Consider the following 143,107-nt stretch of genomic DNA (forward strand, 5'->3'; position numbering starts at 1 on the left):
AAAGCTGGTTTCGCACAGCGGTAATACGGTTGTATTTTCGGGTCCATTTTGCAGCTTTACTGATCAATGTAAAACCTTATCTAAGTTCTGTTCAGTAGAGCTGAGGGGTGGACAGAATACAGGTGCTAAAATATGGACATATTACAGCTACGTGACACTGGCATAAGTACAGTGTGCCAATTTAAAAAATTGTTGCAAACGCCAAAAACGATTTTTTTTTACATGAGGCATTGTATTATATCTGTAATGGAAAATGTTGCAGGACAGTCCCACTATTAAAATCAACGAATTACCCTTTTAGACTAGGGCTTACCTGCGAATTTGGTCGTGCAACATCAACTGCGATTTGTCTGCAACTTGCTGTGGCATGACTATTTTAGGGTGCAAACTGATCGCGAGTCACATGCGACTTAGGCTAGGGCTACGGCACAGGTCGCGCTGCCAAAGATCGCTGTGTGCTCATAGATTATGATCGTGAATGTGGCCGCATTGCGACCCGCTGGTTGCTGCGACCACAGGTTTCGATTTCTTGCAACTGTCAGGTGGCAGTCATGGCAGCCTGGGGGTTGCACGTGACTCCATTCACTTTAATAATCACTTTAATAGGCACACAGCGATCTTTGGCCGGTCGACGAGTGTCGCAGTGTAGCCCTAGCCTTAGGTTTTGTGACAACCAAAAGATACCAAATCAAAAATGTCTGACATGTCGCAAATGAGTCAAAGCGGCATATGCAACTTTTATTGCAGTCTATGCTGGAAAAGTTGCGTGCGATCAGTAATCAAAAAATCCAGATGCGGTTTTTTTGCGACAGCCGTCTCGCAATTGTAGTACCGCATTCACCACTACAAGTCATCTCGTACACATTATTAGAAGCTTTTGAATGACGGCTCCTTGTCACGTGACCCATGATCAGTGTCTGGCGCTTTTACGCCGTTCTATACCCAGGCAGAGACTCTATGGTTCTATAACTCCTCCCAGTGACGTCACGGCAGCGTCGGTTACAGCCGTTAGGATTTGAACGGTTTGGGCGGGAGCGGAAGGAGCATCTCCTGTGCCGGGGAGACAGGGACACGGGGTAGAGACAGATACGGGGAACGTGTGACTTAGGAGACCGGATCCGGGAGAGGTAATGAGCCGAGCTTGTAGCGTGTGTCTACTGAACGCTTCTCTTGGTAGAAAGTAAAATTTCTCGTTACATGTTCCTGTCAGTCGCCATGTAAAACACTATAGCCCGGCCCGCTGGATCATGTAACTCGCTCGGGCCCTCTCATAATGTACATTGCGGGGATTGCGTTTGTGGTAGAACCGTAAAGTCTCCGTTTTGTGCATGAAGTCGATGGTGGCTGTGGAGAGACGGAGTACATCTCTGTGTGTGTATATATATATATATATATATATGTGTGTGTGTGTGTGTGTGTATATATATATATGTGTGTGTGTGTAGCCAATGCCCCTTCACCTCACCTGCCCGTGTCCAGACTGGGAACAAAGGCGACAGAATGATCTGTCCAGTGGAGCAGGTTTCCATTCTTCACAATGATGATCATGACTTATCGAATTAGAATGAAGTCTATGGTGGCGTCTGTTCAGTCCCTTGTCTGGTAAAGACAGATGTGGTCGTGTACTGACTGCTACTTGTCGTCCCATGTTTTCTGTCAACTGAGAGCCAGTCTACCCTTATTGACGTGTGGATTTATATATATATATATATATATATATATTTGCAGTTTTATATACTCTTTACTCAGTAGTTACCTTTTGCCTCTTGTTTTGCGCCACATGTAAACACGAGATCCATTCACAGTCCAAGGAAAGAGGCAACACTCAGTAGAAGAATTCAAAACCTGTATCCACCCAATGTACGAGCAACGTTTCACCTTCCCGGAGAAGTCATTATCAGGATATAGTGAAGCGTTGCTTGTACGTTGGGTGAATACGTGTTTTGAATTCTTCTACTGATTGGAGTGCTGCATTTTTCCTTGGGCTGTGAGTTGATGGAGTTTTGGTGTATACTCGCCTGAGGCTCGCACCTGCTGGTTTTGGACTTCATTACAATGCGGCTCCTATGTTCTGTTTGGATGTTGGAGATCCACATATTCAGCTATTTTTAACTCCTTAAAATCCTAATGTACAACACCATCTGGGTTTAGATATCTGCCTGTAGATGGCAATGAAAGAAAAATAAAATAGTGGGTGACTATTATTGACAGCAGAAGGTGACAGTACTGTTTACAGTAGATTGCTACTGCCGTCCTATTAGCGGAGGCCCTTTAAATGGCTGGGCATAAATCGGAACATGGTTTTTTTTTTAGGCCTCATGCACGCGACCGTAGCCATGTTCACGGCGGTGATTTTCGGGTCGGCCAGCAGCAGTGTCGCTTGCAAATAGCGGGCCGCGGCCATTATTTTATGAGCCTGGACCACAGAACACGGCCGTAATAAGGTTTGCCCGTTCTTTCTACGGTCCGGAAACCACGGTCGTGTGCATGGCCCCATAGGAATGAATGGGCACGCAATTCTGCTGTGGATTTTTGGGGGAGTTGCGGCCGCAAAACCATGTTCATGTGCATGGGGCCTAATTGTCATCCGTGTCTCATCTGCAAAATATGAATTATATAAGAGTGCAAAAAAATTCCTATAGTCGCTCAGCAACATTTCTGCAAATCCAAAATATTACGGATGTCACACGGAGAGGTTTCCACGGGCCTATTGACTTCTATTGGCAAGTACGTAGGAAATTTGCAGACTGTAATAAGACATGTCCTGAGTTTCTGCAGCTCATATCTGCCGTCCTGGAAGGAACCGTGAAAGCCACGGTCGTGTGCATGGTGCCATAGCAATGAATGGGTCCGCAATTCACCTGCAGCGTTGTGGGTGAGTTCCGGACGCAAAAACACGTTCGGGTGCATGAGGCCTGGTGCCAACATTGTGTTTAACTGCTGTTTTGTCCCGTCTGTCCCCGCCCCCCCTTTAGCTTATGAAGCGGTATTAATACCATGCTGCTAATTATGTTCAGACGTCAGTGTGCTGTAAGTTCTGCCTTCAAGTTCAGACAAAGGTGGGTAATAGGTTTCTGCCCTCTATCCAATAATGCAAAGTATTTTGTCTTTTTTTAAGTCTGTTACATTTTAAGGGCATGTTCACATGGAGTTTTTTGCAGGCAGAAAATTCTGCCTGGAAACATCCGCTCCAGTTTTTTTAAGTGGTTTTGCACCAGTAATTTTTTTTGCTGCGATTTTTGACACTTTTTTTTTTTTTTTTTTTTTTTTTTGGCTTAAAGAGGCTCTGTCACCAGATTTTGCAGCCCCTATCTGTTATTGCAGCAGATCGGCGCTGCAATGTAGATTACAGTAACGTTTTTATTTTTAAAAAACGAGCATTTTTGGCCAAGTTATGACCATTTTCGTATTTATGTAAATGAGGCTTGCAAAAGTACAACTGGGGGTGTTGAAAAGTAAAAGTACAACTGGGCGTGTATTATGTGCGTACATCGGGGCGTGTTTACTACTATTACTAGCTGGGCGTTGTGTATAGAAGTGTCATCCACTTCTCTTCACAACGCCCAGCTTCTGGCAGTGCAGCACTGTGACGTCACTCACAGGTCCTGCATCGTGTCGGCACCAGAGGCTACACTTGATTCTGCAGCAGCATCAGCATTTGCAGGTAAGTAGCTACATCGACTTACCTGCAAACGCCGATGCTGCTGCAGAATCATCTGTAGCCTCTGGTGCCGACACGATGCAGGACCTGTGAGTGACGTCACAGTGCTGCACTGCCAGAAGCTGGGCGTTGTGAAGAGAAGTGGATGACACTTCTATACACAACGCCCAGCTAGTAAAAGTAGTAAACACGCCCCGATGTACGCACATAATACACGCCCAGTTGTACTTTTACTTTTCAACACGCCCAGTTGTACTTTTGCAAGCCTCATTTACATAAATACGAAAATGGTCATAACTTGGCCAAAAATGCTCGTTTTTTAAAAATAAAAACGTTACTGTAATCTACATTGCAGCGCCGATCTGCTGCAATAGCAGATAGGGGTTGCAAAATCTGGTGACAGAGCCTCTTTAAGCTATCTCCAACAGAAAGGAGTGATTGGTTTTTGCCGAATAATCGTGACAAAAAACGCGTTTGTTTCCGTCTCCCATTGATTTCATTGGGGTTTTTGAGGCGGAAAACGGCTCAGTATAGGGCGTCTCCTTTTTACGCCTCCCATTGAAATCAATGGGAGGCATTTTCGGCAGTTTTTTGGCGCGGTTTCCGCGTCAAAAAAAGTGTACAAAAACTCCATGTGAACTGGCCCTAATGCAGTTCTATATAATACATACAGTGCCTTGTTGCCTGTGTCAGAGGTGTATGGATCCGTAATGGGCCCATACTACAATACGGGGCTGATTCAACCATGTGCGTGAGGCCTAAGCTTTTATTACTACTTTGTACAGGTGCCACCATGACTAATCCGGAGAGCCTGTCGCAGCTTCTGCAGGTCTGTACCCGCAAGATAGAAGATTTTGTTAGTCACCTAGATGGCAAGCACATGGTCTGGCTCCTGGAAATAGAAGAGGCAGCCAGAAAGATGTTCAGCAGGTGGGTATAGTTTCTTGTGATCTCAGGTAACTCAAAATTAGTTTGAGAACCTGTGTTAAAGCAATTAGGAGTGCCTGTACAACTAGTGTACCACATATGTTTTTTGTTTTTTTTTACTTGGAACTGACACCTTTTTGTATTCAGTTTTTGGCTGCGCAGTATTTACAGGTAATTTATTTAAAACCTGCCATCTGTAAATTAGGGATGCACGATGCGTGGAAACTTTGATACTGTGCATCCCCAAACGGCTCGATACCGTTGTTTCAGGTATTTCGATACTAAGCTGTGCAGCCGCACAGCTCAGTATAGTAATACATGAATGTATGAGAGCGGGGCTGCGGCTAGGTAATACAGCCATTGCCCTGCTCCGGAGTCCTGACCAGTGCGCACCGTCAGGATGATGCCATGCGGCCTGCGCTGCACTAATGAGCGGCAGCGGCACTGAAGACAGAGAAGATGGCCTGAGCCGCTGCTCAGTAGTGCACTGCTGGCCGCATCACCTCATGCTGACGGCGCGCGCACTTAATCTCTGGAGCGGGGCAATGGCTGTATTACACAGCTGCAGTCCCGCTCTATAACGGCGGAGATCAGAGAAACGTCTCAACTCCGCCGTTATTCCACTGAATGCTGCGATCAAAGCTGACTGCAGCATTCAAGAGGAAGTGAGAAGGGGGGATGCCCCTTGGATCGCATCACAGGAATCCCTATGACTCGATTGAGGGACATACCATATATGGGCAGACAGCCCAGGGTCCATTGAAGGACCCCAGGGCTGTCTTACCATATTTCCTGTTGTTGAGGCATACTTGGGTATGTCCTAACAACTGCCTGTGTACTATCCGTACACAGGCTAATGTACTGGCATATAGATATATGCCAGTACATTCAAGTTTTAAAAAAAAAAAAAAAAGTAAAAACAAAGTAATATTAAACTAAATAAAACACACATACACCTTTTTTTACAATAAACATTAAAATAAGTCTCAATACATAAAATATACACATTCTGTATTGGCACGACCGTAATAACCTGCACAACAATTTATGATGTGTGAGCTGTAAAAAAATAAAATAAAAACAGCTTTCTTTTGCTTATTAATGTGAGGCACGAGATGTGTTGTAATTTAACCTCCATGTGCCTCACATTAATAGCAATTAACCCCATCATGTACCTTACACATTAACCCATTAGGACTGGGAAACATGATGGGGTTATCGAAATTGCAATACTACACAAAGTATCGGTATCGAAGTCCAAATTCTGGTATCGTGACAGCCCTACTGTAAATACAGTGCATGCAAAAAACATAATGCACACTAAATCTACATTCAAATTTTGAGCGTGTGGCACTCTGCTGCTAGGCGTACGGGCACCCTAAATAACAGGCTTCCGTTACATGCTTTCTGGCTGACACAGGGATTTACCTCACACTGCACCAATTATTTTACGAATACCGTGTAGATAAGCAGATTCTAAACGGTATAATTATAAAGTTTGCTTAAACAGAAGTAAAAACCTCCTCTAGAGGTAGAAAAGAGCATTTGCTTGGGGGCAACTAAGCTGGTGGTTGGTATAAAAGTGTAAAATTGTATGCATGTGATAAACATGCTCTACATATTTTGATATGTATCCTCCCCTTGCTGGAACTGAAAATGGGGAAACCAGTGTAACAGTGTTGGATATTTTCTAAATTCATGTTTTTTCTGCCATCAGTGACTTCACTGCTGAGCCAGAGCTAATGCCAAAGACGCCATCTCAGAAAAGACGTAGAAAGAAGAGAATATCAATTGTGCCGGATGAAAATCGAGATCTCAGTGGGCGCAGGTAAATGGAGTGTCCGCTACTAAGGGAGGAATTCATCAAGCAATTTGCCGTTTAAAAGTTGCACCTTTTGGGGCGCACCATATGTGCAAGTTAGCAACTTTTTTTGCCAGTTTTCAAGAGCCGAGGGAAGCTGGCAGGGTTAACTGAAAGGCTTATTACTAGACCAGAAAATGGCACAAGTTTTTGCTTAAATATACGCTTGCTCATAGCAATTGTAGATTTCATTTTCTGTCTTTAGGGCCCGTCCAAGATGCGTCAAATTTATTACAAAGGTGTGCATCTTAATAAATTTTGCTAATTTCATTTAAAGAGAACCTTTCACGTGTCCATACATGTGCAGCATGTAATAGTCAGGGCTTCACAAACACTCACCTGAAATTTTTTTTCCTATCTTCCTCCGTTATTTACATATTGGGGATGTTATATTTGGCGCCCGATATGTAAATAAGACCCTGAACTGTCAATGGGGCATTTCTATCGAACTAAATGACATGAGGGCGTGATCTCTTAACTCTGTCCAATCAGCTACGAGCAGTATCAGGGTGACTTGCGCTTTGTTCCCTCCCGTGAGAACACACACAGACTGGGGGTTCTGCAGAGAGCAATCTCTGTGTTCTCATGTGAGGGATCGTGGCGCAAGCCGCCCTGACACTGTTCGTAGCTGATTGGACAGTGTCAGAGTGAAGAGATCACGCCTCCTTGCCATTTAGTTAGAAACCCCTTATTGACAGTTATGGGGCTTATTTACATATTGGGCGCCAAATATGACGGCACCGATATGTAAACAACGGAGGAAAATGGGAATAAAATTTCAAGTGAGTCTGTTTGAAGCCCTGCCTATTACATGCTGCACATGTTTGGGCAGGTGAAAGGTTCTCTTTAAGACTGGTGTATGTAACGACCGTCTTAATAAATCTCCCTCAAAGTTTTGGGACTGTATTTCTCAATGAGAAATTCTTGAGATTGCCATCCAAATATACATTGACAAATGTTTTTTTTTTTTTTAATAAGATAAGTGCTCTTCTTAAAGAAGCCGGTCAGCATGCTTAACCCCTTCCCGCACCTTGGCGTTAATGCACGTCCAGGTGAGCAGTAACTTCGTCCACCTGGGCTTGCAGCTACGTCCAAGCTTTCACAGTTAACCGCCGCACGGCGCTACACCGCAGCGGTGGTTAACTCTGCAGGTTGTCCTCATAGGCTTCCTGTCAGAGTGACTGTCACGTCACAATGACAGTTAGAATTCATTACACTACTTGGGTAGTATAATGTATTCCAGCAGCGATCAGAGCTGCAAGTCTAAGGCCTCATACACACAACCATAGCATGTGCACGGCCGTGATTTCCGGGTCGGCCGGCCACGGAGTGAAAACCACGGTCGTGTGCATCGCCCCATAGGAATGAATAAGGCTGCAATTCTTTACAACCAGTCCTGCAAAAAACAAGCCCCATCACAGCTGTTTTTGACTGGAAAAAAAAAAAAAAGTTATGCATCTCAGAATATGGCGACACAGAAAACAAATTATTTTATAAATAAGTGGTTTTATTGCGCAAATGCGGCAAAATATAAAACAAACTATATACGTATTGGCATAATCGTACCGACCCAGGGTGAACACCATAAAAAAAACATTGTCAGAATTTATGGTTTTTGGTCACCTTGCTTGCCAGTAAATGGAATAAAAAGTGATCAAAAAAATTGCATGTACCCCAAAATGCTACCCATGAAAACTACAAATTGTCCAGCAACAAATAAGCCCTCACACCGCTCTATTGACAGAAAAATGAACGTTATGGCTCTTGGAAAGCGGGGAGAGAAAAAACAAAAAATGGATCAGTACGAAAAGGGTTAATTACTTTCTAATGGAAAAAACATTTGTGACCACAAGTGGGGTGTTGCTGTACTTGGGAGAAATTGCTTTACAAATGTTGGGCGGCTTTTTCCTCGTTTATCTTTTGTGAAATTGAAAAAATTCAACATTTTTTAGTGGAAGTAATGTTGATATTCATTTTCACGGCCGAATTCTAATCTGCAAAAGACCTGTGGGGTGTAAATGCTAACTATACCCCTAGATAGATTCCTTAGGTTGTGTAGTTTCCCAAATGAGGTCACTTTTGGGGCTTTTCCACTGTTTTGGTCCCTCAGGGGTTTTGCAAATTCGACAAGACACCCGTAAACCATTTCAGCTAAATTTGAGCTCCAAAAGCCAAATAGTGCTCCTTCCCTACTAAGCCCCACTGTGGGTCCAAACAGCCGTTTATTACCACATATGGCGTATTTACGTGATCGGGAGAAATTGTTTTTCAAATGTTGGGGTGCTTTTTCTCTTTTTATTCCTTGTAAAAAATTAATGTCTAAATTTTTTCAGTAAAAAGTAGATTTTTTACCTTTTACAGACTAATTCCAATACACTGTGGGGTCAAAATGCTAATTCCTTGAGGGGTGTAGTTTCCAAAATGGGGTCACTTTTGGGGGGTTTCCACTGTTTTGATCCCTCCAGTGCATTGCAGACATGGCACTGAAAACGATTCCAGCAAAATCAGAAATCCAAATGGTGCTCCTTCTATTCTGAGCCCTGCTGTGGGTCCAAACAGCAGTTTATTACCACATATGGGGTATTGCTATAATCGGATGAAATTGCTTTACATATGTTGGGGTGTTTTTTTTTTTTTGTTTTTTTTTTGTTTTTTTTTCCTGCAATCAATAAAGCTTGTAAAAATCAATTTCTACGTCTTTCAGAAAAAAGTAATTTAATCTTCACATACTAATTAAAATACATTTTGCAAAAAAAACTGGGTTCAAAATGCTATTTAAATTCCTTGAGGTGGTTTAGTTTCCAAAATGGGGGTCTTTACTGTTTTGATACGACAAGACCTCTTCAAACCTGACATGGTGCCCAAAATAAATTCTAAAAAAAAGGCACCAAAATCCTCTAAGGGCCCCTTTACTTCTGAGGCCGGTGTTTCAGTCCATTAGCACACTAGGGTCACATGTGGGATATTTCTAAACTGCAAAATCTGGGCAATAAACATTGAGTTGTTTCTCAGGTAAAACCTTCTGTGGCACAGGAAAAAAATTATTACAAGTGAATTTTGGCAAAACATTTTTTGTAAATTTCACCTAGACTTTGCTTTAATTCCTGTGAAACGCCTAAAGGGTTAAAACACTTTCTGAATGCTGTTTTGAATACTTTGAGGGGTGCCGTTTTCAAAATGGTGGAATTTCTAATATATAAGGCTTTCAAAGCCAATTCAGACCTGAACTGGTCCCTGAAAATATAAGCCTTTTGAAATTTTCTTGAAAATATGAGAAATTCCTGCTAAAGTTCTAAGCCTTGTAACGTCCTAGAAAAATAAAATGTTCAAAAAGCGATGCAAACATAACGTAGACATATGGGGGATGTAAACTAGTAACTATTGTGTGTGGTATTACGATCTGTTTTACAAGCAGCATTTTTGTAAATGTATCTAATTTTTGCAAATTTTCTCTAAATCTTGGTGTTTTTTTTACATATATTGAATTTATCAACCAAATTTTTTCTCTAACAAAGTACAATACGTCACGAGAAAACAATCTCAATCCCTTGGATAGGTAAAAGCATTCCGGAGTTATTACCACATAAAGTGAAAAAAAAAACCGCGATTCCTCCATAGTTTGTTGCGCGCCGTTTTTACGGAATTCACTGGGCAATTAAAACAACATGTTAACTTTATTCTATCGGTCAATACAATTACGGTGATACCAAATATATATAGATTATTTTTTATATATATTTTTACTACTTTTGCAAGTAAAAACCTAATGTGTAAAATTTTATTTTGTCGCCAAATTCCGAGAGCCATAACTTCTTTTTTTTTTTTTTTTTTTTTTTTCGCCGATAAGTGGTATGAGGGCTTATTTTTTGCGGGATAAGCTGTAGTTTTTAATACCATTTTGATGTACATGCGACGTTCTGATCATTTATTTCATTTTTTGTAGGAGAGGAGGTGACAAATATAGAGATTCTAGCGGTTCACAATTTGTTTTTTTCTTACGGCCTTCACTGGGCGGGTTAAATAACGATATATTGTAATAGTTCAGACTTTTACGGACGTGGCAATATCAATTATGTTTTTATTTATTTTACTTTGCTCTAGGGGTGAAAAGAGGCTTTGTTTTGAACTCTTAATTTATTTATTTTTCTTTTACATAAAAAAAACTGACTCCATTTTTTACTTTTTTTTTTTTTTTTTTAGTTCCCATAGATCGCTTGCAAAATATACTGCAATACTAATACGTTGCAGTACATCGTGACTCTCACAGGCTTCTATTAAAGAGGCTCTGTCACCAGATTTTGCAACCCCTATCTCCTATTGCAGCAGATAGGCGCTGCAATGTAGATTACAGTAACGTGTTTTTTATTTTTAAAAAACGAGCATTTTTGGCCAAGTTATGACCATTTTTGTATTTATGCAAATGAGGCTTGCAATAGTCCAAGTGGGCGTGTATTATGTGCGTACATCGGGGCGTTTTTACTAGCTGGGCGTTCTGACGAGAAGTATCATCCACTTCTCTTCACAACGCCCAGCTTCTGGCAGTGCAGACACAGCGTGTTCTCGAGAGATCACGCTGTGACGTCACTCACTTCCTGCCCCAGGTCCTGCATCGTGTCGGCAACAGAGGCTACAGTTGATTCTGCATCAGCGTTTGCAGGTAAGTAGCTACATCGACTTACCTGCAAACGCCGATGCTGCTGCAGAATCAACTGTAGCCTCTGGTGCCGATGTGTCCTCGCTCGTCCGACACGATGCAGGACCTGGGGCAGGAAGTGAGTGACGTCACAGCGTGATCTCTCGAACACGCTGTGTCTGCACTGCCAGAAGCTGGGCGTTGTGAAGAGAAGTGGATGATACTTCTCATCAGAACGCCCAGATAGTAAAAGAAGTAAAAACGCCCCGATGTACGCACATAATACACGCCCACTTGTACTTTTACTTTAAACACGCCCAATTGGACTTTTGCAAGCCTCATTTGCATAAATACAAAAATGGTCATAACTTGGCCAAAAATGCTCGTTTTTTTTAAGAATAAAAACGTTCCTGTAATCTACATTGCAGCGCCGATCTGCTGCAATAGCAGATAGGGGTTGCAAAATCTGGTGACAGAGCCTCTTTAAGCCCTTCCGGAGGCAGTGCTTAATAGGAGCACAAGGCAAACATAGCAACCATAACCCCTCCCCCCCCCCCCCCCTGCATTGCGGGTTGCCCGATGAGCTGTTAGAGGGGGTCGCCCCCCTCTTTCTAACGATTCAAATGCTGCGGTCTGTATTGACCGCAGCATTTAACGAGTTAAACGAGCAGGATCGAGCGCGGTGCCACTAGTTATTCTGAAGTGTCTGCTGTAACATACAGCCGATACCGGCATCGTATGGAGTGAATTCACTCCGTGAGCCCGTTCCATAACCCCCCCCCCACACTCTCTGCTTTGGCGTATGGATAAGTCAAATGTCGGGAGGGGGTTAAACTTAGAAAGCTTAAATCTAGACCAGGCAGGTAGATGTGCCAAATTTATCAGTGGTCTCTGCGGTATGATAAATTTGGCACATCTTGCTAGACATGTTAGACAATATTTCTCTTCGTTAGGTCCCATGCACATGGCCGTATTTTTCATCTGTATTTAAACTCCATTTCTATTGGCTACGGTCATCTTTCTGTACCTTTATGGATGGGTGTCCGTGCCATAGAAATTTTAAACATGTGGTGTTTTGTTTGTTTTTTGTGTGGACGCTTCCGTAACTATGGAAGCATTGCTTTTGGATGCCAGGGGATTACCCTATATTCCTTTTTTTTTTTCTTTTTTGTGGATCCGTAAATACAGATGCACTACGGACAGTATTTACAGATGGATGAAAAATATGGTCTTATGCATGGGGCCTTAGTTTACTCACTTTAGGCCAACATTCTGGCACGTTTCACGCCACACCACCTTTTCTAAACACTGAGCAAAACTGGTTAGTTAAGTGCAAAAAGTGTCTAAACATGTAATAAATCCGGCACTAGGCATGTAAGTTTATTTGTTTTTTAAACGACTTGTCGCCTTTACCTTAGTAAATCTTCCCCAATGTATCTGCAGGACATCCAAGAGGCGAAGCAGTGTCAGCTGGAGCACATCGGTACGCAGGTTGTCTACTCGACATATGATAAAACCACTTGATGCATCAATTCAGGAAGAGACCGAGCAGCAACCTAAGAGAGTGACCCGAGCCAAGGCACAAGCCATCATAATGTGTATGCCTGCCACGGAAAAACCACTAGAAGAACTTTCATCAAATATATCTAATGACCGTCTTGTGCAGGTGAAGATCAGTGCAGAGGAACGTCTTAGTGCAGAGGTGCAGCTCTCGGAGTTGTTGAACACAGACCTTGTTGGAAAAAATGCTGCCTTAGAAACTGTTGTCCCAACTTCCACTGCACCACCTATTCCACTTGCCCCCCCAGCAGTCACTGCTGATGAGTCATCCGCTCCGGTCACCCCTGAGAAAAACGGCCGAACTGCAGCTAAATTAAAGATTGCAGACTGTTCCACACCTAAAATGCAAGCAGCTGTTGAGTCAATAGATCTAACACTTGAAACGCCTCAGCCTGTTGCCCAAGTAGGCAAGGACCTGGCACTGGAGCTGTCAAACTACAGTGTGACACCCACTGGGCCAAAATCTGACCGCCGGTCTGTCCGTCGCAGTATAACTGGGCGGAAATCTACCAGCTGTCAAGCTTCCCTCGCTAACCAGTACTCTCTTGCTAGCAAGCGTGAAAATATGACTAAAGAAGCTGTGCGCAAATCCATCCGCCGCTCGGTTTCACGGAAGAAAGCTTCAGATATGTCATCATCTTCAAGCTTCAAGAGCTGTAAGTGCCCCTTACTCTGACGCTGCATTTTCAGTATATTACTACTCAGGTTTATCACATAGTAAATATTGTTTTCCTTCCAGACCAGAGCTCTTTTGAAGAATTCGCTATCAGGTAGGAACTTCTCCCTTGTATTGTTAAATATGTTTCATATTCTAGAAAGTATCAGTTGTCTGGTGGGGAGGCAACCTATACTGCATTGTAGTCCCACGCTTGTATCAAGTAGTGACTGTAAAGGGGTTTTAGGAGCTCAGCAGTCCTTGTTTGTTCCTCGTAACACTGCATCAGCTTTGCAATATATTGTACTTCTAAACTCTGTCCCCAAGCTGTGATCTCCGCAGTATGTGCTGTATGGTTGTATATTTTTACATACCTTTTCCCATAAGCGGCAAACCAAAGTACGTGGCTTGTCCATAGTTAATGTATGCAGCTCTAACTTTCTAGAATCATTTGAGTGTGCATGTGTAAAACAGTGTTAGCCCAAATTTCTGGGAACAAATTAGTAAATTAAATTTATTGAAAGTTACTTTGCAGTAAGCATTGACTGAAGAAAGCCAAATGCTGCATGCGTTTAACCCCTCAGGACACTAAACATGACTGCAGGAGAGGTGGTACCGTCACCTTGTTGACCTAGAACTGTAAATTTCGTGCCTACAGTATATTTGTATGCAAGAATATTGAGTAAGGCCTCAACCACACCTCCATCACTGTTTTCAGGGCCGTTTTTCGCGGATCCGTGTCTCCGTGATTGGAAGTGTGCTTCCCATGTGTACTCTTCCGTGTTTCCGAGCGGAAACTGAAACCCGTTCACACTATGTACACGATATTGTGAGTGCCGCACATGCTATTCCCTGTCCAGCGGTACTCACTGTCCAGGGTGCTGAAAGAGTTACTGCCGATCAGTGCAGCCCCTTAACTCTTTCAGCACCCTGGACAGAGACTACCGCTGGACAGGGAATACCTTGTGCGGCGCTCACAATATAGATTAATGGTTCATTTAAAAAAAAAACCCTGCAACAAAAAAAGTTACTACTTACCCAGAACTCCCTGCTTCTTCCACAAGTCTGGCCTTCTGAGATGACGTTTCAGACCATGTGACCGCTGCAGCGGTCACATGGACTGCCGCGTCATCCACGGAGGTCGGACTGGATGTTGGTCACCAAGACAACGGCCGGGGTATGTATGAACCTATTTTTCTTAATATCGCTGCGGTCCAGCACTGATCAGCAGCCTCTTCTCTCGATCAGTGCTGACAGAGAAGGGGCTGCCAATTAGTGCAGTATGTATACCTCTGCCCACCCGGCCTTTGCTAGGCAACGGCTCAGTCACACGAACGGCACACGAATGCGTTCCGTGTGCCTTCAGTTTTTTTTAAGGCCCCATTGACTTGCAACAGGACTGTCAAAAAAACTGAAGTGTGCATGGCCCCATTGGAATGAATGGGCAGGGTGCTAGCCGTCTGAAAAACGGCTAGCACCCTGAAGAAAGACTGAAGTGGGCATGAAGCCTAAATGTTAGTAAAGTCTTAAACTCTATACAAAGCTAAAATCAATCATATTTATCCGAACAATTTCCATACGTGTTTCGTATGACATGGTAATGGAAAAATGCACTTTATAAATGTTGCAGTTGACCTTCAAGGCTATATACGCCTTTTTGAAATATTTTTTTATCTATAAAATTGTGCGTTGATGAAACTTGCTAAATACATTTTATTAAACGGTTTACTTTTTGAGGTATTGCTGCTTTGTATTCTGCCTACAGAGCAGCTGTATCATTTGCAAAGACCTGAATCTGTCAGGTCCGTGGGACTGACGGGTTTAGTGAAAGCAGGTCCTGCGTGTCTGACATGCTGGATTCACCTGTAATCTGTCACATCTAAGTTATGAATTTCGATGTGATCGATAGCAGCTCGATCCTGCATGTCAGACACGCAGGACCTGCTGACACTGAACCAATAAAAATAGAAAATTCCAAAGTGTACATAGAACTTTAAATTTAGCAGTGTTTACAAAATATTTTAATTTTTATCCTTTTTAACACTCAATGTTTTCTTTTACAGGCCAGAAACTGCTGAAACTGAGGAGGTAAGGAAGAACCAATTTATGTGCAGCATCTAATCCGAAAATGTGAAATGCAAGTGCAGAGGTGAACTGACTTGCATAGTGCTGTGTAGGACAGTTTGAGTTATCATAAAGCATGTTACATTAAAACATTTTACCTATGTGTGTAAATGGTAAACCTGCAAGTACAGTGACTTTTCTTATATGCTCATCCTGAGTTACAGCTAATGGTGCATAGCCTCCTGTGTTCTCATGAGTGCAGTACCCTGAGCTCCCGCTAATTACATTTTACATATTATTGCTGCAAACTATTAGGGCAGGAGAGTTTTGTGCTGTTGATCTGATTAGTTGAGAATATTGTCTAGACTGGATAAAATTGTATCAATCTCTGAGCTGTAAGCTGAACCTGAAAAATACAGACCTAATACTAAGTGCAAAAAGGTTCACACTCACGAACAGCAAACTACTTGATATTGGTGAGACACTATGTATATCAGAATATTGCTTACCTTATTTTTTATTTTTTTTTATTGCATAAAAATCCCTTTTAGTATTTGTAAATTTCTCTTTGCCTTTTAAAAGCGTTATCCGGAGAGACCAAACTGATGGCCAAGATCTGATTTGTTGTGGGTTAGTCTCTCAGCTAATCCGCTATTTTGAAGGGGCTGCACTGCTCTCCCTTCCTTTCGCTGCTCCATACTGTCAAAAGCTGACACGCTTGTAGTGGCGATCACGGTGCAGCAGCGGGAGCACGAGCAATGCGACCTCTTTGTACAGCTGGTTGGAGGGCTTATCCTGAGGATAGGCCATCAATTTTATCCCTCCTGATAACCCCTTTTTAACAAATGTAATATTGTTGCATGTTTGCCACTTCTCCAGGATCCTGAAAACCTTAGACGTTCTCTACGAGTACGGGCTTTTAACAAGATCACCATTTGCAACTTGCCCGACTCTGATCCTCAACGGATGGTGACTAGACAGTCATTGACCAGGAATACTGGTTAGCTTCAATTTTATTATATAGCTTTAAATGTTTGTTTCATCGGTACACTTTAATGACAAGAGATGAGCGAATCTTTTCTACGCAAATCTAATTTGATCAAAATCTTTCGGATACGGCAAAATCCCAGACTTTTGGTGTTCACAGCACACGAATCGTAGCAAAATGGCAGCCAATCATGAATGGTATAGGTAAATGGCATTACTAATGCTGGCTTGGCGTTAGAGCTTTAAAGGGGTTGGATACAGCCCTAGAAGACCTCGTCAGACATGAGTTTTCAGGGCAATCCGGACAACGGTGCAATTTTTTGGATTGAAACTGATCCGAAAAGAACTACGGGAAGTTCGCTCATCTCTATTGAAAACTAATAAGTTTAAGGTTTCTCGTTACTAACGTTGGGGGGACACGTCACCTTATGTCTGGGCTCTTGCCAATAAGAGGCTGACACTAAGTAGGAAAGCCATACCCTTCCTACAGACACTGGCATAAAGGCTATGTAAACCTTTGAAAAGTTGTGTTCTTTTGCTTTTAACCTGTTAGTGACCGCCAATATGCCTTTTCACGGCAGCCTCTAATGGGCTTTATTCTGATGCATACGCTTTTTCACAGCGCTGCATCAGAATAAATAAACAGAGCAGGGAGCCGTTAAATCCCTGCTCGAACGGGTGAGATCGATACCTGTATCGATCTCACCCGTTTAACCCCTCAGATGCGGCGCTCAATAGCGAGCGCCGCATCCGAGTTGTTTTGGAGAGAGGGAGGGAGCTCCCTCTTTCTCCCACCGACACCCGGCGATAAGATCGCTGAGTGTCTGTCTCCGATAGCAGCCGGGGGCCTAATAAAGGCCCCCAGGTCTGCCCAAATGCCTGCTAGACCATGCCAAAGGCATAGCCTAGCAGATGCCTGTCCGTTTTTAAACGGAGGGGCAGTAATACACTGCAATACAGAAGTATTGCAGTGTATTATTAAAGTGATCGGAGGATCGCATATTAAAGTCCCCTAGTGGGACTAAACTGTAATAAAGTTAATAAAAAAAATAAATAAAATGAAACACACTTTTTCCCCTTACAAAATGCTTTATTAAAAAAATAAAGCTACACATTTGGTATCGCCGCGTCCGTAACGACCCCCAACTATTACATTATTTAACCTGCACGGTGAACGCCGTAAAAAAAAAAAAAAACAATGGAAAAATTGCTGTTTTCTGTCAATCCTGCTTTAAAAAAAAATGTGATAAAAAGTGATCATAAAGTCTCATCCATTCCAAAATGGTACCAATAAAAACTACAAGTTGTACTGCAAAAAAAAAACCCTCATACAACTGTATCAGCGGAAAAATAAGTTATGGCTCTTAAAATATGGAGACACAAACAGTTTTGAAGAAAGTGTTTTTACTGTGTAAAAGTAGCAAAACATAAAATCTATATGAATTTGGTATCATTGCAATAGTAACAACCCGCTGAATAAAGTTAGTTGTGCTATTTATACCACACGGCAGACACCGTAGATTTAGGACGCAAAAACAGGGGTGAAATGTCTGTTTTTCTTTTTTTCTATTCCCCCCCCAAAAAAAAGTTATCATTTATTGATTAACTTGTAGGTACACCAAAATGGTGCTATTTAAAAAAAAAAAATACAACTTGTCCTTCAAAAAACAAGACCTTATACAGCCATATCGACGCAAAAATAAAGTTATAGCTCTTGGAATGCGACGTTGGAAAAACTTAAGAAATAGCTTGGTCAATAAGGTTTAAAATAGGCTGGTCATTAAAGGGTTAATAAATAGGTCGATCTGTGTGTTTTGGTGCAACTTTATAAATAGTTTTTGTCCAAAAAAATTACTTTTTGAACTACAGCTACTTTGTATTCTGTTTGCAGAGTAGCTGTAGCGTTCGCTAAATTCTGTTCCCATCGGGTCTGCGGGACTTGACTGGTTCTGTGAAAGCGGGTCCTGCGTGTCTGACACGCACGATCCACCTGTAATCTATCACGTCTGTTATGAACTTAGATGTTATGGATAACCGGTAGATCCATGCAGTGCCCGCTTTCACTGAACCAGTCAGTCGCATGGACCTGATGGGAACAGGATTAAGCGACCGATACAGCTGCTCTACTTTTAGAAACCTCTGCTCTGTATTCTCTATATAAACAGTTTTAATTATTTATAAAGTTGCACCAATTACACTGACCTTTTTTATAATAAACAAAAAAAAAATGCTTTTCAAAGGTTTACATAGCCTTTAACCCCTTAATGACCAGCATATTTTAAACCTTAATGACCAAGCCATTTTTTACGTTTTTCCATCGTCGCATTCCAAGAGCTATAACCTTTTTATTTTTGCGTTGACATAGCTGTATAAGGTCTTGTTTTTTTGCGGGACAAGTTGTACTTTTCTATAGCACCATTTTGGGGGACATATTATTTATTGATTTTACTTTTATTTGGGGGGAAATAGAAAAAAACCTGAAATTTTGCCACTCTTTTTCGCGTCTTAAATCAACGGCGTTTACCGTGTGATATAAATAACACAATAACTTTATTCAGCGGGTTGTTACGATTGCAACGATACCAAATTTGTATAGTTTTTGTATGTTTTACTATTTTTACACAGTAAACGCTTTTTTTTCAAAATTATTTGTTTTTGTCTCCATATTTGAAGAACCATAACGTTTTTATTTTTTCGCCGATGCGGTCGTATGAGGGCATTTTTTTTTGCGGGAAGGCTTGTAGTTTTTATTGGTACCATTTTGGAGTAGATGCGACTTTTTGATCACTTTTTATCAAATTTTTTTTAAGTCAGGATTCACAGAAAACAGCAATTTTTCCATAGTTTTTTATTAAATTTTTTTTACGGCGTTCACCGTGTGGGTTAAATAATGTAATAGCTGTATAGTCGGGGTCGTTACGGACGTGGCGATACCAAATATGTGTAACTTTTTTACTTTGTTTTGTTTTTTTAATAGTAAAGCATTTTGTGAGGGGAAAAGCTGGGCTTTTCATTTTTTTTTCACTTTTTTTAAATTAACTTTATTAAACTTTTTTTTTCACTTTTTGACTAGTCCCACTAGGACTATAATATGCAATTCTGCGATCGCATTTATAATACACTGCAATACTTTTGTATTGCAGTGTATTACTTCCTGTCCGTTTAACACGGACAGGCATCTGCTAGGTCATGCCTGCGGCATGATCTAGCAGGCATTCGCTCCAGGCAGACCTGGGGGCCTTTATTAGGCCCCCGACTGCCATTGGAGACACAGACACTCGGCGATCGTATCGCCGGGTGTCGGTGGGGGAGAGAGGGAGCTCCCTCCCTCGCTCCAAAACCACTCAGATGCAGTGCACGCTATTGCGCACCGCATCTGAAGGGTTAAACGGGTGAGATCGATACTTATATCGATCTCACCCGGCAGAGCAGGGACGCCCCCAATCCTCAGCTATCTCTGGCAGCTGAGAGCAGGGAGATTTGACGCTCCCTGCTCTGTTTACTTTATCCTGATGCAGTGCCATAAAAAGGCATATGCATCAGAATAAAGCCCGTTAGTGGCCGCCGTTAAAAGGCGTATTGGCGGTCACTAACGGGTTAATCCGTTTTAGCCTAGTGATTTATAGGAGGCAGCCAATGTCTTGATACTCAGGTCTATTTTTCTCCTTAGCTTACATGTGGCTTGTCAGACTGGGCTGCCAGCCTAGTTAACACCATGCTGGTGCCAGGAGACCAGGCAGTTCTCCATACTCTGCTTCCCTCCATGCTGGTCGCCAAACCTATTTTTGCCATTTTTAGGTGGGGTGCCACTATACCTGCTATATCTGAAAGGTTACTGAAGAGGTGACCCTGTGTACACCTGAAGATTTTGGATGGGGAGTGTGAAGAATTTCCCTCACAGGCCCCCCCCCCCCCTTTCCATGCGTACATTTGAACTTGAGCCACTTTTCCAAGCAATGCCTCAGGCCGTGCCTCTTGAGTTTAGTCCCTGGCTTTTCAGCGGCCTAGGCGGCATCTTCCACTGCCTCATGCCCTCCCTGTCCTCTGGCTGTCTAGGAGGGTTTGTTAGGGGGCCGCTCCCTGTGGCATTGAAGGACTGCTTTAAAGCGTGGGTTTCCAGGGTTGTCTTGTTTTCCTGCGATGCGTTTTGTTTCACCTTGGGACACCTGCTCATTCTTTCCTTTTAACATGTCTTCATCTAGGGAGGACTTCAGGCAGCCAGCCCAAGCAAGCTTGTTTGTGTACTATGCTTGTGATGACTAAGAAGAATTTCACGTGTGGTCAGCCTGACCCCCTTTTTGTCCAGGACCTGCAATCCACAACCTCCTAGGTTGCTACCCCTCTCCCCCACAGGATGTTGCACACCCTTAGGGTATGTGCACACGATAACGTGAATTACGTCTGAAATTACGGAGCTGTTTTCAGAAGACAACGGCTCCTGCATTTCAGACGTAATTGCATGTGCAGGCGTTTTGCAAGGCATCAATTACGGGCGTAATTTGGAGCTGTTCTTCGTTGGAATCAATGAAAAAACTGCTCCAGTTACGTCCCAAGAAGTGTCCTGCACTTCTTTGACGAGGCTGTTATTTTACGCGTCGACTTTTGACAGCGACCCGTAAAATTACAGGTCGTCGGCACAGTACGTCGGCAAACCTGTTAAAATGAATGGGCAGATGTTTTCAGACGTATTTTGAGGCGTAAAACGCCTCCATTACGCCTGAAAATAGGTTGTGTGAACCCAGCATAACTGTGCAAGATCTTTTTACCAGGCCCTGGCAGACATTTACAGACTCACCCACACAATGTTTGAGTCTTTGTAGCGCTTGCTGTTCCAAATAGCATCCCAGATTAATGCCTCTCCCCTAGATACCACACTCTGCTTCCCGTGGTAGGTCACAAAAGATTCTGGAGTCCAAGGTAAATGTAACGCTCCTCATGTTCTTGGTTAGCACCAGTACAGGAGAGGCTGCTTCCCAATAGGACTAGTGTTTGTGGGTTGTGGTTTTTTTTTTTTGGGTTCCCCCCTCTATAGAGCATCATCAGAACAGGATGCAAAGTTGACAGCTGCCATACGGGCATTGATACGTGCTGTCAGGAGTACCTTACATGTTAAGGATAACTCCACCACCCCTCTCAGGGAGAAGCGCCACTACATTGTCAACAGCGCCACAGGCTGTTTCCCAAAATATAGTAATTTTGTAAAGCTCCTATCTAAGGAATGGGAAGACGCTGACTGGAAATGGCCAATCGCCTAACTGATGAATACGGTTTCCTGGAGGTTTTGGTGTCGCCTATCCCAAGGTCAGATGCAGCATCACTTAGTGATTCTCTCGACAAAATAGGACTCCGAGGCATGTCAGTCTATGTGGCAGCAGGTTTTGGCTAGTTCAGAATGGGCAAAACCACTTCACTTCAGTATCTTGGAAGGAGTACCGCAGGAGGATCTAGCTTGTCAGGTTAACAACGGCTTCCAAATTTTTATTTGATGCCTGTTCTGCTCCTACAGCATTGGCTAATTCAATTATTCAAAGTCTTGGGCTGCAAAACCTGTTTCCAAAAAAGCCATAGTTGTTCTGCCTTTTGTTGGGGGGCAGAATTTGGGGGGAGGGCATCTGGATTAAATCTCGGAAGCTTCTAGGGGTAAGTTTCCCTCTGCCTCAGAACCGTCCTCTTGTCTGCAGCTGTCTCTCCAATCTCAGATTTTCGTAATCTCCTAACTTTTATTTCCTCCACGAGGCCAGGCAGGAGATCTAGCTGCACCATAGACTCCAGACACCCATTGTTCAAGCCTTGGCAACAGGGTGCTAGGTCCCAAAAGCCCTCTTCAGCCTGAAGGTGTCCCCACTCGAGTCTGTTGTTGGAGTGGGAGGACGACTCTTCCTTTCGGGAGATATGCTCATATGGATGACATCTAGCTTCAGGATGTGTTGACGGGGTACAAAATCAAATTCTAGACCACTCCGTTTTTTTTTTCTTTTCTGTCAACTCTACCTCGGATTATACTTCTGTTTTTTTCCAGGCTGTTCTTGCACTTCTTTTCCAGGAAGTGATCGTTCCAGTTCCTCATCTGCAATGGCTTCAAGGATTGTACTCTGATCTCTTCATAGTCTCCAAAAATAACGGATCAGTCAGACCCATCCTGGATCTAAAGAAACTGGACTTTCTTTGTGTTTGGAGGTGTCACATGGAATTCCTGCGGTCAATGGCTGTATAGTTAGAACAAGGAGAAATCCTTTACTTCAGCAAAGCTTGTGATACCTACGTTCATATTCCTATCGCAATGGCCAACCAGTATTTCCTCTGTTTCACTGTCGGGTTTTCAGCATATCCAGTTCGTTGCCCTCCCCTTTTGTCTTGGCAACTCACCCTGTACGCGTTGAAGAGATTCTAGTGGATTATCAATACAGAGAAGTTCTCCTTCGTTCTAGCTCCGTGCATGTCATTCCTGTGAATGATTTTTCAACACGAATGCCTCATGCACATGACCGTAGTCATGTGCACGCCTGTGATTTTCGGGTTGGCCGGCAGCGGATTGTCAGCCGCAAGCCGCCCGCATATCGTGGGCGGACATTATTTTCAATGAGCCCGTACTGCAGAACACGGCCGTAATAAGACATGTCCGTTCTTTCTGCCGTGCAGGCTCCCGGGCCATGCACAGGCCGTAAAAACTACGGTCGTGTGCATGGCCCCATAGGAATGAATGGGGCCGCAATTCTCCCGTGGATTTTTGGGGGAATTGCGGCCGCAAAAGCACGTTGGTGTGCATGGGGCCTAAAACAGCCAAGAACCATGTCCCTATGGACAAGGTCAAGGCCATCTTCATCCGAAACACTCCCTCTTCCATCCGATTCAGTATGCGGGTGCTGGGCAGGATGGTATCAACCTTTTGAGGCACAATTCCACACTAGACCTCTCCAGAGGGCGGTTCTCATAAGCTGGTATAAGTCTTAAGGCACACTGGATAGGCTGATTCTCCTACCATCTTGGTTTTTGACAGATACCGGACTTGGAACCCGCACATTTAAGTGACCAATTTTGGTTAGTAGAGACAACAACCTTTTGGAATTTGCGTTATTTTTCTGGCCCTCTCCCATTAGACTCTTTCTCCAGGGTTGCCTGATCAGAGTCCAAACCGACAACTCCACGGCGGTCGCCTATTTGAACCATCAAGGTGGCATCAGGAGCCAGGTGGCACTGTGGGAGTCCTCTCTTTCCTGCACTGGGCAGAAACCCACGTGGCAGCTCTGCCCACTTAAAGGGATTGGACAATTGGTCCGCAGACTGTCAAAGGCTGTATCTGGGGGGGGGGGGGGTTATGCTCTCTATACCTGGCAATCTCCCTTCAGATCTGGCAGAATTGGGGCACTTTAGACGTGGATCTCCGTGTGTTGTCTAAACTAAAAGGTACAAGCATACGTGGCCGGGTGTGGGATCCCGAGGCCATGGCAGTCGACTACCTGGTCGCACCTTGTAAAGGATTTTCTTCTGTTTCTTTTCCCTTCTCTCCCGCTACTACCTGAAGTCCTCAAGAAGTTAAGTGTAGGGCGTTCCCACGATCCTGGTTGTGAGACTGACCTCGCAAGCTCTGGTAAGCCTGCTTGGTCAACCTCTTTTGGAACCAGTAATCCAAACCAAGTTAAAGGCCTGGAATCCTCAATCTGCCAAGTTGTACCCCTGTATGAGGAAGGACTATTTCCACTAGTGTGAACAGTATCCATCCCATGGTATGTTCTACACCTAGGACCCTTTGGGACTGCTTTAGGATGTTCCATGGTGCGTGTTCCCATAACAAAAAAATGTTTCATTTTTGTACTCTCTGTAAAACTCCTTTTTCTCTGATTTTAATTTGTGGACACGGGTATTGCCCTCTGGTTTTCTAGGCCTGGGACCTTTTTAGTGTTCTGTTTTTTTTGTTTATTGTCTTCTACTGCTTCTGTACAAACTAAGACAGTGTCTTGGAAATGGCCTGTACCCACAGTGCTGTGCCCCCCAGTGACTTACACACAAGGGGTTATACAGGGAGTACAAAATCCAATTTTGCTTACGGTTGGTCGTTTACTTATTCTACTTAAAATATATGTAAATTATTATATTTTATAATACAACTTTTATTCAATCCATATTTTCCAGCATGCAACATGTGTTGTAGTGCTCGTGCCTAGCTCGGCATTGTAGCTCTTTCCACAGGGATGGGTTTCTCTGAATAATGTAGGTATAGCAAGTGCTCAGCAAGGCTGCAGTCCGTGTTGTGTGAAGCTCAAATTTTTCATAAGACTTTAGCCACTTAAGGGCTCATGCACACCACAGTGGTGTGCATGGCCCATGCTTTGCTGCTTGCACGGCAGCGAAGTGTCATCTGTGGACCGCTCCCTAAAAACACGGGCCGTGAACATAGCCGTGTACTTTCGTTTCAACGAGCCTGGACCCCGAAATGCGTCCGTAATAAGAAGTGTCCTATCTTTCTGCAGTCCAGGCTCCCGGGCAATGCATTGACAGTGGAAACCACGGTTGTTTGCATTGGCCAATGGAAATGAATGAGACCACAGTTCACCCCCAGATTTGCGGGTGAATTATGGCCACAAAAAACACGTTTGTACATGGGCCCTAAGTGGGGATTGCCAGCGATTTGCTTTTGGTTTCCCAAATGATTCTAGTCAAATGATCCTATTAATGGTCTTTGGAAGTCATTATCCCAGAGGAATTAAATACCTTGTTATCCTAACCCTGAATAAAAACTTTCTTTCTGGTGTTTGCAGAAACTGGTCCTGACGTGGATGATCAAACTTTAAGGTAAATATGCCTATGGTATTATGGTTGTACGAGGCAAAACCTTCCAATGTATACTCTGCGTAAATTGACCTGTTTGACTGTCGGTATTTGTAACTTTAATGTGTTGTCTGATGTCTGAGTTGGATAGCCTTTCTCTGAACCTCCCTCTGATTCACTAAGGGTGGTTGCTGCAGGGGAAAATGAGTGGCTGGCCGCCACTACCCACGGCAATATTGGCCGATTTGAGATTAGGGCCCGATCATATTTGCATTTACCATTTGTCTAAGTTCTGTAACACCCAGAGTTCCCACAGTTAGGTTTCATACTGTAGAATGGCATGGGTTCAGTGTTATATGCACCCTAACGTGTGGCAGTCTAAAATTGGCATAAGACTGTAGTCTCAATTCACGTGAAAGCTTCCACTATAGGGGTGACACAAATAAAGAATGATCGTTTGGACACGCAGGGTCTCATTTGCTTTCTCTGTCTACACTTGGCGATTTGTAAGCTTGGGGCGCCCTTTTTCAAAGTAAGCCTGGACTACGGTATAGATTAGTGATTTGAAGACCCATTCTGGGAAACTTATGCCTGGACCCCCTACTCGTTTCCACTGGCTTTCAGCCCTGCCTGCTCCGCTGCTAGTGTTTTGAAATCTGTTCCTTTTATTTGGCGGATGCAGGGATTTGTGTCCAGACACTCCACTCACTATTGTAATATAGATTGATTGGACTGTAACATATAAGATTTACTACAGCCGACCTTAGTGCCCCTTGAGTAGGCATGAAAGCCGGTAATGCCGTGGGAGGAAAGAAGACTTTTTGCTTAAAATATGCCTTTCAAGAACTGGTATTTTGTGAGTTCACTATTGGATTCTTGTGTAGGTTTGCAGGCTGGCAAAAATCTGCGTCATTTTACTGTACATAGATTAAGGGTATCTCTTGTTGCAGGAGGAAAAGTTATAAACGTGCTGTGGATGAGCTGTCTGATGATGACCAATCCAATGATGAGCATGTGCACTCCCCTCCCAGGAAGAAGACGCCGTCTCCCCCATGTCCTCCCAGCAAAGTATTTTACAATAGATTAATAGTTGTAATGCTATAATGCAGACGACGTGGGTATATCAATCTCTCATTTTCTAGGTTGTAAGGCCTCCTCCCCATATGAGGTCTTTCCTACATACAGTACAGAAAAATCAACTGCTAATGATGACTCCAGGATCTATTGGGAAAAGTCTCATTGCAAAATCCTTTATAAAGCGCAACACCCCCCTGAAAGACCCGAAGGTATGTGGAACTTTAACATTAGGCTGAAGAAAAATTGACTTGCTCATGTTACATACAAGTTTATTTCAAGCAAATGATCTGTACTTGTTGCAAGGACGTCTATGTATGGCACTAGTATAATGCCGAAGTGCAGACCGGTTTTGTCTCCTCGGGTACCTTAGACTGTTGGGGATCACTGTTGAAATGTCACTTTCATTCAGTGGGGACTGAGTGCAGTCAGTACTATATTTAAAGAAAGGAGTAACATTGTGACAAAAATCAAACATTTTGTAAGCCCTGCAACATATTCTTTAAGGCAAACCTCAAATGCATGAGTTCAACTTCTCTGCAATCCATGATCTTTAAAGCTTACCTAGATTTTAGGTGACACTTCACAAGCTATGGTCTGTGTACATGGGGAATAACACCATTTCTGTACAAGAAAAAAGTGTAGAAAAAAATCCTCCAGCTCACCTTGTCACAAGTAAGTCAGCACACGGATCCCCGTGTCGGCACACGTCAGAAATACTTCAAAAGCAGGGGGGGGTTGGATCCAGCGCTGCAGGTACGATGTCTGTTAAAACGGGAATCTGTTCCCAAGTTTTATTTTGGCTTGATTAAAATCGTAGCAAGTGAGCTACGTATAGTGGTTGAAGTGACAAGTGGGTATTGTCCAAATCCAGAGGGAAAAAGAAGTATAGGCGGTAGCCTACGCGTTTCTGACCTTCTCCAGGTCCTTAGTCATGGCTTATGGTGATTTCTGTACATTATGACTTGTTTATGGCTCCCTCCCCCCCCCCCCCCCCACACACACACACACTGCAGGCTCTGTCCCTAATTCTCAGTTGTCTCTGATCTAGTGGGTAAATCTTAGCTGCTATCTTGTCTTCTATACACTGCACACACAGGTGGAGAATTCTCTATCACATATACTGTATTAAGAAGCTGTAGCAGCATGGAGGACATTATGTAGTGGTAATAAACGGTGTAGCTGAGCATCAGCACTGGGGTGAGAAAACGCTTACCAGGAAGCTCGAGCATGTCTGTATGTGCCTATGTCTCTTTGCTCCAGCCCCCAACTTCATATACTTTGCTCTTTATTTTTCATGGGAAGCATCTGTCTTGTTGTCCCCCCCACGTTTCCCGCAGTCCACCTTCTCTGCTCTAACTAGGGACAGTTTTGTTTTTTGTTTTTTTGTTTTTTTTTCTTTTCCGCTTGCTGTCAAGAATAGATTACAGCTAAATTTTTAAGTCCATTACATAGTTGATGTATATTAGATTATCATAAGTTGCTTAAGTGGATACTTACTTTTCAAAGGGCTTGTCTCATGAAGACATCACCTTCCCAATAGGTCGCAGCCATGGCGATCAGCTTCGTCTGGTTTCTCTCAACCCTGGTGATCATCTGATCTCTGAGGGAAGCCACAGCCAGTTTAGCATTATAAGACTTTTGTGTTCTTATGCAACGCCCGCGGGTTTTTTTTTTTAAATATACATTTGTCGTGATCTAGCAACTTACTATGTGTTTTTTTTTTTTCCTCCTTGTGCTGTTTCCAGGCAGATGTAAGTATTTACCAGCTTTTAAAGGTGTCACTGGTGGCTTAAAGAGGCTCTGTCACCAGATTATAAGTGCCCTATCTCCTACATAATGTGATCGGCGCTGTAATGTAGATAAGTGTGTTTTTTATTTTGAGCAAGTTATGCACAATTTTAGATTTATGCTAATTTGTTTCTTAATAGTCAACTAAGCGTGTTTTTACTTTTTTTTTTTTTCTTATACCAACTGGGCGTTGTAAAGAGAAGTGTATGACGCTGACCAATTGGTGTCATACACTTCTCTCCATTCATTTTTAGCAGTAAACGCAACACAGCGTGATCTCGCGAGATCACGCTGTGCAGTCACTCCCACATTAACTTGACCGAAGTGTCTTGAGAGTGAATAGACATTGCCCTCCAACAGGACGCGATGTCTATTCACACTTCCGCACAGTGTGATCTCGCAAGATCACGCTGTGCAAGCCCCCAAGAAACTTTGCCTCCAGCCAGGACGATGTCTACTCACACTCCCGACACTTCGGTAATGTCTATTCACTCTCAAGGCACTTCAGCATGATCTCGCGCACATTAACTTTACTGAGTTGCGAGTACAGATAAAAATGAATGGAGAGAAGTGTATGACACTGGTCAGCGTCATACACTTCTCTTTACAACGCCCAGTTGGTAAAGTAAAAACATGCCCAGTTGTCAAACTAATTAGCATAAATCTAAAATCGTGCATAACTTTCTCAAAACTGATTGTTTTTCCAAATAAAAACCACTGTTGGCAATCGAAGCAAAAATTGGTGTGTAGAAAAGGCGGATCCAGCACTCTAATATTAAAAGTTCCAATTTTATTTAAAGAAACTGTCACCAGATTTTGCAACCCCTATCTGCTATTGCAGCAGATCGGCGCTGCAATGTAGATTACAGTAACGTTTTTATTTTTTAAAAACGAGCATTTTTGGCCAAGTTATGACCATTTTTTTATTTATGCAAATGAGGCTTGCAAAAGTCCAAGTGGGCGTGTTTACAGTAAAAGTCCAAGTGGGCGTGTATTATGTGCGTACATCGGGGCGTTTTTACTACTTTTACTAGCTGGGCGTTCTGACGAGAAGTATCATCCACTTCTCTTCAGAACGCCCAGCTTCTGGCAGTGCAGACACACAGCGTGTTCTCGAGAGATCACGCTGTGTCGTCATTCACTTCCTGCCCCAGGTCCTGCATCGTGTCGGACGAGCGAGGACACATCGACACCAGAGGCTACAGATGATTCTGCAGCAGCATCGGCGTTTGCAGGTAAGTCGATGTAGCTACTTACCTGCAAACGCTGATGCTGCTGCAGAATCAACTGTAGTCTATGGTGCCGATGTGGCCGACACGATGCAGGACCTGGGGCAGGAAGTGAGTGACGTCACAGCGTGATCTCTCGAGAACACGCTGTGTCTGCACTGCCAGAAGCTGGGCGTTGTGAAGAGGAGTGGATGATACTTCTCGTCAGAACGCCCAGCTAGTAAAAGTAGTAAAAACGCCCCGATGTACGCACATAATACACGCCCAGTTGGACTTTTACTTAAAACACGCCCACTTGGACTTTTGCAAGCCTCATTTGCATAAATACAAAAATGGTCATAACTTGGCCAAAAATGCTCGTTTTTAAAAAATAAAAACGTTACTGTAATCTACATTGCAGCGCCGATCTGCTGCAATAGCAGATAGGGGCTGCAAAATCTGGTGACAGAGCCTCTTTAAAGGGAACCTGTCACCAGCATTTCACCTATTGAACTTTACTTCTCCCTCACTGGCCGCTGCTATAAAAAGTTAATTGCCGTTATCCCCGCTCCTAAACTCCTCTTCCGACTGTAAATATCGGTCTGCAAACGTTTTGCGCCTTTTATCGTAATTATGCGGTGTCCCTTTGTGTGCACACACCAAAAGAGGACATCAATGCACAAGCGCAGGATTTTTTGTGCTGGGGGAAGTTGAGGAGCTGTCAATCAAAAGTAAGGAGGCGAAGTAAACTTGGAAAGACTTGAGGAATGAAGATTTGACTCTTTGATGCTCATTAGCATATGATGTGGGAACACTAAAAAGCTAAATACTAAAGCTACAGAGCCGACTAAGAAGACAATTATAGGTTATATAGAAATGATTTTTCACCCACTACCACCAGGTATAGTCGGTTTAATAGGTGAAATGCTGGTGACAGGTTCCCTTTAAGTCATGTTAAAAAAACAAGGATAAAATAAAAATCGCGGGACCACGCTTACGTGTTTCAGACCGCTAAGGTCCTTAATCATGGCTGTGATTAACGACCTTAGCGGTCTGAAGCGCGTAAGCGTGGTCCCGGGATTTTTGTTTTATCCTTGTTTTTTTAACATGACTTAAATAAAATTGGAAATTTTAATATTAGAGTGCTGGATCCGCCTTTTCTACACACCAATTTTTGCTTCAATTGCCTGCAGTCGACACAGGATTAGTCTAGGAGCATCTACAAGCACCTGCAGCGTTTGGATCAATTACACATCCTTCTGCATCAGTCAAGTATTATGAAAAACGCATTGGAAAATGCAACCGTAGCATGGTGGTTATGAGGTGAGCGAAACTTTTAGTCTAATTTTTTTTTCAAAAAACACTGTTCCCTACATTACAGCGCCCATCATATGTAGGAGATAGTACACTTATAATGTGGTGACGGAGCCTCTTTAAGGTAAGTTTTTTTGTTTTAGGGTGAAGGAGGTGCAGGTCACTCACGTCTTGGTGTAGGTGTTCTGGTTTTACTCTGAGGAGAGCTTGTATGTATGATAGATATAATTATTAATATCCCATTGCAAATTCACAGGAGAAGGAGCGCCAACGCCAGGAAGCTCTCCGCAAGAAGGAAGAGGCTGAACTTCAGCGCAAACAGAAGATAGAAGAGGGAAAGAAACGAAAACAGGAGGAACTCAAATTGTGAGTAACTCTCTGTCAGCCATCTAAAGCATATGGCTACCTTTAAACGCTTGTTCGACCAACTACTATCCCATCTGACTATCCCCTACATATGGACTGCGGCCGAGCATGCATGTGATGTCAATGGAGCGAGGGGATTAAGCCATTGCAAGACCTATCTCTAGAAGCATCTTATCTCCAGCATGAACAAAATACTAGGCATGTTGAAATCCATCATGCCCAATCCTTCTTTCCCCCAACATATGCTGTCGTGAGAAGTGTTGGGATCATTAGAAGACACAGCTCTTATGCTACATTCACAGGAACGTAGCCCACCTCGGTGGTGAAACTGCTGTTTTCCACGTCTTAGGTGGACTCATGCGGGACGCGTTGTCACGGATCCCCCACAGACTACATACAGTCTATGGAGTGATGTGTGACACGCAGTAAAATAGAACATGTCCTTTTTTTTCAACAGACCGTTCCTGCTCTGTTGAAACAACGGTCGCGTAAACGGCCCCATCTAAATACACGGGTCAGTGTGACGGCCGTCACACGGACAAGATTAAATTGCGTGTTTGAGCCCTTATACACATAGTGTAACTCTATCAATCCCAGCACCTGTCAATCACATGACCAGGACAGACATTTATCTAATGGAAGTAAACCATGCCTACTGACTAACCTCAAGCAGAACTCTTAATAGTAAGGCATTAATACAGAAAATATATTAATTTGCTGCAAACTGACTGCTTTTTAAAGGCTTCGTTTTTTTTCTTTTTTATATATATATAATATAGGAGGAGAGAGGAGCGTCTGCGTAAGGTGCTGCAGGCTCGTGAGCGAGTGGAGCAGTTAGAGGAAGAGAAAAAGAAGAAAATGGAGCAGAAAATTGCACAAATAGATGAGAAGAGTGAAAAGGTAAATGCTTATAAAATTTGGACTTCTATTGGACAACTCTTTAAAGGAACAGTGTCACCCCAAATTTTTTTTTAATATGTTAAAGATGTTAGTGCTTTATTAAAAACGTTTGGATTAATTTGTTACTTTTTTTATTTTTACACTTTTCCTTCCCTATGGGGGCTGCCATTTTTTTTTCCCATTTCTGTATGTGTCGATTTACGACACATACAGACATGGAATACGGCAGCCACAGTCCCATAGGGACTGCGAACGGGGCCCGTTCCATCCACTTTCGTGTACGCCGCTGTGTGGGAACGGCGCATGCGCCGCTCCCACACAGTTCAATTTGAAATACGCGCCGTCCGGCGCCATTTTCCTGTGGACCGGAAGTCGCGGCCGGACAGTAAGATTACTACTTCCGGTCGCGGCTTCCGGACTTGTGCACATGGAGCAGCGGCAGCAGACGGAGCGGATGGACCGGTGGGAGCGGCGGCGACTGGAGCAGGTAAGTTATTTCTATGTATGTTCGTGTTTGTGTGTGTTTACTACTGTATGTAAACCTTCTACACTGTGTGTTAGCTCAAAAAATGGCGACATACAGTGTAGGAGGTTAGACCGTTCAAACCCCTCGTTTCTCCCGGCACTAGCCAGGATAAAGGAGGGGGGGATTCTGAGAGCTCACTAGAGCGAGGGATTTTTACCCAATTTTGCAGCATAAAGCAATGTGGTTGCTTTACCACATGCAATGCTGCAATTTTGGGAATGGCTCCATCTAGTGACCAGTGCTGGGAAATATAATAAATTGAATCCAATTTATAATATTTCCTGACTCGTGAAAAAAAAATAAAATTAGAACAATGTTTAATCACCTACACACTAAATGTTTCATTAAAAAAAAAAAAAACTGTTTTGCTGGCAACACATTCCCTTTAAAAGTCAACGTGCAAATGTTTCCAGAGTGTGACAAATGTTATAGTGGGGACAGTTGATTATTGAATAATTGAACACTACAATCATCCTCTCCCCACTCTTAAATAGCTGCCTCTAGAGAACTATTCAACTGTGCAAATATAGAAGAGTTCAGAACCACCAAAAATCTTACTGTATTCATCCTTTATGCAATTTCACATATTGGCCCAGGATGTACAGGCCTTGTTTCTTGCTTCATCCCATTTTTGACATGGTGCACTAGCCCTGTTTGTAAAGTCTTTCTGTAGGTAAGAGTAAACTGTATGAGTCCGACGCTATATTTCAGTACCTTACCTTGTTCTACCTTATAGGTGAAAGAGGACCGCATGGCGGAGGAGAAGGCCAAAAAGAAAATAACTGCTAAAAAACAAGAGGAGGTAGAGAGCAGGCGGCGACAGGATGAGGACGTTCGGAAACTAAAAGCTAAACAGCAGGTGTGTTCATGATTGTAGAAAGCACAAACTACTTGAAAGAAACTGTCTTCTTTTTTTCTTTGTTTAGAATAGCCGCTATTGATCTGTATTTTACTTGTACTCTAGGATGAAGAGGAGCGTAGTAGACACCAGGAACTACTCCAGAAAAAGCGGGAAGAGGAGGAACTGGAAAGGCAAAGAAAGCTTGCCGAAGCCAAAAAATTGGCTGATATGCGCCAGGCAGAACTGGAACGTGAAAAACAACTAGCAGCTGAAAAGGAACAGGAGCGTCTCAGAGCTGAAAAGTGAGTGGCAATTCTGTACAAGATTTGATAGTTCACACAGTGTTTCCTTAATAACCTAGCCCTTGTCATTTCCACAGGGAAAGGGAGCATTTGGAAAGAGAGCGAGCACTTCAGTTGCAGAGAGCGCTAGAGCGAGCAGCACAAGAGAAGGAGCAACAGCGCAGAGAGGCAGAAGAATGCAAGAGAAAGGTAGGCATAGCACTTAGACAGCCTATACCGTTCTTTGTTCACCTGTTTTGTCTCACAATCTAAAGTAATTATCCTACTAGGAGCAGAAAGAGATGTTGGAACAAGAACTTCAAGAAAGATTACATAAAGAATTGGAGTCCAAGAAACTTAAAGAACTGGAAGCACGGAGACTACGTGAAGAGCAGGAGAAAATTGCAAAGGAAAAGCTGGCAGCTGTTGGTGCCCCAGGGCTGAATGTAACTGTGGATATACAGGTATGGGAGGATAGAGTGCAGCAATTAAGTCATTTGGACACTGATTTATAACCGAGCTGTATTGATGCTTAATGCAAAACATCTGCAATATTATGAGGCAATATTATATGGAAAACAATGAGCAACGTCTGTATGAGCAGGCAGCGGCTTGCGATCAGGACCAAAAATTATTATTGCATTGTGAATAATATTGGTGGTTCATAAATTAATATTGCTACAGCAAAATATAGATCTGTTCTGATAGCATATATGTTCCTGCTTAAAACCGATTTCTATCATCGCAGAATTCCCCAGCCTGTCAATCTTATGAGATGACTCCAAAGGGCTACAAACCTTCAGCTGTCAAAATCAATGCAGATGACTATGGCATGGACTTGAATAGTGATGATTCCACAGATGATGAAAGCAAACCTCGCAAGCCTATTCCAGCATGGGCATCTGGTGAGTGTCTGGTTACAGTTGTGTTTTTTTAATGTGTTCGTTATACCTATTAAATGTTTGGTTTTTTTTTTTCCTTTCCACAGGAACACAGCTAGGCCAAGCAATGTGTCAGCAGTACTACCATCCCATAGATGTGGACACGTTCTATGGCCCCATTGACAGCCCGAAATTAGAAGACTTGTTTTATAAGAGCAAACCACGATATTACAAGCGCACTAGTTCTGCCGTCTGGCACTCTCCTCCGCTAAACAGCAACAGGCAGCATCTTGCTGTGGGCTATGGTCTGAAGAAATACTGAGCTAGGCAATTTCTGGCCCACACCACAAGCTGCTGCACGCTGCTCTTCAGCTTGTCCGTCAATTTTATGTTTTTTTATATATATTTTGTGTTGTCAACAGGCTATCTTATATATGTGTATGGTAGGGACGTCTCCTTTTTTTAAAAATAAAGATTCTTTAAGGATTCGTAGTATCCCTGCAATTAAGGAATGGTAGATTGATCTTTTATCTTAATATAGGGCTAATATACAGATTGCTAATGTATGGCAGCCCTACTGTTGTATTGAGGAAAATGACTTCTATGCAGATCCATAAGAGTGCATTATGTTGAACTCTTGTACATATTACCTTGTATTTGGTGCTGACCACATGTGGCTCTGACACTATTATACATTTCAAACATGCCGTTTTCACGGCTTAAATTACCTTTTGGGTTAGTGGTTAAGTTTTAAGACATTTGTGTTGCTTTTATATAAATAAATTTATAAAGGTCAATCTGTATATAAAAATTGGCTGTAAGATGTTTTACTTTTACAATAGGTGTGTGCGACCTTATTTTGGTCGGCTACATTATCAGGATGTACTCAGAAGGATACGCAAGTACGTTTATTCATTACACACTTAGCTTATTTAAATGAACTTTATTTATATTAAACTTTACAACTTTTGAAGGGGTTGCCTGGCCCAGATCACTGGGTGTTGCGCTGCTGGAGTCCTTAGCAGGCAGCTATGATCTGGAATGGGGAATTAGGCAGCAAGTGTTTAATTCATCTACTGTACAGCTTTGCAAACAATGGTGTGGTTTTGCTGCACTTGGATACTGCAGCAAAAAAGGACTTATATCCCAACATACCCTATGGCATATCCTATGGGTAAGCCGTACATATGTTGTGAATACAAGAGTGATGTTTGTGGAAGAAGTTACGGATAAAAAAAAAACATGGCCCTCCATGGGGCTGCGCTGCTAAAAGATGTCATTCCAAAATTCGACGACTGTTGAAATAAAACATACGTTTTACTGATTTAAATAAAATTAATTTTGTTTAAACATTTCCTGACTATTGGAACTACATCATTAGCGGCGTGGCCCCGTGCAAGTCCATGGTCTTCATCCGTAATGTTGTCATTCTGTATCTTTTACTTAACATTTTATTTGGGTTTATTTACAAATGTATCTAGATATTGCTCTTGTATACTTGTTCGGGTGCTCGCTGCATTTTTGGATTTCCCCCTTAGAATGTCCACCTAATGTGTGCAGTGCTGGTAGGGAGCTGATTCTTAATGGGTGTCCTGCACAGTGGCAAAAAACGATGGTACAAGAGGATCTGTGTGATGGGCCTGGGTAAGTATGACCACCCACTCCGACAAATGAAACGGATGTTCTGAGGGTGAACAAAAGAGCAGTAAGGGGGTGCCATAAGGGCATGTTCAGGCTAAAAAAAATTAGAGGTGGATTTCAAGAGAACTGCCTCTGGATCCCAGTGTTTATGGAGCTGATTTTTGCGAGCGGTTTTGGGGCTTTTTCTAAGGGCTTGTCCAAACTGCGTATTTTCAATCTGGGTTTGCCGACAGAAAATATGCAGCAGGATACAGTAGCGGTAAAGTGGGTAAACACTGCGTAAATTTTCTGACCAGAAATTAACCTACGGTGCATATTTTTCGTTTGAAAGGGGACTGAAGTGCTGCATTTTTAGAGGAGAATTCACCATCTCTCATTGAGAAACGCTGCAAAATCCACCATTTTCTGCAGGAAAAAAAAAAAAAACAGGAAGTGGTGGTTCACCGCAGCGGAAATCCTGCTAGTTTTTGCGGAGTTGCAGCAGAAATTTTCTGAAGCGATTCCATTACGTGTGAACAAGCCCTAAGTGTTAGGCCCTGGTCACATGGAGTGTTTTTTTGCGGGCATAAGAATTCAGATTTTAATGGTTTTCATTACGTCTTCCACCAGCGGCCATTGAAGCTAATACAAGAACCAGAGGTGAAAAAAAACACTTGGAAATGTGCACTGTGGGTTTGTCTGCTTCTAATTGATTTCAATGGGAGGTCGGAGGCGGTACCCTGGCAAGAACGTATAGCCTGCTTTTTTTTTCTTTTTTTTCTTTTTTTTCTTTTTTTTTCTTTTCTTTCTTTTCTTTCTTTTCTTTCTTTTCTCTTGCTAATGGGGAATTTAGCAAGAAGTAACCCCATAGGGAGGGCCCTCTTGTCTGGTAACTAAAAAATTACTGCTAGAGAGCAGTCTCCTTTGAGAACCAAAAATTCAGCCTGTACTGGTTGATGGATATTAAGTGTGAGCTCTAAGCAAATCTGATCCAGCTGAATCAGACTTTATTCAGACTAAGAGCTGGGCACTGGTCTAGTAGAGTGGGTGCTAGAAAAATTAGGTGGATCTGAATTCAAACAATGTAAGCCAGTCTAATGGCCTCTACACTTAATCTACCCAGGGTAGGTTTGGTTGATTTTTTTAAGCATTTGTGTTTTTAGGGAACCATTAATATATTCTCAACCTTCCTGATATTTTAGGGTGCTATTACACAGCCCCACCTGGATCATGTAAACGAGTGCCGATTGACGAGATGGCTTGTTGATCGGCTATGATCGCTTGTCCCTATGAATTTTTTATCATGTCGGCAGCACATCTCCCTGATTAAATGGAGATGTGCTGCTGACAGCAATGATTTTTAATTATTCATAAAAGAGCATATCAGCCGATGAACGAGCATTTGCTAGTTCGTTGGCTGATTCTCACCCGATCCGTACGCTCATTTGCCCGATCAGTGGTCCATGTAATAGGGCCTTTACTCCAAGCTAAATAGACCTCAAGATAACAGGACAGATCTAGGAATGGAGATTGTTCCTCATGAGAGGAAGACTTGTGTCAGAACACTGGAAGGGAGCGGACCTGATTACAGGATACAAATGAGGGAACTTTGGGAGTGAAGTTTGGTAGTAGCCTTAGCAAGACAATGTCTACGTGGGCACTGGCACTAGGGGCTGCTAAGGGGGCATTATACTGTATGGGGGCAGCTGTGGGCATTATACTGTATGGTGGAAGATATGGGGGCATTATACTGTATGGGGCAGATCAGGGGAACATTATTCTGTATGTTGGCAGTTATGAGGGCATTCTACTGTGAAGGGGCAGCTATGGGAGCAAGATACTGTGGGCTGATGCAGGTGTGTATGGGTGGGATTAGAGGCGTGGCACAAAAGGTAAATACTTGAAAGTTGGGAGGTATAATTCAGGCCCCTTGGGCTGCTCTAATGGATGAACAGTGGCTACATTGCAGTCAATATGTCGCTCAATATACCATTTATTTATCAAAACTAATCCATGTAAGTATTGGACAGAGATGATATAAGTCAACAAAATGTGCCGTTAACAGAATGCCCACCTGTTGAGAAGACCTAAGGTGCACTTGAAGCAAAAAAAATCTAGCGCAAAGTCACAGCAAAATCCGCACGTGTAACATTGCAAGGGGTGAAATCGGCAACATCAATTTTCATGCACAAATCCGCACAGAAAATCCCAGCGCTTTTGCGACATGTTCCCTTACCCCAATTCTTGTTCAAGAATGGTTGGGTATTGGTGCACACAACAGAGCGCTTCCCCAGGGCCATTGAAGTTAAAGGACAGGTGTCACTAAATGGTTTTTTTTTTTATAGGTTATTGCTTTTAGTATGTCATTAAAATAAATTTTGTTTTTGTGTTCTTTTTTTCTTTCTCTATGGGGGCTGCCATTTTTTTTCTTCATCTCTGTATGTGGCGATTAACGACACATACAGAGATGGAATACGGCACATACATCCCCATAGAGAATGCGAACGGGAGCCGTTCCATTCACTATAGCGTACGCCGTCTGTGTGGGAATGGCGCATGCCACACAGTCCAAAAGGAAGGTCCTCGGCAGAGCAACATCTGGCGCCATTTTCATGTGGACCGGAAGCCGTGGCCGGACAGTAAGATGACGACTTCTGGTCTCGGCTTCCATCCATATGTTCAGAAGCAAGGACTAGGAGCGGAGGGACAGCAGGAGCAGGTAAGTTATATCTGTGTATGTTCGTGTTATACTGTGTGATTACCACTGTATGTAAGCCTCCTACACTGTGCATTCGCTCAAAAAAAATGGCGGCACACAGTGTAGGAGGTTTGAACATTCAACCCCCTCCTTTCTCCTGGCACTAGCCAGGCTAAAGGAGGGGGGGGGGGATTGTTTGAGGACACTAGAGCGAGTGTGTCTTCAATTTTGCAGCATAAAGCAGTGAGGTTGCTTTACCACATGGCAATGCTGCAATTTTGGGAATTGCTCCCTCTAGTGACCAGCACATGGAAATGTTATAAATTAGAATCTAATTTATAATATTTCCTGACTTGTGAAAAAATTAGAACAATGTGTAATCATTTATATACTAAGAGTTTAACTAAAAAAAATATATATTTTTTTTCTAGCAACACATTCCCTTTAAGTGATTGCCTTCGTATGCTTATTTGTTACTTAAGGGCCCTTTTACATGGGGCAATTATTGGGCAAACGAGTGTGCACTCCCGATCATTGCCCTGTAATAAAGAGGGCAACGATCAGCCGATGAACGACCAAACTGATCGTGTTGTTCCAGCAGCCTAAAATATTATCGTTCCCAGGATAGAAATGTATGGGGATGAGTGGTCGGAGTAACGAGCGCTCGTCCCCATACTAGCTCCTTGTGAAGGGAGCAAACTATCGACGAGCTGTCTTGTCGATCGGCGCCTGTTTTTACAGCCAATATTGGCCGGTGTAAAAGGACCCTTAGTCTTGATATCTTGTGCGTTTTTGTATATCTTATCTTTTAATAACTTTCGATCTATTCACTAAGCGATTGTGTGTGTGTGATCGTCTTTATTCTCGCAATCCTTGAATCCGCTGTAAAAAAAAAGGAATAACCCTTTATTCAGCTCTTTTCTTCAGTGTTGAGTTGTTTAGAAACCACCTTTTACCCTGCAAATTAAAAATAATATATTTTGCAAAAAATACGTTGTGTACAGTGAGTAGAAAGCATTCAGCCTCCTTACCTGCTAAGAGTGTTTTAGATGCCAGTTATATGCACTTCATTATTGACGGAGAAGCCGCTGTGCAGTTGTTTCTGAATCCCACCACGTGTCCAACCTTCTCTGTCTCTACCATGGGGTACAGGATCATTGAACCTGGGATAAATTATTCATGGTTACATAAGGTCACATTGGAAAAAATGTAAACTATAAATAAAAATAAAGTATGTGATTGAGGTCCCATGCACACAACTGAAATTTTTATCTGTAATTGTGGATAAAACTACTGATCCATTCATTTCTATCAGCCACGGACAACTTCCCGTATATTTACGGGTGTGTATGTGTCTGGGCCGTAGAAATGACCCGCAAATAAAATAAATAAGGTATGACATGCCCTATTTTTACATTTACGGACCGTGCCCCTATACTTTATACTGTGAGCACGGCCCGCAGATGACAGTCTGCAGCCCGTCCGTGCAGTATTTACTGACTGTAAATACTGTGTGAACATGTGCATGAGGCCTTATGCGTGGTGCAAGAGGGATTGTGCCAGTAGTTTACCACTTGGGATCCAAGGATGAGCAGTTACCGCTGTGTGCAAGGACCCTCTACTGCTTCACACTGAAGCCCTACAGGTCCGTATTACAGACACAAGCACTCTGTGCTGCTCTATGGAGCCGCCATGAGAATGCCTCTAATACAGCATGGGTTGGCGCATGCCATGATTTTTTTTTCCTCTTCGTGTCTTATGAAATTCATGCGAGAAAACCCTCTGCGTGTGCCGCTGTGACCCAGAAACCAACCCTCTGAGCAATTCAGAAAAAAAATCTTCTTGTCGCCATTAATGGGAGTTCACTGCGTATCGATGCATAGCGTTCAATTAGAGCTGTAAAAATCCCAATGCAGTTATCTCCTGTCACCACTAGTGGGAGCTCACTGCATAGGGTTCAATAAGAGCTGTAAAAATGCCTAGGCAATAAATATGCAATGTTAAATACTTTTATGTAAAAAAAAGACAACAGTATAGTAGGTATGAATCTTTTATTGGCTAATGATAAAAATTATATACAAAGCTCATAAATCCAGGCGTTAGATTGAGTCCTTGTGTCAATGGCTGGAATTGTATCCGGCTTGAATTTCCAAATTTTTTTTTCTCTCTGTTCTTAAAATGTCTAATACTGAAGAGTCAATTTATGATCCACTACATGAACACACGTCACATCCCCCATCAGACTGACTCCAGATCCCTTATCTCCTAAGTCATCACCCCTATAACCTCAGTTTATTGCCCTGGGTTATCTTAATGATGTATTACCTCACGTAAAAATTGTCTTTGTGTAACATCTTAAATGTGCTTTTTTTTTTTTTTAAGTCATTCATTTGTAAACTTGCCTGAGGAAGGAGCCGGCGTGCTCTGAAAGCTTCATATATAAGTTTTATGGTTAGCCAATAACGGTATCATACCTTAGTCGTTAGTCTTATTTTTTTTACACAAACGTATTGCATATTGTTTCTGGCTAACACGGTACTACACTGTTTTAGGCAGTAAATAAAAAAATATATAAAGCAATAGGTACACATTCCTGCCCTAGACCATTAAACCCTTCACCATCCTAGACCATAAAATAATAAACTTTAGAATTTATATTACTATATTGTATTAAAAGTTAACCACTATCCACTCTAGATCTCCAAAAATATTATATATTAAGCTATAACCAACCTAGACTACCATGGGTATTGGATATCGATATTAACCCCTTCATCCCCTAGACTTACAGAAATGCTAGGCATTAACCGCTATCCTACTGGAATATTCCTGAACGATTCTGTGTAAACATGTGTAATGAAGTACATGTTGAAAGTGAGCGCTAAGGCCCTGATCATATATGCGTAGGTCTGTTATGTATTTTCGTTGAGATCTGCGATAAAGGCCCCTAATGTAGCATCCAACGCACAGGTTAACTGGCCCTAGCAGTTGGTAAAACATCTGTTTATGGCCACCTTAAAGGGAACCTGTTGCCAGCGTTTCACCTATTAAACCAGCAGTACCTGGTGGAAGTGGGTGAAAAATCATTTTTATGTGACCTATAATTATCTTCTAAGTAGGCTCTGTACCTTTAGTAATCAGTTTTTTAGTGTTCCCGTGCCGTATGCTATGGAGGATAAAAGAGTCATATCTTCATTCCTCAAGCCTTTCTGAGTGTACCCCGCCTCCTTACTTCTGATTGACAGCTCCTCACCTCCCTCCAGCACAACCGAAATCCTGCGCTTGCGCATCGATGTCCTTTTCTGGTGCGTGTGCACGACGGATACCATACCGGCGCATGCAACTAACAGTAACTAGATTAGAGGCCCGGACGAAACAGGGAAAGGTGTCGGACCATACATGACGGGTGCATGCGCCCTATCTCAGACGAAATTTCGGTATTGAGGGCGAGGGAGTTTTTGGCGATGCGCGAGCATAAGAATAGGAACGAACGAAAGTGCCGAATTATAACCATAAAAAGCGCAAAATGTTTGCAGAAAATTATTCAGTGAAGCAGTTTAGGAGAGGGGATAACGACAATGAACTTTTGACAGCAGCAAACCAGCAAGGGGTGAGTAGAGTTCAATAGGTGAAATGCTGGTGATCGGTTCCTTTTAGAGGCTATGTACACCTTTGAACACGGTTTTGTATATTTGTTGTTTTTTTTTTAAATAAAAATATATATCAGTGTGATTCGTGCAACTTTCTAATGACTTTTTTATTAAAAATAATTTTTACTTTTTGAGATACAGCTGCTTTGTATCCTGTATATAGAGCAGCTGTATTTTGCGCCGAGACCTGAATCCATCAGGTCAGCGGGACTGACAGGTTGAGTGACAGCGGGTCCTGCGTGTCTCTGACATACAGGATCCACCTGTTCTCGATCACATCTAAGTTATTAACTTCGATGTGATCGGTAACAGCTTCATCATGCGTGTCAGAGATACGCAGGACCCTCTGTCACTGAACCGTCAGTGCCGCTGACCTGACAGATACAGGTTTCAGCAATAGATACAGCTGCTTTGTATACAGGATGCAAAGCAGCTGTATCTCAAAAAGTAAAAATTATTTTTAATGGAAAGTTGTACCAAAAACACTGATACACATTTAACTCGTTCCCCGACCGCTGGCTGTGTATTTACGGCCAGCGGTCAAGGTACTTAAAACCCGCACCATATACTATTTACGGCACGGGTTTTAGCTTGCTGCCCGAGCGAGCGTCAGTGACTGTCGCTGCTTCTGTCTTCTCTAATCTCTTTTACACAGTGCTCAATGAGCGCTGTGTATATGAACAGAGGCATCGGCAGTGCCGCATCCTCTATTGGTCCCGGTGATCATGTGACTTACTAGACCCAGCACAGCCCTATTAGTGACAATAGTCACTATGAGGGTATGTTCACACGCTTAGCAAAAAACGTCTGAAAATACGGAGCTATTTTCAAGGGAAAACTGCTCATGATTTTCAGATGTTTTTTAAGCCACTCGCGATTTTCGCTGCGTTTTTCACGGCCGTTTTTAATAGAGTCTATGAAAAACGTCCCAAGAAGCGACTTGCACTTATTTTTCGCGGCCGCGTAAAGAAACGGCCCGTCGGAACAGAACGCTGTTTTTCCATTGAAATCAATGGGCAGATGTTTGGAGGCGTTCCGATTTTTCGCCCGTTTACAGCCCGAAAAACGGCCGAAAGTAGGCCGTGTGAACATACTCTAAGAGGGCTGCTTTCCCCTGTAGCTGGGGCTGCTGTGCAGCCCCAATTACAGTGGAAAAACATGGTGTAAAAGAGATTAGAAAGAAAAAAGAAAGTCTCCCAAAGGTCTTTTTTCTGACTGGCCTTTAAGGATTGATGCCTAGCACTGGTGGCAAGATTCGGAAATCTTTGGTTTATATTAAAGATGGGTCAACCGATTTGTTAAAAACGAGCTTCAAATTTTGTCTACTAATATCTACAAATGTGGAAGTATTTTTTTATCTCTAATTAATGCTGTATAAATAAAGAATAAAAATGTGATTAATAATAAAAATGATGTAAATACGCCACCTTAGGTTGTAGTTGGTCAGATACTGTTGCGGGGGCTCCTTCCCTGACTGGACATAGGTGAGATTATTGTTACTGAATCCAGACGCCTCCTAAAAGAGGAACATGGGAGTCATATATTATAATCTAAAATCCTAAAAGCGTTATTTACCCACCTTCTAAAATATTAATTTACTCACCTTCTTACCACTGTACATCCTTCCCAAAAGACCATCTATGTTCTTATCTTTATCATTGGACCGGAAGTCATCCAATAGAGCCTGTGTTTTGTTGTCAGAGGAAGCAAAAAGAAAATCAAAGTTGGAGAGGACAGCAGAGAATAAAGGATACACCCCAACTCCATGGATAAGACTTACATTATTACGAAGAACTTGATCTAGTTCCCGGGAGAAACCACTGTCTCTGTCGGAGTTCCTGGCCAAAGCTGGTAGCGGCTCTCTGCCCTGTTATTCAGAAGATAGAGGTTTAGGTTTATGGTTTTCTAATAAAATGATGTCCTCTCCCATTGGCTGTATCTCCTGGCATGTGCCCTCAACAATGGTTCGACCAACTTCAGAACAACCTGTCCTGCTGTGAGAAGATTCAGTTTGCATGTTTGTAAGGAGTGCACAGCCTTACCAAAAGTAATTTTAAACCCTGTCACTATATGTCCTAGCTTAAAACCCCCTTCAAACTCCACCCCCTATACTGTCCTCCAATCCCTATCCTATACCTTTTCTCCCCGTTCATTCACACCTTGCCCAGGTAAAACAGTAGCTTACCCTTCCACCCCTAGAATGTCTGGCGCCGATGGCCATGGGGCCATCACCATTTTCTCCCTATCCTGTCTCCTACTCCCCCTAACCCTACAAGCCTTTCTAGGGGCATCTGACCCCCCTTATGGCCCCTTGGACTTAGTCCCCAAACCCTTGTCCCTAATTATCACTGGCATATATAACCATTTTCTGTAGTATTGGGTACAATAAGGCATTTTTGCTTAGTATACAGTCATATAAACTTTTGCTACCTGTGTAGGTATCCTTCCTCCAGAGGAACTATATTGTTATCAAACAAGGGGATAAGGAACTGGCACAAGGGCATTGAAGGGGGGCAAAATGTGGAACAATAATGGGGGGTCCATTATGATCTTTGCTATAGGACCATCTCTATTCTATTTATACCATTGGGAAGTGCAGGCTAGTGGTTACCTGCAAAATGGAAGCTGGTAGAAAATCTGTCTTGGTAATGCTGTGTCCCATCAAACGGTGGTACCCCTTCTATAATATATAAGCACATTAATTTAGGTTCATTTAGGTGAGTTAAATAATTCTTGTCAGCAGAGAACAAGGTTACAGGTTGATCTACATATTCTGGGATCACCATTTTGTTGAACTGGAACCAGTTTTATCAGTAAACACTTGCACCGGTCTGAATTTTCCTGGACATTGATGAGATCCTGTAGATGAGTAATGCATCTGTATACCATGAATATTTCCATGTATTATTGAGTTATTAAGAGAAATCCTGCACATCTGCCATCTATCAATAGCATCGTGCCTCTATCCCAGTGTTAAGAAATTACCGGCACACGATACTGTGAAAAAGGATCATGGGTTATAGGTTCCAAATTTGATCCTTCAGTGAATCCAGAATTTTCCATTTCTCCGATTATTGTAGTTTGAGATCTTCCTGTAATGAAAGGGAATTTGATAAAGTATACCAAGAATAAAACCAGAGATATTCAGACTTAGTGGACAGTTTATTATGAACAGTAGGACATTTTATGTGTGGTGGTTATCTGTCGTCAGCCGATGCACATGCTATGGGGCTCACGGAGAAGCGGGTGCCAGTTTAGATTTTGCCCATCTCTTTTCTCATGGGTGTTGTGAACTATGGGGCTTTCCCTATCCATAGTCATCCCAACATTATGATGGATAATAAATATCCTCCCCATTTGCTCATATAACAACATGACCACCAAAATTAATCATTGACCTCATCCTTAGTAAATAAGTTGTCTTCCTACAAAGGACAAGGGCAAGGCTGGTAAGAATGACAATTCCTTGAAACATCTACCCACCCTTCCGTTATGAGTCTCACCTGGGTGATGAGCTGCCTTTGGGGTGAACCTGGTTTTGTATTCTGTAGACATGAAGGATGGACCCTGAATCAAGAAGATGAATTTAGTATGGAAATAAACACCTGCAGATACTTAGGATATGCCATCAATGTCTGATTAGTGAAGTCCAACCCCCAGGACCGCCACCAAATAGAGGAACAAAGAGTCTGTGCCTTCACTGCAGTACCTGACACTGTGCCGCATATAACTGTGTTTTGTATTGCAGCTGACCACTATTCAAGTAAATGTGGCTAAGATGTAGTACTAGACACATTTACATGGTCGTGAGCGGCACTGTTTCAGGAATTGTAGTGAAGGGGTCCCTATTCCGTTTGCACTGTTGATTGGTGAAGTTCCATGTTGATAACACATTGAAAGCCCATCCTAAAATCTGAGTTAGGCGCCATTCATAACACGGTTTGGCTTTCCATCAGAGGTGTACGTCGGGAAGACTCCTGATGTATACCACTGACGAAAGGCCAAAATGTATCCCACTGTATGGCATTAAATGGGATACATTGCCTGGGGACTGGCCCCGTGAAAACTCCTGAAGTCACTGTTTAGACAGTGACGTCAGGAGCTTTCCCATGGCCGGAGTCTCGGAGCAGAGCATCTACTAGCGGTCTGCCAGGGGACTCGGCCACTGCTTCTGACGTCACTAACCATATATCGACAATGATGTCAGGAGCTTTGCAAAGCCGGAGTCGCCCACAGCGCCGGCAATGCCATGTCCGGGGATTCCGACCCGGGAGAATTTCTTGACGTCACAAATGGACAGTGACATCGGGAGCTCACCGAGGTATGTGTTTAATGTATACCTGTAACGGATGCCATAAAGTGGCATACGCTCTAATGTTAAAAAACTTTATACCGTGCAGTCTACTACGCTATTCCATCTGTCAAAAAAAGGAATCCCAGTCCGATGCAGACCAAAAGGACACTTTTTTGGTCTCTGTTGGGATAATCAAGCCCTATGAACGCGTTTATCGGATACGTTGGAGCTTTCCTGACATACACAATAAACGTAGGGCAATAACACAATGCATATGGGGCCTTACTAGAGACCGTCATCCGCTGGCCAGAGCAGAGTGCAGCTACAAAGAGTAGCACTGGAGGAATCAACATGTCCGTGCATTACACAGACAGTCCATTGATTTTTATAAGAGCTGTTTAATGCGTGATTTCTACTGTAGAAAAATTAAACACTTGCTCCTGGGTTCCCCCACAGAATACAGCTGTCTGTGGTCCTCTTTAACAGAAAGGCATTGTGCAGCAAGTGAATGGGGATGAGCTGCAATACCAAACACAGCCACTAGACAAGAGTGGCGCTGTTTTTGAGGAAAAAAGAGCACATCCTTATTTCTAATCCAGAACAACAAACGTTTCTGTTGTGGTTGAGCAATTTAATTGACTCACATGTTGGAAATTTTCAATGTCAGGAGATCCCTTTCCTTGGGGTGCAAACAGCACTGGTCGATGTTGTGGTGAGATACCAGGTATGACTTCAGAACCATAATCTCGAGTGTCAAAGTGAACTGACTTAACCTGTCATAATGAAGTCGGAAACCATTTAGAGAACCCCTTTAATATATACAGATATTAGTATTATATAACGTCATTTCTGATTACTTACAGCCCTAGACTTGGGGTTGGTAACTTTGCTGCTCCTAATGTACCCACTTTGTGGGGGGTAAAGTGTGTGGGGTAACGGCTCAGCACCTGTCACGTGTTGATGTGCGGTAAAGTCTCTGTTAGTGATTGATGTGTAATTGTTCCGCAGGATCAACCTAATGTAGAAGAAGAGAAGCAAGCAGATCTATTACAGTAAAACATAATTTAATGGCAAAAATAATCAATCATGAATAATAAATAGCAGATTCTACAGGAATATAACATAACGAGCTAACCCCATGCGTGGGTTATCCTTCCGATCCAGATTGGGGGAGTAGTACACAGCTGGTCGAAAGTTGGACTGGTACCCTGTGCTGCGATGGGAATGAGTGCCAGGGTACAAGACGCTGGCAGCAGCAAACTCTGGGCAGCCTGCAAAATAACATTGAGGACACTTTAAATAAAAAATATATTTTTTATTACGCCTATAAATTACTGTAGAGTATAGATTACTCATTCATAACAGAAAGGACAGAGTGACATAAGAATATTTATTTGTGACATACACTTTACTAAGGCAAAGCTACAACTGTATGGATGGAACTAATATTTATGTCCATCCAAAGGGCCAACACAGATACTAGTTTGTGGTTGATTTATATATTTCTTATTTATAAAAAAAAATTGTAGTGCCACCTTAAGGAACATGGGTGTAATTACACGGGAAGCCACATAGCCGCTGCAATGGTGCCCGCCAGCTAAAGTACCCGTCTACTCTAATCGGTGAGTTTCAGTTAGTAATCGGTGAAGATGATGGAAGAGGTAGTGAGAAACGTCAGGCAGAGAGCTGGGGAATATAGAAAAGGAGAGAAAGACCCAGGAGACCAAAATAAATCATAAGCTTTTCGTATCTTGAACTCACTTGCTCCTGAAGGTGGTCAGAGTGAAGCGTGTGCCTTCTTTGCTATGGTGCCCCATGGTTACTTATTATGTCCCTCTATATAAAGCTATCCTATAAGTCAATGTTACACTCAAAAAGGAGACATGGACTTTAGCCAACCTGAGATATCCGCCTGTGGATATACCTGTTTCGTCTGCCTGACCCCTTGAGGACTGAGCAGGGATAGGGCTCATTCAGACGAGCGTATATGTGGTCCGTGTGACTGCCATTAAAACAACGGCCGTCACACGGACTCATGTACTTCAATGGAGCCGTTCACATACCGTGCTTTCAGCAAAGGGTGTGAAGCGTCCGTGAAAAATAGGACATGTCCTATTTTTTTTTGGGCGATTCACGCATCCCACCATAGACTTCTACAGTAGACGCTATAGGATACAGGGAGTCAGACTGAAGATCCCATGACTTAACCGCAGTCTAGGAACGGAGCGCTTCTTTAATAGTAAGAATGTCATCTTTACTTTTTGGTACAACTGCTTTTTCTGAACTGGTGATGCCCAAAATGCCCACTCCCCTATTTAATACACACCTTGGTGAAAAAAGGTTGTCTGGCTTAGAAGATACATTGTGAAATACCCTATATGCGAATCCTAAAGTAAAAAAGGGAAGATCCCTGATCATCTAGAGGAGCATCTCTCTCTGGAAGACCCAGTATGTCCATACCGTACACAGACAACACATTGATTTTAATGGGCACTTTGATATACTTTTTTCTCTTGAGGTGGCGCTGCAGGGAGATCAAACACAGAGATTACAGCTTCTTGCGAAACCATTCTAAAAAAACATGCTATTGTCTAACTCAGACAACCTTGCCAAAGTGTCATAGGCCACCGAACACCTACTTAAAAAAAGACTTCAAAAAAATATTTTCTCATATATACTCACCAAAATACAAACATAGAAAAGATGAAAAAGGAAAAGTCCGAATGGAATATTCCCCACCCCCTCCCTGCACAGATATGAAGCCTAGGACAAGGATTCAGAGGAATCATGGGTCCGCCATACAGTGCAGATTGATAACTATAGTAAGAAATCAATGTGTACTACATACAGGTCTAGTACAGCTAAAAAAAACAGACAAAATCGACATATAGAGGAGTATTAATCAATGCAAATATATATTTTATTACCATTCCTATCTAAATTCTAATTCTGTCCTGTTTTATTTTTTCACTCACCATACGAGGTGCTATAATTGGTACAATAGAAGTTAAGAGGGTCACAAATTCCTCCTGAACTCCCCCGAATCCCTGGAGACATTGTTCCAACAGCAAGAAGTCTGTGACAAGATGAGAAAATGCTCAGAGGTTTTGTGCACAATGTGGAATCACCAGGCTACTGTGGCTATGGAAACGCAAACAAAGTGGAGTGTTGAGGTGTAGAATTCCATTCACAAGAGATCAAATTATAAGGGTATGTGCACACACACTAATTACGTCCGTAATTGACGGACGTATTTCGGCCGCAAGTACCGGACCGAACACAGTGCAGGGAGCCGGGCTCCTAGCATCATACATATGTACAATGCTAGGAGTCCCTGCCTCTCCGTGGAACTACTGTCCCGTACTGAAAACATGATTACAGTACGGGACAGTTGTCCTGCAGAGAGGCAGGGACTCCTAGCATCGTATATAACTATGATGCTAGGAGCCCGGCTCCCTGCACTGTGTTCGGTCCGGTACTTGCGGCCGAAATACGTCCGTAAATTACGGACGTAATTAGTGTGTGTGCACATACCCTTACACTTCTGTCTCCACCACAGTGAAGATTTATGAAGCTACTCCTCAATTTTAAATGACCAGTTAGGGTATGTTCACACGGCAAACGAAAAACGGACGTAAAATACGGAGCTGTTTTCAAGGGAAAACAGCCTCTGATTTTCAGCCGTTTTTTTTATGCATCAAGCTTTTTTTTATGCGTTTTTTTTACGGTTTTTGGAGCTGTTTTTCTATTGAGACAATGAAAAACGGCTCCAAAAACAGCTCAAGAAGTGACATGACTTCTTTTTTACGGGGTGTTTTTTTTATGTGCCGTTTTTACAAACGGCCAGGTAAAAAAAAACGCCCCAGGGGAACAAAATGCCTTTTTTAAAATCAATGGGCAGATGTTTGAAGGAGTTCAGCCTCCGTATTTTTAGCTGCTTTTTGGGGCGTTTGAACATACCCTTATGGATTCTCTGTGTGGCATCGTATTACGGAGATATTCTCCAGTCGAAGCAAAGCATCTAGAGAATATTTCTCTAAGGCTAGACTCACACAAGCGTTGCGCATCTCAGATGTGGAAAACTGCCGTTTATCTCGTCCGAGGTGCATCCGTTCTTTTCCCTGCGGGATGCGTTATCTCTTATCCCCCATAGACTAGAGTCTGTGGAGAGATGCGTGAAGCGCAAAAAAATAGGACAAGTCCTATTCTCACGTGGGCCATTCACACGGTCCATTGAAACAACGGCTGTGTGAACGGCCCAGTTGAATTACATAGGTCGGTGTGACGGCCGTTGTTTTAACAGCCGTCACTCGGAGGTATAACACGTTCGTGTGAATAAGGCCTAAGAGTAAGTCCACACGGGGCAGATACGTTGCGTAAAGGTACACAGCATATCCTCCCAGTGTCCGCAGGGAATTCCGGTGCAAAAAAACGCACCAAATGTCCGCTGTGGATAACTGCAGCATTAGCCGGCCACCTGGGATGACGTTTTATCTCAGGAGAACGCCGCAGCCTGTGATTGGATGTAGTGGCAGTCACATGGGATGAAATGTCATCCCAGGGGGCTGGCACTCTGACGTCATTCAGGCCGGCCTCCTGGGATGACGTTTCAACCCATGTGACCGCCGCTACAGCCTGTGATTGGCTGCAGTGGTCACATGGGATTAAATGTCATCCATGGAGGCCAGCCTGAAGAACAATTGACATGCTGCGGCTTAAAAAAACGCACCGCAGGTCAATTTGTGTGCGGATATAGTGTCACAAAGAGTGTGAGTCTCCAGACAAGTACCTTACAATCACCTCCTGACACCGACTAACAGGTACAGCGGTTTATATGGGTGTTGTCATGCAGAGGCTCCATAGCAACTACTCTGGCTCAGATACCCCAGGTCTTCACTGAGCAGAGGACAATGAGGATTGGCAATACTCAAAGCAGATTTTCTCTATAACTTAATGGCCTATTAATGAAATTTTTATAAACATTTATTCTAGAAGAACTCTTGAAGTCAAACTTGAAATCTATCTTTGTGCGATTGATGTCCTAACACTAGTGGGCACAATAGTACCCACCAAAGTGCCATCTAAACTTCCACAAGGAACACAGCAAGTAAAACTGATTGGCCAAGAGAGGTCCTCTGATCTAATAAAGCGATCACATTTTGACATCCCTCATAGGGTAATTTTCTGCTCTTCCCTCAGTGCCGATCAACAGATAAAAGCACTTATAGGGGTTTCCTATTTTTTTTTTATATTCCTATGACACGTCTGAATCAGCAGCATGCGGAACATGAAGTGTTTTGCTATGAGGACCTAGGACAGGGGTAGGCAACGTTTTTTGTATGGTGACGATTTAAAAAAGGCAAACATGAAAGTCATACAAGACAAACTGTGACCACGTATGTGACATAAATCAACAACTCAGTTAATTAAACTTACATTTCAGTGTGACCCTTGTCCCTGACTTTCTTTGCAAAGATGATCCATCCGTGGTGCATACAAAACTACTGAACACCAGCTGGGAGGGGGGGGGTGCACATAGGAGGGACCACGGCCACTGAACGCCAGCTAGGGGGGACGGCACACAAGAGAGACCGCGGTTACTGAACACCAGCTTGGGGGAACGGCACACGAGAGAGACCGCGGCTACTGAACACCAGCTTGGGAGGGTGCACATAGGAGACTGCAGCTACAGGACAACAGCTAGGAGGCACTACATATAGGAGAGACCGCCATTACTGAACACCAGCTTGGGGGAACGGCACACGAGAGAGACCGCGGCTACTGAACACCAGCTTGGGGGAACGGCACACGAGAGAGACCGCGGCTACTGAACACCAGATAGGGGGAACGGCACACGAGAGAGAGACCGTGGCTACTGAATACCAGCTTCGGGGGTGCACATAGGAGGGAGCTGCCAATTTTTCTTTTACAGAGATTACTGAATTCTGCCCGTGCGGCACTGATCACCAGGAGGGAGAAGCGCTTCATTATGCTCTTGCCGATGCTGAAGGCCAGGAGAGAGCAGCGCTACATTGTGTGCTTGCCAGGGGTTCAACAACGACAAACACAATGAAGCACTGCTCTCACTCCTGGTGATCAGCGCCGCCAAGCGCATAATGACAAACAATGCCCCACGTGCCGGCTGTGGCACTGGTGCCCCAGGTTGCTGACCCTGCAGTGTAGGTTCATTTTTTTTACATACCATGATCTGCCTCCACAATTACTGGTATCTCGTAGACACCTCAAGGCTTATGGACGGCGTTATATTTTCAGTTAATCAAAATGAATAATAATTCTATAATACATAAAATACTTTTTCAATTTTATTTCAAATATTAATATATGTTTTGCGCCATTCACACATCAGGCTTTCCTTTATTAGCACTTTATACATTTGTTACGATCGTCTTCATTCACGTCCGTCCGTACAGGATAGGTGAAGAAGTGGCTGCTTCTTGGGCAGGGTGGTTTCACATTACAGTCCCTGCCTCCCACCATCGGCAGTGAGAATCCTCTCAGTGGGTTACTGGGCCTCTTTATATAAATATTCCAGATCTGGCTGCCTCAGACGTTGCTCCATATCTCGGTTCTTGGCGAATTCCTTTATCAAATGCATAATCTCATTGTTTAACTCCTCGGGTGGCTCCTGTGCCCCTGTAATGATAATGTAGCAGGTGGGTATATAAATCTAAAGTTGGACATAGCCGCACGTACTCTACTTCTCTCCTCACACCAGGCTCCTCTGGAGCAACTTTCAGAAGCCACATTTTCATAGATCTATCACAGAAGCTGTACCTGTGACCCAGTAGTATATATCCCAGTCGTTGCTAGGCTCATTGATAAGTCGATCATACTGGGACATCTGTGTATCCGTCATGGTGCTTAGATATTTCTTGGCAAACAAACTGCAATGACAGAGGAAACAGTCAGCATTTCCATCAGCTCAACATGTGGTATACAGAAAAGAAGAGAATACAATCTGCCTATTAGGGAATATGGACATCATGGGGGAGGGGGTGTTTCGCTGAAGACCCTCTCAGGTCTTTTCCGTAACAAAAAACAGCTCTTTCTCTGCTGCCAGCAGCTTTCCCTGATAACGGCTGATTGTCGGGGTTCCAGCAGCCAGACCTGGGAGGCCTAATATGAAAAGGAGGTTGTCCTCACAGAAAGTTCTCTTTTAAGGGGTATTCCCAGAATAAACAATTATCACCCAGCCACAGGAATGGTGATAATTATCTGTTCGCTGGGTTCTCCACTGCTGGGACCTCGACAGATTGCGAGACCGGGGGCCCTGAACCCCCTGTTCCTCCTCACTGCCCGACGGTGGTGGTCGAGAATACGCGCTGCTGCTCCACTCAAAGTCTACGGGGATAAAAGAAACAGCCAACATTCAAGCCGTTCCTCAAAGCAGGGGGGTGGGAGGGTGCAGTGTGGAGGATCTGGGGGTTCGGGACCGCCATTCTGGCAAAACTGTGGGTGTCCCAGCGACCAGACTATGATCAACTATCCTTTAGATAGGTGATAACTGTCAATTCTCGGACAACCCCTTTAAGTGGGTCATAGATTCTTCGAGTCGTTTTACACGGCCCAATATGAGCACCGATTGACGAGACAGTTCATCGGTCCGCGCTCGTTTGCTCCTTTCACCAGCAGCTATGATTGGTAATGAATGGGGACGAGCGATCATTATTATGATCGTTCCTCCTCATACATGTTCATCATGTCGGCAGCACATCTCCCTGTTTACACAAGGTGTGTGGCCGACTAGCAACCATTTTATTGGCCGCATGAATGAGCAGATCAGCCGATGAACAAGCGTTGGCTCGTTTATAGGCTGATCATTGCCCTGTTTACACAGGACAATGATCGGGAGCGGGTGTTCATATAAACGCTCGTTTGCCCGATCACTGGCCCGTGAAAAAGGGCCTTTACATATGAATTCCGGTTACTTCGTTGGATTTCCCTGTTAGTTGGGAGTAATGGCTCCCCCTTAGGACTGTGATACACAAGGAGATGAGCGAGCGCTACCTGAGCAGTAAACAGTTTTCCAGCATGCCTCTCTTACGGCTCTCATATAACAGTCTTGCTCTCTTTACTTCTGGAGCTTCATTTTTACGCTCCTTCCAAACAGGCAACTGTATCTCGGCTGCGTCACTCCCTGTATCACCAGTTGTCATAAACCGTGGTCCTTGGCGGATAAACACAGATGAGAGAAGCGCGCACTAAAAGAAGAACAAGGAGCGCGTTAATCCTAGAAGACAAATCTGGGGAGCAGTGTTATATCTAATGTACATAAATAAACGTTTCCCTCCCCCACACCACAATACAAAGATCCGCTCTTAGGTATGAAGCAGTGAGAATATTAGAGTATGACATTACCTCTAAAACTCGTTTAAAAGGATAATCAGTTTTCAGTTCATAAAGGCCATTCTTTGTACAATTAAAATTTGTAAGATTTCTGCTTGCTGTCACTCAATAGAAAACTACATAGCCCTGATATCTGCGCTGCAACCCATCCTGCACCTGTGTCCATCACGTGACCAGGACAGATTTTTTTTTAATACACAATATGGATTTCTATTCAATGACAGCAAGCAGAGATCTAAAAAAAACAAAAACAGGAATTAATACAGAAAGTATATTGGAAAATTGTTTAAGTTTTCATTATACAAATACCCCTATAAATTTCCAGCTTTCATGTCGGGTCGGTGTTGCAGTCCCTGCACAGCAGTGGGTCGGGAACGACACTGGGCATCAAAAAAAATCTAGAAGATCTGCAGTCGGACCATCACCAATCAGAAGTTATGACATTCTAGCAATGAGCTAGATCACACGTCACTGCTGATACACAGTAAAGCACATTTATCAATGTATGTAAATACATTGATAAATATTGCGTTCCAGCCAAACGCCATATTCATAAAGCCTTTGCGCCATTTTTTTTTTGGGGCAGAGGATGAATCCTGATGGGAAGTGTAGTACAAAGTATTTACAGGTTCCTGTTTGAGTCTCTTTAAGGGGTCTGTCGGGTACTGTCATCTGTGGAACTACAAATCCCAGCAAGCTCAGCAGTAAATGCTGTGCCTCGTTTGCACATAAACAGCAAGTCAGTCACTAATTCCAGTCAGGGATCCGCTGTCCTATAAAGTCCTAGATATCCACAAGGACCATTACAGAGAACAGGTTCTGAAGACACTATAGCGATACTCACAAGGCGGCACTACCTGGACCTTAAAGGGATTGTCCAGTTTAAAAAAACGATTGTCATATACTCTATTAGGGAATTCTGAGTTAATAGGGGGGTTCGGGAACTTCATCTTTTGGCCAGGAGAGTGTCTCTCGCTCTGGACCTGTCCTGTCCTGCATTACACAGACAAGCCATTGTAATGAATGGGCGCTGTGTAATACTTCATTCTCCCTGTGGGGACGCTGCAGAGAAATTGATAACTTACTGCCAGGTTTCCCCACAGCGGATCACTGGTAGTCTATGGGGCCATGCACACGACCGTGCCCGTGGCTGCGGACATACGTCTATAATGGGAGCACGGCCCGCAAATGAAAAGTATGAGAGAACGGTCCGTAAAATATAAAATTTGACATGTCCTATTTTTTACGGGTTTCTACGTCACGGACACCTTCCCGTAAATATACAGGAAGGTGTCCGTCGGCCACAGAAATGAATGGGTCTGTAATTACGGACCAAATCTACGGTGGTGTGCATGGGGCCTTAGCAAGGCAATACTTTGTCATCATTGTCAGGTGACCCTTCTAACAAGTAGGGACTGTAGGAGAACCCCTTTGAAGGAGTGGTATGAGACTAGCGCCACTCTTCTCCAAACGCTGTGGCTGGTATTGCAGCTAAGACCCAATCATGTTGATGGAGATATATACAATTGAATATGTTTGCGTCCTTTTTTTCTCGTTTGGAAATTGTAGGGGCCAAATGTGGCGTGTGCGGAGCCGGACGCTGTACTGTATGGTTACGTATCACGTCAACCATCAAACTCACCGCATTGACTACTTAAGGCCCTATTAGACTGAGCGATCATTGTACAAACTTTCGTGTAACCATTCGAGAGTCAGAGAATCGCTACGTGTAATAGCGTGCAGCTATCGAATGATAAATCGTTGGCTTTCCGTGGATCGGCCACATCTACCTGAGCAAAAGATTATCGTTTGTCGCCGCCACATCCACCCGTCTAATCAGAAATCTTCCACTAGTTAGCAGACCAGTCCTTGGCGCTCCACCTACAAGCTCAGTAATCTTTATGCGGAATTTCTGCATGGGCGAACGAGCGACGATGGCAGTAACGACTGGACAGCGACAATCTTTTTGTCACATGAATGCAAACGACTCAAATAATCGCCCGTTCATTAACGAATGTCTGTCCATCTTATGGGACCCTTAGATCCTACAAGCATAATGTAAACTGCTGTATACGGCGATCCAAAGTCTGTAGTTTTGGTCTCCAACCTGTGGCTCTGCCGCCGTTGCAAAACTACAACTCCCAGTATGCAGCTGTGAGGATTTGCTGGGAGTTGTAGTTTTGTAACTATGGGATCCAGACCATAGACTGTTTATAGCTACACCTATAGGTTGGGAGGGATGATACTGGTAGTCACCCAGCTTTCCCAGAAGCAGAAAGAGGACAATTCAAGGACTTATATGTAAAGGTGATTTGGAGGGAGCGCAGCTGGTTATCGCCCCCTATCTGCAGTCTGGATCTCCTCACCCGCGCTCTGATCCCTGGCAGCATCCTGCAGTACGATTTCTCTGACGTCACTTTGTCGATCCGACCCACAGAACCGGAAGTTGTTGACGACGGGAACTCTGCAGGCCGGAAGTTCCGGTAAGCGCGGGATTGTGGGAGCTGCAGAGTTCCACTCACAGTACGGAGAGACGTGTTCGGGATCCAGGAGAGGCTACAGCCCGGCCTCACATCACACACGCGCACACACGGGGACACAGACCTGGATTCCTACATCCGCGGACCCTGGCCGGGTATGGCGGACGGGGCGGATCTTATAGATATTTACGCCGATGAGGAGTTCATGCAGGTGGGGGATACCCGGGCCTCCGCAAAGAGAGATGTATAACTATTTCTATACTTACTGTATGTGGCGGTGCATGTATGATGTCCGGGCGCACGTAATCACTCCGCGGGCAGGCATGATGTGTGTGCTCCGCTTATACTAGCTGGAGGGATATATACGAGTATGAATGGGTGTGTCCTTTGTTTAGTGGCCCGTTAAGATCACGTCAATTGAAAGTCTGGTCTGTTATTGTTCTCTGTTATTAGCCATTCAGGCTGGGGATGAATGACCGGAAGTCCAGAGTAATGTTTGTCTCCATTTGTACTTGTGACTGTAGTAATAGTGGTCCTCACTCATAACATACGAGCCCCCGCATAGGGACAAGGCAAGACCATTGTTCAAGGGGAGAATCTGCACCCAGTAAATAGCTGACAATGGGGGCGCAAAGAGTCTCTGCCTAGTATGTAAATAAGGGCACGTGATTCCTCCCAGCGCCCCTAATTGGCTGTGAAGGATCACATGTTTGCTTCTTCATGCTCAGACTCTTTCATTGTTAATGAATGGGCAGGTGGAAGGATCTGTCATGTGAACAGTCTTACTGGCCGAGAGGGATCACATGTCCTAATTTGCATACTGAACAGCGAATCCCACCCCATCAGATGATGTGGGTGCACATGAATATCATAGGTGGCTGAAAATTAGGAGTTCGGAAACGGAAGGAATGCAAAGGTTGTACGTCACTAACCTCTCCTTCATAGTCGTCTAGACCATCTCAGCCCTTTAAAGGGTTATTCTCACCTCAGCCTTTGTTTGCATCTAAGGCGCCGCCATTTTTCCTGCCAAAATAGAGCAGCATTCAGCGTTCTGTCTGGCAAAATGACGGAAAACCAATGGAACCCATTAAAGTCAAAGGGTTCCGTTGGGGACCGTTAGTTTCTGTCATGTGACTGATTGGGTGCTTCTGTTCTTGTTCTGCTCCTATGATGGAGTAGAACAACGTAAAACAGGACGCTGGTGTGAACATAGCCTTGCCCCCATGCACGCGTCCGTAGAGTTCATCCATCCGTAAATACAGATTCATAGTCATTTATGGTCACCTGTGAACCATCAGCGTATATACGTGACGGTGTCCGTAAATACAGGCTGTATTGCATCCATAATGCCTCTGTTTTTACGGATCCGCAAAAAACCCGGAGGAATCTTGTGTAATCACCTGGCGTCGTAATAACAACACGTCTGTAATTACGGGAGCGCCCATAGACTTCGATGGGGAGTAAAAATACGGAAAGGTGTCCGTAGCCCGTAGAAATGAATGGGTCTGTAATTACGGATGAAAAATACGGTCGTGTGCATGGGGTCTTAGGCATTTATGGCATCTCTACGAGATTGCTCAGCTGTTTCCGTAAAGCTACATTCAGATGAGTGTGTGCAACCTCAGATGTAAAAAAATGGCAGTTTTTGACGTCCGAGGTGCACTCGTGCGGCACGCGTTATCACGGATCCCTCATAGACTAGAGTCTATGGAGGGATGCGTGAAAACGCAAGAAAATAGGACACGTTCTATTGTTCCATGGACCCTTCACACCCTGCCCTTTGAAACGACGGGAGTTACACGCTCGTCTGAATCAGCCCTAAAAGCCATTGAATAGAGGGAGCTGGCGGGATAGGGGTCGAGTGGCCCCTATTCTGGAGATGGGTATGTGTCCCAGTGGCGCTTTATACTCTCATGCACATGTCCTGTGTTCAGATCCACACATTTACCGGCACATGTCTATCTTAATTCATGACCACCCGTGTATATACACTCCCGCACATGCAGGATATACTTACATACTGTGCCCCATGTAGCGATCGGCCTGTGTTATCACGTACAGAGTTGTGTGTCGTTGCCTGTTACCTGTATAACGTCACAATTTAGTTTCTTATTACTCCAGTTTCGACATTGTGCATTTGTTCTTAATGAATTTTCTTGTCAAGTGGTTTTCCAGTTTTATTTAAAGTTTATTCATTTTAATAATGAGAAGCTCTGTAACTTTCTAAAAATGCTTTTTTTTCAATTCCTCGCCATTTTCAACATCTCTGCTTGCTGTCAGTTAATGGGAACCATCTTGTTTACATGCCTAGGCTAAAATCCTGCGAAGACCCCATACTTCTCAACTGTTTGCTCAAAATGTATCCAGTTTAGACAATCCTCCATGAACTATTCAGGCCCCATGCACATGAACATATTTTTTCCTGTCCGTAAATACGGGTCTTTGGTCACCCGTATTCCACCCGTATTTACGGGCACGTTTTCACTGCAAAATTACACTGCAGTAATCGGCAGCCCCTTCTCTCTATCAGTGCAGGATAGAGAGAAGGGGCAGCCCTTTCCGCAGTAAAAGAAATTCATACTTACCCGGCCGTTGTTTTGGTGACGCGTCCCTCTCTTGACATCCAGTCCGACCTCCCTGGATGACGCGTTGCAGTCTGTGATTGGCTGCAGCGGTCACATGGGATGAAACGTCATCCCGGGAGGCCGGACTGGAGGAAGAAGAAGAAAAAGAGTTCTGGGTAAGTAACTTTTAATACTATTAACTCCAGCGGCAGTCACTGTCCAGGGTGCTGAAAGTTACTGCCGATCAGTTAACTCTTTCAGCACCCTGGACAGTGACTATCCCCTGACGTTGCCTAGCAGCGCTCCCGTAATTACTGGTGCACACACGTAGCCAACCGTAATTACGGGAGCCCCATAGACTTCTATGGGCCTGCCCGTGCTGTAATTACGGCCTGAAATAGGACATGTTCTATATTTTTCAGCGGCACGGGCACCTTCCCGTAAGCATATGGGGAGGTACCCGTGGCCAATAGAAGTCCATGGGCTCGTAATTACGGGCGTTTTTACGTTCGTGTGCATGAGGCCTCAGTCTGGGATCCAGAATGCTATATTTTACTTATCTGACACAATGTAGCAAAGTGTCAAGACAGGAGGGATTTGTACTGCTTTAGGCCTTGTTCAGACAACCGTATTTTGCATCCGTGTTCTGTCCATTGAAATAACTGACGGCACACGTTCCCATGCAAATCAATTTGGGCTATTCACACATGCGTGTTTTTTCATTTAGTGTGTCTGTTGCGTGAAACTCACCACATGTCCTATTTTGGTCTGTTTTTGCCATTGAAGTCTATGGGTGCGTGAAAAACATGGACAGCTCAGGGACGACATCTGTGTGCTGGCCGCGTTTCACGCATCAGTTGCTGAAGAATTCAGAGAAAAAAAGAAAAGAAACACAGATGTGAAAAACCGATGCCACACGAAACTAAAATACATGAAATACAGTCTGTTGTTTTTTTGCAGAGGCAAAACTGAAATGCTCGTCTGAATAAGGCCTTATGCTGGTTGGATACAATTGTAGCAAATTCTCAGCTGTGAGAATATTAGGTCTGATGTTTCAGCCTGTATCTGTAAAGCGGAGTGTTCCTATTCACTGACCACAAGCAGAGATCTTGAACATAAGGAAAAAATGACCAGCATAGTATATTAGGAAGTTGTAGAACTTTTAATTCTGCGGTGACTGAGCTTTATTTACATACACACAAATACTGCAGCTAGATCTATGACCACGGTATTTGTTTCTTACTTCCTTGGCATTGAAAGTGCCAATACAAAATGAGTGATGCCGTGTTCTACTCGGTGCCTGAGGCCGGGTTCCCACAGAGCGTAAATACTGCAGAATTCTGTGCGGAAATTCCACAGCATTTACAATAGCAGCAAAATGAATGAGATGTAGAAGTCTGCCCACACGGGGGAAAAAACCTCACAAAAGTGTTCTGCGGTGCGTTATTTAATTCTGCAGCATGTCAATTTATGCTGCGTGTCCTGTGCGGAGGTGCTGCGTGTCCTGTGCGGAGGTGCTGCGTGTCCTGTGCGGAGGTGCTGCGTGTCCTGTGCGGAGGTGCTGCGTGTCCTGTGCGGAGGTGCTGCGTGTCCTGTGCGGAGGTGCTGCGTGTCCTGTGCGGAGGTGCTGCGTGTCCTGTGCATGTTTGGCCCATAGTTTACGCAGCAGAAACGCAGTAAAATCCGCTGGAAATAGGCAGGTGCACATATTCTTTGCTATAACCAATGTAACACTAAATACGCAGGCAAAACCGCAGGCTTCTTCTTAGCGGAGGGCAGTCCTGGTGGGCATGTATTAGGCCTCTGGGCTGCCATGACAACCATCACCCCCGATCTCATTGCGGGGGGGCGATGACCTGTCAGAGGTGGCCTCTTTCCTCTTCTCTGACCAGTCAACTAACTTCTCGTAATAAGCTGTCATATGTGTGTACCTGGAATAGCAATATTTCTGGCCAATCCATGGCTTGTATTTAGCGGTTTTCCCCTCTGCAGGGTGTATATCTAATTCTCAGTTAGTGGGCATAGCCTAGCAGCTATCATGTCTTCTATATACAGCACACATAGAAGAGGAAAATCCTGCTCTCCTAGCTCTATCTATTATATAGAAGCTGCAGCAACATGGAGCAGATTATACAGTAGTAATGAGCACTGTAGCTGAGATTCAAGCACACGGGGGGATAGAACACCTACTAAGAAGCTGCAGCATGTCTGTGTGTCTTTCCCACTCTGCTCCCCCTCCCCTCTTTATAGACGTTGTTGAACAGCGTGTCTCTTCTCGCTCTGCTCCCCCATCCCCTCTCCATAGACTTCTATGGGCGAGCTGAGGCGAGACACACACCCCACTCCCTGTAGTCTATCTACTCTGCTCTGTAACTAGGGACGGACTTTCTTGACAACAGGGGCGGAGAGCATATTATTGGAATACAGAAACCTAGTGGCAGTAACTGCACCCAGAATTTGCATGGTTAAAACAACTTAAATTCTAACAGTAAGTAAATTACAAAGTTGATCTTTATGAGCTGTACTATAAGATTAGTATAAGTTGTTTGAAAAGTTAGTATCCATTTAAGATCTAAGTGCTGCATAACAACACTGGTTATTAAACCGGTTTCCTATATTCTACTAGGGCCAGAGTGGAGAGCGCTTGCTAAGAGCGTCCCTCGCTCTGGAAGTCATGTCTACATTATACAGACAGCTCATTGATTTGAGTGGGCACTGTGTAATGCTTTATTTCTCCTGTGGTGGCGCTGCAGGGTAATTGAACACTTATGCCAGGTTTCCACATAGATCAGATTGCTGGGGGCCCTAGCAGGTGGACACTTTGTGATCAGCTTATTGTCAAGGGACGCTGCTAAAAAATGGGGATTGTCCAAAGTGGACTACCCCTTTGAGCAGTCACACCACACCAGTCCCCATCTCCGGCTGCAGTATTGCTGTTACTCCTGTTATTTAAATGGACTAAATGCAGAAATATTTCTTTGGTAATTATATGCACTTTAATTCTTCTACATGGTGGGCTCAGTGGAGCACGTTGATCACTTGTTATTTATTAGAGTAATGATACTGTATACTAGTGGTTGTTGTAAGACTGAGTACACACGCCCTAGGGGTAAGCTGGCAATATTTACCGGATCTGTTGACAGGTGAATCGGTTCTCTACACGTATTTCCATCCTTAGATGTAAAGTGCCTGTATTTTAACGATCATGTTAATGAGGGTATTTAGTATGTGTTTGACCCAGAGAGTACGTGTGGACGGTACTGATTGTCCTCGTGGAGATCCTGCGCAGTACTGATGAGGAGCAATGAAAACCTTGCTGTCTACAGATGGGTGTCTGAAGTCTGGCTATTATACAGAGTCATGTTTCAAGACTATAATGGGTCGGGAATTGACTTACAGTCCCTCTGTAAGTGCCACTAGAGCTTTTTCTACCTTCTGAAGGAGAGCTATTTTTCATCAAGAAGAGAAACAAAAAGCTCAGATTTTTATACGAGCCTGAAGAGGGCGCTATCAAGCTTAATATCAGAAGGGCTACATTGCAGATAGGACCACTTTCCAGCGTGCTGCAAATATTTCTCTGAAGTGACCAATCATTCTCCTAGAAAGAAGGATGTGTCTGTGTGAATGAGAGATCTGTCCATGCATTGCAGCGAAGGGTTTCATTTATCAAAAAATAATAGAAAAACTGCCTTGTTGCCTATGGTAGTAAATTGAAGCTGTGTTTTCTTTAAAGTGCTCTTTAAAAATGAAATCTGTACTGTAATTGGTTACCATGATCAACAAGGTTGATAAATGAGATGCCCCTTGTGCTTGGTCATGTGACATTGCATGTCCTGCCTTCACCCATTACATTGCCCGGCTGTTTATGCCAATCTGCATGCCTAACAATCTATCTCTGTTTTCATTTCTTCCATACAAAACTGCTGAAGAGCGTTACCCCTAAAATAAAAGCCAGTATATAGAAAGCTGTGATAACGATTATTGATTACTATGGCACAGTTCTCCCCAAATACTTAATATTCAAGAAACGTAATAACATTATTATTGATCATCTATCCACAGGATAGGTGATAAGTATCTGATCGGTGGGGGTGTGACTGCTGGGACCCCCACCGATCACAGGAACGGGCTTATTTTGCCTCCCTGTTAGCTCCATATGAATGGAGCGGTACTGCGCATGTTCGACCACCGCTCCATATCTATCGGACTGCTGAGCGCTATCTTTGGCAGCCCCATAGAAATGAATGCAGTGATGGCCGATCATGCACACTGCTGCTGCATGCCAGTGGGGTTCCCAGTAACACCAAGCTAAGCCCGTTCTCGTGATATGTGGGGGTCCCAGCAGTTGGAACCTCACTAATCAGATATTTATCACCTGTCCTGTGTATAGGTGATAAATATTTATTATGGGAAACCACCTTTGATGGTTAAGTCTACCTTTGCAACCATTGTTTTTGTATTGCTCCAGAAAATAAAAAAATATAATAATATTAATCTACTGTTGTGTGTACAGCGGACCTAGATGTCTCCATGAATATAAACCTATAGTCAGATCCTGCAGTCATGTTTGCCCCCCACTTCTTGCTAACTATAGAAAGAAAGTAAGGGGGGGATGGAGGAAATACATGGCTGCAGGGTCAGACTACACAGGGTTTGTTTGTAGTCTGTAACCCTAGAGACACAAGTCTGCATAAGAGCTGTATACACAAAGCGGTAGAATATATTAGACAAACTATTTGCATAGATGCTTCGTTCTATATTTTAGATGCATTTGAGCAATATAAAAAAAGTTGGCTGCAAAAGTGTTTAAACTCTTTTAAAGGACCTACGATTACTGGTGATTTTAACTTCTTCGGGGGGAAGACTTAAGCATTTGGTCTTTATTTCAGACTAATGTGACCATTTTATTGCAGACACTCGGGATGTCTCTCTTTATGGCATGTTCATTGCTCTTCTGCACGGTGCACAGTAGTTTGATTTCAGGATAAATAATCCTTTTTTTTTTTTTTTTTTGCCTTTTTCCTAGGAAACGGAATTTGCTGCCGAGCAGGTAGACCTGTATGATGACGTCTTGGCGGTTGCCTCTTTTGGCTCGGCTCACAATGATGGGAAGATTAATGAGCCCACCTCCCCGGTACAGGCCACTTCTGCTGAATTAAACAAGAAGATGCCGGCTGTGTTGTACACATACAATAATGTACGCAAGAAGGCATCTGTATATATAGGAAACTTCTCGTGGGTAAGTCGGCAAATGTTCTATAATGGTCAGTACATTACAGCCAGGTTTAATAAGTTTGAAGCCCAAAAAAAACTTTTCTACATTGCATTTATATTAATATTTCATATTTTTTGGAGTCTGTACATTCCTAAGACTCCACCAAAAACTGACTACGACTATTTCTTCAAAGCAATGGCTGCAGGGAGACCAAGTTTATTGACTTACACATCTTATTTTGGTTAGGCTATGTTCACACGGAGTATTTTGGGGGAGGAATATCTGCCTCAAAGCTCCAAACGGAATTTTGAGGCAGATATTCCAACCCCAAAATACTCCGTGTGAATAGCAATTATCGCGCCGTTTTTCGCCCGCGGCCATTGAGCGCCGCGGGCAGAAAACACGCTTTCTCCTGCCTCCCATTGAAGTCAATGGGAGGTCGGAGGCGGAAGCGCCCGAAGATAGGGCATGTCGCTTCTTTTTCCCGCGAGGCAGTTTTACTGCTCGCGGGAAAAAGACGCCGACGCCTCCCATTGAAATCAATGGGAGGCGTTCTCGGGCCGTTTCTGCCGAGTTTTGCGACGCGGTTTCCGCGTCAAAAAACTCGGCAAAAGACCCCGTGTGAACATAGCCTTACTATTTGGACGAGATATCTATAGTAATAGGTTGTCTCAACTGGACAAATCCTGTCTAAATACCCTATTGGGGTATAGGGGTGGCATGGAGGGCGGTTCCCACTCAGGGCCCCCTCTGTTAACCAGTACTTGCATTGTGCCAGTCCTCTGTCAGTCGTCCTGGCACTTCAATCAGTGCTGACCGTGTTAGACTGTGCAGGGAGAGAGAATCCACTTTGCTTCCTACCATATTAGATTAATAAAATCTAACAATTATTATAAAACTACCAATGATACTTGTAGAGAAAATATGACGCATTATCGTATTACATGTACGTGATAAGCGTTGTATGAAGCGCGTTCCATACTCTGTGGGTGTTCCATACTCTGCGATAGCGCTGTTCCTGACCGGTTAACGCATTAAATGCTGCGGTCAATCGCGGCCGCAGATTCTGAGGCGTTGAAAAAAGGGGGGTGTCCGCCTCTGACAGCTCATCGGGCCCCCCCACAACGCGATCAGGGGGGTGCCGATGGTTGTCTTGGCAGTCCAGGGGCCTAATGAAGGCGCCCAGGACTGCTTTCACTTTTCCTGTAAAAATGACAATATACTGCAATACATTAGTATTGCAGTGTATTGTACTAACAATCGTTGGTTCAAGTCCCCTAGGGACTTGTGTAAAAAAAAAAGAAAAATAGTTACGGCTCTCAGAATGTGGCGACGCAAAACTATTTTTTTTTTTTTAACAAATCGTTTTTTCTTTGTATAAGTAGTAAAATATAAAAAAAACGGTATAAATTTAGTATCACCGTAATCGTATTGAGCCGCAGAATAAAGTTAAATTGTCGTTTTTACCGCACCATGAAAGCCGTTAAAACGAAAACCACTGCGCTATTGATTCCGTCATCTTTGATGTCAATGGAGACGGAAACGGAAGCTGTGGTTTCAGTTTGACTTTCCGTTGCGGGGTTTACCCGACGGAAATCTCAGACGGAACCCCCGGAACAGAAAGCCAACGCTGATGTGAACAGGCCCTTCCTGATACAAACAGATGGCATATCAGTTTGTATCAGTCATCCATTGACTTCAATGTTAAAAAATAAAACACCCAGCGCTCCATTCTAATGGAGCACTTCGGGGGACTTTCGATCCCCTGTTCTCCTCAACGCTGGGGGTCCCAGTGGTCGGGCCCCCAGCCATCACGCATCGCCTGTCCTGTGTTTGTGGGAAAACCCCTTATTAGGCCGGGTTCACACAGAGTTTTTTGCAGGCGGAAAATCTGCCTCAAAATTCAGTTCGGAAGTTTGAGGCAGATTTTTTCCGCCCGCGGCCATTGAGCGCCGTGGGCATAAAGCGCTGCGAAATACGTTTTCTCTGCCTCCTATTGATGTCAATGGGAGGTCAGAGGCGTCATCGCGCGAAGATAGGGCATGTCCACCGGCTCGTGGGAGAAAACCGCCTCCCATTGAAATCAATGCGAGGCATTTTCGGACGTTTTTTGGCGAGTTTTGTGGCGCAGTTTCCGCGTCAAAAAACGCGTCAAAAAATCTGTGTGAACCCAGCCTTCAGGTGCAATATATAGCATCGTAGTATGACCAGTCAAGTCTAAATTGACAAATACTATATTGATTGTTTTGCAGCAAGTGAGCGCTGCTATTACATTGAGAATCTAAACGGCTGCTCTTACAGGGATACGCATATTTTTTTCATCCACAAGTTCCATTAGTACTTTGTTAAAGTTATGCTTTTTTAAATCTGATTTGGCAAAGAAGCAAAGGGGTTCTAAGCGCCAACAGGTCCAGTTTAAAGCTCCAGTCTTTGTATAAAAACACAACACAACACCGTGCAATATAAGCAGGATCACATTTGTAATTGATGGAATTCCCTCTTTCCTTTACCAGTGGACGACAGATCAGCAGCTTCTCTCCGCCATCCGTTCGGTTGGCGTCCATGACCCTGTGGAACTGAAGTTTGCAGAGAACCGAGCAAATGGCAAATCGAAAGGGTGAGAATGACGACGTCCTGAATGTTTAGAACTTAATGTGGTGCGAGAAGTACATTTTGTAACATTCACAAATAAGTTTCTTTACGTTTAATGTGGAGGTACTTGGATCTATATATATAATATATCTCAGGGATTTGCTTGAATAGGGGTGTCTAATATAACTGCAGGGAAAGTGTGAAGAATTGACTGTTTATGACGAGAAATCTTACAAGGATGGTAAGAATGAAGCGACTTTGCGCTCATTGGCAAAACAACGAGTCGTAACTATTTTGTTTAGTCGGTAAGTTTCTTCAATAAACGAAATTTCCACCTGACATTTTGTAATATGAAGTGACACCCTTGCTGGTGGGTTCCCCGATCAGAAGAGACCATTGAGTTCCTGATGACATCATCAGCAGGGAGTAAAGGGACAGATAGTGACAACCATTTTTTTTTTTTTCTTTCCCAGATTTGCATGTGCACAAATGGCTGGGTAGTGAGGAGGTCATACGGGGACCTGTAGTTTACCCCCATATCATCGGTTCTTAGAAGGGCTATCTGCTCTCTTCACATCTGTTTTAGTAAATACTTATATTCTCCATGAAAAAACAATTATGGAGCATCTCTTAGAACTCTGCATTGTGTCATTCCTCTGTTATTCCTCATGGCAATGTATGAAAAATTGACAAATGGGTTTTTACGTTGACACTTTCGGCACTGATTGGTCAATACCAAAGTGTAAGGACACACCTTATTGACAAGTGGAATAGTTACACCCAGTTCTCAAATAATTCCTCTATATAGAAGAGGGATAATAGGGGACCAGACCAATGTAGAGTTCTAAGAAAAGCTGCTTCAGAATTGTTCTTTCAGGGGGAATACAATTATTTACTGAAACAGACCTGTCAGGAGAGGTGAGGGATACTCTTTATAGGAGTTGTCCTATTAAGACCACCCCTGTCCATATGCCCTATTGGGAGATGACCTCTGAGTGAGAACGACTCCAGCCCTGGAGTGCCCGGCCCGTCCATGTCTTACATGGCTGGTTTGTCACACTATATTTGACTGGAGCTTCCTCAGGCGTTATCAGCTAATTGCTGGGGGTTTCTGAAGCCAGACCCGTGGAGATCCGCTGACTGCCAGGCTGGTTTCAATATAAAATGACCCCTTTAACTAGAGCATTGGCAATGCAAACGCATACAGCTCACATTTTCTGTACTAAAAAAAATTCTGACTTCTTGACCAGAAATACTGCAGTGTGAACAAGCTCTAATATATGAAGCGTCACTTTATCCAGTTTATATTCAAGCGTTATTAAAAACTTGCAGATTCAGGATTTTTTTTAATTTTTTTTAGTGCTTTTTTTTATTTATTTATTTTTTTTAGCCTTCCAAAATAAATCTGGAGGTTCAACTAAAGTGTTTTCATTTTTGTTTAGTTGTACTTTAAGGCAGTTGAACACAAAAGGAATCAATGTTCCTTTATCCTCCTCAAGCAAGAGTCTATGAATAAAGTGCCCATAGCCAGTGAGAAGTGCAAACCCCTTCCCCATCCCTGACTTCGGTCTGGAAGCCACACCGAGTTTCTTATTTCTTAAGTCTTTCCGAGGTATGGAAACGAGAGCGTATACGTTTGTGAATGTTACCAAATGCTTTATCACATAGGAGTCTAATGCACAGCTCTGTCATACACTTCACCCTGTGTGCTCGATTGGTAATGGTCCCTGTAACGTAGGTATGCTGAGGTCGTCGTTTCTTCAGAAGCCTCTTTGAGTCACGTTTTGGAACAGTTGCCTTCGAAGAAAGTAAATGGAAAGATGCTGGATGTTCGACCGGCAAGTAGACAGAACTTATCATTCTTTGAGGCAATAGCACGAAAAAGTAAGAATCTTGCGTTGCGTTATATGGTCGCCATTTGATTCTGCGTCATACAATGTGTGGCTGAATGAAATATCCGCTAATCTGAGACCTGAGATTAAAGGGGTTGTCCACGACCGCAAAACTGCTGATCGATCCACTGGATCGGTCATCGGTGTATCATCAATGCGGGTCCGACACCCAAACCCTGCACCGATCAACTACTCCGGTGGCCTGCGGGCACCGGATGTTATGGCACATTATGCGATCTACGGAGCCGGAAGCAGTACAGCAGCAGCACCGCAGCTCGGCCGCTATTTCATGACAGGCACTGTCTGCTTCCGGCATGGACGTCCAGTGCCCGGAAGCAGCTGGAGCGGCTTAACGGTGCGGCTGTCAGACCCCCACATATCATGTACTGATGACCTATCCGGTGGATAGGTCATCAGTTGTCCGGTAGTGGACAACCCCTTTAAGGCTGCATTCATACTTCTCTAATAATTCTCCATGAGATGGTGTCATCTGTTCCCATTTTTAGCAAGAAATATTTGGTAGCCATTTCTATTGCTTTATATATTATGAAGCGGATACAAACCGTACATATACATACAAATGTCAGTCCGTTTTACAGTATTATGAACTAAAGAACACTTTCCCTAAAATTAGTCATTGTTCCACATTTATTAAGCAGTGTCCGGTTATACGTACACATCACGGCTGAAATAACGCACGTGATGATGTTTAATATTTTAGCGCTTACGGTCTCAAAAGTTTATGTCGTTTAGGCCACATTATGTGGAATAGGAGAAAATGGCGCAAATTTTGGGGCGAATCTCAGAATTAATTTCCTTACTGTCGCACAGTTTAAAATGCTTCAAACTTTCCATTTGATAAATTTGGCGCAAATCACTCCAGCTGCCTCCTTTACTTTATCTGACATAGAAAACAGCAGTCTGTAAATGTGGCCCGTTGATCTGGTCTGTCAATATTCGTATAATTCTGTTCTGTAGTTTCATAATAACGACTGTTTAAGGAACTAATTTTGACATTTGGGTTTTTAAGTGTCAACAAAAAAAATGTCCTCATGTAAAAATGGCAAGATAATGACTATCGCAAAACGGTGGCAATACAAGTCAAAACGCGCTTGATAATGCCGCACCTGTAGTGGCTGCATGCCACGCTACCGTAATGTGTGATCGCAACCTAAGACTTGGCGAAATCTGTTTTAGATATGCAAATAACAGGGTGATTCCATACATTTAACTTAATCTGTAAAAAAAAATATGCCATTAAATTAAAATATTTTCATTTCATTTGAGGTATTTTTTAAGAAATCTTGAAGTTCAGCTATTAAACGTTGTTTTGCGGCATATTTGTGTATTTTCTACAAAGTAAAAAAAAAAAAAAAGCTTCCAAAAGGGGGTGGAAATATTTCAAAAAAATCTGATTAATACGGAAGAGATGGAGACAAGTGTGCGAGCTCGCGGGGGGCGTGTATCCGACATGACTCGCTTGTTCAACACAAACCCGGATTGGCGCTATGCTGCCAGCAGAGAAGGGAAAAAGCCGCCTGGCAGCAGTTGCACTGTGCCATTACCCATCTAAGTCTTGGTTAATAATCAGATTTTCTGGGGATTCTTTTGTGGGGAATCTCTTAAATTTAAAAAAAAACCAAAAAACAATAAAACCACTGCACAGGTAAGCTGAGGATAATAAAGTAGTAGCGTATATTTTGGTTGTGAACTCCATACAGTATGGGTTGGCTGATGTACTTATGGCTGAATATTTTGTCTGTTACAGCGGAGGGTGTCTCTAATTCAAAGGACTCTGTGGACCCGGCAGATGGCTTCTCCAGCTTCACTGATCCGGCGCAGTTTTCACCACGACCAGAGACTCCCAAAAATGTAGTGCCGTACTTTGCACGTCCACCGTTCATTGAGAACAATTCCCGCGTCCCTGTTATGAACATCCCCCGTCCCCCAATGTCCGTTCCTCCCCCTCCTTCAGCTGCCTTACCTACTGTATATCGGGCTCCTCCAATTCCTCCCATGCACTACTCTCACCTTATGCCCCCACCTCCAAGGCTGCCACCTCCACTAGGGATGCCTCCCCCGGGCGGTGTGCCTCCAGCTCTTCACCTGAACCCAGCATTTTTCCCTCCTCCAAATTCCATGGTTGGTCCCCCACCTGATCCATACAAGATGATTTCCAATCCCTATCTACAAGGCCGGTAAGTACACAGGGAGCAAGGGGTGTTCTGTAAAGTTTTATGTTCTCTGTGTCATGGACCAACCTCCGGCTCCTATCCCACCTACAACCTCTTAATGTCCCAAGACAAAAATGCACCTCATGGACTGGACTTACATTTTCATCTCCCTGATCATGCAGGCACTGTGACGGCAGAGAAAAAGCTAGGATTTCTTTAACCCTTTGTATCCCGCAATCAAAGACTGTATCTCCCTTTTAATCACTAGCATTACAGGGTACCCCTGTGACACGGTCAATGCCCATATATGGAATAAGAAATGATATAAAATAAATAGTAATATATATATATACCCCATAATAGTACCAAAACACAGTGCCACCTGCCCCCAAGACCTTCGTATACGTCACCCACAAGACTCTTCTGATCGCTGTTTATAAGGTTATTTTAAGCACTCTTGTCTAGTTTGTCGTACATCCGTTCTTTTCGGCAGATTCTTGGTGCTACATAGTAGGTGATTAAGTTTCCTTCTACATTTTAGGTACATTTCTGGTGCTGATAATGTTGGTTACATCTTTTTACAAATATTCCTTCTTTAAAGGGGTTTTCCAGCCAATAAAAATTGGTGGCCTTTCCTCATGATAGGCCATCAATAGCTGGTGGGTCGGGGTCTGGCTCGCGGGACCCCCGCCGATCAGCTGTTTTGAAGCGACGGCGGCTCTCGTACGAGCGCTGCTTCCCCTTAATTTCTACTGAGTCTCCGACACACATTTAGCGGCGATTCACTGCCGCCTTCTCCCATTCACTTCAATAGAAGAAAAGGCTGAAATACCTGTGAATCGCCGCTACATCTTTGTGGGAGACTCATTAGAAATGAAGGGGAAGCAGCGTTTGTACTGCGGGCCCTTCAAAACAGCTGATCGGCCCCGGGAGTCTGACCCCGACCTAACAGCTATGGGATTTTAACAGAATAGTGCAGCTTATTCATGAAGGATTTTTATGTTTTTTTTTTTAGGGACATGAAACTTCTCCAACAACCCCCAGTCAGTGATGCAGAGTTCGAGGAGTTAATGAACAGAAATAGAGCGATATCAAGGAGTGCACTTTCTAATGCTGTATGCGGGGCAACGTCAGGTACGATTTATTTTTTCTTCCCCATTCCTCTTAGGCGTCATGCACATGACCGCACATTTGGGGCCATATACTATCCGCAATTGCGGATAGTATAAAACATATGCTAACCTATGGGCCAATGCACGCGACGTTGCAATTGCGCTCCAGGCTCATTGAACTGAATGCACATTTTGGTGTCCACGGTCTGTGATTACGAATGACACTCTGCGGCCCGTCCATGCAGTAATCACGGACCGCGCACACCGCTACGGCCGTGTGCATGAGGCCTTCCTCTTCCTATTCTGCCTGTCTCTGTGTTACAGTATTTTGTTTCCTTTTGTATTCAGCATTACTATTTTGTCTTCCTTCATACAGGAGATTATGCAAATGCCATAAAAACCCTAGAGACGGCTATTGCTGTTATTAAGGAGTCTCGTGTAGCCAATGATGATCGTTGTCGTGTCCTCCTGACCTCTCTCAGAGATTGCCTACATGGCATACAGGACAAGGCCAACTCTTCCAGGTAAGCAATGCCCTAATATTCCAGCCTCCACTGGGCTAATGCGGAGGCAGACCGGCACATTTTCTGCACCTTGGCCAGTTCAGGCCGAATCCATATTTCTTGCTGTGCAGCACTTCGTGGGTCATTCCTGCTGGCTCACGGCTTCCGTTACTGTGTGCAAGTGGGGATTTTTTTTTTTTAACAAAAGAAGGAATCCCCAACTTTACTGATGAGGAATTGTATGAGTAGATCTGAGGCGTTATCCGTCTTACCAGTTGGCGCGCTAACCTATCGCCCCTTTAATAGCAGGAAACGACACCGCTCCAGAGACAGATCACCGAGCCGGTCACGGGAAGGCAGCAGTCGACGTCACAGAGACCCACATGAAGATCGATCAGATGATTATTATCATGACCGGCATCGCGACAAGGACCGACATCGTTAGTACAGGTAACGGGTGAGAGAGCGATAAAGCTGGAAGAACATTTCCTTGCGAAAAAATGGATACAAAGAGCTTAAAAGTGTATATACAACGCATTACTTACCTTGTACTGGTTCCGAGTTACAGCCTGTGTTTTAGTGCAGAGCTGCATTCACAAATCTGTAGGCTTCAGAGATTAAATCTCCCAGAATTCCTTGCTGCCTCAATTACTGTACATAGCTTGCTTGTGTAATTTAAATTTTGGAAAGTGTTACCCTATCACTTGTTGTTCTTGTTAGGAGCTCAGTTAAAGGAGTTTTCCGAGCCTGTAATATGGATAGGTTATGTGTCTTGACAGGTGGGGATCCAACTTTTGACAACCCCGCCGATCACCTGAATAAAGGGGCCACGGCTTCAATGTTTCACCTCTTCAATGTTTCACCTCTTCAATGTTTTCCCAGGTACAGCGCCATACATTTGATTGTGGCTGCGCCCAGTACTGCACCTCAGTCCATTCATTTATAACCGATTGAGCTGCTGTGATCCCCCTTCATTCGGCTGATCGGAGGGGTTTACGGGTATCAGACTGCCACCAACCAGATGCTGATGATTTATCCTAAGTATCGGTCATCGATATTACAGTCTCGAGAAAAACCTTTAAGCTGTTAGGGATGTATCTGACCGTTTCCTGTCGTAATCAGCAGAATTGCGAATGCAGCTCTGGATAATACAGGCTATAACTCCGTATCAGTACTAGATAAGTAATACAATGTATTTACAAAGTTACTCACAATTTTATATGGCATGAAAATAATTTTACGGTTGAACTATAAAATCAGAATTCACAATTTTCTAAGCACCATGACTTTTCTTAGTTTTGCAAAGCGGCTGATTGACGGTATAAGCATTTGAGCCCCTTATGAGGATTCAGGCAACCGGAATGCCGCCACGTTTTAGCATTTGTATTATGGCTACAATACCCGGACCTACCACGGTTCTGCAGAACCGGACTTAGATCCTAATAGACTGCTCATTACGGCATCCTTCGTTTGTAGCTTGATCATTTTTGTCTTATTTTGTATCAAATCAATTAATGTAAGGGATTATTTTCTCTTCTTTCCATACCCCCCCCCCACCCAATCCTATTCGCTCCCGTTTCATAAAATGCGTTTAGAAATGACAGTAGAGCCTTTTGGAAAGAGCGATGTAACCAACAATCTTCTCTCTACAGGTCTCCAGAATAATGCACAGATTTTTTTTTTTCTTTTTCTTTTTTAATTAAGAGGGACAATTTTGTTGTTGTGACCTAGAGATGATGCTTGACCCTCCGGCTACAAATTGTCGCAGCCCCCCCTCCCCCACCCGGGATTTATTCCATTTCATGCAGGGACCATCATGTCTCCTTTACAAGGCACAGCTCTCGCCATCCGTTCCCAACCAACACGCCTGCCCCGGAAGCTCAGACGATACCGCCTCTCCGCTCCGCGGGCCGTTCTGTCTGGTTCTCAAGAGGACATGTTTTGCTTTGAAGATCTGCCACTGTTTCACCAAACAATAGTTGATTTCCTTCTTCTACTTCTTCTCCATGTGTTTTTTCTTGTTCTTGTTGCAGTTTGTTCTTATAAGGAGGTTATTTATATAAAGTGACTTCTATGCAGTGACACGTGTAACTTCGATCCCTGTTCCGTAAGTGCACTGACTTAATGCCGCCTCTTTTGAAACCCCCCCCCCCACCCCTTTCTTCCCTTTGTCTTCTGTTTAGCCGACTAGTGAGTTGTGCTGGAAATAGCGGCTGAATGTGTTGTATAATAAGACCACTCGGTGTTGAGGAGAACTGAACTAACTCCGTGTCCCGTCCCTTTCTAACCATAGTATTTGGGTTGTATGGAGGGAGTGCATTGGCCAGGTCGGCTATGGGAGGGGTGCGTTCAGTGCTCAGTCTAAAAAGAATATTTCTTTTTTTTTTTTTTTTTTCTTCCTTTTTTTTAATTAAAAAAAATGTATCAGGACTTTTAGTTGCGCATCTATGGTGGGGAGTTGTAGCTTACAAGGCATCATGTAATATCCTTGCCTTACAGCCGTGGGGAATTCACCCCTCCCACAAAACATTTGTTATCTCTACCTGGGAATTGTGAATAAACTTGATAACATTGTCAATATTTTATGTGTCGCCTCTTCTTTTTTTTTTTTTTCATAATCCTAAATGTATGAATTATGTGTATAGAAAATAGCGTAAAGGATCTCGCTCCCTGTGTTGCGGAGGTGGCCAAAAAGTCAACTGTGATTCTGGCCATCCCATGATAAAACCATTCCATTAAGCCAACATAAGAACTATTAGCCGGGACCTACGCAGATATCCCCCGTTGGCCTGGCTACTTTTGTTAGGAAATTGCTTATCACGTCTTTCAGTTTTAAGTTGTCGTCGGTGGTGGTTAAAAATTTTGCCTGCTCTCTTTCATAAACAGCGCCACAGGTGTCCATAGGTTGTCTCTGGTATTGCAGCTTAGTTAAAATTAAATGAATGGGGCTGAACTGCAATAACACACAACCTATGGACAGGTGTGGTGCTGTGTTTGAAAGAAAGCAGCCGTGGGTTTCTAATCGTGGACATCCCCTTTAAGAATGTATTTAAAGAGGCTGCTGAAAATAGGGCTTTTCAGTCATTTGTGATTAATAGGGGAGGGGGAGCAGTAAAGGTGGTCTTAGCTATATTTTTTTAATCAAATTAAGGCTCTGTTCACATCACGTTTATGATGTATGTTTGGCATATAGTTTTTAGGCATACAAATATATCATTACTCGGTTGTATGCCATGCAGTTGTATACGCTTGACAGCACTCCTGAAACGTTAACGCCGAATATAATGCTCAAATATGATGTGAACACAGCCATAGACACTCAAGTTTTTGTAGGAAGGAGAGCATGGAGTCCTCTGGACTGCAGCTGTAGCTCTACTGTTAAAGTTGGAAAATCTTGCTAAAAAAAGTGTGTGCGCCCCAGTCTAATGGTACTTTAAAATATAGGGGCAGATTTACTAAGCTGTGTACATTTTTAGACCATGTAAACTTAGATCAGGCAGCCAGAAGATGCGCCACATTTATAAGTTGTGTGTTCTGTATGACAAATTTGTTGCATTAACTGGTTTCCATTTACCACTTTTGGTTTGGCTTAATTTTCAACAGAGTTTTGTGCCAGATTTTTGGGTGATTTAAGCCACACTTCTTTTCTGCTAAGCCCCTCACCTTTGCGTAAGGAGAAGAAGCAGAGACATTATTGATGGCCATTACCACCCCTAAATTATCGCAGTGGAATCTCACCTTCCTATCGCTGAGCCAATCCCACCAACTGGTCACTGTGACCACAATAGGAAACAGACCGAGCAGGGCTAAATTCGGTGTAAAACCCAATTCCACCCATCGATGAGACCATGGGCCCATGCCCCATTGACATGCTCGCCCCATGGTGAAGGTCGAACAACTTGTCCGTAGGAAGTCTACAGTCCATGGCTGTGAAATCAATGGCGATGCCCAAAAAGACGATAGAAGTAGCAGGACACTCCGTTTTGTTTGGCATGAGGGAAGGGCAGCCGCCAGGTTTATGTGGGCCCTTTTGCGATGTGTCACACGCGGCAGTAAAACTGTGTATTATATATATATATATATATATATATATAGCCGAAAATTTTAACTGATTTCTGTGTGGAAAATATTCAGCATGTGGATGAGATTAGTTAAATCTCATTCACTTGCCTGCAACAGTCTTGCTGCAGATTTTCCAGCAGAAATTTCCATTCAGTACACGTATACAGCACCAGAACCAAGCTCAGTACACGTATACAGCACCAGAACAAAGCTCCGTACACGTGATGTCACATCACAGGTAAAGTGCTGAATGGTGAAGCACAGAACTGATAGTTCCCTTGCTTGCCAGCGCTAGTCTACAGTTGATACAGTTGAGTGCAGGGGGACAGGTTCTCCCCAGTCCCGCTTACCAGCTGCAATTTTAACAACTGGTTCGGGAGCACCGGAGATATCCTGCCCGATCCCACCCCTAAATGGGCCTCTCCAGCGCAGGGGGCCCTGGCACTTGCCCGGGTCGGCCTTATGCTGATGCCGGCCCTATGCACGGGGAACTCCAAAATCCATCACCTCCCTCTGCACAGTATTCAGCAAAACTGTGCACCCTGGAGAACCACCCAGGCCAACACACAAGAAGTCATCCAAGTAGTGAATAAGTGATTCCACCCGAGCGATTTCCTTGACCACCTGTTCCAAAAAGTTACTGAAGGCCTCGGAATATGCGGAAGAGATAGAACACCCTATGGACAAGCACTTATTCACATAAAACCACAACTAAAGAAGCAATCCAACAATCACTGACTATCTGGGTGCACCAGGAGCATCTGAAAAGCTGCCCCGATATCCGGTTTAGCCATCAAAGCACCTTTTCCAAAAGAACTAACCACGGCGTCAATTGATGTATACACCACCAAACAAAGGTCAGGGTCTGGTCCATCATTAACCGATGCACCCTTTGGACCTTAGGATAAGAGGTGGTGAATCAGCCGAAACTACTTCGCCTCCTTTTTGGGAACCACACCCAAAGGGGACTCGACCAGGTCTTTAATGGGAAGGGATGAGAAAAGCCCTGCAATACGTCTTAAAGATACCTCTTTGGCCAAACTCTGGGACCAACCCTGAATACTGATATGCAGACTTCAAATTTGTGGTAGAGAACAGGACCTCACCCTAAAACCATCCAACAACCACTTGGCCTCCCCCCTATCGGATAAGTATTTAGAAATCGCACCATCCTTTCCAGCCTCACCGGAGTCTCCCCCTTGATTAGTGAAGGCTTCACTCCTTCCCTGGCGCTTCCTTTTTCTAAGACACTAGGAGGATCCATGTGAGGAACTGCTGCAGTGGGAGCAGGCGTGTTTAAACTTGCCTGTAACCCCAAATGTACACTGCCCCTCATTAAACTGCTAACAGAGTCCCAGTTTAGAAGTAGTGCCTGGGCCCGACTGGCAGACCTGCCCTGAGGCCACTGCCCACTCCGTAGTGAGGAATGACTGGATCTAACCAGAGCGGTGACCCTCATCTACAAGGCACCGTCCAGATGTTGTAAGTAATATGACCAGCCTATTTTAATGACCAGCCTATTTTAGGATTAATAACCAAGCTATTTTTTACGTTTTTCCATCATCTCATTCAAAGAGCTATAACTTTATTTTTTATTTTTGTGTCGACGTAGCGGTATAGGGTCTTGTTTTTTAACAGCACCATTTTGGGTTACATAGTTTGTTGATTAACGTTTATTCAATTTTTTCGGGGGAATAGAAAAAAACCAACAATTTCGCCGCACTTTTTTGCATCTTAAATTTACGCTGTTTACTGTGTCGTATAAATAACACTAACTTTACTCAACGGGTTGTTACAATTGCAACGATACCAAATTAATATATATTCTGTATGTTTTACTACTTTAACACAGTAAAAACACTTTTTTTTTAAAATTATTTGTTTTTATGTCTCCATAGTTGAAGAGCCATAACTTTTTTTATTTTTCCGTCGATGCAGTTGCTTGAGGGCTTTTTCTTTGCGGGACGACTTGTAGTTTTTATTGGTACCATTTTGGAGTAGATGCGACTTTTTGATCACTTTTTATAAAAAAAAATTTTAAGGCAAGATTCACAGAAAACAGCAATCTTTGTATTGTTTTTTTTTATGGTGTTCACCGTACCGGTTAAATAATGTAATATCTTTATATTCTGGGTCATTATGGACACGGCGATACCAAATATGTGTAACTTTTTTTTTGTTTTGTTAATAATAAAGCATTTTGTAAGGGGGAAAAGTGGTTTTTCATTTTTTTTCACTTTATTTTTTTTAAAATTAACTTTATTAAACTTTTATTTTTACTAGTCCCACTAGGGGACTTCACTATGCGATCCTCCGATCGCTTTTATAAAACAATACTTCTTTATTGCAGTGTATTAGTGCCTGTCCGTGTAAAACGGACAGGCATCTACTAGGCCATGCCTCTGGCATGACCTAGCAGGCATACACTACAGGCAGACCTAGGGGCCTTTATTAGACCCCCGGCTGTCATAGAAGACACCGGCACTCTGCGATAACACTCTCTCCAAAACCACTCCTTTGCGGCGCTCGCTATTGAGCGCCGCATCTGAGGGGTTAAAAGGGTGAGATCAAAACTGATATCGATCTCACCCGTTAGAGCAGGGATGCCCGCAAGAGATTTAATGGCTCCCTGCTCTGTTTATTTATTCTGATGCAGCGCCGTGAAAAGGTGTATTGGCAGTCACTATCGGGTTAAATCTTTTCAGAAAATTATCAGTGAGGTAATGGAAAAATGGGATAATTGTAAAAAAATAACTAACAATATTTGGTCTTGCCAAGATAAGCAAGCCATAAAAGATTTGAAGATACTGTATCGACTGCCAAAGGTGCATAAGGACCCCCAGAATCCCCCTGGTCGCCCGATCATTTCTGGGGTCAATTCAATCTTGCAACCTTTGGCAGTATATATAGATTAATTTTTGCCAAAAATATAATTTCACAATTGTTTAATGGGATACAAGTGATTTTAAAAAAGAAAAAAAAAAATTGATAGGTTACTTTACTATGTACTTTAGATATTAAAAGTTTTTATACTAACATACCATATTACGGTTTTATTTTTACTTGGAGCTGCAGGGGCTTTCGATGGGGTACTCTGCAGATCCAAGTTCTGCAAATATTTTTATGTCCTCATTTGAGGATCAATAGATGGTAGGATGTCAATATAAAAATGACGTGAAACTATGGCTTCAGTATATGGACGATGTCTTTCTATTGTGGCGTGGCAGGAAGGGACAGCTAAATGCCTTTGTTCAGTATTTGAATGGCCGCCGTGATCAAATTTACACTTGAGGTGAATGAAAAAGTTATACACTATTTGGATGTTGAAATGGGAATGAACGAGAATAGACAGTTGTCTACCACATTGTTCTCTAAACCTACAGATACAAATAATCTATTGAGAAGGGAGAGTTTTCATTCTCTACAAACACTTAGAGGAATTCGTAAGGATCAATTTCATCGGGCTTGAAGAATATTTTGTGACAATGAATATTTTTCTAATATGGATAAGTTGGTAGAGAATTTTGAAGAATGTGGAAATCCCATAGATGAAGTAAAAAGGTTAGGACAAGAAGTGGTGTCCTCCTGAGGAGGTTAGTAAACCTAAATTAAAAAGCTATATAAACCTTTTTTTTACTTTTTGAGATATAGCTGCTTTGTATTCTCTATACAGAGCAGCTGTATCGTTCGTTATGACCTGAATCCGTCAGTCCCACGGCACTGACGGGTTCAGTGTCAGCGGGTCCTGTGTGTCTCTGACACACAGGATCCACCTGTAATCTATCACATCAAAGTGATGAACAGGATTTAGCGCAGGATACAGCTGCTCTTTATAGAGAATATAAAGCAGCTGTATCTCAAAAAGTTAAAATAATTTTTAATAAAAACTATTTATAAAGTTGCACCAATCACACTGATTAACCTTTTTATTAGGAAAAAAAAATACCTTTCAAAGGTTTACATAGCCCTTTAAGAAATCAGAATGTAACTTTGTAACTAAAAATGATGTGATGATAAAAGTGGAAATATATGATTTTGTAGGTGGAACCTTTTGCCAGTCTGGTGTATTCAGTTAGTAGCTCTACACCACGAGTTCTTATCAATCGAGATCCTGTGGGACCTTTCTGGGAAATTCAGATGGGCTCAATGTGATGGCGCTAGAAGAGGTCACCAGCGGGGTGCAGCACTTTGTACAACTACTGGGATGGGAACGTGAACTGGGAGAGTTAAAAAAAAAAAAAAAAAAGACCAGGTATGTCAAAGAAAGGCAACTAATACTACACTGTGCTATTATACACCGCATTCCAAATTATTATGCAAATGTTATTTTTCGCTGATTTTCCTAAATAGTCGATGCAAATGACAGTCAGTATAATCTTCAAGCCATCAACCATTGGAGTATAATGCAAATTTTATTGAACAAATCTCCTAATGATAACAGATTTTTTTTTTAGAAGTAAAAAACTCAAAATGCACTGTTTCAAATTATTATGCACAACAGAGATCAAAACATTTTACAGGTTGTAAAGAGAACTAAAATGGTCATTTGTTGCATTTGCAGCATCAGGTGATCATATTTACAGAAATCAAAAGCTCTTTCAATAAAAAAAAAAAACGTAACAGGCCAAGTTACATGTTAACATAGGACCCCTTCTCTGATATCACCTTCACAATTCTTGCATCCATTGAATTTGTGAGTATTTGGACAGTTTCTGCTTGAATATCTTTGCAGGATGTCAGAATAGCCTCCCAGAGCTTCTGTTTTGATGTGAACTGCCTCCCACCCTCATAGATATTTTGCTTGAGGATGCTCCAAAGGTTCTCAATAGGGTTAAGGTCACACCATGAGTTTCTCTTCTTTTATGCCCATAGCAGCCAATAACACAGAAGTATTCTTTGCAGCATGAGATGGTGCATTGTCATGCATGAAGATAATTTTGCTACGGAAGGCACGGTTCTTCTTTTTGTACCACGGAAGAAAGTGGTCAGTCATAAACTCTACGTACTTTGCAGAGGTCATTTTCACACCGTCAGGGACCCTGAAGGGGCCTACCAGCTCTCTCCCCATGATTCCAGCCCAAAACATGACTCCGCCACCTCCTTGCTGATTTCACAGCCTTGTTGGGACATGGTGGAAATTCACCAACCATCCACTACTCCATCCATCTGGACCATCCGGGGTTGCAGCATGAGGCCAAAAATTTAGTGCTGCTTTTTAAGTTCCCTTAGAGACTCTCCCTGATGTCCCTTCTGAATAGTTGAATAGTATGAATATGGCAACAAAGTAGTTAGTGGTCACTAATCGAATACTCAGAACCATGTCAGACTTAGGGCTCATTAAGACGAGCTTGTAACTCGTCCGTGTGACGGACGTTAAAACAACGGCCGTCACACGGACACATTTATTTCAATAGGGCCGTTCACACGGTCGTTGTTTGTTGAGTGTGTAATGGGTCTGTGAAAAAATAGGATGTCCTATTTTCTTGCGTTTTAACGCATCCCTCCATAGACTAGTCTCTGAGGGATCCGTGCTAACGCGTCCTGCACGGGTGCACCTCGGAGAGTTTTTCACGTCCGATGTTGCACAAGGTCATCTGAATGTAGCCTTAAGTAAACTCTTTTACACTTCCGTATTTTTATATATTGGGGGGAGATTTCTCAAAACTAGTACAAGGAGAAGTAAAGATTTTTGTAAATGTGCAGTCTTCATTATGGACAGCAGGTGGCAGTAAGAACTGCTTTTCTTTTTCCTCTGTTACTTAGAAACAGATTTGTTGTCGTGCAGGTAAGAAGAAGTGTCACAGTAAATATGAAGAGCGCCAAGAAAGTCAAATCAGACAAGAAAAATAAAAAAGAAACGAAATGCAATGAACAAGACGAGAGTCGCCTAGAGGAACGACGTGAGAGCAACAGATATGATGTAAATTGTGGAAAACGTACACAGAAAGGTAAAAATATTTAAAACATCGATATCATCAGAGGTGGGACATGATACATACTCGAGACTCTCCATCAGGGCTCAACACAGGCGAGTGGAATAGGGGATGCAATTTTAACCTCTTAAATACACAACTAATTTTGGACTTTTTATTCATTTTTATTAAGGGGAAATGCAAAAAGAAAAAAAAAAAGCACCACATATAACAAAAAAGTGGACAATCCCTTTTAGTTTAAAATGGTCCCCCGACAATATGCTGATCACAGGGTGCCCTGCTGCTGGTAATCTGTTGGGGCAAGTGTTCAATTCACCTACAGCGCCACCAAAGGGGAAATGAATCATTACACTGTTCACATTGGAGTCCGTTCACTGGCCCCAGAATATGGCTAGAACATGCTTTTTTTTGTCTAGATACGATGCACCTGCGTCTTATTCCTAAAACATATGTGACATTTTCTATTGCATTGTACTTGGCTGCCTATTTGTATCTTTCATGTGATGCTTGTGAGATAGTAATGTTTTTATATTACATTTGTCTTGTTTTTATTTTAAAATGAGTTTAAAGAAAAAAAAAATAATCAATGCGCTGTCCGTGTAATGAATGTATGTGTCGGGTTCTCCAGAGCGAGAAACACTCCGGCTAATAGACTGGGGTCCTAAAAAAGGGACCTCCTCCATTAGCCCAGAATTCTCTAATAGGGTATTTCAAAATGACTTTTCTGAACCAGATAAGCCCTTTAAAGGGGTTTTCCCAGAATCATAAATTATCACCTATACAGGGGATAAGTGATCATTTTCTGATCTCTGGGATCCCCACCGATTGTGAGAACATGGGTCCTGAACCCCTGTTCCGCCTCACTGCTCGACCGCAGTCTAGAGGACATGACATGGAGCGCTGGTCGAGCATGCACGCTGCCGCTTTATTTAACCAGTTCAGGACCGGGCTATTTTGAGCCTTCAGGACCAGACACCGTTTAGCCCTTTTTAGCACTCGTTAGTTAAACGGTTATAACTTTTTTATTTGTTGGGCTAGCGACGTGATTTTTGTGTTGTTTTTTCCGTAGACAATGCAGGTTTCTTTGTTTTAATCATTTTTATACACACTCCTTTTTTGCTTTTTTAGAATTTTTAGGCTTAAAGTTAGAAAATAATAGTAAGACCCCACAGCAGTCTGTCACTAATGGCAGTCGGTGATCATGTGACCAGTCACATGATCACCGGGACCAATAGAGACAGTGGCGTTGCCGCTGCCTCTTTTCATATACACAGCGTTAATTGAGCGCTGTGTAGAAAAGAACAGAGAAGATAGAAGCAGCGAAAGCTGCTTCTATCTTCTCCTCAGGGTCCCCGGCAGTCACTGACAGCTGGAAACCTGATATTCAGCTGCCCGATCACTCGGGCAGCAAGCTAAAACCCGCACCGTAAATAGTCTATGGCGCGTGTTTTAAGGACCCTGACCGGTGGCCGTAAATATACAGCCAGCGGTCGGGAACCGGTTAAAGTCTATACGAATGATGAAAACAGCCCACTACAGCGCTCGGCTGTTTCCATCATTCTCATAGACCATGAATTGAGCAGTGAGCGCATGCTGGAATGCCGCGCATTTAAGCACCTCCTCACTGCAGGGGGGGGGGGTGCAGAAAGGAGGATTTGGGGGTTCAATACCCCTGTTTTCACAATCAGTGCGGCCCCCAGCTATCAGAAAATTATCACCAATCCTGTGTATAGGTGATAATTTATGATTCTGGGAAAACCCAGAGAATGAGAAGTGTTGGGCAACTCTGCCACAGAAGTCACTGTGTATCTCTAGTCCAAATATTATTTCCACTGGTCACGGTGCAGCGAATAGATATCCAATTCATTGTACTCATTTCTTTTTGTAGAGGATGAGCGCCCTGTAGAGCTGAAGGATAAAGTAAGGAGATGACTATTTACAAAGCGCAGACCTATGAGGTAAACGGCATCTTCTGATCTCTTCCATTGTCTTCCAGGACCCAGCAATGTTTGAGGGTCTTTGTGACCGCATGTTGTCAGCTTTGTGTCTTCTACAGACCAGTGTATCTGAGGTGGGCACACTCTGGGAAGAGGAGCAGGAGATTTATTGTGAAGGTTGTTGTCAATGGTACAAGTCATGGATGTTTCTCACCCTTAGGTTTTAGATGTGAAGGACGAGATGATTCAGCAGAACATGCCAAGTTGTGTACAAGCTCAGCTCTCCCTCTCTACATCAAGGCTTTTTAGAAGGTGACATATTAAATGGACCTGAGATACAAGATCATGATGATAAATATTAAAGGACAACTCCAGCTAAACCTGGAGTGCAGTTAAAGGGGTTTTCCGGCAATACACATTGATGGCCTATTCTTAGGATGGGCTATCAAAGTGTGATTAGTGGAAGCCTGACTCACGGGGACCCCCGCAATACGCAGAACAAACATGAGGCTATGCCTGGCACTGCAGCCCAGCCCCAACATTAAAGGGGCCCTTTTTCTGCTGATTGCGTGTGTTCTGGAAATCGCCTTAGCTCCCACTGATCACACATTGATGGCCTACCCCAAGGATAGAAAATCAATGTGTATTGCCTGAAAACTCCTTTTAGCACAATCAGTCCATTGATCAAAAGAAATGTGCCAGGCAAATGGTGTAATCGGCAATAAAAATGGCACAAGTCACGTGCTTCAAATTAAGAAATCACTCATTTTGCAATGGCTATGACAGTTTTATTAATTTTTGGGCTAAAAGATGATTAATTACGGACATAAGCCAATTTTTGGTGCAAAATATTTCCATGCATATACTTTATTCATGAGGTGGCAGTTGTGCCAATTTTGTCATGCCACGTGCACTATTTTACTCAACCTGTTAATAATTATTGTCATGTGTGCATTACTAAAGTGATCGGTTTAGACTAATGGAAATTTGTTAAAAAATGTTCTTAGTTGTTACTGACTAAGACTTCTTTCAGATGGGCACACTTTAGTTACAGATGCATTACCATAAAACACTACGGGGATCTAAGTTCAGTTCTGTAGAATTACGGAGGGTCCGAGTATAGCATTATGTTACGATTGTAGCTTTGTCGCAGATGTCTTGGAATGAATGGGTCTTTTACCAACCAGATAGTAAAAATATCAGATCACTGATTGGATATGAGGCAAATTGAGCAGTGTACGGCCGTCTTTAGTCATGGAACAAGATTTACTGGTGACCACAGTGTTTCCTCCACGTCATTGATGCAGGCAAAGAGCTAATATGACTCTCCGGAATGTGAACAGCAGGATGCGGGTGGTAGCAGGGTGTCCTAAAATTGTGTCATTATTTTTTATTATCTTTCAGTTTGACAGATTTATATGTTCCCGCCACAGAACTCGCCCGTCTGGTTCGGGTCTTTGGGCCCCAGTGGGAACAAAAACGTCTGATTTTAGAGAAGCTGCAAGGAGATCATGAAAGGTAGCGTGACAGGATGGACACAGAGCTGATATCTAGTGTAAGGCCACGTTCAGACGTGGCGGAATTGCTGTTGAATTCCGCTGCGGACAGTCCGCAGTGGAATTCTGCAGCAGCCGTTTTTTACATTTGTTTTTATACATTTTTAGGACACTTAAATCAGACTTTGCGGAAAATACCGGTGTGGAAATTGGGCTGCAGTGCAGAATTTTCCCTCCACTGCATGCACTGTCTGTTGCGGAGAAGTAGCGGAATTTCACTGCGGATTTCAGCCTTTGCAATGCAAAAACTGAAATCTGTGGCAAGTCCGCTGTGATATCTCCAACGTCTGAATTACCTGTCAAATATACAAATGTCGGTGCAGATTCGTTGCGTAATTGGCCCGAATCTGCACCAACATTTGCAGCGGAAAAATTCTGCCACGTCTGAACGTGGCCTAAAGGTGCAGTCACACATGACAGATTTTGTTGCAGAAATTTTTGGCGACTGAAAATCAGTTCCATTCTTCTGTATGAAACTTGCAGAAAACTATGCACCTTCTGCAGAAACAACCCCAGTCAGATGAATGTCACTGATTTCCAGTCACAGAAAATTTCTGCAACAAAATCTGCTGCGTCTGACTGCACCCTTAGGCTGGGTTCCCACAATGCAGATTTGCTGCAGATTTTGCATGCATTTTTTAAGCCAAAAACCGGAACGGAACCTAAACAGAAGAAATATATAAAGAAAGGCCTTATAGGTCTGCTCTCCTGGATCCAATTGTCGTTTTGCCTTAGAGAATGCAGCAAAATCTGCAGCAAGTCTGCACTGTGGGAACCCAGCCTAAGGCCAGGTTCCCACAAAGCGTAAACGCTGCGGAATTTCCGTGACGGAATTCTGTGCGGAAATTCCGCAGCGTTTACAGTAGCAGCAAAGTGGGTGAGATTTAGTAAATCTCATGCCCAGGCTGCAGAAAAAAACCACAGCATAAACGGTAATAAATTGACCTGCGGTGCGGAATTTAATTCCGCAGCATGTGAATTTATGCTACGTTTTTATTGATTTTCTGCTACGGGTTTTGCATCCCCATTGAATTCAATGGGGTTGCAAAACCCACAACAGAAAGCCATGTGTTGCGACTTTTGCGGCGTATTCGCAGTGTTTACGGCGCAAAAATCACATCGCAGGAAAAAAGAAACATCCTTACCCAGAACGCCCTCTTTTTTCGCGCAGTCCGGCCTCCTGGGATAACGTTGTATCCCATGTGACCGCTGCAGCCAAGCACAGGCTGCAGCGTCAAATGGCCTGAAAAGTCATCCAGGGAGGCCGGAGCGGACGTCAGAGGAGGGAGGGGGTAAGTATGTGCGCTTAATTACGCTGCAGAATTTCCGTCTGAAAAATCGCACCACAATGTGATTTTTCGGACGGAAAGTCCTGCGGGTTCCAGGTTGGACACGCTGCGTGATTTTTACGCAGCGTATCCGTCCCGTGGGAACCCGGCCTTAGGGTATGTTCACACTGACTTTTTTGCAGGCAGAAAAAATCTGCCTCAAAATTGCTTCAGGAAAGTTGTACTATACACATAATAAGTTTAAATTAGTTGCCCTTAGCAACCAATGAAGATGAAATTAATACATCATAGTTGCACACATCGGGGGAGATTTTTCAAAACTGGTGCAAAGCAAAAGTGGGGTGGTTGCCAATTTAAACCAATCAGGTTCAAGTTCTCATTTTTCAGAGGCCTTTTTGGAAATGAAAGAAGCAATCTGATTGGTTGCTATATTCAACTACTCCATTTTACTTTGCAACAGTATTGATAAATCTTCCCCAATATGTACCATGTATAATACCCTCCTTACACATTTCAGACTACGCATAGCAACCAGTCAGATCAATGTTTTAATTTTCTGAACTGCACTGGAATAATGAATCTGATTGGTTACTATGGGCAACTAATCCACTCTGCACTGGTTACTATACATGATGTCCTATACGTTTCGTTCACATGTGATTCCTTTTCAGACTTCAGCGGCTTTTGGCTTTGGCTCTCCAGCGGGTGCAACATTTAGAGTCTCAGGTAACTCCCCAGGGCCTCTTGTATAAATACAAGCTATAATGCCAGCCATAGGGCCCACATATTACAAGTTTTAATGTCCTTGTATTCAAATCTGTAATGCCTATATCGTGCCAACCACCGTGTCTACATAGGTCAGAGTCCAAATTCTAGATGTAGAGCCTATATACTGTTACCCTTTGATCCCAAATGATGCCAGTTATTCTATCTTCATAAAGGCCATGCCCTGTGCTCCCGTAAGGCTGGATTCACACGAGCATGTTACGTCCGTAAAGGACGGAACGTATTTCGGCCGCAAGTCCCGGACCGAACACACTGCAGGGAGCCGGGCTCCTAGCATCATAGTTAGGTACGACGCTAGGAGTCCCTGCCTCGCTGCGAAACAAATGTCCCGTACTGTAATCATGTTTTCAGTACGGGACAGTAGTTCCACGGAGAGGCAGGGACTCCTAGCATCGTACATAACTATGATGCTAGGAGCCCGGCTCCCTGCAGTGTGTTCGGTCCGGGACTTGCGGCCGAATTACGTTCCGTCCTTTACGGACTGAACATGCTCATGTGAATCCAGCCTAACAGTGCCATTCAGAATGCCCCCGATACAGTTCTGTCTGGTTGGCTGGTATTATGATAATACCAGTCGTAGGGTGGCAGGACTAATAATGTCATTTGACCGGCATTAGTTAAAAAAGAAATGAAGAATGATGAGTTCTACCTGGTGGCTGCTTTCAGGTAGCATAAGACCTATGCAGAATATACTGTATGTAGAATTTCCGCAAATTATAATTTTTTTCTAAACTCTCTATGATCAGTGCAGAAAGGGAAGAGGAAGCTAAATCATTAGAGACAATTCCCAAACCTGGAGAATTCATTAAATCACTGGTCAACAGGTTTAAAATAGTGTCTCCTTCTCTGCCCTAGACCACCAGGGATGCAAACATTAATCCCATTCCTTTCCTAGACCATCAGGGATACAGACATTAATCCCCTCACTGCCCTAGACCACCAGGGATGCAGACATTACTGCTCTAGCCCTCAGATTTTAACATAAACCCTTTTACTACTCTAGGCCCCTAGAGATGTTGCCCTTTTATACACTAGACCACCACGAAAGTAGACATTAATCCCTTCTCTGCCCTAGACTACCATGGATGCAGACATTACTGCTCTAGCCCTCAGAGATGTTAACATAACCTCTTTTACTACTCTAGGCCCCTAGGGATGTTGCCCTTTTATACAGAAGACCACCACGGAAGCAGACATTAATCCCTTCTCTGCCCTAGATTACCAGGGATACAGACATTAACCTGTTCACTGCTCTAGCCCTCAGAGATGTTAACATAAACCCTTTTACTACTCTAGGCCACCAGGGAAGTTGCTGTTTTATACACTAGACCACAGGGATGTGTCCATTTTATACAGTAGTCCACAGGGATGTTGCCCTTTTTTTACACTAGACCACCAGGGATGTTGCCCATACACTAGACCACCAGGGATGTCAGTATAGACTCTATAAAAATATTTATCTTGATGCTGTTTAAAACTCTTTACTTGGATGCTATGTGGCACTGTATATCTGGCTGCTGTATGGCTATTTATTTTGGCACTATATGGAAATATTTATTTGATGCTATTTTAGAATGAACATGGGATATTACAATTTCTCAGCGTTGCGTAAAGCAGCAGGGAGCTTAATATAACCCCAGAAAGTAACACTGGGAATATTTAATTTTGCAGGTACACAGAGATGCCCAGTCACAACAATACAGAAATTGGGAGAAGCTTTTCGTCAGACTGGTGAGTGAAGATTTTGGCCTCATGTACATTCTGATTTTTAATATACGTTGAATCATTCTTGGTAGAGCCAGGGATCTTGAGTAACAGGCTGGATCACAAACTGGTAGTTGGCGGCAAATGTGTCATCCTGCAATCGGTCTGCGTTACTTGATTATTAACAAGGAGGCAGATTTACTAAGCTAAGAATTAGATATAAGGCTGGATTCACACGAGCATGTTCGGTCCGTAAAGGACGGAACGTATTTCGGCTCAAGTCCCGGACCGAACACGCTGCAGGGAGCCGGGCTCCTAGCATCATAGTTATGTACAATGCTAAGAGTCCCTGCCGCTCCGTGGAACTACTGTCCCGTACTAAAAACATGATTACAGTACGGGGCACTTGTCCCGCAGCGAGGCAGGGACTCCTAGTGTCGTACATAACTATGATGCTAGGAGCCCGGCTCCCTGCAGTGTGTTCGGTCCGGGACTTGCGGCCGAAATACGTTCCGTCCTTTACGGACCGAACATGCTCGTGTGAATCCAGCCTAAGGCTGGATTCACACGAACGTGGCGTTTTTGCGCGCGCAAAAATCACTTGCCAGCTCCGTGTGTCATCCGTGTATGATGCGCGGCTGCGTGATTTTCGCGCAGCCGCCATCATAGAGATGAGGCTAGCCGACGCCCGTCACTGTCCAAGGTGCTGAAAGAGCTAACTGATCGGCAGTAACTCTTTCAGCACCCTCGACAGTGAATTCCGATCACCATATCTAGCAACCTGTTAAAAAAAGAAGAGGTTCGTACTTACCGAGAACTTCCCGGCCGTTGCCTTGGTGACGCGCCTCTCTTGACATCTGGCCCCACCTCCCTGGATGACGCGGCAGTCCATGTGACCGCTGCAGCCTGTGTTTGGCCTGTGATTGGCTGCAGTTGTCACTTGGACTGAATTGTCATCCCGGGAGGTCAGACTGGAGGAAGAAGCCGGGAGTTATCGGTAAGTTAGAACTTTTTTTTTTTAACACGTTCATGTATATTGTGATCGGAAGTCACTGTCCAGGGTGCTGAAACAGTTTAACTCTTTCAGCACCCTGGACAGTGACTATCTCCTGACGTCGCGTACCGGATATTTTTTTGCCGGGTTCGGCCAAAACGAGTTCGGCCGAACCCGGTGAAGTTCGGTTTGGTTGTCCGGGTTCGCTCTTCTCAAAGACACTCCGTTTGGATGTTTGTAAACAGAAAAGCACGTGGTGCTTTTCTGTTTACATGCATCCTTTTGACAGCTGTTGCGCGAATCACGCAGTTCGCATGGAAGTGCTTCCGTGCGGCATGCGTGGTTTTCACGCACCCATTGACTTCAATGGGTGCGTGATGCGTTGAAATCGCTGAATCAACGGACATGTCGTGAGTTTTTTGCAACGGACCAACGCAGCGCAAAACTCACGCACATGTCTGCACGGCCCCATAGACTAATATAAGTCCGTGCAACGTGCGTGAAAATCACGCGCGTTGCACGCGCGTATTTCCCGTTCGTCTGAATAAAGCCTAAGAGTTAGATATAAAATGTAGGCATAACTTAGACCAGACAGTCTGAAGACGTGCCAAATTTATCACAGGGCGCACGTTGTATGATAAATTGGCACATCTTGCTAGACCCTTTACTTTTCCTTATACCAATTCTTGGCTGGCTTTGTTTTTTTTGGCGCATTTTAAATTATGTCTCTTTTTCTAGACACTTTTTAAAAGTGTCTACCGAGGCGCAAACAAAATTTGGCCCATTTTTCACATTCTAGATGCAGACACAGTAGTAAATCTGCCTCAATGTGTTTTTTTCTTTTTTTACACAGCGCATGGGACAGTATGAATCTTCTGATAAAATACAACAAGACTTGGATATTAACGATAAACTATGAGGTGAGACATCAATTTCTCCACAGTGCATGATAAAAATGGACACATGAACCTGTGCCGATTCCAACAATAGTGTAAACGCTGCAACGGAAATCTTTGCGAAAAATTCACAGCAGTTGCAGCAAAGTGGATGAGATTTCAACAAATCTGCAGCAAAAACATTCATAAATTGACCTGCGATGCAGTTTTTAAATCTGCAGCATTTAAATTTATGCTGCGGAAACATTGAATTTAAAACCCGCAACAAATTGCAAATGTTGCGAATTCTGCAGTGGAAATGTCGCGGTTCTGCCACAAAGATCCCAAATCAGAAAAAATACCGTTTTTTTTTGTTTAAAATTAATAGGTAAGTTAATACTTACCCCTGGGCATTGTCATAGAGACACGTCCCTCTATTCTCTGACAGGCCGGCCTCCTGGAATGACGTTTCATACCATGTGACTGCTGCAGCCAATCACAGGCTGCAGAGTTCACATGGTCCGAACTGCACAGAGAACAGAGGGACACATCTCTATGACGACAATGCCATGGGGAGTAAGTACTATTATTTATTTATTTTGTCCACCATTGTTTCCGCCCGAAAATCTGCACCACAATTTGGTGCGGTTTTTCGGGTGGAATTCCCCGCGGGTTGTGAGTCGGATATGCTGCGTACTTTTCTGCAGCATATTTGACCTGTGGGAACCCAGCTGTTTTCTTGTATTTATTTTGTAATTTTGGCGATCTTGTGCCTTAAAGTAATGTTCATTTCTGCTCCCATTTCGTTCCAGTGGTTTCCCATTTACAACATATGTTCTGTATAATATTTTATGTTATATAACAAGTATGGCGGTTTTGATATGGGGCACATTTATCAATGTATTTACATCAGTTTTGTGGCGTAAATTCATGGAAAAACATATATTTTCTCTGTGTGACTCATTTATCAAGCTTTTCCCTGACCATATTAATCAACAGGACCGCCATGTTTCCACACCCTTGGGCCTTATTCACACGAACGTGTCTGTTTTGCGCGTGTAAAAAACGCAGGGTTTTTCCTGTTGCAGTTCCGTGTGATATCCGTGTACGGTGCGTGTCCGCGTTTTTTACGTGAGTATGTCATCCGTATGTCACGCGGTTTTTACGTTTAAGCCAAATAAACTGAAGGAGGTGGTTTTCTTTTTCTCATAATTTCTTTAGCAACTGTTGCGTGAATCACAGACAGCACACGTATGTACGTCCGTCCGTGTGCTGTCCGTGATTTTCCCGCACCCGTTGACTTCAATGGGTCCGTGATGCGCAAAAAACGCACAAGTATAGGACGTTGAGTGAGTTTTACGCAGCGGACACACACTGCGTGAAAAACACTGAATGGCCCCATTATTTTGCATTGGTCCGTGTGATGTGCGTTGTTTTAACGCGCGTAACACGGACGTGAAATTGCTAGTGTGAACAAGGCCTTAGGCTAGATTCACACGGGCATTGTGCATCCCGGACGTGAAAAACTGCAGTTTTTCACGTCCGAGCTGCATCCGTGCTCTGTGGGACGTGATATTACGCATCCCCCATAGACTAGAGTCGTGAAGCGTGAAAAAATAGGACATGTCCTATCTTCTCACTGACCCTTCACACGGTCCGTTGAAACAACGGCTGTGTGAACAGCCACATTGAATTATATTGTACATTATATTGTACATTGAATTGTTGTTTCAACGGCCGTCACACGGACGTTTAACACGTTCGTGTGAATAAGGCCATAGGCTGGATTCACACGAGCATGTTCGGTCCGTAAAGGACAGAACGTATTTCGGCCGCAAGTCCCGGACCAAACACACTGCAGGGAGCCGGGCTCCTAGCATCATAGTTATGTACGACGCTAGGAGTCCCTGTCTCTCCGTGGAACTACTGTCCCGTACTGAAAACATGATTACAGCGAGGCAGGGACTCCTAGCGTCGTACAGAACTATGATGCTAGGAGCCCGGCTCCCTGCAGTGTGTTCGGCCGAAATACGTTCCGTCCTTTACGAACCGAACATGCTTGTGTGATTCCAGCCTTAGGGCTTATTCAGACAAACGTATAATACGTCCGTGCAACGTGCGTGGTTTTCACACGGGTCGCACGGACCTATGTTAGTCAATGGGGCCGTTCAGACTGTCCGTGATTTTCACGCAGCGTATGGCCGCTGCGTGAAACACATGACATGTCCTATATTTGTGCGTTTTCACGCATCACGCACCCATTGAAGTCAATGGGTGCGTGAAAATCACGCGCAGCACACGGAAGCACTTCCGCGTGACGAGCGTGATTCGCGCAACAGCAGTAAAAACTATGAATGAAAACAGAAAAGCACCACGTGCTTTTCTGTTTACAAACATAAAAACAGTGTCATAATGATGGCGGCTGCGCGAAAATCACGCAGCCATGCATCATACGCAGCTGACACACGGAGCGGTTATGGACCTTTTGCACGCGCAAGACTATGTGTTATTTGCGCGCGCAAAACGCACACGCTCGTGTGAATCCAGCTTTAGGGTATTTTCACATGCACAAGTAAAAATGGCTGAAAATGACGAAGCTGTTTTCAGGGAAAACAGCCTCTGATTTTCAGCCGTTTTTGAAGCTGGAAATGAAGCTTCTTTTAATTTGAAGCTTTTTTTGAGGTGTTTTTTTTTGTTTTGTTTTTTCTACAGTGCTCAATGGAAAATCAGCTCCAAAAAACGCCTCAAGAAGTGACACACTATTTCTTTTTACGTGCCATTTTTTAAAACAGTGGCATAAAAAGACGCCCCAAATGAACTAAATGCAGTTTTTCCCATTGATTTCAATGGGCAGATGTTTGTAGGCGTTGAGCTACCGTTTTTTCAAGCGTATACTTCTGTGAAAAAAACAGCGTGAGCATACCCTTAGGCTGGGTTCACACGACCTATTTTCAGACGTAAACGAGGCGTATTATGCCTCGATTTACGCCTGAAAATACGGCTCCAATACGTCGGCAAACATCTGCCCATTCATTTGAATGGGTTTGCCGACGTACTGTGCAGACGACCTGTCATTTACGCGTCGTCGTTTGACAGCTGTTAAACGACGACGTGTAAAATGACTGCCTCGGCAAAGAAGTGCAGGGCACTTCTTTGGACGTTTTTGGAGCCGTTTTCTCATAGACTCCAATGAAAACAGCTCCAAAAACAGACGCAAAAAACGTGTGAATCTAGGGCTAGCTACTATCCCCCAAGATTATCAGCACTTCATTGACTGGGTAGTATTTCCCAATGCTGCAAATTCTAAATTGACAGTCGTCAATTGAAAGAAAGGCAAATTAGCACCACCCAACCCCCTCCACAGGCACAAAGGTAATTGTATTGCTTGGCTGCAGAGCGGATATTCCATACAGGTAAAATGTATTATACAAATGTTATTTTTATGTATTTTTACTTTTTCCCACGATGCTCAGAATTAATTTAAGAAACTCCTGTGATCCCATGATACAGCTTAGTTTCCTCTCCGTATTTGTTTCAGCCATGCAGGCAGAGACATGTGTCGTGTATGTTTCCATGTAAAATGTGTGCTTATTCTATTCTAAACCTCTTCTCTCCTTCACAGGATGCTCAGGATTTCTTTTTTAAGAAAACAAAACCTCAGAAAACACGGAGAAATAATAAAAAATTATAAATCAGGATTGACCAAAACGAGCCTTAACCCTCCTCGAAGCAAGAAGACAACCCAAGGTCGACTGCTCCTTATGTGTCTCGGCACCTCAGGATGCCGCATACAAAACCCTTTCACACCGGCCGCGAAAAGGAGCGCCGATAAACGAGACCGTTAGTTTGCTCATTTCACACGTAGCTATGATCAGTAATGTACGAGGATGAGCGATCGTTACTACGGTCACTCGTCACCATACATTTCTATCATGTCGGCAACGCGTCTCCCTGTTTACAAAGGGAGATGTGCTGCCGACAACGGTAATATTTATAGATGCGTAGATGATACGATCACCCGATGAACTAGCCTTTGCTCGTTCATCGGCTTGATCGTTGGCCTGTTTAAACAGGGTAATGATCGGGAAAGAGTGTTAATATGAACGATTGTTTGCCCGATCATTGGCCTGTGTAAAAGGGCCTTTAGGCGGCTCTGTTCACACAAGCATCATGGCTCCCATTTACAGCACAAGCTATGACGCGTTAATGGATTAATTTTCCAATGGATCCAAACAGAAAGTGACAGACATTGACTTTAATGGGGTCTATCAGGGTTCCAGCATTTTTGAAGAATAGTGCTGCAGATTTCCAGTATTTTTGATATTAAGAATAGTGCTGCAGATTACGCTATTCCTGCAGTCAAAAATACCATAAATAAATATATATTCATATCAGAAATATAAATCTGGTAAAAGTTTGCCCAAAAAAAACAGCGCTCTGCAAAACCAATACAGTAGCAGGTTTAAGCGTCAAAATAAACAATCAAAATAAAATCAATGATTTGCGCAGCTCACAGTTTACACGAAGTCACCAGATCATGCACAGGGTTTTATGTTGCAATTGCATGATCTCCGTTATTCGTAAGGATGTATTTCCATCAAGATCACTGGAACGAAATCTTCCTCAATCACTCTACAGGGGAAAAGAGAAGATACCGGCCTCTGATGGTGTATTAACGGAACGGCTCCAAATAGTATAAAATCAGGAGTTTAATATACTCACAACCATAAAACTAAGGCATGTAAGTAAGACGACGCTAAGGTCCTAGACGTGGGCCTTGGCATCTGCTCTACCTGGATTTTTGTAGTTATTTGTGAGTATATTATACTATTTGGAGCCGTTACATTAATACACCATGAGAGGACGGTATCTAATCTTTTTCATTGTAGAGTGATTGAGGAAGATTTTGCTCCGTGATCTTGATAGGAAATGCATCCTAACGAATAACGGACATCCTGAAATTGCAACGTGAAACCCTATGGACGATCTAGTGACTTCATCCTAAACTGTGAGCTGCACAAACCATTCATTTTATTTAAAAAAAAAAAAAACACCAGAAAGCTCGATGGAAACCCCTAGTGAACCAATGCATGCAGATGTTTACAGATCCTTATACATAGAATAATTCTCAGCACTCATCATTAGGATTTGTGTATTGTACGGTGAATTCAAGCTTCATTACATTAAAGGGGTTCTCCCCTACTGGACAACCGATGACCTATCCACCGGATAGGTCATCAGTACGTGATCTGTGGGGGTCCAACACCCGGACTCTGCACCGTTAAGCCGCTCCGGCTGCCTCTAAGCACCGGACATACATCCTGGAAGCAGATGGCTCCGGCCACTGAATAGCGGCCGAACTGTTGTATTGCAGCTCTGCTCCTATTCAAGTGAATAGGAGCAGAGCTGCAGTTCTGCAGCATGACCGCTATGCAATGTACGGATCCATCTGCTTCTGACTCCGTACATAGCATAATTGGCTGTAACATCCGGTGCTCTGAGGCAGCCGGAGAGTGTCAGACGATATACTGATGACCTATCTGGTGGATAGGTCATCAGTTGTTCAGTAGTGGACAACCCCTTTAATTCCATAACTTGCAGAGCTTGTTTTCAGTTACACTATTGAGCACTGGTAGATGCTATTTTCTGTGTGTATCACTTCATAGAATGTAGAATAAACACTCTTTAAAAAAATCTTTTTATTTTATTTGTTGAGTGACATAATGGAATACACGCACACGCACACACACACACACACACACACACACACACCTCCTGCCCCTCATAGACAAAAACGAAGGCTGCTGTTCAGTGGTACTACCAAGTCCCTTTCAGCAGTGAGACGTCACTTTACTGCACTGAATAGGAGCCTGGATAGAAGCTCGGGGCTCCTGCAATTTGCACAGCAAACAGAGATGGGACATTCAGGAAACCAGAAGAGTCATCCTGGAATATGTGATAGGACACTCAGTAACTTGGTTCTCTGTAAAAGAAAACAACAATCAAAAGATGCTGTATGTCATACTGTCTGGGCACGATAAGGGTATGTTCACACGGCGGGGGTCCGTAACGGCTGAAATTACGGGGATGTTTCAGCCTGAAAACATCCCCGTAATTTCAGCCGTACCGGCATGTGCAGGCGCTTGAACGCCGCGTCAATTACGGCCGTAATTAGCGCTGCTATTCATTGGAGTCAATGAATAGCGGCTCCAATTACGGCCAAAGAAGTGACAGGTCACTTCTTCTACGCGGGCGTCTATTTACGCGCCGTCATTTGACAGCGGCGCGTAAATATACGCCTCGTGTGAACAGACAAACGTCTGCCCATTGCTTTCAATGGGCAGATGTTTGTCAGCGCTATTGAGGCGCTATTTTCGGGCGTAATTCGGGGCAAAAACGCCCGATTTACGTCCGTAAATAGGCCGTGTGAACATACCCTAACAGGCTGCTGGTTGACTGCTCAAAAAATGTCTCTCTTGTCCATGACCTATGCCTGGTATAGCAGCGCAGCCCTGTTCTAATTCCAGGACTGATCTAAAATTCCAGACATATCAGATGGACAAGAACAGCGTTACCAATTTTAGTTTTAAATAAACATGCATTCTCCCAGCATGCGAAGTCTGCACGATATGTGCACAAATTCCTACAGTACAAGTAAGGGCTTTAAAGGGGTTGTCCAACAAAACACATGTTATCCCCTATCCACAGGATACATGTGTGATCGCTGGGGGACCCCCAGCGATAAGGGGATCGGGGAAACAAAAGTGCTCCATGAGAAGCTTGGGACTTCCGGGGTCTGTGTCCGGCAGCTCCATAGAAATGAATGGAGCGTCGGTAACGCATGCGCACATGCACGTCCAGCGCTTCATTAATTTCTATGGAGCTGCCGGCCACAGACCCCGGAAGTCCCATGCTTCTCATGGAGCACTTCGTGGGACTTTCGCCATTCTCCTTATCGCTGGGGGTCCCAGCAGTCGACACCCAGCGATCACACATGTATCCCCTATCCTGTGGGACAACCCCTTTAAAAGGTAGATACATTATAAGGGTGTAAAGCCAAAATAAAATGTATCCATGTCATCTAGGAGGCTCAGGATCATTCTAGGTGGTTTGGATGTAGGAAAGACATCCTGTGTCTCTCCTGCCTTTCTCTGGGCATTGCTTACAGGTAATATAACCCATTAGGTCACTTTTATCAGTGATATTTACACAGGGTCGACACAGATCATGTCTCACCTGGATCCAGCTTAGTAAATCCTGGGATATGGTTATAATTTCATAGGTTGCAGTGGCATCAACATCGAAGAATGATCTGATGGACCAGTGTATTTTTCCCAACCAACCCATAGGTGCTTTGAACTAGACTGGTTTCATTAAACAGAGGATGAAAAATGTAGGAATCCAGCACTCTGATCAGCGTAACGGTATGTGCACACGGTAGCAGGCTTTTACGTCTGAAAAGACAGACTGTTTTCAGGAGAATCAATTTGTGTATAGGTTCAGATAGCACCAGATACGTGGAAGGGTGAGGTTTTGCACGGATAGGGGCCCAACCCAAACATAAATATAAAAGAGTATCCGGCACACCAATTTTGAAAAAAAGGTATTTTTTTATTATTTATTTTGTTTTTGTTTTTAATGCCAGTGGCAGAGTGCAACGTTTCGGTCTAGGTGACCTTCATCAGGCACTGAGCCGTGCTGGGAAACTGAATTGACGAGCGCTAGTGGTGCTGAGAGCGCCATGATACAGCGGCCAGCCGCTATCAGCACCACTAGCGCTCGTCAATTCAGTTTCCCAGCACGGCTCAGTGCCTGATGAAGGTCACCTAGACCGAAACGTTGCACTCTGCCACTGGCATTAAAAACAAAAACAAAATAAATAATAAAAAAATACCTTTTTTTCAAAATTTATGTGCCGGATACTCTTTTATATTTATGTTTTCAGGAGAAAACAGCTGCCTCGTTTCAGACGTAAATGCTCCTCCTCGCATTTTGCGAGGCTTCTCTGACAGCCGTAAATTTTGAGCTGCTCTTCATTGAGTTCAATGAAGAACGGCTCAAATTACGGCTGAAAGAAGTGTCCTGCACTTCTTTTGACGAGGCTGTGTTTTTACGCGTCGTCGTTTGACAGCTGTCAAACGACGACGCGTAAATGACAGGTCGTCTGCACAGTACGTCGGCAAACCCATTCAAATGTATGGGCAGATGTTTGCCGACGTATTGTAGCCCTATTTTCAGACGTAAAAAGAGGCATAATACGCCTCGTTTACGTCTGAAAATAGGTCGTGTGAACCCAGCCTAAGAAGAAATAGTGCAAATAAGTTCACATCTGAGTTCAGCTTTCCATTGTTCTGCTCTGTCAGAGGAGCAGAACAACAAAAATGCAGGAAGCACAAACGGCGCCCAACGGAACCCATTGACTTTAAAGGGGTTTTCCAATACTTTTTATTTTTATTTTTATATATCACTGCAACGTTTCTCAATTTATCTATTAATGCCCCCTCAATATTGTTATCTACATTTTTATTTTTTAATTTACCATTATTCTCTTTTGTTGACATTGAGAGGTTTGTTTATCTCTGTGTATTCGTTGTTTTGCTCTTCCGGTCATACAGTTCCCGGGACGCACCGCTTGTGTCCCAGCATGCAATGCGCCGGCATCAGGGACTCATTATGCCTACTACACCCAGCCATACCCAATCTCCGTTGCCATTTTACTTCTCTCATTAGATCAGTGAGTGTGAACGATAAACCTGCAACATATCAGTGCTGTACCAAAACAACACTCTCTTACATAATGGTTGAAGAAAAAACTCAATTTGACCCCAGAGCCGGAGTCCCAGAACAGAGCAGAGCGCTAGTATAGGCTCTGCTCTGGGATTCTGTGGAATCCCCTGACATCACTGTCCATATGTGGACAGTGTTGTCAGGGGCTTCCCCAGAGCCGGAGTTCAGGTCAGAGCGCTAGTATAGGCTCTGCTCCGGGACTCTGTGGAATCATGACATCACTATCCATATATGGACAGTGTTGTCAGGGTCTTCCCCAGAGCCAGAGTCCCGGGCAGAGCGCTAGTATAGGCTCTGCTCCGGGACTCTGCCTCTAGGGAAGAGCCTATACTAGTATTGTGCCCAGGACTCCGGTTCCGGGGAAGACCCTGACAACACTGTCCGTATATGGACAGTGCCGTCAGGGGATTCCACAGAGTCCCGGAGCAGAGCCTATACTAGCGCTCTGCCTGGGACTCCATCTCTAACCCCAGCGCCGCAGTCCTTGCCAAAGCGCTACTAGCAACTGGCTCCTGATATCACATAATTTCTTCTGATAGTTTTCGGTCCATTGCTAGGGGGGAGAAAATGACGCGCAGGCGCTGTGAAAGCGCTGGAGTGGGCATGCGTGGTAAGCACTGCTAGTGTAGAAACCGCACATGCTCAGAGACTAGCAGTGTTTACCACGCATGCTCAGAGACTAGGAGTGTTTACCACGCATGCTCAGAGACTAGCAGTGTTTCTCTCCTCTAGCAGCAGACAGGAAACTATCAGGAGAAAGGGAGTATCTGGTCCCCCACTTCCCTCAGTGTAGAGTGACGTCAGGAATGACGTAATACACACACAATAGTGCAGCATGTTGCGCTCGTTTCCTGTATTTTTTCGGCGGAATGGGCGACAGAGGCCAACGGACCCTCCAACGCAGATGTAAATTAGGCATAGCAATGTGTAGTCCGTTTAACATGCATTCAGGGTTTAGGAAAGCAACGCTCCTTATGTAGACGGCGCTCGGATTCGAAGGGTTGGCAATAGCCAATGTGGTCATAGAAGAAGGGTAATATCCAGCAATTCCTTTATTTCATCTGGTTAATAAACAACTAAAACATTCCTAGGAAAGATTCTAATCGTAGCGTCTTTCCTAGGAATATTTTACTTGTTGAAAAAAGGAATTGTTTTGTTTTTTTATACCTTGGGACGAGTACTGGATATTACACATCTTATATGAAAAAATCATTTATTTTAATTTGGCCACTAGAATATACATTAATTTTGAGGTAAATGCTCATAGCATGTTATTGTTAAGAGCACTTAGCCTGAATTTGTGTGTTATATATAGAGGATCCGTATGTCTGTCCATCAGAGTGTTAGACGACTTCTAAGGCCAGATTCACATGAGCGTGTGCGTTTTGCGCGCACAAAAAATGTGACGTTTTGCGCGCGCAAAAGGTCCACAAAAGGTCCGTGTGTCAGCAGCATATGATGCGTGGCTGCGTGATTTTCGCGCAGCCGGCATCATGATGACACTCTGTTTTTATGTTTGTAAATAGAAAAGCACGTGGTGCTTTTCTATTTTCATTCATAGTTTTGACTACTGTAGCGTGCATCACGCGCGGCACACAGAAGTGCGTCCGTGTGCCGTGCGCGGTTTTCACGCACCTATTGACTTCAAAAATAGTACATGTCGTGCGTTTCACGCAGCGGACATACGCTGCGTGAAATTCACTGACAGTCTGAACGGCCCCATTCACTAACATAGGTCCGTGCGACGCACGTGAAAATCACGCGTGTAGCACGGACGTATTATACGTTCGCCTGAGTTTGTGATAAAACATCTCAACGTCTAAAAAATATTTCCAGGTAAGCGATCATTTTATATGTCCATGCACTAATGGGACATTCATTAACAGAACTAGATTGTTGTAAAGTAAGATTAATAAGAAGCAACTATAAGTAGGACTAATGTACAGTAAGCCAAAATGATACAGAAGACGGAGATCTACATTATTGCCATTACCTGCAAAATGTGATGAGAGCCGCACAGCTGAGAATTACCTCTAAACCATAGAAGAGCAGAAGAATACAGCTCAGTACTGTCTCCAGCCGCAATGCATACGTCTGAAGGAATAGGAAGTATAATGCAAGCAAAGCAGTTGGAATGGTTAGACCAACACTGACCACTAGGGGGAGCTTTCGCTCGCACTTGTTTCCCCGACATCCTAAAGAAAAAAACAAAACGTTAAGTCAGTTGAACAGTTTTATCAGTATATCATCTTGCATTGTCCACCATTATCAAATTGTTAAAAATCCCATTCAGCCACGTGTTTCTGGTAAAGCTCTGTGACACCCAATATGCACAGTAATTCATGTAAATGGGACTCAGCTGCAATACCAGACACAATCCATGTACAAGAGGGGTGCTGTTCCCTTTTTTCTAATCCCGAACTAACCCTTTAAGGGAATTACTTCTGTTAGCCAAGTCTGAAGTCTGCAAGCTTTATATACCTATTGTAAAACAGTCTAAAATCTGTTGAGGTAACAAACTGATCATACGATTAACAGTACACGGTGCAGGCAGAGGATCTACTTATAGGTGCCACCCACCTACAAAGAGTTAAATGAACACCATCGTTGTATTGTAGGAATCCTGGACAGTTACACCAGATGTCGTTTCTGACAGATTAATGAATCAATAATGGCATTGAGAGCATGTCAGCTGGCGACACCTCACTGCCGTGTCATGATCACACCCCGTGAGTGTAGATCTAGGGCACACCGATGCAGATTTCTAATTAAATTTTAATATCCAGAGAAGCTTTTCTTCTGCCGGGGTCAATTTCACTACTATTTAACTCTAAAAGGAGTTTTCCCACCTATAACATTTATCATCTATCCACAGGATTGTTAGGTATCTGGCCTCAGGGACCCCCACTGATCTCTAGAATGAGGGGTGGGCATCCCTCCTCTCGAGGATGGAAACAGTCAGGAGTCGTCGTCGTATGGAGCGGCACCGTGCATACAACTCCTACTAACTGCAGCCGACCTGGTGAGCAAAAACTGCGGACTCCTGTTATAACATTTAGTTACATTTTATTCTCGGGATTGGTGGGGCTCTTAGCGATAGGTCATCACTTTATAAGATCGGAATAACCCTTTAAGCAAATGAAAAAATATTATGGAATTGCGGGTAATGCAGTTCTCTAATATTAATAGGAGATTAAATGGATCTAAAGCTCTGCTTGATAGTGTCAGCACATACATAGTGTTAATATAATGCATGTAGATCACAGGATGGGGATCCTTACATAGAAATCAATGTAAGGGGTTCCATGTTTGGTATCATTACATCGCCGCTCCCCTCTGCCTCCCTCCCTTTCTCCATAGACACAGAATATTAGCATCAGTTCTTTGGATTTGCATAAAACCCTTTAACCCCAAGAACCTCCAAACCACTTCAAATACCATACAGATAATAGCTGAAATGAAATAAGAATCGTATGATTATTGTGATGCTATATATTGCATGTTTAGTGATGTAAAGCCCCTCATACGTCCTCACTACTCACCAAGATACAGGCGTGTGACTTCAATGCCAAGATAAAGAAAAAGCATCACCACTTCCAGGACAAGATTGGATGTCGGGTAAGGTAAAATCAAACCTGCCGTAGACAAGAAAACCTGTCAAATGTCTCCCGATGTCTCACATAGGTGAACTAATACCATTCCTGTGCTGCTTTATATATGACTTATGTAAAACGCAGCATCTAAGGGGATAACAATCTTTTACTATGTCAGTTCTGTCTATAGTAATAATAATGGTAACTACATGCAAGCGCTAGGAGGAAGCAGTCCGGCGTATTTCCCGCCCAGCCGCTGATGATGGACAGCTTTCTCCGTATGAACAGTAATAGGGAGAAAGCTGTCAGTCCTTGGCGGGGGGAACAGCAGCTCATGGTCTTATGCAGACATCGCGCGACCTACAGGAGAGGACTTTACTGCGCATACATGGCCACCAAAATGAATAGACCCTGGTGGACATAACCAGCAGCAGCCAGATTTCTAAGCGGAAATGTTTACGTTAGTGGGGAAACCCCTTTAAAGCCTATGGACACCTTTGAATGGAAAAAAATATTTTTATAAAGTGGTCACCTGGAGTTAAAAAAGTTGCACTAAGTGTCAGGCTGCAATCTTCAGTCATTTTCAGACACCCGGATAAGCAGTTTACAACTTGCTCCAAGTTTCAGACTTTCCTTCTGTGGTTATGTCCCCCTCAGTATTACATGCTGGATGTGAGGTCTGTGACTCCAGGATGCTGCTGCCTTTACTAGCTTTAATGTATCAGCACAGCTTCTTTGTTGTACTGCTTTTTCCTTTTACAGCCCATGAACGATCTCTTCTCCCTTGTGCTGGCAGACACTGATCCTGAGGAGTGTGATTACTACCCCCCTGTAGAGTGTCCGTGGGTATTCCCTTTTCTCTCTATAGTGTACAGGGTGTGTGATTTCCCCTTCCCCTGTGCTTTTCTCCCTATCTACACTCTGATACAGAAGTGTTTGTGTGATCTGCCCTCCCTGAAGACTTGGATGCTTTCCTCCCTCTCCACACTCTGATCTGCCCTGTACATCTTCCCCATCGTATCCGACCTAGAACCCGCATGGAATTCTGGCCGAAAAACTGGACCAAATTCTGGTACAGATTTCTGGCAGGACATTTTAAATGAAGACTATTTAGAGAGTTTCTTAGCTTTGCATTAAGGAAGGAAATTAACAATAATTAATAAAAAAATAAAAAAAGTGCAAGGTGTCCATAGCCTTTATGGAACTAGTTCTAAGACAATTCACTCATATGCTAATAGAGAGCTGCAGTGGTAGCTGACTACAGGCAGCGCTAAATTTGTCAGTCAGTAGTTGGCAGGTATTCTGAAATGTAGCAGGTCAGAAATGTGCATTTTGGGGATTTATAATTTATAATATAGTAAGAAATTTCTGTGTCTTTAAAGCACCAAAAATCTGGGACAAATCCGGCACATCTAAACGTGGTCTAACAGTCCTGAAGGCTCAAAAGTGGTCTGGAAGAAAACCACAATATGAGATGGTTGATTGGTGGTACATTAGGTGTTACAGTGTAACGCTGCCATGTGTAAGGTTGTGTATGACCGCGTCGCCTGTTTCTGCATTGTCTGTAAAATGGATCTGCACCCAGCAAGTAACTACGGGACGACTAAGGCAGGGTTCACACCAGCGGGTGCTATTTTGTTGTTCTACTCTGTCAGAGGAGAACAAGGGAAAAACCGGAAGCGCCAGTTCCATTGCACCACGGACGGCTGTCCTCGATATTCTCAGCCGGAACTGCGACCGAGGCACCTAACAGAGCCTCCAACGCAGATGTGAACGCAGCCTTAGGCTTTAAATACGTATTTATTTTTTAATATACATTTTTACGTGTTCAAAAAGGCATATCGTAAAGTATAACTTAAAAGGAACCAAAGTCCTCTCTATAAAAATACAACAAATGTCGATAACAAATACAAGTTGCATAATAAGTATTGTATAAAACATTATGAATTAACAGTATTACATTAGTAAAAGAAATAATGAATAAAGCAATATCCCTCTAAAGTCCCTAATGTAGTTCCCTTATCTACCCCCTCTCCCATTTTAAATACTTATTTAACATAAACAATAGAGACCCCCAACACTCACCTTTATATATAAATATGAGGGCTTCAATTAGGAAGTAAGAGGCGCAGTACCAGCCATTGAGGAAGAGGAGAACTTCTAGCGGGGTGGAGGACAGCTGCTGCAGTCAAGGAAAACTCTTTAAAATAATCTAGAATCATATTAATTGATTATATTGATTGCTGGAAAAATCCTGAAACCATATCCAGAATTATAAAGAAATATAAGAGGCGTTTATAGCAGCGCCCCCTAGTGCTCTTATATTGTGAACAGTAAAAAATATACATAATCCAATAAAATACATTGCAATGAGAACCATAAGATATTTGAAGATATTTGAAGTTAATGGGGGTTTATAATTGCTAGTTTTTTTTTGAAAAGTTCTGTCCCTTTCTAATATACTTTAGGGCAGATTTAGTAAGACTAGCGTTCCGTACGCCAGTCTTAGCTTTCTGCTCCACTGGAGTAAGATGTGACAGTTTTATTAGAAGTGCATCTTGCCTGTAGCTGTGTGCCACAATTGTGCTGCAACTACCTCGGCCGTGCACCATCCTTTCCAATTGGACATAAAATAAAAAAAGATGTATGCTCACCTCACCGCTCTTCTCCGCCCAGCACAATCCTCTACCTTGCTATGCCCCACAAAATGAAATCAAGAAGCTGGCATAGATTTTCGCTATTATTTACGCCAGTTTTCTGGCACAAATTACATACCTCCCAACTGTCCCGGATTCAGCGAGACAGTCCCGGATTCCGGGCGGTGTCCCGCTGTCCCGGGTGGCCTGGAATATGTCCCGCTGTCAACTGTATCTGCGTCCTCCGCATGTCCCAGAGTCGGCAATGGCGTAGCAACTGACGTCACTGTCAATATATGGACAGTGACATCAGGGCTTCCTTCTAAGAGTTGAATCCCCGGCCTATGCTCTGGCTGGAGATTCCGCTCCTAGAGGGGGTCCCAATGGCGCTATCTACAGGGGGGGGGGGTGGCGCTATCTACAGGGGGGGGGTGGCGCTATCTTCAAGGGGTGTATGGCACTATCAACATGGACACTGTCAACATGGACACTGTGGCACTAGATAGGGGCACTATCTACATGAGCACTGGCACTTTATATGTGGGCTCTGGCACTAGGGGCAGCTTTGGGGGCATTATACTGTATAAGGGCAGCTAGGGGGGCATTATACTCTATGGAGGCATTATGCTGTATGGGGCAGCTATAGGGTATTATACTGTATAGGGCAGCTATGGGCCCATTATACTGCATGTGGCCATCTGTGTTGGCTTTATACTGTATGGGTGCATCTATGGAGGCATTATAATGTATAGTGGCAGCTATTTAGCATTATACTGTGTGGGAGGCACTATAGGAGCATTATACTGTGTGGGAGGCACTATAGGAGCATTATACTGTGTGGGAGGCACTATAGGAGCATTATACTGTGTGGGAGGCACTATAGGAGCATTATACTGTGTGGGAGGCACTATAGGAGCATTATACTGTGTGGGAGGCACTATAGGAGCATTATACTGTGTGGGAGGCACTATAGGAGCATTATACTGTGTGGGAGGCACTATAGGAGCATAACACTATGTGGGCTGAACTGGGTGTGTATGGGCGGGAATTTGGCGTGATTAGAGGCGTGGTTAAAATGAAAAAAATGTGCTATGCACGTCGCATCGGTTGTCCCTCGTTGTGATAGTTGAAAGTTGGGCGGTATGAAATTATAATACATTTTTCAGGCCCCACGCCTTTTTGTAAGATACATCCCTTTTCCAAAAGTGGCTAGGGCGACGTAAAAGAAACAAAACTTGCTATTTTCAAAGCAAATTGCGACTACTTGGCCTTTTTGCAACTTTTATACATCAGAAAAGGTTGATAAATCCTCCCCTTTGTTTTCTATAGGCTGCACCAGAACAGGGAGCAGATGCTCAATACACAGCACCGGCCCTCCCACAATATAACAGGTGACTACCCGGCTCCACAGCAATATACAGATCCAAGCTACTGTCCCATTGGCTGCGGTGCTTGTTGCTAGGCAACAGCCTGAACTGCTGTCTAACCAGTACCGCGCTTCTATCCTTTCGTTTGTGGCAGGAACACTGGATAACGTCATGCTGGGAATTGTAGTTCCACATCAGGTGGAGAGTCATAGCAATAAAGGATACAACTCCACGTCTTCTCCCTGGTGAGGAGAAAACAATTATAGGTTTATCTCACGTTCGGGTACAATGAGCCCATACGGAGTAGGCTCTCCAGCTCTTGTGAAACTACAGCCCCGAGTATGCCTTGACAGCCACGCTGGGAGTTGCAGTTTCACTAGGTTGCAGAGCACGGGTGTCTGGGCTGTATACAGGCGACCTCAGCGCTTTATATTCAGAATCAGTATGGAAGGTCTCGTCTAATGTGATGTTATTCATAAGCCGCTCCGTCTCATCGCTCACCTTTGGACGCCATCTTGTTGCTCCAGGGACGCGGATGACGTCACTTCCTGGATACCGGCTCTCCGTCTGCTCCTTAGCGAACCGTATACAGGATGGAGCTGTGAGCGGCGGCAATAGACTGAGCACGGCACAAGAACAGAGTGGAGTAGAGGGTCACACCTGTGGAGGGGGTTCAATGAGCTGGGCGACCCCCAACCAGTCTGGGCACTATGCCCACGTGGCTTACTTAACCCCTTAAGGACGGGCCAATTCTGGCCTTGAGGACCAGAACTATTTTTTTTTTCCTCTCTGCATCCCGGCGCTCATAACTTTTTTATTTTTTGTTTGCTGTAGCTGTGAGAGGTTTTTTTTTTTCTGGATGAGTTGTACTTTATATTCTGTGCCATGCTTTGGTACATTTACGTTATCATTTAATATATATCAATTTTTATTTTGGCAAAAATGCAGTTCCACTATAGTTTTCTTTACAGTATACACCGGTTTTCATAAAAGATGCTATAAATTTGTTGCGCAGGCGGCTACGGTCGTGACGACACTAAATATGTGTATGTTATTTTATGTTTTGGGACTTCATTTAATAAAGTTTTATTGAAAAATATGTGCATTTGTGTTTTGTTTTTACAGATTTTTTTTGTATTTCACATTACTTTTTTATTCATTTTATCCCATAGGGGTATTTTTAAATTATTATTATTATTTTTTAACTTTAACCCCTTCCCAACATCCGCCATATAAATACGGCACACATGGGGGGGGGGGGGGTGTAAGGAGCGGGCTCATGGGCTGAGCAAGCTACATAAAACGAGTGTGTCGTCTGTATCTTACAGTGTAACCAGGGCGATCCCGCTCGTTTAACCCCTTAAATGCCACGGTCAATAGCGACCGCGGCATTTAAATGGTTAGAAACAGTGGGGTGCCCCCCTGTGACATTGCAACGGCCCCGAAGTGATCGCAGGGTGACGATGGTTGGCATGGCAGCCTGGGGGCCTATAACGAAGGCCCCCAGGTCTGCCATCTTTGTACTCCCATGAAGCCCTGCCTCCGGCTTGAAAATGCCTTCATTGAGAAGGTGAAAAGTTGCTGTGAAACCTTTTTGTTGAGTGCTGCTTCCTGGCTAGGTGTAGAATGCTACGGTGCCCTCATTATTTTGAACAGAGACGCTCATAGCTCGTGAACTTCCAAGTCATATGGTAGGACTGGTGGGGTCCAGGGGCGAAGATCCCCTCCTTTCTAGGATCACTAGGGTGAGGGCCGGGGGCCACGGTGCTCTGCCCCTTCGCTTTAATTTTGGTGATCGTGTGCACCACATTACCGTACTATCTTGCTGATCTCCAAGTAATGGTGCTTGGTAGAATGCGGTGGCCCCTTCATTATAACAGTTCGTAGGTGGGGGGTCAGAGCTCATGGGCCTCCATGTATGCTCTCTTCTAACGTTCTCAATTACAGAGAAGATTCCTAATGGGGTACCTATCCTTTAAAAGGTGTAATGTGTATTTGGCCCATATATACACAGGAGCGTGGAGGAGACTGGTACAGCAGGTATTAAGGTACGTCCACACGAGACAGAAAACGATACCAGAAATCCCACTGCTGATTTCGTCCCTAATCCGTGGAATTACTGCAGCAACATTTTTGAATGCGGTTTTCAGATTTTCTGACAACATATCCAGACGTAAAATCTGCAGCGTATCCGCCACATATGAAAGTACCCTTAAGACCCGATTACACCAACCGATTTTGGACGGTGCAGCGAGCGCCGATCAATGAGACAGCTCATTAATCGGCGTTCGTTTGCTCCTGTCACACGGAGCTATGTATGGGGATGAGCGGTCATTACTCCGATCTCTCGTCCCCATACATTATTATCATGTCGGCAGCGTGTCTGTTTACACAGGGAGATGCGCTGCCGACAACGATGATATTTAACTTTTTTAAAACGATACGACCAGCAGATGATCGAGCGTTTGCTAGTTTATCGGCTTATTGTTGCCCTGTTTACACAGGGCAATTATCGGCAATGAGCGTTATATGAACAACCGTTTGCCCGATAATTGCCCAGTGTAAAACTCCCTTTATACCCAAGTTTGACTGCGGCTGGTGCCATCATTTAAGACTAGACTCTAGCAGTCCAAAACTGGTCAGCTTTGCGGTTTTTAATATGTTGTAATAAAGACGATGTTTTATGGACTTTGAGTGTCGACCCTCTTGCTCATTTCCTACAAAACCTTATCCATGGATACTGCACCCACCGAACAGATGTGTTCTGTAGACTATCAAAGAGTCCGTCACGTGTAAAGGTGTCAGAATGCTAATTGTACGATTGGTGAACAACACGTGTCTGTGAATGGCCGCCAAATGGGATTTTGTAGGACCGTTCAATGGTTTCAGTTACCTCTCACAGGAAATATACATACAATGGGGCAGCTATTAGATGCCATAGTTTAATGAGAACCTCTCCCATGATAGAAGAAGATCCTAGAGAGGAGAAAGATAAAATAAAAACCATGACTAATCTGTGGTGTGCGTATCCAGTCATATTGCATTCCCGGCCTCTAAAATAAGATCCTCACGGAGGTCAATGTAGAGCCGGACAGCCTAGCGCATGAACATGGACGTCTATGAGCTGAAGAAGCATGGAGCCCGGATGAGTGTCATCTCTGCTCTATTCTAGAGATTGGATGGGGGTCTTAGCACCCTGACCCCTACCGATATGATCTTCTGATATGACACGTAGCTATAAGGGTATGTGCACACACACACTAATTACGTCCGTAATTGACGGACGTATTTCGGCCGCAAGTCCCGGACCGAACACAGTGCAGGGAGCCGGGCTCCTAGCATCATAGTTATGTACAATGCTAGGAGTCCCTGCCTCGCTGCAGGACAATTGTCCCGTACTGAAAACATGATTACAGTACGGGACAGTTGTCCTGCAGCGAGGCAGGGACTCCTAGCATCGTACATAACTATGATGCTAGGAGCCCGGCTCCCTGCACTGTGTTCGGTCCGGGTCTTGCGGCCGAAATACGTCCGTCAATGACGGACGTAATTAGTGTGTGTGCACATACCCTAATAGGTGCACATACGCAGGCTGACATGGCTTACTACAATATGTAAATTGTATATTTACATGACCGTGACCATATAATGCTGAAATTCCCAGAGACAGAAAGATTTTTTTTAAATATATTTTTACTAAAATAACAAAAACTATGAAACATCAACAATTACAAACCAATGTCAAAACCTAGAAAGTGATTTTTTACATTTTAAGGCCTGTTCACATCTGTTGGAGGCTCCGTTAGGTCAAAGATCTGGCCCAAAATACCAGAAACAATAGCGCAGCACCCTGTGCTATTGTTTCCAGCCACATCACAGACATAGTGACGGAAACCATTAAAGTCAATGGGTTCCGTCGGTCGCAGACGGTGTCTCTCATGCAACCGAATCGGCACTTCCAGTATTTTCGTTGTTCTGCTCCCCTGACGGATCAGAACAACGAAAACACAGACGCAAGTGTGAACAGGCCCCATATGTGCGCCACACATTTCACTTATTAAAAATACAATCAACATTTCTAATAATACAATCTATAAAATGTGTCGCTCTGACAATACTGGAAAAATAATTTACAAAAATGGTTTTCCTTGGGCTGATGTTATTTTAAGGCAGGTTCTTACTAAACATTGTTGTCGGACAATCCTATAACGGTTTGACATGAAGATCGATTGGTCTGTTCCTCTGGGGTTTCCGGATTACTGTAAAGACTTACCCTCCCCCAATCCCCCCCCAAAGACATTTAGTTCTTGTGTTCAGTACCAAACGACCATTAACCCATTTAACCTCGTACTCTAGCAAACTCGTTGCGTAACCACAGAGAGTCATGGTAGTAGCGGGAATCTCCTAGACTTAAAGCCGTCCTCTTGTAGAAGTAAAAATACAGCACAGCCACTGTCAATATAAAAAAAACATTGTCACGAAAAGCAGAATGACCAGTCTCCGACCGTTCCTGGTCTGGCTCCTTCACCATCTACAAAGACATCAAACACTCAAAAAGTCATACTCATTGGGGAATGGCAGCCATATGTCTGGCACTGTAACCAGTACTACGGGGGTACGTATCAATATCCACTTCCTTGAATTACACTGTCCCTTATTTAGAATACAGAAAGTCGGATTTAGTTTTTAAAGTGGTTGTTCATGATTTAAAAAAACATGGCTGCTTTCTTACAAAAACAGCGCCATCCCTGTCCACAGGTTGTGTGTGGTATTGCAGCCCAGTCCCATTCACTTCAATGGAGCTGAGCTGCAATACCATAAAAAACCCATGGACAGGTGTGACACTTTCTCTGGAAGAAAATAGCCATATTTTTCTAATTCTGTAAAACTTACTCAATGAAAAATTGTTTTTATCAGTACTTAGTAAAGCTGAGTGACAACCTGTCACCCAGCTTTCCCAAAAACAGCTGAATTTGTTTTTTTATGGTGGACAGAAGGTCAATGAAGTGCCGGCGTGTTCATTTCATTGGTTCTCTGTTATGTAAAATATTGATGAAGATATAATGAATAATACATTAGAGGGCACATTATGCATTGGCCATTATAACATTCTGCATCTGCAACGCCACCACATAGTTATAAAGTTATTATCAGAACAAGACGTGATATAAAGTTCATGACATGATGCAGAATTTTAATGTAGAAGTGAAGCTCTGCATTCAGCCACGGTTACCAATTTTACATGAAAATCAAATGCATTGTATTTGATATATAGTAAAATTTGCATTTAGGGTACGAACACACACAGCGTAATCAGGGTGGATACACTGCGTCAAGCTGGGCCGCATATCTGCCCTGATCACTGCAGGGAATGCCTTCCGAAAAATAAAATAAAAAATAAATTAAAAAAATAAAATAAAAATCGCACCACGTGCGTAAAGCAGCGCTGCAAAATTTAAAAAAAAACAACAAAAAAACGTTCATACTTACTCCCACCCTCTTCTCTGCGCGCAGTCCAGACTCCTGGGATGACGTTGCAGGTCATGTGACCGCTGCAGCCTGTGATTTGCTGCAGCAGTCACATGGGATGAAACGTCATCCCAGAATGCCGGACTGGAGAAGCAGGGAACTCTGGGTAAGTATAACTTTTTGCCCCTTACTTGCGATCGCATTGATTCCGCCGCAAATGCCGCCATACACACACACCACTTTGTTGCGGGTTTAACACCCCATTGAATTCAATGGGAAAACCCGCAACAGAGGAGCTGCGATTCCACAGCATTAATTGACGTTCTGCAGTTGAAAAAACTCGCACCGCAGGTCAATTTATGTGCATTTTGGCCGGTATTTTTCCGCAGTGTGGGGACGAGATTTGTTGAGATCTCACCCACACTGCTGCTACTGTAATACGCTACAGATTTTCCACAATTAATTGCGGAAAATCCACAGTGTTTACGCTGTGCGTGTTCCTATCCTAAAGGGGTATTCTGGTAATGATCAACTATCCACTAGATAGGTGATAACTGCTAGATCGCTTGAATGGAGGTCCCATATCCCTGTTCCCCCCGACCACTGCCAGGATGAGATGAATGGAGTGGATGTCGAGAATGAGCCCTGCTGCTCCATTCCAAGTCTATAGCACTTAAACAAACAGCAGAGCGCAGCTTTGTTATTACCAGTATACATTAATAGGGACAAGGCAGGTACCGGATTATCCCATATTCTGGATTATAGGACAACCATATAAATCTCATGTGTAAAGGCAGGGAACCTTCAGGCAGAAAGCGCAACATAAAATGTAAAGAAACATACTACCGTAAGGTCTTATGCACATGGCAGAGACGTGTAGGGGGCTGTATGGCAAAACATGGTGTCCTGTGCTGCTCCGTACTATGGTACAGCAGGGACTCAGTGTGCACGGTTCTATGTTTTGTCGCGTGCAGTATGAAGGAGATAAACTCCCTAGAAGCATCTGACAGAGAGCGACACGACAGGAAAAAACCTCGGTATGAAATCGGGGGCCATACGGAGGTGTCACGATTAGCTCCATTGGATTACAATTTAATTTAATACTGTTCTTGGTGGCAAATACTAACAATTACCCTCATTATTAAAGAGTGTAAACGTCCTGCACGGTCCTTACATGTCAAGTTGCTATAAATGCAAATTTACCCTTTGAAAAACTTCTGACATGTCATAGTGATATGTCAAAAGTTATGATCGGTGCGGATCCGAGCACTGAGACCCGCACCGATCACAAAAACGAAGTAGCAGAAGCATAGCGGGCAGCGCTGAGTCGCTTAGTTTCGGATTGGCTTTTCTTGGAAAGTCGGTCGGTGTATGGTCTCAATGAAAAGATTGATTACTTGCTGGTAATCGGTTTTTCATGAACGTATGACAGCACTCCTGGAGAGACGTCCCATTTGCTGGACAGGAAGCCTGATGATATAAAAAAAGGACACACCTCTCCACACACCCAGTCTTAGGAAAGAACACAGGATGAGAATTAGTTATCTTTTATCTATATATATATATATATATATATATATATATATATATATATATATATATATATATATATATATATATACACATACATACACACACACACATGCTGTACATACATACATACGTGTATACATACTTATTTTTTTCTGCTCCACCTTAGTGAATAGATACCCCAGGAGAATAAATATATATTTATAGTCCTATATACAAGAGATTCTAAGGAAGTTTACTGAGGGCGGGAAACTAGGGAGGTGCAGTCATAGGTTTATGAAAAACAGATTACCGGTAAGTAATCAATCTTTTACCCTTTCACCTATGACAGCGCCTATGGAGATGTAAAATAGAACCCCAGTTTTTAGGGTAGACTACAGCTTGTAGAAGTTTCCTACCAAAAGCTAAGTCAGAGACTGAATGCAACTGTAACCTATAATGCTTAATAAAGGTGTGGGGAGAACTCCATGTGCCGCCTTGCAAATCTGGTCTAGAGATGCGTTGGCTCTTTCTGCCCAAGAAGTAGATACAGCTCTGGTGGAAGGAGCGCCAAAGAATTCTGGGGATTAATGTTCTGGCCCACATAGGCTAAGTGTATGGCCTGTTTAATCCACCTTGCTATTGTAGGCCTGCTAGCTGCAGAACCTCTAGTTGGACCCTGGAACTGAATAAAGAGATTCTCTGAAGAGCTCCAGTCCTTTGTGACCTCTAGGTAGTGGACTAAACACCTCCTCACGTCTAAACAATTAAACTCCTGCTCCCTTAGATTTTTTGGGGAGTCACAAAAGGAGGGGACAATCATTTCCTGGTCTTGATGTGATGGGAAAATTACCTTTGGCAAGAAACCTGGTAAGGTCTTCATAATTACCCTAACCTCCAACACCAAAATGTAAGGAGGGAAGGCTGAGAGGGCTTGAATTCTGCTTACGCTCTGGGCAGTGGTAACAGCTAGTAAAAAGGTCATCTTTAGAGTGAGCAATTTTATGGACAGGGAGAGTGTAAAGGTTCAAAGGATGAACCCATCATGGCAGTAAGGACTAAGTTTAAGTCCCAAGGTGGGACTGAAGATCTTATTTGAGGTCTTATCCTGGAGGCCGCAATCAGGAACCTTCTAATCCAGTGGTGTTCTGCTATCCTGGAATCATAGAAGGAGCTTAGGGTAGAAATCTGTTACTTTACTGCACTAGGCTTGAGGTTCTTGTCTAGCCCTGCCTGGAGAAAGTCTAATATCAGGGGTATGTTTGGATCGGTTAATGGATCTATATCAATTCCTGTAAAGGTAAGAAAGGCTTTCAAAACCCTTAAATATATTTTAGAGGTAACCGGTTTCCTACTTACCAATAAACTAGAGATGACAGATTCTGAAATACCTCTTTGTCTGAGGATCATCCTCTCAGCCGCCATGCTTTAAGATGCAGTCTGGTGATGTCGGGATGAACTACTGTGTCCTGGGACAGGAGACCTGGTCTGCCTGGAAGAATCCATGGTTGGGCTAAGGACAGCTTCCTCAACCATGGTCTTTTTGGCCAAAATGGAGCAATTAAGATTACCGAGGCCCTGTATTCCCTGATCTTTTTTAAAACTCTCGGAAGTAGAAAATTGGGGGGGGGGGGAGGCATAACCCTGTTCCTGGCTCCAAGACTGGGAGAGAGCATCTACTGCTACCGGATATTCCCTGGGGTCTAGGGAGAAGAATCTGGGCACTTTCCTGTTCTCCTTGGTAGCGAACAGATCTATGGAAGGATCCCCCACCTGGCCACAACCATCCGGAAGACTTCCTGGTTTAGGTACCATTCTGATTGTAGCAACGGTCTTCTGCTCAAGAAGTCTGCTACCGGATTGTCCCTTCCCCTTAGATGGACAGCTGAAAGGGACAATAGATGCAGCTGGCTAGGGAAAAAAATGTTGTGGTTAAATTCATCAGAAGTCCTTTTCTTGTACCTCCCTGATGATTTATGTACGCCACTGTAGTCGTGTTGTCTGAAATACTTTTTACCCTCTTTCCTGAAATTCTAGGAATGGTGCCTTTTATAGCCTGAAATACTGGCTCCAGCTCCCTGTTGTTGGAAGATTTTTTGGAGGTTTGAGGATCCCACTTAACCTGAAGGTAGATGGATTCGCCAAGGACTGGCATCTGTTGTAATGTTCAGGGTTGGAGACATTTCCCATGAAACACCCTTCCTGAGATTTTCTACCCTCATCCACCACCAGAGAGAGAGTCTGGCTACAGAGGAAAGGTGTAGGGAGTGATCTAGGAAGAATTTGCTCTTGTCCCACTTCTCCAATATGTCCTTCTTTGGAGGTCTGGACCTGAACTGTGCCCACATTATGGCCCGGATACAGGTGGTTAGAAGACCCAGGACGGACATAGACCTGAAAGAAGTTAAGTGATCCAAAAAGAGGCCCGAGACCCTCTCTATCAAAGGCTGGATCTTTCCTTGAGGGAGAAAAGACATTTGTTTGGATGAGTCTAAAAGGATTCCCCAAAAAAAAGCATCTGTTGGACGCTGTTAAATTTGACCTGTTGATGTTTATATTCCATCCCGGATCTATTAACCCCTTCCCGACATTTGACGTACATGTACGTCATGGAAAGCATTGACTTCCCGCAAAATGCCGTACATGTACGTCAAACGTTTGGCACCGGCTCAGAAGCTGAGTCGGTGCCATCATCGTCGGATCTCAGCTGTATCTTACAGCTGACATCCGACTGTAACGGCGGGGACCGAAATTAGCTTCGATCCCCGCCATTAACCCCTTAAGTGCAGCGCTCAAACGCGATCGCTGCACTTAAGGTGTTTGCAGCTCATCGGAGCCCCAGCAATTAAATTGCCGGGGTTCCGGTGGCTGCAATGGCAACCGGAGGCCTAATACTGGCCTCCCGGTCTGCCTAGCACCGAAGCCGGTCAAGATCCGCCCGGCGGCGGAGCCTGATCGGCTTCCGTAGCTGCCGGCAAGATGGCGCCGGGTCAGGAGCTGATCCGGCGTCATCAGCGGTGGAGGTCAGCTGTACTGTACAGCTGACATCCACCTGTAACGGCAGGAACCGGAGCTAGCTCCGATCCCTGCCATTAACCCCTTCGATGCAGCAATCGAAAGCGATTGCTGCATCGTAGCGGTTACAAGCAGATCGCCAGCCCTGACAGGCAATCGGGACTGGCGACTGCTGTTATGGCAACAGGAGACACAATGGTCTCCTGCTCTGCCATTACGGAAGCCGATTTAGGCCCCGCCGGGAGGCGAAGCCTAAACGGCTTGCTGTCAGTGAATGACTGACAGATCTAATACATTGCACTACATAGGTAGTGCAATGTATTAGAAAAAAAAAAATCTGACCTTTGGACCTTCAAGTCCCCTAGTGGGACTTGAGAAAAAGTGTAAAAAAAGTATAAAAAAGTGTAAAAAAAAGTGCAAAAAATAAAAGTTTGAAAACAATAAAAGTTTCAAGTAATCAAATAAAACACAATCCCCCTTTTACTCTTATCAAGTCCTTTATTATTGAAAAATAATAATAAACCATATGTATTTGGTATCGCCACGACCGTAACGACCGGAGGTATCAAAATATATTATTTATTGCACGCGGTGAACAGCGTAAAAAAAAACCGTAAAAAACTTTACCAGAGTTTCTGTTTTTTGGTCACTTTGCCCTACAAATATTACAATAAAAAGTGATCAAAAAGTCGCACGTATCCAAAAATGGTACCTATAAAAACTATAGCTCGTCCCGCAAAAAACAAGCCCTCATACAACTCCGTCGACAAAAAAATTAAAACGTTATGGTTCTCACAACTTGGCGACAGAAAAAATACATTCTTTTTACAAAAGTAATTTTATTGTGCAAAAAGTTGTAAAACATAAAAAAGTGCTATAAATTAGGTATCACCGGAATCGTACTGACCCACAGAATAAAGTTAACATGTAGTTTATAATGCGTGGTGAACGCTGTATAAAAAAAACAAAAAAAGCTGTGCCAGAATTGCGTTTTTTTGTTTACCTGGCATCCCAAAAAAATAGGATAAAAGGTGATCAAAAAGTCACATGTACCCCAAAATGGTACCAATAATAACTACAGCTCATCCCGCAACAAACCAGCCCTCATACCGCTACGTCTATGAAAAATAAAATTAGTTATGGCTCCAATAAGTCAGGAAATAAAAAAATATGCAGTTGTGCCCGAGGGGAACATTTCTTCTGTTTCAAGAGGCGATTTATCAAGGACCTAAAATTAGGGAACCAGGAAGGGGAGGGCCCAAACATATCCGCTGGAAGCGACGGTGCCCGTATTATACCAGGCTAATACTTTCCCAGCAAAATTCCCCAAACTACAAAGGCGCGGAGTGTGGACCAAAAGGGGGATAAGAAATGACACCATTTATCAGTGCGACACTGGCCTGTGCGGAAAGGATTGCTTCACAGCGTAACACACATCTATGGATTATTTTTATTTTTTTATACCACCTGACTATGCCCCTTATATACTCCGCCCCGCTTACATGTACCCCCACATTATAAAACACCAGCAATACTCAAACAAATATAGTACCAAGCAAAATCCGCTCTCCAAAAGCCAAATGGTGCTCCCTCGGCCCTGAACCCTACAGCGTGCCCAAACAGCAGTTTCCTTCAACATATATGGCATCGTCATACCCGGGAGAACCCTTTTAACAATTTTTGGGGTGTGTGTCTCCAGCGTCATAAGCTGGGCATGACATATTTGCCACTGAATGGCATATCTAGGGAAAAATAATTTTTTTTAATTTGCACCATCCGCAGTGCATTCATTTATGGAAAAGACCTGTGGGGTGAAAATGCTCACTACACCCCTTAATAAATGCATTGAGGGGTGCAGTTCCATAGTGGGGGTCACTTATCAGGGGTTTCTTTTTATTATTTCACATCTGAGCCTCTGCAGTTGTGAACCAATACTTTGTAAATCGCCAAATTAGGCCTCCACTCCGCATGGTACTCTTCACTTCTGAGCCCTGTCATATGTCCAGACAAAAGATTAGGGCCACATGTAGGGTGTTTCTAAAACCGGGAAACACCGCATAATAATTAGAGAGCTGTCTTGTTATGGTGGCACAAGCCGGGCACCACATATTGGCATATCTATGGAAAAAAATCCCATTTTCACTCTGCAACATTGAGCGCACACTAATTTCTACAAAACACCTGCAGGGTTAAAATGCTTACTACACCCCTTGGTAAATGCATTGAGGGGTGTAGTTTCCAAAATGGGGTCACTTCTGGGGGGTTTCCACTGTTTTGGGCCCACAGGTGTCCAGAAACCAATCCAGCAACATCTGCACTCCAAATGGCGGTCCTTCCCATCTGAGCCCTGCGGTTTGCCCAAACAGCAGTTTATGACCACATATGGGGTATTGCCGTACTCGGGAGAAATAGCTTTACAAATGTTGGGTTCTTTTTTTCCTTTATTTGTTGAGAAAATGAAAAAATTTGCGCTAAAGCTACGTCTTATTGAAGAAAAAGGACTGTTTTTATTTTCACTGCCCAATTCTAATAAATTCTATGAAACATCTGTGGGGTCAAAATGCTCACTACACCCCTAGATGCATTCCTCAAGAGGTGTAGTTTCCTAAATGGAGTCCCTTTTTGGGCGTTTTCATTGTTTTGTCCCCTCAGGGGCTTTGCAAATGTGACCTGGCCTCCGCAAATCATTCCTGCTAAATGTGATCTCAAAAAGTCAAATAGTGCTCTTTCCCTTCTAAGCCCTGCCGTGTGTCCAAACAGCCGTTTATTACCACATGTGGGGTATTGTTTTACTCGGGAGAAATTGCTTTACAAATTTTGTGGTGCTTTTTCTCCTTTAGTCCTTCTGGAAATGAGAAAAAATTAGCTAAACCTACATTTTCTTTGAAAAAATGTAGATTATTATTTTCAGGGCCTACTTCCAATAATTTCTGCAAAAAAACTGTGGTGTCAAATCGCTCACTATACCCCTAGATAATTTCCTCAATGGGTGTTGTTTCCAAAATGGGGTCACTTGTGGGGGGTTTCCACTGTTTTATCCCCTCAGGGGCTTTGTAAATGTGACATGGCCTCCGCAAACCATTCCTGCTAAATTTGAGTTCCAAAAGCCAAATGGCGCTCTTTCCCTTCTCAGCCTCGCCGTGTGTCCAAACAGCCGTTTATTACCACATGTGGGGTATTGTTTTACTCGGGAGAAATTTCTGTACAAATTTTATGGTGATTTTTCTCCTTTAGTCCTTGTGGAAATGAAAAAAAATTAGCTAAACCTACATTTTATTTGAAAAAATGTAGATTTTCATTTTCACAGCCTACTTGCAAAAATTTCTGCAAAAAACCTGTGGGGTCAAAATGCTCACTATACCCCTAGATAATTTCCTCAAGGGGTATAGTTTCCAAAATGGGGTCACTTGTTTGGGGTTTTCACTGTTTTGTCACCTCAGGGGCTTTGTAAATGTGACATGGCCTCCGCAAACCATTCCTGCTAAATGTGAACTCCAAAAGCCAAATAGTGCTCTTTCCCTTCTCAGCCACGCCGTGTCTCCAAACAACCGTTTATTACCACATGTGAGGTATTGTTTTACTCGGGAGAAATTGCTTTACAAATTTTGCGGTGCTTTTTCTCCTTTAGTCCTTGTGGAAATGAGAAAAAAAATAGCTAAACCTACATTTTCTTTGAAGAAATGTTGATTTTAATTTTCACGGCCTACTTCCAATAATTTCTGTAAAAAACCTGTGCGGTCAAAATGCTCACTACACCCCTAGATAATTTCCTTGAGGTGTCTAGTTTCCCAGATGGGGTCACTTTTGGGGGATTTTGACTGTTTTGGCACCGCAAGAGCCCTTCAAACCTGACATGGTGCCTAAAATATATTCTAACAAAAATAAGGCCCCAAAATCCACTAGGTGCTCCTTTGCTTCTGAGGCCGATGCTTCAGTCCAGTAGCACGCTACGGCCACATGTGGGATATTTCCTAAAACTGCAGAAACTGGGCAACAAATATTGAGTTGCATTTCTCTGGTAAAACCTTCTGTGTTATAAAAAAAATTGTATTAAAAATGTATTTCTGCAGAAAAATATGAAATTTGTAAATTTCACCTCTACTTTGCTTTAATTCCTGTGAAATGTTTAAAGGGTTAAGACATTTTCTAAATGCTGTTTTGAATACTTTGAGGGGTGAAGTTTTTAAAATGGGGTGACTTTTTTGGGGTTTCTAATATATAAGGCCCTCAAAACCACTTCACAACTGAACTGGCCACTGTAAAAATAGCCTTTTGAAATTTTCTTGAAAATGTGAGAAATTGCTGCTAAAGTTCTAAGCCTTGTGATGTCATAGAAAAATAAAAGGATGTTCAAAAAACGATGCCAATCTAAAGTAGACATATGGGGGATGTTAATTAGCAACAATTTTGTGTGGTATAACTGCCTGTCTTACAAGCAGATACATTTAAATTGAGAAAAATGCTAATTTTTGAAATTTTTCGCTAATTTTTGGTGTTTTTCACAATTAAATACTGAACATATCGAGCAAATTTTGCCAGTAACATAAAGTCCAATGTGTCACGAGAAAACAATCTCAGAATCGCTTGGATAGGTGAAAGCATTCCGGAGTTATTACCACATAAAGTGACACATGTCAGATTTGAAAAATGAGGCTCTGTCAGGAAGGTCAAAAGTGGCTAAAGAGGGAAGGGGTTAAAGTCGATTGTACTGACTGTAGATGGAGTGTCAATGTCTGGGCTATTAAAAAGTAGTCTAGGTAGGGAATGATAAGGATGTCCTTTGTTCGTATATACGAGGTCATTTCTGCTGTAAATTTGGGAAAGACTCTCGGAGCCTGAGAGATGCCAAACGGGAGGGCCCTGTATTGGAGGTGGATTAGGGAGTCGTTCAAAACTACTGCCACCCTCAGATACTTTTGGCGAGTGATGCAGACAGGGACATGGTAATAGGCATCCTCCAGATCTATTGATGCCATCATACAATTCCTGAAGAGGAGATTTACAGTAAAGGGGATACTCTCCATCCGAAATCTTTTGTAAATTAGGAAGGATTTCAGCTGTTTTAGGTTATTATAACCCTGAATCTGCCCCTTCCGGTTTCCTTACTAGAAAAAGGGGGGGGGAGGGGGGGATAGAGTAGCCCTTCCCTATCTTTGGTTTCGGTACTGGTACCAGAACCCCCTTCCTGATGAGAGGGCCGGCTGTTTCTCTGAATTTTTCTGCCTCTTTGTGGGGAGGAATCTGTCTGGAGGAGGGGGTCATGAATTCTAGTTTGTATCTTGTCTCTATAATATCTAGAATCCACTGGTTTGACAAGATTTTTTTCCCATTCCTGGAAGAATAGGGATAAGCGACCTCCTACCCCACTCCTTCTAGCGTCAATGTTGGTGATCCTTTTTCTTGGGATCGTTCTGAGGCCTTAACAAGAAGCCCCTGTTCTTCTTAGGGAATTTAAAGGATCTAAATTCCTGTCCCTTGGGATTGGGTTTTCTATTAAACTTCCTGGTACGAAAGGAGTCTGGTTTGTTCGGGGCAGCAAACCCTTTCCTCCTGTCAGATGCTTTTTCCACATCATCCAGTGGAGGACCAAACAAAAAAATCTCCTGAACAAGGGATAGAACAGAGCTTCGCTTTTGAGTCCACATCTCCCTTTCATGCCTTTAGCCATATTGCTCTTCTGGCTGAGTTGGATAGGGCTGCAGATCTAGCTGACAGACGGACCGAGTCCACTGAGGCATCAGCCAAAAAGTCTGCGGCTTTAGACAAAACCGGGAGGGAAGCCAGTATCTGATCCCTAGGAGTTTTGCCTCGGAGATGAAGCTCCAGTTGAGCTATCCAGATTTTAAGTGACCCGGCTACACGTGGCCGGAATACCAGATTTAAAGGCCCCTGCAGAGTCTTCCCAGGTCCTTTTTAAGTAATAGTCCGCCTTCCTATCCATAGGATAGGGGAGGGAACCCAGATCTTCAAAAGGTAAGGCATTTTTCCTGGATATTTTAGCTACTGGGGCATCCAGTCTGGGAAAACTATCCCAGTCCTTACTTAATTCATCCCCAAAGGGATAATTTATTTTCAAAATCTTGGGAGTACCTAACTTTCTAACAGGGTTCTTCCATTCCCTTCTAATGGGACTGGCAACATTTTTGTGAATAGGAAAAGTTGATTCCTAGGACCCAGGCCCTCAAAAATAATGTCCTCGATGGACCGGGGTTCTTTGGGATCATCAATATTCATAGTTGTCCGGACTGTTTTAAGAAGTTGGTACACATCCTCAGCTGGAAATAGTTTATTTTCCCCTCCATCTTCATCAGAGGAATATTCAGAGGACCATAGCTCCCCCTCTTCCTCAAATATCTCTTCACTAGAAGAATTAGAAACCCCTATGCCCGGTCTTGTCTTGCCAGACGAGGTGCTAGGAGGGTCATGTTTCTTTCTAAGGGATCAAAGGGAATTCTTAACCTCTGTTCACACCATATCTTTTATGCTTCTGGCGAGGCTGGTGGATTCCTCTGCCAGGATTTTATCTAAACATAGCTGGCATAAACGTTTCTGATAAGAGGCTGCTAGCTTCCTACAACACATAGCGCATTCTCTGTTGCGAGTCTTGTCCAACTTTGGGATCCTCTCTGACCTAGGAAACATGTAATATACAAGGAAGGACAAAATTAATAAATTAAAAAAAGGTGTTTGTCCTACCATGCTTCCTAGAAGATCTCATGCCGTTTAAAGTACCGGACTGGAGGATCTTGCTGGGTCTGATCGCTCAGCGCGTCCTGCTGCTTCTCCTGGATCTTCCATACAGGTTGCTTGGTTGGAGAAGGAGCCATCTTGGTTCAGGCCTAGGATTGGCAGGGGAGGCTCCCTAGCTATGATGCTCTGTAGCCCCTCCTCCCCAACTGGGCCGCCGGAATGCTACTTCCTGGGACGTCCGCAAGTCACCCCCGCCGGAAGTGACGTGCGTCGCAGCTGGAAGTGGTCACTGCAGTGAGCCGGAAGCGGCTGAACGCTGGGCAACAAGTCCTGGCTCCCGCTCTATAAACTGGAGTCAGGCCTGACCCCAGGAGAAGCTTCTCCCCCCAGAGGAGCCCCACCCACGGCGGGAGCTTACCACCTCCGTAGAGTGAAGCAGTGACCGGGAGAGTAGGGGGATACCAGCCCCAGACTTAACGTTGCTCCCTTAGAGACTTACACCTTCAGAATATCTCCAGGAACACAGGTGAGTACCTGCTGGAGGGTCTGCAATCCTGGAGAGTGTCTTGATCTACAGCAATCCCATCCAGAGGACAGGAAACCTGACTGGGTGTGTGGAGAGGTGTGTCCTTTTTTATATCATCAGGCTTCCTGTCCAGCGAATGGGATATATCTCCAGGGGTGCTGTCATAGGTGAAAGGGTAAAAGTGTATGAGCCCGTACACCAATTGATCAGATTTCCGAGAAAAGCCGTTCCGAGCGCTTCTGCCCCTTAGTTTTAGCGATTGGCGGGGGTCTCCGACCTCGGCCCACCACCGATTAAAACTTCTGACATGTTAGAAGTTTTGAAAGTTTAGTTACCCTTTAAAGGGTAAATTAGAATTTTTAGCAACTTGACATGTAAGGACCGTGCAGGACATTTACACTCTTTAATAACGAGGGTACTTATGCAGCCAAGAACAGTATTAAATTCAGAATGTATAAATGTATGCACACGCTCACACTAGTTGCCATAAGCAAAATGACTCACCGACTCTCTGCAGAACAAACAATGCCTGCAATCCATCTGACCACACAAATATATTATCAGTTTTCCACCGTAGATTCTAGGGAGAGAAAAAAAATTAGAGCCAGTACAAACAAGGTATGAGGATAAGGCTTCATTCACACGGCCGTGATATACGGGCCGTATGTCGGCCGCGTTTCCCAGAATGAACACAGTTCACAGAGCCATACTCCTAGCATCATAGATATCTATGATGCTAGGAGTCACTACGTCCCCGCGGGACTACTGCTCTGTACTGTAATAATGTTTTCAATATGGGACAGTATTCACGTGGGGAGGCAGTGAGTCACAACATCATGGACGACTATGATGCTAGGAGTACGACAGCTTGAACTGTGGTCGGTCCGGGAAATGCAGCCGACATACGGTCGGTATCTCACAGACTGAACACGGCCGTGTGAATAAGACCTAAGACTGATAAGCAATGTAATAGGTCTAGACTTACCATAAGCCATACATGTAATGACACACTCAGGGTTAAATGCATGGCACACAGCAAAACCGTGACTTGGAAACGCTGGCATAGTAAGCCCAGTAGCCCAGCTTGGAACACGAACGTGTTAAATAGCATAAGGAACAGGACAATGGCGGCAAATAAAGTGCCCACATCCTGCAATCTGAAACACAAGGAGACACTGCTGAATATTTCTGCTTTATTCGAAAAAAATGTATTGCTTGTAAAACACGCCAAGCATTTCAAGTATTTTTTGATGGGTTTTGTCCACCCCCCATATATTTTTAACATTCATTTTTCTTCTTGCTTTTTTCATGTCTTATAAAGAAACCTATGGGAAAATGCCTGAAAAATGCCATCCCTAGAGCATGATGTACTGTGAAAAAAAATAAAAAATATCCAAAGGCTTAAAAAACGCACACCAAAAGTGCAGAAAACCACAAGCAAAAAAGCCTTGTTTGTAGTGTTTTTTTTTAATTTCACTGTTGACTTTCTGCTAACATCTGACATAAAAAAAAAAAAAAAATAGATTGACAAAATGGCAGCAAAAATATGAGGTGTTTCCCCCCCAAAAATGATATGGAAGAAACCACACTTGAGCCTCCTTCAGAAATTTTTATGCATTTTTTGGCTTGTAAAAAATGCCATGAATTCCAAACGTTTTTTATTACATTTTTTACAAACTTTTTTGGTTGCATTCTTTGGGCCAGGATCACACACACAGTTTTGATGCAGTTTTTGGCTCCATTTTTGAGCCAAACCCAGAAGTGGACACAAAAGAAAGGAGATACATCGGTCTTTTCTTTAGGCCTCATGCAGACGACCGTAATTGCGGACCTGGCCACAGACGCCTTTCCGTATATTTATGGATGTGTGTCCAGGCCGTAGAAATAGTCTGCAAAATATAGAACATGTCCTATTCTTGTCCACAATTGCGGCGCGGACTCGCCCTTAGAAGGTGTGTATCCGTAGCCGTCAGATCCGTATTTGTGGAAAGTAAAAACCCTTACACTCGTGTGAATGAGGAGTTATAACTTTCCTTATTTTTGGATCCACTTCCGGCTTTGGCTAAAAAAAAAAACTGAGCCAAAAACTGCATCAAAACTGTGTGTGTGATCCTGGCCTCAAAATTGTAACATGCGTTTTTTACTTGCGTTTTCATGTTCTTTAGACAAGCCTATGGGGTAAACAACATACCTAGAGCATGGTGCGTTTGAAAAAAAACGCCAATGATCCCAAAAACGCACCAAAAGACCAGAAAAAAAGCCACAAACTAAAAAAACATTGCGGGAAATATATCAAGGCTGGCATGTCAAATGGCAGTCTTAAACGAATGTATGTCGATGGAAAATGCGCCAAATATACTAAGAGATAGTGGCGTAAATCTGTTGATATATTTCCCCCATTGTTTGTAGTGCATTTTATATTTCGCTACAGACTTTCAGCATCTGGTCAAAATGTTTTTGGGCAAAAGAAAATGCAGGAAATAACGCCATGAAAAACGCTGTGTGTGCAGAATTTGCAAGGTTGCATTTACATGAGAAGTTCTTGGCCGCACAGTAAAAAAACGAACATAGTTTTACCGCAAATTTCAGCGGTTTGCAGTGCAGTTTTCGCCTGTACATTTTTTTTTTTCTTATTCAAAATTTTTATTGAGTTTCAGAACACAAAAGTTACAAAACATAGTGGAGGGGAGACCTCCACACCTTAAATAAAAAACAAACAAGGTCAGTGGACCAAAGCAAAAACAAACAGAACACCAAAGGGAAAATCACTAATGTGCATCACATCTCAACATGCAAAAGAATGGTCGGTGTACAACAGTAGCATGAGTAATCCTAGAGGCATAACAGGATGTACAACTAGACCACTTAATTCAAACAGAGAAGAAGAGGCACATTACCCTAGACAGGGGAAGAGAAAGTATAGAGAAAGGCCCCAAGAGAGGGAGGGATAGGAGGGAGGGAGGGGAGAGGACAAGGGGATCCTGGACTCCAGTTCCGGCGTTTTATGAATGAAAATCAGCAGCGAGCAAAAGCCATAGTACATTTCACAGGGGTATAAGCCGACTCAGGTGACAGCCGTGAGATAGGAAGGAGAAGAAAGAAAGACTATCCAGGGAGACCATGTAGACGTGTATTTTACCACAGCCGCCGGGGAGTGAGCCACCAAGTGTTCCATTCGCTGTATCAAGGCAACTTCCCGAAACCACTCATCTAATGTTGGGGGTATGGCCGTTTTCCACCTGCGCGGGATCACTGATTTTGCCGCCTGAAGAAGATGTCTAGTTAGGGAGCTTTTATAAACGTGTATTGGCATCGGGAACATGAATAAAAGAGCTGCTTCCGGAGAGTTGGGGACACATACTCCAGTAACCTCCACTATCAATTTAAGTACCGCATCCCAAAAACTCCTCAACAAGGGACAACTCCACCAGACATGTGACATGGATCCCCCCGCAGCACCACAGCGCCAACATTTGTCAGGCACAGACGGATACCATTTGTGAAGCGCAGCCGGGACCCTATACCATCTAGATACAATTTTGTAGCTAGTTTCCTGGGCCCTAATGGCTATAGAGGCTTTTTGTGAGAGGGAGAAACACCTCTTCCATTGTGCGTCAGTAAATGTAGTATGTAATTCTCTCTCCCAGGCCCCACAGAAGGAGGGGAGTTGTTGAGAACGCTGTGAAAGGAGCAATTTATATATTATGGATATGGTATGGGTAGGGGGCTGGGAGGAGACACATAGGCGCTCAAAGTCCGTCAACACCCTGTGAAGATGTGCGCGTCGGTTAACTGTTCCATAAAAATTTTTTAACTGGGCATATTCATATATATGGCGAGTGAGGGGCACGGCATCGGGATAGATGGAGGTTAGAGGGAGAAGAGAGGAAGCGGAGATGTTCGCCTGTACATTTTTACTTGTGAAACATGTTTGTGTTTCATAGCTGTAAAAATCTCACAGTCAAAAACCACATTACAAAATCGCTGCAATTTGAAGTAAAACCGTGTGCGCTTTTGCTGCAGCCAAATACTTCTTCTTATGGTAATGCACCCGAAAAGGAGTTACCTGCCACATAAACATTGATGGTCTCGCCTTAGGAAGGAGCTGTCCTTACATGCCAAACTCCTTTAAAACACATGACTTACATGAAAAGAACCAACTGGATAACTGGTGCTGATCGCAAGAGCTCTGAAAATGAATTCACAAACAGATCATATATCAAGAGCAGGAATTGTAGCGTAAGGACCAGGCTGTAATTCCCAGGCTGTAGCATCCTCTCCTGACACTGACCTGCTGTCAGAAAACACAAAGGCAGATAGATATACATTACTTAAGATGAACGATGAAATTAAAGGAACGCTCCAAGCAAAACTCTTTTACTACATTATGCTTAGTGCAGGGCCTGAGGTAGCGGTGTATGACACGGACTCCCTCTTTGATGTTCTTTAAATCACTGTGTCATGCTCAGCCCTAGAGCAGAGAATTTTACGATAAGCCATGTATATAAATGTGGGAATAAAAACAACATGAAACCTGTAAAGCAAAAGAAGGCCGGATTCACATCGCGTTTTTACCCTTCTGTCAGAAGATATACTTTAGGAGGAGTCCCGACACATACCTCTGATGGAAGGTAGCGACTTATCCCACTGTATAGGCATATAGTGGGATACATCGCCCAAACTCCCCGGACACAGCGCTACTTGACTTGCTATGCCTGGGGAAGCCCCTGATGTTACTGTCCATATATGGACAGTGACGTCAAGGGCTTTCAACTACTGAGTCCCGGTTAGTATCTATCGCAAGCCCTCTGTCTTGGGAAATCCCTTGACGTCACAGTCCATTTTACAGAGACGTCAGGGGCTTCTCCAGTCCGTAGTCCCCCAGCCAGAGGGCTACCGATGTTCTGGCAGAGGACGGGGATGTCAGGGGCTTTCCCAGGGCCAGAAGCCCTGGGCTCTGACCCTGGTGAAGCTCCCCAAGTTATATGTTTAACATATATATCTGACAGATGCCATACAGTGGCATCCGTCACACATAGGCTCCCATGTTGAAAAAAACGTATACCGCATGGCACGCATCTTTTTAGCGAGATCACACAGTATGGTATAGCGTAGTCTACTATGTTAATCCACCGTCAAAAAAAAGGTATACCGATGTATACCTGCACGACAGAGGCCAAAAGTACACTCGTTCATTAGACGAAAAAAAAGGCCTATATACTCACCTCTCCTGGCGTTGCTATAGACCAGCGTGTCTTCTCTCCCGGCAGCTTTCTGTACAGCTGGCCTCCTGTGATGACATTTTATCACATGACTGCTGCAGCCTGTGATTGGCTGCAGGGGTCACATGTAACATCATCACAGGAGGCTGTCTGGACACAGAGCTGCTGGGAGCGGAGGGATGCGTTGCTATAGCAGCATCACAAGAGGGGAGTATTAGCCTTTTTTCTTTTGCCCGCGGGATCTGCTATGAATATACAGCAAATTCCGCAAACAATGGTATCTGTTGCACAATTTAACTTCCGAATTGAACTCCATGGGGAAATTCTGCAACAAATGCGCAGCAAATCCGCAACGTAAATGGACATGCTGCGGATTAATAACCCGCACCGCAGGTCACTTTATGCACTATTCTGAGCCAACTTTTTCTGCAGCGTGCGGATGAGATTTGTTAAAATTTCATCAACTTTGCTGCTACTGTAATACGTTGCGGATTTTCCACCCGCAAATCTGGACAGAAAATCTGCAACGCATACGAAGGGTTTGAACATAGTCGTACAGCAGCAATAACATGCAGGGAATATATCTCGAAGTCCTAGAAATATTCTCATTAACGTATCGTCTCCACAGACATCGGCTCCGACATTTTATCAGCAGATCATACAAATTATTAGAGAATTTATAGCCAAAACAAGCAGTAAACTGAGCTACTTCACCTATGTTCATACAGAGGAATATTTGAGGCGGATCCCGCCACAAAATTCTGCCTCGCATTCATTTCAATGGGAGACGGACGCTTCTTTTTCCCGCTAGCTAATTTTTTTTAGCTATTCCGCCCAAACCTCCCATTGAAGTAAATGGGAGGAGGAATCTTCCTGCTGACAGCAGGAATAATTCTGAAGTTTTCTGCGGCAGGACCCACCGAGTAAAAACCGTTGTGTGAACATAGCCTTATGATGAGAAGGGAAGATACAGGCAATCAGTGGCTTGTTGAGTGTGTGTGGTACTACAAGTCTCAGCATGCTGACACGTTGTAATACAGAGAGCATGCTGGTACTTGTAGTTCCACGTCACAAGTGTCTCAGGCTGCTGCCTCTTCTGTACAGCGATGTTAGTAGAAACTAAAGGAGAATTAGTAGACATAGGAGAACGGCGCCATAATGGAGGCTGCAGGATACAGAAGGGCTGGGAATATCACCATGATGGCGTAAGGAACAGGAGGATACACACAGGAGGATTACTTATCGGAGTCCGATGCTGGTCTATCTATAGCACCGCCGCCATGATCCGACAGTGCTCGCTGCCATGACAACCGTTATTCTCTACCACAGGACGCGCAATGCAACCCACGTGACGAGACTTTAACCAATAGGGAAGGATTACGTTGTGACGTTAAACTAGAAAGAACGCCATTTTTAATAAGGGCAACGCTGCCACTACGAGTATATAACAGACGGGGACTTTTACTTCTACTTGGAAGTGAAAAGCAAAGCGACTGCACTTATATACTTCAAAAACGATATATGTCCAACTTTTGTTTCTGTCAAGGTCTTAAAAAGTCTGTTCAACCATTGATCATATCTGTTATGTATCTGAGAAAGCTGGATAGCAACCAATATGGTCTGCATTACAGCTCCAAAAGAAACTGGCTTTCCTGCCAGAAAATTCAGAAATACTTCCCCTGCTCCCTCATCTTTGCATGGCAGGCTGATTGGTTGTGTTAGGCCGAATTCACATGTCGCGGATTTTACCCTTTGCTATGCAAAAAGGAGAGATTTGTGTCAAATCCGCGAAGACTGAACTCAGCCCAGAAGTCTGGGAAAGCTGGGTGACAACTGCTTATAATGGCGGTCACCTTGGTTGTCATTAGTAACCAGCTTTCCAAGGAACAGGCATAACTAAGAAAATAATTTTTAACAGATTGACACAAAAAAAAGACATCTCAATGGCTTATATTTCCTGGTAAATGTTTGGTTTTGTGAGAAATCTAATATTCACTAATATTTTTGCAGTTGCCACTGGATAAGTTGGTTTTTACACTGGTAGGCCGGGGCTAGTAAAAAAATTTTTACCGCCAATAGCAAGTGCCTGTACCTTTTCCATAATAGGACGCGCGTGTGAAGTCAGATTTAGATTGGAGGGACCGCCAGGCCCGTTTACCTCTAAGAACACCAGGACTAGGTCAAGTGTGGGATTTGCACCAGTGATAGATAGCTACAGGCAAGGTAGCGGAGCGCCAGAGACCCCAATATTCAGCTTCTTGCCTGCACAGCCTCAAAAGTCAATGTGTGCAAAATCAGACAAACTGGCACGTATAAATACACCCTATAGGCCGAATTCGCACGAGCGTGGTCAGTCCGTGATATACTAGTATCATAGTTATGTACGACGCTAGGAGTCCCTGCTTCTCCATGGAACTACTGTCCTATACTGAAAACATGATTACAGTACAGGACAGTTGTCCTGCAGCGCGGCAGGGACTCCTACCATCGTACATAACTATGATGCTAGGAGCCCGGCTCCCTGCACTGAGTTCGGTCCGGGAAATGCGGCCGACTTATGGACCGTATATATCACGGACTGAACACGATCGTGTGAATCCGGCGTTAACCTGGGTGGAAGAGGTGGCAAACAGTATGACATCTGCATCTATCTTATGTCACTTAAAGCAAATGGCGATGCTCAAAACTTCTACCAAAGGTAAATAAGTATTGGGGTTGTCAGCCGTGCAGTCCTCATCATCATCTCAACAGTTGGGGGTGGTAATAGCCGAGCCATTCTTAGCCTGGGTTCCCCTGTAGCGTAAACAGAGTTCTGTGCAGAAAATCTGCAGCGTAATAGAGTAGCAGCAAAGTGGATACGATTTGGACAAATGTCATCCACACGTTGCGAGAAAAATCAGCAGAGAAAACGCTCATAAATTGACCTGCGGTGCTATTTTTAATCTGCAGCGTCAATTTAAGCTGCGGAATCTTTTCACTTTTCTGTTGCGGTTTTTGCCCCATAGAATTCAATGGGGAGTTAAAATCCACAACAAATAGCAAATGTTGCGATTTTTTCCGCGGAAAAGCTGCGACTGCCCAAAAATCACAAATCTGGAAAAAACTGTAAATTTAATAAAAGTCTATACTTATATCCCACAACATAGCGATGGCTTCTCATTTACCCGACTGTTCTTTGTTCAGCCCGGCCTCCTGGGATAACGCTTCAATTGTTGCAGCCAATCATAGGTTGCAGCAGTCACATGGGCTGCAGCGTCATCACAAGAGGCCGGGCTGAACGGAGACAGAGGGACGCGTCGCTATTAAAACTTCAGTGAAGGTAAGTATTGGCTTTTTTTTTCTGCTGTTTTCCACAGCAACTCAAGCCAAAAATCTGCACCACTATTTGGTGCGGTTTTTCGGTTGGAATTCCCAGCAGATTCTAGGTTGGATACGCTGCGTACATTTTCGCCGCGTATTTGAGCTTGTAGGAACATACCCTTAGTCACCATTCTTCTCCTTATCCAGCAATCCCCCTTCTCGCCTTCTTTTCTTCCAACTTGAAGAAACATTACATCATTATCCACCTCCCCCTTAGCATACCCCGAGTGGACTTGTCAGCATCATAAAAGCCACACCCAAAAAAATAAAAAAATGACTGTGACTGGTGCATAGACCATTTGAGTTCTATTAATATTAATTTTATTTGTCACCAAATTCACCCATAGTTTAAGTAAACGTGCGTGATGACTCAATGTTTGGGTGAAGAATGTCAGGGCCCCCCATAGCAATCGCTTGGGGGACACGTGGTATCACAGCCCCACATAATTTTTATAATTCAAGGTTTTTGGTTTTCTGGTTGGTTTCTTCCTCCCCACCTCTTTTATTATTACAGTTGGTACTTACCTGCATGGGTCAGGTTCAGGTCAGCTGTACAGGAATGTACGAGCAGGTTCTGGAATTTTCCACCTTGCGCTCGTGAAGCCCGCGCTTTTTACTGATTGGATAATGAGCAGCAATGGCGGGAAGATTTCCTGTTTAAATTCCGGTGTTCGGCAGTGTTCCGGGCAGTTTGAAGAGGATTTAAGACAAGCCCCGCCCAGCCCTCCCCTTTTTTAAAAGGGTTTCCCTGTCGCGATGTTTACTAGTGGGGTTTAGTCTCTCAGCTAATGCTGAGGGGACTTGGTTCAATAATTTTATGATGATTGATTAATGAATTTTCAATAATTTTATGGTTATGTTGTATTGAATTATTTATTCTTGGGTAACCCTTAATAAACATCACGGCCTATATTTTCCAATTATAAAGTTGTGGTTGTCATTTATTTGTATGTTTATTCGTTGGGGTTTGTGTTACCATGGGTGTCTCCGGGGAAATGCTGACATCTCAGTGAGTGCCTCCTGAGAAAACCAGGTGGTGGTTCACCCATGCCAAGCCTTGGTCATTGGACTATGGAGCAGTGCAAACAAACATTTTACCCAGAAGGATTAATAATCCATCACCACCTCTCATTCTGGAAGAATATAAGAGCAGAACGCTGCCTGCCTGAATACATAGTGCAGCCTATACAGTTTGGGGTATGGAGCTTTCTTCGTGGTTTGGGTTAAGCACTCGTGAACAAGAACTGTGGTGATGTCTCCTGTCATGAACTTTACCTCAGGATAAAAGTGTGTCTCTCTTATTCTAATTTATACTCAGGCCATGCACCATTAGTGTACAGTAACATGCCAACCTCCCCTGCCACCGTCGGGTGGCAAAGGATTTTCTGTTGGGTCTTGTGTGTGCAACCATCTTCACCTATAGCAGCTCACAGTCTGTCTCAAGAAGATGATGTACGGCTCCAGCAAGTTTACAATCCCATCAAACATCTTTCGAATGAACTCTGACAGTGGGCCTGTTATTACCCCAACCGATCGCTAATATGAAGCGGCAGAAGCGCTCGGGTGAGCACTGTACTGCTTCATTTCTAATTGGCTTTCATCAGAGCAGTGTACGGGCGCAATAGAAAGCCTATGAGTCCGAACACCGCTCACCTCAGAAAGCCAATCAGAAACCAAGCAGCACAGTGCTCACCCTTAGGCTGGGTTCACACGAGCATGTTCGGTCTGTAAAGGACGGAACGTATTTCGGCCGCAAGTCCCGGACCGAACACAGTGCAGGGAGCCGGGCTCCTAGCATCATAGTTATGTACGACGCTAGGAGTCCCTGCCTCTCAGTGGAACTACTGTAAACATGATTACAGTACGGGACAGTTGTCCCGCAGGGACTCCTAGCGTCGTACATAACTATGATGCTCGGAGCCCGGCTCCCAGCACTGTGTTCGGTCCGGGACTTGCGGCCGAAATACGTTCCGTCCATTACGGACCGGACATGCGCGTGTGAATCCAGCCTTACACTTCTACCACTTAGTTTTATCGATTGGTGGGGGTCTCAGTGCTCGGATTTCCACCAATCAAAACTTCTGACATGTCACAAGTTTAAGTTTTTTAAAAGTTTAGTTACCCTTTAAAGTGTACTGAAGCAAGATTTCTAGGTACCTCATATAGGATGACATTGAAACTCGATTAATTTCACCAAGACTCATAAAGAAATACTTCTGTCACAAGTCTTAGATTGTTTATTTCAGGAATGTAACAGAAGAATGTTTTACTTGAATGAAAAGAGATTTGCAGCATAAATTCAATGGTTATTTTGTACAAAGATGCAATGTTGGTTGTACTAAGGCTAGTCCGGATACTGGTAGCCACTTAGGTTAGCAAATCATTTATGTTAGAATAGGCCAGAAACGTCTAGACTATGATTCCTGCATTCCAAAATGTGTACATCAGCGTCAGGGCTGACCTGCCCAAGCGTGTTTAAATTGTGACAAAGTGAGAATAGATACCAGCAGGATGGAAAGAAGGAAAATGCTCCTCCTGCTAGGATGCATTCCCACTTTGAGTAAAAAGTAAATTAAAAAAATACAGAATTGAATGCGAAAGAAAGCCGCTAGGACCATGACATTAACACCACTATTTCTGAGTGCACTCTAAGAACTGTCATTCAAACCATCCCATATCGCTTGTAAGATAGCGGCAGCAGCTTTGGCTCCTGGGTCAGGACGACAGAGCGTGGAGGACCCTATATAACTGGCCCGGCCAGCTCCGGCTGTCATGTGTTTTGTCTCCTCCGCAGCATCAGAAGCACTCTGCATAAAAAGACAGAATCAGATCACCAGACATCATACTCCGACTTCCCAGACTGATGCACTTGATGAAATCTCACCTTTACAGCACGACCAAGAATCTCCATCGCATTCGAATTTGGGGTGTGTAGAGACTGCAGGACAATATTAGCAGCAAACAGGGAGTCCAGCTAGAGAAGAATGTCAGATATGTAGAAGATGATGACTCGAGGGACGGAGATCAATCATGAGCTGAATGTTACTCACCATTGTCCTGTCACCAGGCTCTGCCCCTCCATATCTAAAGAGGCAAAATAAGCAGCGATTTACATATACCCAAACTAGATACCTGTGGTAGCATGTGGCATGCTCGGTGATTCCCAATCTTATTACCATGAAGGAACCCATGAAAAATGCTTCCACTCCCAGGGAACCCCTATTTACATTCATAACTCCAAGAAGCTTTGTGTTGGGGCTGGTAATGCAGTTTTTTTTTAAGACTTTTTAGTGGCGTTTTGCATTTAGTCTTATTTTGTACATGCTTTTTTTCCTGGCATTTTTTTAAGTCCTATAGAAAAGCCTATGAGAAAAACAACTGAAAAAACGCCATACCCAGAGCAAGCCACGTTTGGAAAAAAAGGTCACTGATCTCAAAATTGCTTCAAATGCCACAAACCAAAACATAGTTGTGTGTAGTGCATTTTATATTTTACTATAGACTTTAATGTAACATCCGGCTGCACTAAAAACTGCATGAAAAAACGCTGCAAAAAACACCATGAAAAACGCAGCAAAACACTGTGTGAATCCAGCCATAACTTTATATTGTTGCCTGCCCCCATGCCAAGTATTTTATGACACACTAAGATCAGTTTGTCATTGCAGTTGTAAAATTGACAGGGCTTACTACTGTCTCTTGGGGGAACCCCTTAGCAGGTTCCAAGGAGCCCCAGGATTACAGAGAACCCTGGTGTAAGGTGATGTTGATCTACATTGCTTTTAATCTTTTTTTTTTTTGTAGTATTTTCTATTTACTGCTTTTTGATGACCTTCAAACTACTTCCCAAGAGAAAAATTGTAATGAACTAGTATGGCAGAAATATGCGCTGTGATAACCTGAGGTTTATTTAGATACCGTAATTCATATATTCACTTTGAACCGATGTAACACAAGGTAGCACAGAATGCATTAGCAGAATACAGTCAGAATTACAATAGTCTGCAGTCTAGAATACATTCAAATGACAGTCTGAAGTTGGATTCTTAGGAAAAACCTGGAGAATTTAAATTCCTCTGGCACCCGGGCATGTTATTACTGGATCAATTCCACAACTAAAGGAAGCGGCTCCATGTAACATTATATTAGGCTAATTTATTTATTAAAGAAAGAGAAAAATCCTTGTAATCTATTGTACTTTTCTATACCTCTTCATAGCTCCGATCCCAGCCTCCATCGCTGCTGCCCATGCCTGGGGTCCAGATTGGTTTTGCAAGGGTTGAGCGGCAGCCATTAGGAAGAGACTATACAGCTAATGGGAACAATGAGAGTCATTAACATACATAGGTTAACTAACTAATAACTCATAAAAAGAAACACAACGGCCCACATTTCTTAATAATAGCAGATTTTGAACCAATGAAATTGGAGATGGTAGTTGGCGAGAATTATGCCTAATTTATTCAAACGAACACTCCTAATAAATCGGTTACTTGGATTTGTCTCTTTACGCCTTCTATAAATGTATATTTGCACAGTTAATTTGCTCCTTTTCTAACTCCTTCGATAAATGAGTGTCAAATACAATTACAGCTTCACCATGCCCACTTTTCTCGCCTGTTCTCTTTGTCGAAGACTAATGTTGCAAATTTTTGTGCACATTTGGTGAAATTTTACAACTTTTTAACCTGTGCAATTTCTGCTTAAAGGCTATGTACACATTTGAGTTTTTTTTTAAATAAATAGATCAGTCAGTGTGATTAGTGTAACTTCTTAATTCATTTTTAATTAAATATTAGTTTTACTTTTCCAGATTCAGCTGTTCTGTATTCTCTATACATAACAGCTGTATCGTTCACTATTCACAGAATCCGTCAGTCCCGCGGACCTTGCGTATCTCTGACACGCAGGATTCACCTGTAATCGATCACATCTAAGTTCATAGGGGCACTGTTATAGGCTGGCTCTGTTATGGGGGTGCTGTTGCAAGCTGGCTTTGTTATGGGGTACTGTTGTAGGCTGACTGTTAGGGGGCACTGTTATAGGCTGGCTCTGTTATGAAGGCACCTGTTGCCAGCTGGCTCTGTTAGTTATAGTGGCATTACTGAAAGCGCTCTATTATGGGGACACTGTTGTAGGCTGGCTGTATAAATGGTAACTATATCTGGCTCTGTAATGAGGCAATCTAATTGGTTCTGTTATGGGGATCTTTAAAGGAGCCCTTTTTTTGGAAGCCCTGTGGCACCTGAAAACATTTGCCAAGGTATAGACACCATGTGAAGGTAAGAAGGCACCAACCAATTTTTAAACATGAATAAAGCCAATGGCATCAAATTGAGCAATTTTGTAGAAAATAATAACTATTTATTGGGGTGCTTGGTTGAAATTTCTGTAGCGAGGGGACACTTGGGAGTAGAAAAATAGAGAAACACTGTGCTAGACTGTGGATTGTGGACCAAGCAGAGTCACTACTTTTATGCGTAGCTCTAGTTATGTAAAGAAAATAGTATAATGCGATATTCTTTCATTATGCCCAAATGATGAATTATTAGTATTCAGTACAGTACATTTGATAAATATTTCTATATTACCTATAGCTCAATGAATGATACTTTAAAGTGAATGTCCATCTATTAACACCATGTCATTTTTATGTCTGTGCTAATTTATTTTTTCTTATATCACTAGCGGTCAGGCTCAGGTTTTCTGATACAGAGCTCCAAATCCCCTATAGTTAAAATATATCATACTTGCTGCCTGCAGCCACCACTAGAGGGAGCTTTCCGTATACTGTTTGCACATTGTGCTCAATAATAACACAGTATTCAGTAAGCTCCCACCAGTTATGACTACTGGCAGCTAGAATGGTATTGAAGTCTAGATCTATGCAGGTAAATGGAGCTCCTATTGCTATGATGATATAATAATCACAGAATTTTGGAACTATTTGGATTAAAACAACAAATTGGATTTCTACTTTAAAATCACATTTCCTTTCCAAACTCACATATAATACATTTAACAAAACAGTCACATATTAATGTAATGATATTGCCTTACCGCGCCTGAGGTACCCCCCATCTTCTCCAGCAGTACGTGTGACAATGCTGCAAGGAACCGCGACGGGTGAGAGGGGAGCTGCTCACTGCTTATCCAGTCCTCGATGGCTGCAGAGATCCAAGACTTAGTAATAATGAATAGCGGGCATCGTAGATCATCACAGCGTTACGACACATGACTCACCATGGACTGCCCTTGCGTGTGTGCTGCCACAATCGCCGTCCCCAGCGGCCCGGTCAAGGTCATTTAACTCCTCCTCCAGGGATAGAAGAGCGCTGCACACATATCCGAGCACGCGGCCGTAGACCTGCACACTCATGGCTAACACAAGGATGTACATGAGTCTATACTATAACACACTTTATAATTTGAGCAATAATAATGTATCTGATGGATGTTGAAATACAAATGGATTTATGTCACTTATGGTGTGGTTGTAGCGTCCTATAAATAAACTGATGCAAATGGTTTGAATGATGACTGATATTCAATATTTTTTTAGCCACGGCTATATTTTCCTTTTGTAAATTCTTAGAAAATAACAAATAATTTTATTTCTGTTCTGATAAGGAATGCAAAGCTCAGGATATTCCCACTGCATTTCTCTTTTCTCCTAGGCGGACTGTGGTGACATATCAACAGCCACGTTATACCCACAGAAAAGAGCGGGTGGCCTGCTATCCTGCCAGCTAACACTGGAGAAGTCTTTACAGTTTTGGATGCTGCCTGCTGGTGTGCCAGTTAAGTCTCAAGTGAAATGTCCTTGCCCAAACCCACTTCTATCTGGCAGATATGTGGGCACAACTCCATAGCTTTATTTAGCAGCACACAATGGGCGCTACTATATGAGCGCTATTACTATATGGGGTTCTTGGATATAAATGTCGGGTCTGAAGAAAAGAGCAGATGAATGAAATGTAGTCTTACATGGCTCCAATGCAAATAAATCGGTGGCCATGTAATTACAGCAGCTCTCAGCTCTGTCTAATAGAGGGAGTCCTGAGCAGGGGACCCCCACTATGACATATATATGTCCTAATAGGGGTTATGGACAGGGGTTGTATAGTTGAGACATCTTTAACAATGCACTATATAGGCACTACTCCTACATTGTGGAGATGTAAGTAACATTATTGGGCAAGGATAATCAGATACAGTATGTTTCTCTAGAGCCACATGTGGCTGGCAACCCCCTGCTGTGTGGCTCGCCATAGGAACCCTGAGTTATAACATATGCCCTTGCTACAATATGGCATATACCATCCACATTAACAATATTACAGACGTATCCTATGTCCAGAAAAGTGCCACCTTGAGTGGTGGAATGTGTTACGAAATATTTACGTGCAAATTGAAATTTCATCATTTTGTGTTTCTCTACGTTTAATACGTTAAATTTTTTTAAATGTGGTTCCCAGTCATCCCTCAAAATTGAATGTGGCTCACAAGTGATCAGGTTGGGGACCGCTGCTCTAGAGCAATACGTTATATATCTCATGTATGTATATATCTGTGGTTTGTTCGTTCTGTCCACATGTTGCTCAGAGATAACATAGTACAGATGACTGCAATGTAATAGTAATGAACAGAGAATACATTATTTGTACATGTTCACTGCACACACCATCAGGATGAGGCTCCTTCGGCTGCGGGCTATCAAGAGCGCATGGAAAAGTGCGTGTCCGACCCGTTACAGGAACACATGGTACTCGAGGCCAGGCCGGAGCTGACGTGTCCTTGTCTGTGACAACACAAACATTTAACAGCTATAATAAAATGACAGCAAATGACGTAGTCAGACGTATCAGAGTAGAGATCTCATTACCAAAGAGATGCAGAATTTCTGATGATGTCTTCATAAGGGTGAGGGAGACCCCACTCATCTCAAGAGCTGTCATGAAGGCTCCAGTCATTGCACGCTCTATGCGTAGCCCACGGCCCTCTGTAAGACACGAGGTTAAGTGATAGTGTGAGGTTAAAAGACGTACTTGAAGGATGCGCCGAAAGCGTCATGTATTTGTTTACTAACCTAGAAAACGCACAGCCGAGCTGGCTACTATCTGAAGCTCCAGAAAGGATAAACCTCCCAGATTATTCACAATTAGTATAATGGAGTCGCCTGAAGAAACAGTAAAATTGTGAGAAAAGAAATTCAGGGAGACAACTAAAACCGGAAATATTCAGCGGAGAAAACTGCGCTTAGATGAACTCCTATAATGTATCAAAACAGCTACATCAGATAGTTTACTACATCAGATAATTGTACAGACTACAGTTCCC

The 143,107-nt window shown here is 43.5% G+C and overlaps 7 protein-coding genes across 18 annotated transcripts in view; 2 read left to right on the forward strand and 5 right to left on the reverse strand.

Moving 5' to 3' along the window:
- The first annotated feature begins 988 nt into the window (after positions 1–988).
- INCENP (inner centromere protein) lies at positions 989–35,107 on the forward strand. Its single transcript, XM_075837666.1, has 18 exons — positions 989–1,127; positions 4,447–4,591; positions 6,306–6,416; positions 12,526–13,298; positions 13,382–13,412; positions 15,361–15,385; positions 16,241–16,361; positions 25,105–25,138; positions 26,065–26,182; positions 26,257–26,400; positions 30,758–30,867; positions 31,647–31,767; positions 33,030–33,152; positions 33,258–33,436; positions 33,514–33,625; positions 33,706–33,879; positions 34,164–34,320; positions 34,404–35,107. Exons 2-18 carry the CDS (start codon positions 4,455–4,457, stop codon positions 34,616–34,618), a joined length of 2,685 nt encoding a protein of 894 aa, XP_075693781.1. The 5' UTR covers positions 989–1,127; positions 4,447–4,454; the 3' UTR covers positions 34,619–35,107.
- Positions 35,108–39,406: 4,299 nt separating this feature from the next.
- On the reverse strand, positions 39,407–51,440 carry SAXO4 (stabilizer of axonemal microtubules 4). 3 transcript variants are annotated; one of them, XM_075836981.1, is made up of 13 exons: positions 50,611–50,807; positions 49,534–49,634; positions 47,694–47,829; positions 47,420–47,573; positions 47,203–47,331; positions 45,768–45,831; positions 45,250–45,356; positions 44,876–44,944; positions 44,045–44,131; positions 43,868–43,948; positions 43,692–43,780; positions 39,646–39,777; positions 39,410–39,571 (listed from the first exon to the last, which is right to left on the reverse strand). In XM_075836981.1, the coding sequence occupies exons 1-12, from the start codon at positions 50,790–50,792 to the stop codon at positions 39,660–39,662; spliced, it is 1,317 nt and encodes a 438-aa protein (XP_075693096.1). In that variant the 5' UTR covers positions 50,793–50,807; the 3' UTR covers positions 39,410–39,571; positions 39,646–39,659. The 3 variants fall into 3 exon arrangements, with proteins under 3 accessions (XP_075693097.1, XP_075693096.1, XP_075693098.1); XM_075836983.1 differs by lacking the exon at positions 50,611–50,807 and adding an exon at positions 51,348–51,440 and having other exon boundaries at positions 39,415–39,571; XM_075836982.1 differs by lacking the exon at positions 47,203–47,331 and having other exon boundaries at positions 39,407–39,571.
- Positions 51,441–52,868: 1,428 nt separating this feature from the next.
- On the reverse strand, positions 52,869–57,389 carry SDHAF2 (succinate dehydrogenase complex assembly factor 2). The gene is made up of 4 exons (XM_075837673.1): positions 57,292–57,389; positions 54,587–54,780; positions 53,354–53,463; positions 52,869–53,212 (listed from the first exon to the last, which is right to left on the reverse strand). Exons 1-4 carry the CDS (start codon positions 57,313–57,315, stop codon positions 53,082–53,084), a joined length of 459 nt encoding a protein of 152 aa, XP_075693788.1. The 5' UTR covers positions 57,316–57,389; the 3' UTR covers positions 52,869–53,081.
- CPSF7 (cleavage and polyadenylation specific factor 7) lies at positions 57,381–76,037 on the forward strand. Of its 5 annotated transcripts, none has more exons than XM_075837669.1 (9): positions 57,381–57,649; positions 64,996–65,208; positions 67,698–67,801; positions 69,515–69,660; positions 71,437–71,866; positions 72,858–72,976; positions 73,331–73,478; positions 73,764–73,914; positions 75,110–76,037. In XM_075837669.1, exons 1-8 carry the CDS (start codon positions 57,563–57,565, stop codon positions 73,900–73,902), a joined length of 1,386 nt encoding a protein of 461 aa, XP_075693784.1. In that variant the 5' UTR covers positions 57,381–57,562; the 3' UTR covers positions 73,903–73,914; positions 75,110–76,037. The 5 variants fall into 5 exon arrangements, with proteins under 5 accessions (XP_075693784.1, XP_075693785.1, XP_075693787.1 ...); XM_075837670.1 differs by having other exon boundaries at positions 73,767–73,907; XM_075837672.1 differs by having other exon boundaries at positions 57,381–57,616; positions 73,767–73,907.
- Positions 76,038–98,277: 22,240 nt separating this feature from the next.
- On the reverse strand, positions 98,278–109,695 carry TMEM216 (transmembrane protein 216). Its single transcript, XM_075836984.1, has 6 exons — positions 109,478–109,695; positions 109,202–109,218; positions 107,059–107,152; positions 104,923–105,015; positions 103,374–103,575; positions 98,278–98,576 (listed from the first exon to the last, which is right to left on the reverse strand). Exons 1-6 carry the CDS (start codon positions 109,488–109,490, stop codon positions 98,561–98,563), a joined length of 435 nt encoding a protein of 144 aa, XP_075693099.1. The 5' UTR covers positions 109,491–109,695; the 3' UTR covers positions 98,278–98,560.
- A 3,423-nt stretch (positions 109,696–113,118) lies between these two features.
- On the reverse strand, positions 113,119–132,742 carry TMEM138 (transmembrane protein 138). 4 transcript variants are annotated; one of them, XM_075837674.1, is made up of 5 exons: positions 132,636–132,742; positions 130,332–130,476; positions 127,171–127,342; positions 126,690–126,765; positions 113,119–113,428 (listed from the first exon to the last, which is right to left on the reverse strand). In XM_075837674.1, the coding sequence occupies exons 2-5, from the start codon at positions 130,457–130,459 to the stop codon at positions 113,316–113,318; spliced, it is 489 nt and encodes a 162-aa protein (XP_075693789.1). In that variant the 5' UTR covers positions 130,460–130,476; positions 132,636–132,742; the 3' UTR covers positions 113,119–113,315. The 4 variants fall into 4 exon arrangements, with proteins under 4 accessions (XP_075693789.1, XP_075693790.1, XP_075693791.1 ...); XM_075837675.1 differs by having other exon boundaries at positions 130,332–130,479; XM_075837676.1 differs by having other exon boundaries at positions 132,604–132,734.
- A 4,247-nt stretch (positions 132,743–136,989) lies between these two features.
- The window catches only part of TKFC (triokinase and FMN cyclase), a 24,330-nt gene continuing 18,212 nt past the window's right edge, over positions 136,990–143,107 (reverse strand). For 2 of the 3 annotated variants that reach the window (XM_075837680.1, XM_075837679.1), the window contains 9 exons: positions 142,857–142,946; positions 142,653–142,769; positions 142,452–142,568; positions 141,011–141,148; positions 140,828–140,934; positions 138,976–139,079; positions 137,818–137,851; positions 137,652–137,741; positions 136,990–137,574 (listed from right to left, as the gene is read on the reverse strand). In XM_075837680.1, coding sequence (XP_075693795.1) covers positions 137,416–137,574; positions 137,652–137,741; positions 137,818–137,851; positions 138,976–139,079; positions 140,828–140,934; positions 141,011–141,148; positions 142,452–142,568; positions 142,653–142,769; positions 142,857–142,946 — 956 coding nt within the window. In that variant the 3' untranslated portion in view covers positions 136,990–137,415. The remainder of the gene's footprint in view (positions 137,575–137,651; positions 137,742–137,817; positions 137,852–138,975; positions 139,080–140,827; positions 140,935–141,010; positions 141,149–142,451; positions 142,569–142,652; positions 142,770–142,856; positions 142,947–143,107) is intronic. The other variant, XM_075837682.1, reaches the window with a different exon arrangement.

Source organism: Rhinoderma darwinii, chromosome 9, assembly GCF_050947455.1.
Source record: "Rhinoderma darwinii isolate aRhiDar2 chromosome 9, aRhiDar2.hap1, whole genome shotgun sequence".
NCBI lineage: Eukaryota > Metazoa > Chordata > Amphibia > Anura > Rhinodermatidae > Rhinoderma > Rhinoderma darwinii.

What these genes read in the sequence shown, in the direction of transcription:
- INCENP (XM_075837666.1), top strand. Translation starts at nt 4,455, where the DNA reads ATGACTAATCCGGAGAGCCTGTCGCAGCTTCTGCAGGTCTGTACCCGC. An exon ending in GAGCGTCTCAGAGCTGAAAA is followed by an intron (nt 33,437 to 33,513) that starts GTGAGTGGCAAT and finishes TCATTTCCACAG; the next exon opens with GGAAAGGGAGCATTTGGAAA. An exon ending in CAGAAGAATGCAAGAGAAAG is followed by an intron (nt 33,626 to 33,705) that starts GTAGGCATAGCA and finishes TTATCCTACTAG; the next exon opens with GAGCAGAAAGAGATGTTGGA.
- SAXO4 (XM_075836981.1), bottom strand. Translation starts at nt 50,792, where the DNA reads ATGGACCGTGTGAATGGCCCACGTGAGAATAGGACTTGTCCTATTTTT. An exon ending in TTTCACAGTATCGTGTGCCG is followed by an intron (nt 44,945 to 45,249) that starts GTAATTTCTTAA and finishes TATATATTATAG; the next exon opens with AAGGGGTACCACCGTTTGAT. An exon ending in ATCAAGTTCTTCGTAATAAT is followed by an intron (nt 43,949 to 44,044) that starts GTAAGTCTTATC and finishes AACAAAACACAG; the next exon opens with GCTCTATTGGATGACTTCCG.
- SDHAF2 (XM_075837673.1), bottom strand. Translation starts at nt 57,315, where the DNA reads ATGCTGCCAGGGATCAGAGCGCGG. An exon ending in TGCCAGGGATCAGAGCGCGG is followed by an intron (nt 54,781 to 57,291) that starts GTGAGGAGATCC and finishes TTCTTCTTTTAG; the next exon opens with TGCGCGCTTCTCTCATCTGT. An exon ending in GAAAACTGTTTACTGCTCAG is followed by an intron (nt 53,464 to 54,586) that starts GTAGCGCTCGCT and finishes CTGTCATTGCAG; the next exon opens with TTTGTTTGCCAAGAAATATC.
- CPSF7 (XM_075837669.1), top strand. Translation starts at nt 57,563, where the DNA reads ATGGCGGACGGGGCGGATCTTATAGATATTTACGCCGATGAGGAGTTC. An exon ending in ATATAGGAAACTTCTCGTGG is followed by an intron (nt 65,209 to 67,697) that starts GTAAGTCGGCAA and finishes TTCCTTTACCAG; the next exon opens with TGGACGACAGATCAGCAGCT. An exon ending in TGTATGCGGGGCAACGTCAG is followed by an intron (nt 72,977 to 73,330) that starts GTACGATTTATT and finishes TCCTTCATACAG; the next exon opens with GAGATTATGCAAATGCCATA.
- TMEM216 (XM_075836984.1), bottom strand. An exon ending in CCTCATATTTATATATAAAG is followed by an intron (nt 105,016 to 107,058) that starts GTGAGTGTTGGG and finishes TGTCTACGGCAG; the next exon opens with GTTTGATTTTACCTTACCCG. An exon ending in AGTCACACGCCTGTATCTTG is followed by an intron (nt 103,576 to 104,922) that starts GTGAGTAGTGAG and finishes TTTTTTCTTTAG; the next exon opens with GATGTCGGGGAAACAAGTGC.
- TMEM138 (XM_075837674.1), bottom strand. Translation starts at nt 130,459, where the DNA reads ATGCTACAGCCTGGGAATTACAGCCTGGTCCTTACGCTACAATTCCTG. An exon ending in ATCCAGTTGGTTCTTTTCAT is followed by an intron (nt 127,343 to 130,331) that starts GTAAGTCATGTG and finishes CTTGTGTTTCAG; the next exon opens with ATTGCAGGATGTGGGCACTT. An exon ending in CATTACATGTATGGCTTATG is followed by an intron (nt 126,766 to 127,170) that starts GTAAGTCTAGAC and finishes TTCTCTCCCTAG; the next exon opens with AATCTACGGTGGAAAACTGA.